Consider the following 144,179-nt stretch of genomic DNA (forward strand, 5'->3'; position numbering starts at 1 on the left):
GGTCAGAGGTCCAGTTCAGTAAACGCAAACAGTTGCCACCTTCATTCTCCTCTGACAGCCTTCACCTGTTAATTCAAAGTGGCCACAGCGCTGAAATGCATAACTTCAAACATTCATAAACTGTAAACAGGTGAGAACTGCAGTTTTGACATTTCAGCATTGTCTTTATTGTACAGGCTTGGAGGTTGCTGCTTGGTCAAACTGCCACAAACTAATGTTAAGACAACTAAATCATCTTTAAATGTATATTTAATATGGAAACTTAACCGTGGCTACAAAAGAAGAGGAGCGCTTTGCTTTAGTAACTTATTCAAATGGTGTCGTGGTCTCTGCTGCTTTTGTGTTTTTGGAGTGTTGTTTTCCTGGATTCCTGGTTGTGGGAGGGGACTGGCTTCCTCCTCCCGACTGGGTGGAGTTAGCGTCCCACCCTGCTGCCAGGCCACCTGCTGCTCATCAAGCTGTAATCAACTGTAAGTACTTAAGGACCAGTTTGAGCCTCCACTCTTTGCTGGATAGGCTGTTGTTGCTCTGTGGGTCATCGGCTTGTTCCTTTGTGGTTTTTGTGCTTCTCTGCTCACAGTTTAACCTCACCTGGCTTGAAAGCGAACCACCTTACCTGCCTATCATGATGGACAAATGAAGCTTTTGTGAAGCATTGAACCACTTGAGCCACTTGTTTCGAAAATGGGTTCATTACTCGAAGCTTCAATTAAAGCGCACACACCTCAATGATCTACTTTACTTTTTGTTACCTTTTGTTCTAAAGCATCTTTGCAGCCTTTGAGGTGCACGTACTACGACCAAATATCATGACATCACGCTATATTTACAAATAAAGATGGATGAATGTGTGCGTTGCAGCATTAAGGCGAGCGTGCTGGGAAACCATAAATTGGGTGTACATGTGTAATTATGGCAGAGGGTGATTTTGTGGGACGGGAAACACTCAAAGATTATTTTTTCAACTGTTGGATTGAGCTGGTTTCTTTTTGTTGCTTGTAACGAGATGTGGTGATGTCTGTGAATCACCTGACTGGACCGCAGACCTGTCAGGTGATTCATTCAGGGAATGAAGCAGTTGCTGGTTTGGATATCAAATGTCACATGATTTTTTTTTCTCCCCAGCAGTGGTTCTATGGAATTCTAAGCCCAGGGTTCGAAGCGCGTATCAAAGCTTTAGTGTCAGACTGCCATCACTACTGGTCTCCACGCCACTGGTCTTCTCTATCTCCAAACCTTCTCTGGTACTCAGACTCCTGTCTCTGGCCTCCCTGCCTGCACTGCTGGAACTCCCTTCTCCACGGACAAATTAACCAGCAAACCCTCCCCAGGTTGGAATCACTCTCCACTGCCGGTAAGCCAAAACTCCTCCATATTCTCCTAAACACTCTGGATTACTCTGCTCAGGTTAACCCCCCCTGCCTTCTCTCTATGTTACTGACGCTCTCTGCCGTGATCAAGATTTTTTAACTGTGTTGTGAGAATTAAAAACCCTGAAACTTATAGAAACGTCTCTGTCGTGTCTGCTTGGACGACCCGTCACAAAAGGATACTGGAACCACAAGTTATGATGGAGCTAGAAGAACACTTTATTCAGCTCAACTGTACATGAGGTAGACTACCAAGAAACATAAAAATAACATTTTGAGACTGAAGTAAAGCATGTAATGTCATCTCCAACAGCTTTCAAAATAGCCATTTGCTTGAACCGAAAACCCGAAACAATTTGAAATTGAGCAATTTTCCTCCCAGAAACATATTGCCTCGACATGCATTTCTATAGCGCATAATACATTCTGAAAATGCCAGTGCACACAGGCTATGATAAGCCTTAAATATAGACTCAAAACTTGGAGAAGCTCGAGGTCCAAATGTTACATGGCAAACGATCATTATTACTCAAAGTAATTATTCAGTTATGTTGTTAATTAGAATTAAACCCTTCCATATTTGTTGTAAATCCACCGTGTATCAGTTTGACACTTACTCTGATAGTAGCAGCTAAACAAAAAAAAAAGTGGTAATTAAATTAACAAGGGAGCTTTTTGTTTTTCTTCCCAATATCCTGACTGTGCTGAGTGCCTTTGAAATCATAGCAGGCTGCATGCCAATAGATTTAGAAATAATCACTCTGACAAAATATGCAAAGATGTACAATGTCACATTACAGCAGCAAGAGAAGAGGATAAGCAACTCTCAGACAACAGTATTAGAGCGCCAGTAGAGACGAAGGGAATGGAGAAAAATGCCATACCCTCAGGTACATTGTTGCTTTGTTGCTCATTAAACTTGCATTGTTTGAAGTGTTTAGCTGGCGAGCTTGTTGACACAGAGTTGCTGCACGATGCATATGAGGCAAACAAGTTCTACTGCCAACCAGGAGCAGAGTGCCTATGCTGGCGCAGTAATGAGCCTGGAGAAAATGTAAAGCAGGGGAAGATGAAACAGAATGTGTGATCCATCAGCTGTTCAACCTCGTGGATTTCTAACAGCTCCTCTGAGCTGCAATGAAAAAGCTGATTGACGAGTGAAGCCGGTTGGACTGGGGCAGAAATGTGGCTGAGAAAAGATGGGGTATCAGGTGGAGGAGAGCTTGGGGAATCTCAGAAAAGCACACGTCTGAAATATTCAATTTAGCACTGATCAACAGTTGCCTTTTTCAGGCTCAGATTGAATTATCCTATATGGCAACGCCATTATGTTAGGGATTATTACATGCTCTCCAGGAGATTTGGTTTATTCATCTTGCCTATTGTTGATGATGACTGGAGCACTCCCTAGAGAGCAGCCCAGTGAATTGATTTCTGACAATCCTTGATTCACCTCCTTGAGTTCCCCGCTCTTCTGACACTCCTGCAAATCAACTTAGAGGCATAGCCTGACAGCTCCTCACATCACACTCCATATAAACAGCCATTATTTCTTCAGAAAGCTCTTTTTGTCTTGTACGGGTGTTTCAAAGCTGGTACATTCCTGCTACAGCGGGATTTTAAAACCAAGGAGACTTGCATGACATGGAAGGAGGGCCGAGGTGCAGGAAACAGGTATGTTTCTCTGCAGTGTGACAGTGTGACCTCTGACACTGAGCGGTCATCCAGGCTGAACTTTGTGGTAAATGTCAGTCAGATGACAGCTGCTTTTTTGATACTGTCATATATTTAAATCACTTATCGGCAAATCCAAGCTAATTATCCAGGAATGTTAAAGGAATAGTTCAGGTAAAACGCTTATTTGCTTTGCTGTCAGGAGATTTTGATTCCATTCTCATTTCTGTCCAGTATAAAGCTGGGGCCAGGAGCTAATTAGCCTAGCTTAGTATAAAGGCTCAAAGAACGGGGACGCACACAATACTTAATTGGCCGCTGCCCTTCACTTGAACAATGTGTCAACACGTCTGCCACATTGATCCAGCGAAGCTGTGCCTCCTAAAGTCTGTCTATCAGGACTGGCAGTCTGCTCACAATTGAATTAATCACAGGTAGGTGGATTTTCCTGCTCTTTGGTTCATATGCCAGTTATCAGTGATAAGGTATACAGCTGAATAAAAACAAATGTAGGGTTTGATGGCAAATCTTTGCGCATTAAAACTAACACCTAACTAATATCTTGGTTACTTTTAAAGTAGTGATAGTTTTTTTTTTTGTCTTTGTTTTTTTGGTACTTTTTAAATCAGTTCCCTATAAACTCTGAAAATGAAGGCCGTTTTTCATTCCCTGTTAGCTACCATGTCTATTGTCACTATAACTGGTGACCTGTCTGTATCTGTGAAAAGAAGTGGTAGCATGTATGCTAGTGTGTTATAGCTAATGTGAGCCAAACAAATTGTGCTGCTACAGCTTTTCATTAGGTTTGTAACTGATGGGGCACAAGTTGAATTTTTAGAATATGCTTCACTATTTGAATAAACTGTTGACCGCAGTTTGAAATAGTCGCTCATCTGTCGGGTAAGAAATAAATACGACCATTCACTGTTTAATACACTATGACTGTGGTTAAATGTGGAGCTGTTCACAATGAGCACCCACACATCACTTATCTTAATGTTGATAGAACTCAAAAAATTGCACCAAATAACACAGGATTAGCAGCATGGCTGTGACCTGCTACTGTATGAGGTCACTAAGATCTGGACCTTCAGGGTTTCTTTTCTCAAAATAAGACGAGCCAGACACGACATTAAAAGTTGGAATGAATCAACTTGCGATGCTCCTGATGAGTTTTACTTTAAAAGGCCTGATGGGACTTTTGGGGCCCGCCCTACAGGGGCTCTCATTGGGTTGTGTTCAGGGGGTTAGAATGATGCAAGCTCTTTCCAAAGGTAAAACTATACTCAGTGTACAGTCTTGCTAACTGTTAGCAATGACTATTTGGATAGTCCCCTGTCTCCTGCACATGGTGTTCTGTTTGCTTCCCTTTGTCTTGTTAGTTAGTCTGTTCACCCGTGTCTTGTTTCCTCAGCTGTGTCCTCTCTCTCGAATAACCTCATGTGTGAATTTAAGCCCTCACCTTTCTTCAGTTCTTTGTCACGTCTTCCCTCATGCTGTGCACTTTGAGTTTCCTCCTCGTTAATCCCCGGCTCCTGCTCTGCATTATTCTGTATTTTGGCAAGTCTTCAGTATTAAGGTTGTCTTCTTTAGTTAACATTCCTGTCTCAGGAGTTCTCCGTTTGGAGCTGCAACCTGCCAACCACAGCAACATGTGACAGTAATATTAGTTTCCAAATGATGGTCTTTTTTAGGGCAAATAGTAATTATACACTTTCTTAGCAAGAGCAGTCAGAATCATGATCCTATGTAGGGTTTTACTCACTACAAATATGTGAAATAAACTGTCTTTGCCTCCAAACAGATGCACCTAATCAATCACAAATTGAATTTGCAAGGGTCCAGATTCTTATTTAACGGTGCAGGGGCGATATGCCGGAGTCAGAAGACATTCTGATGGATAAATGGCATAAGAATGCCCCCCCCTCAAGTCACTGCCTCTATGTTTCTGACATGACCATTCCACGTCACACTGCTTGAAAAATGAGCTCCGTGGAGGCATGCAGTCCTGCTATGAGATTGCACTTCATAAAAGGGAACAGCACACAGGGGTGAAATTCCACTGTAGGGTTATGGATTTTCCAGTACATCACTGATAGATTGCACTAATATAACCTCAATAAAGAGTTTGAGAACAACTTTATGGATGTTTTCCCTCTTTTGTCATCTAATTTTTCTCTCTTTTGATGTGTGCTCCACTTGATTTGTCTGTTTTTCTCTTACTTTGTCTAGCTGTCACTCACGGGGTGCAGAGCAACACACAACACATTAGTCGTGGGATGTGAACCATGGAGCGTTTCATCCAAAGTTTCACAACTAGAACCTCAAGCTGCTCATTTTGTTTGTTTTTGCTTGCAGCGGCAGCAGCAGCAGCAAGATGTTTTGGAGACTGAGATGTGTACATTGCACATAAATTCCTAAACAGCAGCACTTGGTACAAAACAGAAAAAGGGTGCTTTACAGCGCTCTGCTTCAGTCATCACTCCGAGCTATGTCTACAACTTGGGATCAGCTTCAGTTTGTTTTAATTACTAAAAATAATATTAAGCAGAAAATTGAAGTACTATAGAGGCATTTTCTGTCACACATTCTGTATGATGACTTAATGTATGGTACCGAAATGCCTAACATGTCCAACCAGTAAACTGTTACTTAGACTCACTGCTATGGCAGTAAATGCACTGCTGTTGTCTGTGTTAGATGAGGACTGCTTATGTGGAGATACCAGACAATGCGGCCATTTAAGTCAAATAAAGTTCAGTCTAATACTGTCTAATATGATGCCCCAGCAAAATTAGGAAGGATAATGGTTGAGGTTCTACATGATATCCTCACCTAACATTTTACATCATTTACTTTGTTAAACTAAAATTGCACTCTCCACCTCCATTGCAGCATTTCATTGCAACAACTTGCATGAAGTAGCTACAGCTTCCCAAAAAATTATTTCGATGTTTGATTTGAAGTGTGAAGCTCAGAAATTACCAAGGAATTTTGCTGGAGTCATTAGGGATCAATAATTATTTATAGAAGAGGTACTGTATCAGTCATTGTGGCAGGTGCTGACAAACTGGTTTCTCATTAAGCATTTGTTGTACTTTATTGATATTCCCTGCTGTATGTGATTCCCAGTACTTGTGATCAAAATGGACATATTTAATATTGGTTATTGTAATATGAATGGATCAAGGCTAGCTATGAAGCTTCCACTGGAGTGGAAATATAATGTGTTTCTGTCTGCAAAATTGAGGAAAATAGAATTCTGTCTGAGCTGCTTTTAGAGTAAGTCAGCATCTGTGGTCTGCACAACAGATGCCATGCTTGCTCAGTCACCACGCTTTACCTGCTGAGTCCATCCTCAAGTTCCCTGACCACTTGCTCGTACCACTTACTTCCAGTCTGAGGCTCTGCTGTGCCTTTCCTCAACCTGGTCAGCAGGACCTAGCTCCCCACAGCACCCTGTTACTGCATCACACAACCTTCCATCAGTCTCTTTGATTTCTCTCTATCACTGTCCCTGCCTGCCACCTTAGGGAATGGTTCAATCACCTATGACCCAATCCATCTTTTAATGATGTTCAGACACTCCAAGGCCCACCTGCGCCCTGTAAATGCCTCTTCCTGCAGTTTGCATTCTCTGCTACTCTAAAACTAATCCTGCAGGGTATGCAGTGTGTGCTGGGAGAGCAGATGCACACATGTGTGAAAATCCCCTGCAGCTCTACCCCATATCCCTACTCTTCTGAGACCTTGACCAGTTTTTGGTTTGTTTATGAGTGCATGTTGGGAGAGTCCGAAGGAGGCGAGCCATGTGCCAGGAAAAACATATGGTACCGTTGGGATGTAGACACCTGCTGCTAGACCAGTGAGAGCATTTTCAGAATCATTAGGAATTAGAGGAAGTAAATGACTTCACAAAGAATACAGATTTATTTCTTGGTTGGATCCTTTTAACCCTGCCTGGGTAACTTGTTTCTGTTAGCACCCTAATATGCCTTCACTAAAACGCGAGAGTGTGTGTGTGGGTGTGCACCTGTTACACCTGCCTGGAAGAAATTTCAACAAGAAACAATGTTCTCATGAAACATACATGCAATGCCATTACATCTACTGTAACTACTCCGTAACCAATCATATCTAAACAATCAAGCCCTCTGAATGTTAAGCTGAATGCCAACTTAACATTCAACATTCTCATTGCCATGAGATTTGGCAACCACCCCTTTTAAGCAGCTAGCAACAAAGGAGGCAACTTCATGTGCTTGTTTTAAACCTGTCTTAGAACGGAGTTGAAATGAAAGTGCTCTTTGGGACTTGGAGTCCAGGAATCATTCCACTGAACTATTCAAAAAAATCCCATGCAGAGCAGAACATTTTAGCCATGAACATAGACGGATTCCAGCGAGGCTCGAAGGTCTTTGCAGGAGTTGAACGGTCACGTTTCCTCCAGAGTTTACAGATATGAGCAGTGACAGTGGCTGTTTTGATGTCATCGAAGATGCAACTAATTAGCAAATGCTAGTATGCTCAAACAAGATGTTTAACATGGATGCTACAGTAGCATGGCTGAAGCCTCTTATTATATTTGCTCTGAATGCTATAACATTATTTTCCTTCATATGCGACACTTAGAGGGAATCAAATGAGAAGCACGAGGTACGTTTGTTGTTTCTCCCTTCACTTTCACATTGTGGGCATCATCAGGCATGTTTCACAACAGCTTTGTGTTTACTGACAGTTTAGATGAGGTTTGGTAATATTTTCGAGAATCTGTATGTAATATGGGGGACTCCGCTGTCGAAGCCTTATTGATGCCAGTTACCAGTTGCCTGCTTAACATTGCAAAGCACAAGGTAGTTAGTGTACTTCTGTTAGGAGATGTGTTGCAGCGATTTGCATCTTGTGTACACTGCGAGTGTGTGCAGAGGGGTAGCAGGCTGTTGTGAAACAGAAGGGGAGTCAGCGTTTCGATTAAACATTCATGAAGGCTCAGGAGGAGCCACTTACTGTCAGCTTCTAATTAAATAAAGGTCAGCCACTCAAGTTTTGTTTATTGAAACAAGTTGTTTCCTAAACTGCTGAACATGAGCCGACTCTTCTGTTATTGTTCTGAATAATAGGTAATGAATCCAGGCTGAAGAGTTGAGCAGCATACTGAAATATTTTTTTTGGAAAATAAACTGTTTTGTTTTGTTAAGTGTCACATGAGGGAATAAATAAATAAATATAAGATGATAATAATAATATAAGACAAGGGAGGAAGCTTATCCTGGGATGAAGAACTGGCAGTTTGTCTGTTTATATGTTGTTTAAAATGATTATTATTGTTGTTGCTGTAAACTAGGAAGCAGGGGAAATCCAGGGAGGCTTTGGGGGGTGCTGAAATCTGCGTGTGGCTGTGAAAGTGGGCAGCGAGGGAACCCAAAAGCCACGAGAGAGCACTGAGACACTGGCAGGCACATGAGTGAAACTTTTACAGTGAAGGAGGAGACAAAGTAAGTCTTACACACAGGTAAGGAAACCCTAAAATCACTGTGAACCCTGAGTATCACCACCACAGAAAGGGATGTGGCGGAGAATAGGAGGTGCTTTCAAGGTGAGATGAGACTGATTTCAGGGGTGTCATCCAGCTAGGAGAAGGCCACACCCCTCCAGAAGGTAAGCCCACACACAAACATACAGAGAGGGATTGAAACAGAGAAAAAAAGCGAGGAAGAGGAAGCTAGAAAAGGTGGAGGTCATGGAGGACTATGACACTTGCTCCAAGCTGGTTTCAACCATGCTGCTTCAAAAAGAAAGTCCTTAAACCCAGTGAAAGCCTCACGGTGCCCACACCCATTTTTGTATACAGTCTGTGGCCTCGTCTGTGGTTGTGGTGTATTACTGAGTGTAAAAACCACAGCTCAGCATTTTCACACTTTCTTTGTACAGATAAATACAGAAGGCACAGATTTTTGTAAAGTTCAATAGCTGCCTGCGTTATCTTCAGGTAGAACTACACTAACCTCTGCAGCATCCATCCATAAATAAAAATTTCCCAAAATGACAAACTATCTTTTAAGTCACTGCTGCATTAATGTAATATGGATACTAAGTAAAACAAACACTTGGAGACATAGTGAATTATTTTAGGAAGTTCTTTATTTCTCAGTTCTCTATCCCCGATTACTAATAAAAGGACTAATGATGGTAAATATGTTATTGTCATTAATGAATGTATTTCTAGCTGAGAGAGAAGTGCTTAAAGTGACCATCTAGTCTCCCTATTGTGAATGAAGTCCAGGAGCTGATGGACAATTGGCTCTCAGATTAAGTGCACTTTTTAAGTGTATGGAACTGATTCTTGATTAACAATTGTAATCAATCCCAGGCTTTCACCCCTGCGAGCCCACTCACAGTAGTAGCCAATCTAGAAGCCTGTGAATATTTTTGAGCACATTCGCCACACGCTGTCTGCTATCACACACCCAGGGCACTTAGCACCAATCACATGAAGGGCCGTGAATGTCGAATGGTGACAATCAGCAAAAACTAACCCAGACTGAATCTCTCACCTTTCATGTCCTTGGTTCTCCTTTTAAATTTACAATCAAGTTTCAAGAAATTTTTTTTTTTTGGTCCCTTTGTGACAGACAGCAGGGCCTTGCTTACTCCGATCCTTTAATTAGGCTAATTGTGGTCTAAACTGTAGTGCAATATTCATGCTTTGGCTTACTTAAAAAAAAAAAAAAAATCAATATCTTTGTTATCTTTGTATATCTGGCAGAAATTTTAAGGACACTGTACCAACAACTGCCTTTTCTTATTTAAATCACAGGCAAACATTTAGAGCTTCAAATCCTTTCTCCCCTCAACCACTGTGACAGGTGGTATTATTGGGCTCACGATAAATCAAAAGGCAAACAGCACAGTAAACTAATTATTCCTGGGTTTCAGGGATTGTATGTTCAGAGCTGCAGACGTACCTACAGTCTTTCTGTATGCTTAAATATTTGCTTGGCGATCATGTTTGTTTGAATGTGCGGTCACTGATTTGCTGTGCAAACAAGTTACGCGAGCATGACCGAAGCAGCGCGTTCCACTTCACTGGCTGGTTCCATTTAAAGCAAGACCAGAGGAAGAAGAAGTGGTGACAAGAGCTAATACCGTAGCTCCAATACCCAACAATAGTTACAGGGCTGAAGTAACTATTGCATTCAATGATAGGTCTCCCTGAGCTGCCTGATAGGATGGGCTACGTTTAATGGCACTATTGATTAATATGGTACGAGCAACATAAGAGCTAAGAGGAGGAGAGGAAGCTTCATTGATGGCCAAATTTTCCCTTTAGGGAAGCCTGCAGCAAAAATGAAATGTAGGTGTGCACTGACCCCACTGTGCATGTACCTGGCATTTATAAGTCCATAGCAAACAGTTCTCACAGCAGATTGTACTCAACAGCTTAATTATAATTTGCCTAAAAACCCAGAAATCAACTACGACTCTAATGCTGGAACCCACCTGGCCCTGGGTTTGCTGTGTGTCGATTAGTTTCAGTAATTTAATTAAACACTAATTTATTCAAGAATAAGTGCTCTGACTTAGCTGATGTTTAACCACAATACCAAGTGAGACAGAGCCTCAAGGGGAGGCATTAATGTAGGGTCTGCCTCATGATGCTTATCGTTTTCACTGCACATATTCTCAAAGAAAGCGTTGTAATAATTAGGGTAAAATCTATTTTAAATAAACTATTGTAGGCAGGGACTGTTTCTGAAGTGGCCAACAAACTGCGTGGGTGCAAAAAAAAAAGGAGGAAGAAATATTTTGCCATTACTCCTGATTTGCTCTTAAAAGACTCCCCACAGCAAACGGCTGATGCTGAGAGGAGACTGCTTTCAGACTGTAGGTGGACGCTCTGCTTCAGGCCGGCTCTCAGATGACTTTCTTTTTAAACTCTTGTGACCCAGTGATTCATTTTCTCACTAGACTGAGTAAGAACCATGCATGAATATCAAAATGCCTGATGTTTATTGCAAATATTATAATATAATCCAGACAGTGATAGACTATAATACTAATATTGTGTGCACACCGGCACATCCTCTACGTGGGCCACGTGGGAGCCGGTAGTGAGGCTGTAATGAGTAACTGTGGGTCATAATTAAAAATAATATGGCCTATAGTACCATAAGCATTATTAGTGTTTTCTTAAATAATAATTATAGAAAAAAACCCATTATATGCATGGAGTCAGCATTTTTTAACCGATAAATGTTATTAATCTTTATTGATTGGATTTCTGTGACGCCTCTTGGAGTGTTTAAAGGGCCAGTTCAACCAAAAACAAATAAATAAATAAAAATACAATCTTCTCGAAAATATGGTTGGTATTCTATATGTCCATGTAGTTACAATGGAAGGTGGTATTGCCTAAGGCACCAAGAGGTCAAAGGTCAAAGAAATCTTTATTATCCTCAGGAGGGCAAATAGTTTTAGCAGCGACCTTAAAAACATCAACAAGACACAACTGCACTCTCACATAAATAAATAAATAAATAAATAAATCACCCCGTGTTATTCAACGAACCTGTTGCCACGGTAAAACAGTTTTTGTACCTGTCGGTCCTTGACCTTTGCACCACGTATCTGCGGCCTGAGGGGAGTAACCTGAAATGGCCACAAAGAGGAGCAGGCTTTTCTTAGGGTCCTGACCTTGTGCACCCCCCCACCCCCACCCCAGGTCGTTCAGGGAAAGCCCAGCAATCCTGCTGCATAGTTTAACAATTCCTTGGAAATTATTTCTATTCCTCAAATTTATAAGCCTGTACCAACACATAACGGAAAGCATTAATACAGATTCTGTTAAACAAAGATACAGTGTATCACAACAGTGAGTACACCCCTCACACTTCTGCAGATATTTAAGTATATCTTTTCATGGGATAACACTGACAAAGTGACACTTTGACACAATGAAAAGTAGTCTGTGTGCAGCTTATATAACAGTGTAAATTTATTCTTCCCTCAAAATAACTCAATATACAGCCATTAATGTCTAAACCAGGAGCAACAAAAGTGAGTACACCCCTAAGAGACTACACCCGTAAATGTCCAAATTGAGCACTGCTTGTCATTTCCCCTCCAAAATGTCATGTGACTCGTTAGTGTTACTAGGTCTCAGGTGTGCATAGGGAGCAGGTGTGTTCAATTTTGTAGTACAGCTCTCACGCTCTCTCATACTGGTCACTGCAAGTTCCAACATGGCAAAGAACTCTGTGAGGACCTTAAAGATGAATTGTTGCTCATGAAGACTGTTATATAAGCTGCACACAGACTACTTTTCATTGTGTCAAAGTGTCGTTTTGTCAGTGTTGTCCCATGAAAAGATATACTTAAATATCTGCAGACATGTGAGGGGTGTACTCACTTTTGTGATACACTGTAAAACATTCTCATAAAGGTATGGTCAATTTTGGAAAATGTCTCTGATGTGCTTTCATGCACACACGATCAGGGCACTTACACTGATTAACCGCCTCAACTAATGGTTAATGTTAGAGGAAAAACAATCATCTCCTTTGTTTTCCTGACACTGATATCCAGGAAGGAAGACTTCCACCACTGTGTGACATCGCGGTCAGAGTCTCCACGGCTCACTAAAGAGAGGACGACAGAGTCATCAGCAAATTTCAGCATGCGATGCTCCAGCCAGCCCCGGCTGCGAGCCCATAAACGAAATGTTAGCCTGAATCCATTTCTGCTCTCTTTCCATCTCTTTATTTGATGAAAGCTTACCACCTTTTTTGGTTCTGTCTCCACTGTCTCTCTTTTCTTCATGTCTATGTTTAGGCTCCATAAAGGGTAATTATATTTAATTAAACTGATACTGAAATAGTCCGATAAAGTTTTTTTAATAACTTTTAATGCAAACGTCTCTTTACAACCTCCATTGTTTAATCTGGTGCAAATTGAGCCCACTGACCGTGTGAACAAATGTGGGGGAATTTGCAGCGAGGCCTGCTGACTACCACAACAACTGCTACGCATACAAATTATGTTCTGGAAGAAGTCTCTGTCCCACAATCCTCCTCTCCCTCCCCTTTTTTTTTTTATGTGTCTCCATCTCTCACTCCACCCTTCCCGTTTTTGGATTCACAGTAACTGTCGCATCACTCTTAACATTGCACTCACATTTTTCCGAGGCATCACCAAGAGGGAAAGGTGGAAAATCATGTTAATAGTATCTGCGTGGCAGGGACGAAAGGCAACAAGGGTTGGGTGCATTTATTCATTTATTTTATAGCTTATTAAGAATGGGTCTCAAGGACTCGCCAACATTGTGTTAACAGGCATTCTCATACAGGCACGACCTTGGCAGTAACTAGAGGTGTCCTACTGTGCATTACATAATAGAACATACTGACAAGTTATTCTGTGAGAGGATCTACTTTAATCTATGTTCTTAATAGCATGTCATACATTACTGATCATTAACAGGACCGTGCACGTGCTATTTAATACTTCATTATGCAAAGGCAACCAGAACAAATAAAATCGACCATTTAAAACGTCTTAGACGCCGCACCTTTGGCCATAATAATAATAATGTGATATCCAGTTATCCAGTTACATCTGCACCTTTGATAATATATTCAGGTACCTATTAATGCTGAATCTCTGGGATCTGTCTTTTCTTCTGACACACTGACCCACAGTTCCTTCAAGTCCAAACAGTGCAAATATATATATATATTTTTTTTTAAATCATGCCTAGTATGATTAACTGTCCTATGGTGAATCACGAGGCCTTGATATCTGTTTACTTTCATATCTTCTACATGCATTTGTTCACGATTCTGCATATCATCTGCTAGCTTTATCCTCAAAGTCCTCGCATGAGAACATGTATCATGAACTATGTGGCTGGCACATGTTTAAAGAGCATTTACAAATTGGCTGGAAACATTAATACTGGCTGTAATTAACTTTCTAGCATTATCTTAATTAACAATTAGGCAACTTTTTTTTTTCCTTTTTTTGACATTGGTGTTGATGTTTATATATTTTATTCTAAGGATAAAATATATACATTCCTTCTCCTGGCATCTTTAAATTCCTAAAATCTAATCTCTGTTCATCAAACTTATGTATTTATAGGAATTTTTTTCATGAAAAATAATCCCTTCATGCATTAGTGGTTCAGATGTAACCTTTCATTAGGGCCCGAGCACGAACTGTGCGAAGGCCCTATTGTAATTGCTTCGTTTATTATTAGGGCCCGAGCACGAACTGTGCGAAGGCCCTATTGTAATTGCTTCGTTTATTATTATTTTTTTTTTTATTATTTTTATTATTATTCAGGCAAATGAATTGGCTTTTTGGGGGCTTTATCATATTCAAAAACTCATGAAACTTTGCACATGCGTCACACCTGGTGAAAATTTAAGTATTTTAATGGGCTCGGGCAAGGGCGCGCCCAAATGGCTCGCTAGCGCCCCCTAAACTGGAGCCCCACCGCTGTGTTTCACGTACATGAATGAAACTTCATACACATGTATATCATGTCCAGGCGCACAAAAAATCCTCTTGGAGCCATGCCCTAAACCCAACAGGAAGTCCGCCATTTTGAATTAATTATGCAAATTTGGCGATTTGCAGCCCTCACACTTTTTCTAATAACTCAGAGGTTTTAGACGTTATCATCTTCATATTTGGTTTGTCTAACCTACACCCCCAGGGGAATCTAAATCTCGAAAATGGTGAGTTTTTGCCAAGGGGGAGGGGTCCTTATGCCCCTTTGAACTTTGATCATTCGCCATGAAATTTTGATTGCCTCTCATTCATACCTACATGATCCAATGTGCATCAAACTTCTCCAGTAGGATGAGGGTGCCCCCCTGAACACATACATATGACAATATTTAATATCAGTCGCAGCGCCACCTAGTGGGAACAGGAAATGTCATATTTTACACTTGGAGGTCCAGCTCCAAGGTGGTTTAGCAGAACCATCTCAAATTTCACCTGGAAAGCCTTAAGAAGTTGGACTTACTGTGTTTTCAAAACTGTGACTTTTTGACAAAAGGGCGTGACCCTTATGGGACGGCAAAGTTCGATGATTCGCCATGAACACAAAAATGGCTGTAACTCAAAGCCAACTTGCCCAATCTGGCTCAAACTTCAGTGGTGTGATAAGCATGCTGCCCTGAACACACTCATATGCATAAAGTCCATAAACGTTAGAGCGCCGCCTAGTGGCAGCTCGGAATATCTTAAAATAGCAAGTTTTTTGAGTAGCCCCGGAGCTACGTTTTATCTACATGTATGAAAATGTACATGCTAGTGTAACATACTAAGACGTACAAAAAAGTCTCTTGGACCCATACCCCAAACCCTACAGGAAGTCGGCCATCTTCAATTTAAGGTGTCAATTTTTGCGATTTCCACGCCTGCTATTTGAACGAACTTGTCCTAGGGCATTTCACCCAGTGACACCAAATTGGCTCCAGATCATCTACACAAGTAGCCCATCAAAAGTTATTCAGGGTTTTGTAGAATATTGAACGGTGTTGCCATGGCAACCCTCTGAATTTGGACTTTTTTCAATTTCAAATTCACAGAGATTCTAAACATCAGCCCCTGGGCTGTGCTTTCTCTATGTACCTGAAAATGTGCCTGCTGATGTAAGATGCTAACATCTACAAAAAACTCTCTTGGACCGATAGCCCAAACCCAACAGGAAGTCAGCCACGTTTACTTTAAAGTGTCATTTTTGCAGCATTTTTCGCCTTTTTCAGGCCTTTTTGCCTCAACTCCTCCTAGGGCATTTGACCCAGTGAGACCAAAATGGCTCCAGATCATCCACACAAGTAGCCCATCAAAAGATATTCATGGTTTTGTAGAATATTGAACGGTGTTGCCGTAGCAACCCTCTGAATTTGGACTTTTTTTCCATTTCAGGCCCAGATAGGTTCTAAACATCAGCCCCAGGGCAGTGCTTGGTCTGTGTACCTGAAATCGTGCATGCTGAAGTAACATCCTAACACGTACAAAAAAGTCTCTTGGACCGATAGCCGAAATCCAACAGGAAGCCTCACATGTTCTAATTAAGGTGTCATTTTTGCAGCATTTTTCACATTTTTCAGGCCTGCTATTTGAATCATCTTCTACTACAGCTTTTCATCCAGTCACACCAAAATGGCTCCAGATCATCTACACAAGTAGCCCATCAAAAGATATTCATGGTTTTGTAGAATATTGAACGGTGTTGCCGTAGCAACCCTCTAAATGTGGGATTTTACTCATATACCACAGTGCACCAAATTGTTACATCTCTGACATACATTGTCCGATCTGCCTCAAACTTCACAGGCTTAATGGGAGGGTAAGGGAGACCGGACACACCCCTCTATCAGCTTTGTTTCACACTCATAACGCCACCTAGTGGCAACAGGAAATCAGTAGGACACTGATACTCATCATCCTATGGTCATTACAGTTTCATTGATGGCTGCAGGCATTACATAGAGCATTGTGACATATTAATTAGTGGGCACTCACCGACGCCACCTAGTGGAAGCGGGACACGATCGACGCGAAGTACGGCTAGCCTGCTGAGCCGTCAGCAGCCGGGTGAGCCAGCTACTCTCTCGTCTGCGAGAACCTCCGAGCGCGGTTCGGCTGGAGCGTGCCACGGGTCGACGCGCGGCTTGGCTGGAGCGCGCCAGGGGTCGACGCGCGCCGGGTGCGAGGGCCCGCTCATCGCCGCTTGCGGCTTTAATTTTTAGGGCCCGAGCACGAACTGTGCGAAGGCCCTATTGTAATTGCTTCGTTTATTATTATTATTTTTTTTTTTTTTTTTTTTATTATTATTCAGGCAAATGAATTGGCTTTTTGGGGGCTTTATCATATTCAAAAACTCATGAAACTTTGCACATGCGTCACACCTGGTGAAAATTTAAGTATTTTAATGGGCTCGGGCAAGGGCGCGCCCAAATGGCTCGCTAGCGCCCCCTAAACTGGAGCCCCACCGCTGTGTTTCACGTACATGAATGAAACTTCATACACATGTATATCATGTCCAGGCGCACAAAAAATCCTCTTGGAGCCATGCCCTAAACCCAACAGGAAGTCCGCCATTTTGAATGAATTATGCAAATTTGGCGATTTGCAGCCCTCACACTTTTTCTAATAACTCAGAAGTTTTAGACATTATCATCTTCATATTTGGTTTGTCTAACCTACACCCCCAGGGGAATCTAAATCTCGAAAATGGTGAGTTTTTGCCAAGGGGGAGGGGTCCTTATGCCCCTTTGAACTTTGATCATTCGCCATGAAATTTTGATTGCCTCTCATTCATACCTACATGATCCAATGTGCATCAAACTTCTCCAGTAGGATGAGGGTGCCCCCCTGAACACATACATATGACAATATTTAATATCAGTCGCAGCGCCACCTAGTGGGAACAGGAAATGTCATATTTTACACTTGGAGGTCCAGCTCCAAGGTGGTTTAGCAGAACCATCTCAAATTTCACCTGGAAAGCCTTAAGAAGTTGGACTTACTGTGTTTTCAAAACTGTGAGTTTTTGACAAAAGGCCGTGACCCTTATGGGACGGCAAAGTTTGATGATTCGCCATGAACACAAAAATGGCTGTAACTCCAAGCCAACTTGCCCAATCTGGCTCAAACTTCAGTGGTGTGATAAGCATGCTGCCCTGAACACACTCATATGCATAAAGTCCATAAACGGTAGAGCGCCGCCTAGTGGCAGCTCGGAATATCTTAAAATAGCAAGTTTTTTGAGTAGCCCCGGAGCTACGTTTTATCTACATGTATGAAAATGTACAGGCTCGTGTAGCATACTAACACGTACAAAAAAGTCTCTTGGACCCATACCCCAAACCCTACAGGAAGTCGGCCATCTTCAATTGAAGGTGTCAATTTTTGCGATTTCCACGCCTGCTATTTGAACGAACTTGTCCTAGGGCATTTCACCCACTGACACCAAATTGCCTCCAGATCATCTACACAAGTAGCCCATCAAAAGTTATTCAGGGTTTTGTAGAATATTGAACGGTGTTGCCATGGCAACCCTCTGAATTTGGACTTTTTTCAATTTCAAATTCACAGAGATTCTAAACATCAGCCCCTGGGCTGTGCTTTCTCTATGTACCTGAAAATGTGCCTGCTGATGTAAGATGCTAACATCTACAAAAAACTCTCTTGGAACGATAGCCCAAACCCAACAGGAAGTCAGCCACGTTTACTTTAAAGTGTCATTTTTGCAGCATTTTTCGCCTTTTTCAGGCCTTTTTGCCTCAACTCCTCCTAGGGCATTTGACCCAGTGAGACCAAAATGGCTCCACATCATCCACACAAGTAGCCCATCAACAGATATTCATGGTTTTGTAGAATTTTGAACGGTGTTGCCGTAGCAACCCTCTGAATTTGGACTTTTTTTCCATTTCAGGCCCAGATAGGTTCTAAACATCAGCCCCAGGGCAGTGCTTGGTCTGTGTACCTGAAATCATGCATGCTGAAGTAACATCCTAAGACGTACAAAAAAGTCTCTTGGACCGATAGCCGAAATCCAACAGGAAGCCTGACATGTTCTAATTAAGGTGTCATTTTTGCAGCATTTTTCACATTTTTCAGGCCTGCTATTTGAATCATCTTCTACTACAGCTTTTCATCCAGTCACACCAAAATGGCTCCAGATCATCTACACAAGTAGCCCATCAAAAGATATTCATGGTTTTGTAGAATATTGAACGGTGTTGCCGTAGCAACCCTCTAAATGTGGGATTTTACTCATATACCACAGTGCACCAAATTGTTACATCTCTGACATACATTGTCCGATCTGCCTCAAACTTCACAGGCTTAATGGGAGGGTAAGGGAGACTGGACACACCCCTCTATCAGCTTTGTTTCACACTCATAACGCCACCTAGTGGCAACAGGAAATCAGTAGGACACTGATACTCATCATCCTATGGTCATTACACTTTCATTGATGGCTGCAGGCATTACATAAAGCATTGTGACATATTAATTAGTGGGCACTCACCGACGCCACCTAGTGGAAGCGGGAGACGATCGACGCGAAGTACGGCTAGCCTGCTGAGCTGTCAGCAGCCGGGTGAGCCAGCTACTCTCTCGTCTGCGAGAACCTCCGAGCGCGGTTCGGCTGGAGCGTGCCACGGGTCGACGCGCGGCTTGGCTGGAGCGCGCCAGGGGTCGACGCGCGCCGGGTGCGAGGGCCCGCTCATCGCCGCTTGCGGCTTTAATTATTATTATTTTTATTTTTATTATTATTCAGGCAAATGAATTGGCTTTTTGGGGGCTTTATCATATTCAAAAACTCATGAAACTTTGCACATGCATCACACCTGGTGAAAATTTAAGTATTTTAATGGGCTCGGGCAAGGGCGCGCCCAAATGGCTCGCTAGCGCCCCCTAAACTGGAGCCCCACCGCTGTGTTTCACGTACATGAATGAAACTTCATACACATGTATATCATGTCCACGCGCACAAAAAATCCTCTTGGAGCCATGCCCTAAACCCAACAGGAAGTCCGCCATTTTGAATTAATTATGCAAATTTGGCGATTTGCAGCCCTCACACTTTCTCTAATAACTCAGAGGTTTTAGACGTTATCATCTTCATATTTGGTTTGTCTAACCTACACCCCCAGGGGAATCTAAATCTCGAAAATGGTGAGTTTTTGCCAAGGGGGAGGGGTCCTTATGCCCCTTTGACCTTTGATCATTCGCCATGAAAATTTGATTGCCTCTCATTCATACCTACATGATCCAATGTGCATCAAACTTCTCCAGTAGGATGAGGGTGCCCCCCTGAACACATACATATGACAATATTTAATATCAGTCGCAGCGCCACCTAGTGGGAACAGGAAATGTCATATTTTACACTTGGAGGTCCAGCTCCAAGGTGGTTTAGCAGAACCATCTCAAATTTCACCTGGAAAGCCTTAAGAAGTTGGACTTACTGTGTTTTCAAAACTGTGAGTTTTTGACAAAAGGGCGTGACCCTTATGGGACGGCAAAGTTCGATGATTCGCCATGAACACAAAAATGGCTGTAACTCAAAGCCAACTTGCCCAATCTGGCTCAAACTTCAGTGGTGTGATAAGCATGCTGCCCTGAACACACTCATATGCATAAAGTCCATAAACGTTAGAGCGCCGCCTAGTGGCAGCTCGGAATATCTTAAAATAGCAAGTTTTTTGAGTAGCCCCGGAGCTACGTTTTCTCTACATGTATGAAAATGTACATGCTCGTGTAACATACTAAGACGTACAAAAAAGTCTCTTGGACCCATACCCCAAACCCTACAGGAAGTCGGCCATCTTCAATTGAAGGTGTCAATTTTTGCGATTTCCACGCCTGCTATTTGAACGAACTTGTCCTAGGGCATTTCACCCAGTGACACCAAATTGGCTCCAGATCATCTACACAAGTAGCCCATCAAAAGTTATTCAGGGTTTTGTAGAATATTGAACGGTGTTGCCATGGCAACCCTCTGAATTTGGACTTTTTTCAATTTCAAATTCACAGAGATTCTAAACATCAGCCCCTGGGCTGTGCTTTCTCTATGTACCTGAAAATGTGCCTGCTGATGTAAAATGCTAACATCTACAAAAAAGTCTCTTGGACCGATAGCCGAAACACAACAGGAAGTCAGCCACATTCACTTTAAAGTGTCATTTTTGCAGCATTTTTCGCCTTTTCCAGGCCTTTTTGCCTCAACTCCTCCTAGGGCATTTGACCCACTGAGACCAAAATGGCTCCAGATCATCCACACAAGTAGCCCATCAAAAGATATTCATGATTTTGTAGAATATTGAACGGTGTTGCCGTAGCAACCCTCTGAATTTGGACTTTTTTTCCATTTCAGGCCCAGATAGGTTCTAAACATCAGCCCCAGGGCAGTGCTTGGTCTGTGTACCTGAAATCGTGCATGCTGAAGTAACATCCTAAGACGTACAAAAAAGTCTCTTGGACCGATAGCCGAAATCCAACAGGAAGCCTGACATGTTCTAATTAAGGTTTCATTTTTGCAGCATTTCTCACATTTTTCAGGCCTGCTATTTGAATCATCTTCTACTACAGCTTTTCATCCAGTCACACCAAAATGGCTCCAGATCATCTACACAAGTAGCCCATCAAAAGATATTCATGGTTTTGTAGAATATTGAACGCTGTTGCCGTAGCAACCCTCTAAATGTGGGATTTTACTCATATACCACAGTGCACCAAATTGTTACATCTCTGACATACATTGTCCGATGTGCCTCAAACTTCACAGGCTTAATGGGAGGGTAAGGGAGACTGGACACACCCCTCTATCAGCTTTGTTTCACACTCATAACGCCACCTAGTGGCAACAGGAAATCAGTAGGACACTGATACTCATCATCCTATGGTCATTACAGTTTCATTGATGGCTGCAGGCATTACATAGAGCATTGTGACATATTAATTAGTGGGCACTCACCGACGCCACCTAGTGGGAGCGGGAGACGATCGACGCGAAGTACGGCTAGCCTGCTGAGCCGTCAGCAGCCGGGTGAGCCAGCTACTCTCTCGTCTGCGAGAACCTCCGAGCGCGGTTCGGCTGGAGCGTGCCACGGGTCGACGCGCGGCTTGGCTGGAGCGCGCCAGGGGTCGACGCGCGCCGGGTGCGAGGGCCCGCTCATCGCCGCTTGCGGCTTTAATTTATTTTGTATCCCTCTGCTGCAAGTCTCAGATACTCACAGTTTTATGGAGGGAGGCATAGCAGCAGTCCACGTTTGTCCAAGTGCTCAGCAGAAAGTAGAAAATCAAGTCCTTAATTTGTAAATCAGGATGTCCTGGAACACAGACTGTAATGATGTGGCAGGTCAAGGGACAGGAAAAGTTACAGAATGCATAAAACAGTGGTGCCTGGACCACATTACACAATGCCAAGGTAAGAAAAAAAAGATCAGGTTACAAGCAAAGCCAGATTAAGACTTTTATTGTGGTTAGATTTATGTACTAACTGTCACAATTGTCTTGTATTCGTTCTGTCACATTTATCACATCTGCAGTCTCCTGCTCCTCGTCTACACTGTTCCATCTTAATTTAAGGAACTACTGTTTCAAACAAGAAGTTTGAACCACAGATTTTGAAATATAAATTTGATACTGGTGGAAGGAAAACAAATGCAAAAAACAACTAAACAGATTAACGTGCACCTAAGCGGTGTAAGTCACAGAGTTCCTGAAACAATACAGCACATCCAGGGGATGTGCAATGTCTAAAGAAAACAGTATGATTTTTGGAAGCGCTCTTTAAGAGGATTCACTATAAATAAACAGATCCAAGATGCCCATCATTTTGAGCTAAGCTGAAGAAAATAATCCCCCAATGTGTGGTGTTTATTGAAAACTGCCTTTACAGCTCACCTTTATGTAGTCCTTAGAGCTAAAAAGATATGGAAGTATTTGACTTTCCCCCTCTTCAATGAACAAACACTTGTTTGATGGAAGGGATCAAGTGCGCCCTGTGGGTAGAATCATCTCTTCAGCATCCCTGTGAGATCTGAATTTTTGGCTTATGGCAGAAGCACCAGGGATGCACAGTTGCTATGTTCAAAAGTGTTTTTAACTTTGACTGTTTAGCTTTTGTACACATTCGGCTTCTTCTTGGCACGTGTGCCCGCTCATGTCCACAGAGTGAGTCACCGCACCTCGCTTACGATGTGGTGTGCAAAAATAAGTCAAGGCCAGCTAATTGATTTAGTTCCTGTCCCTGAGGCGTCTTTTAATCTAATTATTAGAGTGTATTTAATTATTTTGATTTAATTTCTGAGATGGAAATCAAATATTATGCTTTATTTTCTAGATATACAACAACTGACGACTAAAAAAACTAAGATGATGCAGAGACACTGAAGTAAAGGTAATCCAGACAGAGGTGTTACAATAATAATACAATAATAATAACAGGTTTATATGGCAGATCAATGCCACATATGTCAGGTAATTTTCTCCCTTCATTGTTTTTTTCCCCCCACCAGCACAGAATCAGGGCTCAGGTGGTGCAGAGAGGTGCAATTCAACAGGACAATTACAGCAAAAACCTGACCAATGCTCTGTGGGCCTGTAAATGAATTTCCCCTCTCATTTCACTCCTGGCAAGAATTTTTAATAACTGCAACTCTGCTTTTTTTTTTTTTGTTTTCCTCAGGAAATAAATTAGTTAAATGTCATGCAAAATGTAAATTAATTAATAAACAGAAGCTCTGGATATTAGGCTGTTTCATTCCACTTTGCTGTATTTAATGTGGTGTCACATAGAAGGGGAGGCATGTGATTGGCATTCTTACTGAGAAGCAAATGGATTTACATTTATGACAAAGTAACATTTCAGGGTCACATACTTTTCATACAATTAAAGCTATGTGAATTTCCTGTCTGCAGAGTGGTTATGCTGAACAACACAACTCCATTAAAAACAATTTACCCCCCCCCCCCCTCCACTGTTCTGCTCACTCACATGTGAGGAAAAAAATGAAAGTGAAGATTAAGATTTTTCACCTTCCTATATATCGTCCCTTATTTGCAGGGGTTAAAGTAGGATTTGGTAAGTGGGGGAACCCTAAGATCAAGCCTGTCCTCTTTTATAAAATGACGTCATAGTTAAATTTTGCAGGCACGATTTATGACCAATATCTACGTTTCAAAATAAAATTAAGCGAACTCGAGCAGTTGTACACGAAAGGGCGTGTGGAATAACGTGTTCGGGTTTCTCCAGCAAATCCTGAAAAAATACGTAAATATGGATTTTCTCAGATTTCTGAAAAGTCTATTCAAACTACATGGCATTAGATGCAACTGGAAAAGTTAAAACAAACAAATAAATAGACTGGTTCTTACTGCTGTACTTGAGAATTTTGTCCACAGATACTTTGGCATGCCGACGGAACAACTTGGGATCGAACCACCAACTTTCCAATTAATAGGTGGCCTGCTCTACATCCTGAATTACAGCAACATTACCCACGGACATCACCACACTACACGAGGTGCCACATGTAGGAGCGCTCATTTTGGAAACGCTTGTATGGGTCATTTTTCAGGGTTGCACAAATGACTGGTGCTGCCGTTTTTGCATGTTGTTTGTGCTGAATTTCCCTTTCAGCTGACTCTTCAGGACTTATTCTCTGAAGGTACTCGGAGGTTGCAGCTTTCCCAGTGGTCTCTTCATGGTTCCCATTTGCCTGTGGGATTCCAAGGTACTTTTAGCTGGCGTCAATATCTACAATACTGCTTTCTGGTAGTGCAGTCCCCTCAGTTCTGACTACCTTCCTGTTACCATCCAACTACACTCCTCCAGTTTGAATGGCATTTCAGTGTCATTGCTGTAGATCCGTGTGGTGTGGATCAGTAAGTTGATATGTCGTTCACTCCTGATGTCATCCATGTACAGGAAGTGGCTGATGTTTGTTCCGATCCGTAGTCGGGATCTGTAGCCAGTGTTGTTGATGATCTGGCTGAGGATGTTCAGGCCTATGCAGAACAGCAGTGGGGACAGAGCATCTCCTTGGTAAATCCCACACTTGATGGTGACTTGTTCAGTTGGCCTCTAGTGTTGTTCTGCACATCCTGCTGCAGCTGAGTGGCAGCTCAACAGATGCATCTGTAAGCAATAGGTTTTTTTATGCATTTCTGGAGAAATAGAACATAAATAAATAAATAAAATAATATGTTAACCGTAACTATAAGAGCCATGATGTAAGCATGAGGTTGTCAGAAATATATTCTAAGGCAACTGTACGTCTTTTAGTTTCTTTAAGATGTTTCAGCTCTAAAGCATTTCAGACTACCATGGACCTGGATGACTGAGAACATGCACAGACACACTGGGCCAGAAATAGTTTTACATTTAGCAAGCGTTGTGATTTCTTCAGGGGTTTGAGCGCATTAGGGTTAATCAACAGACCCAAAAGTTAAGAATTCACAGACTAAAAAAACTTAATACTTTGACACAAGTGACTGAAAAATCACTTGGGACAAAGAAAGTTGACCAATTGCAATTCATTCAAAAATGACACAGGGCAAGCTAGCCTTCACCAACATGAAATGTTAATACAAACCAATGCAATGTTATTATTATAGGGCTCTTTCACTGTAATAATGCAGAGAGGTTTTAGATCTGAACAGTGTAAGTCTAAACAATGTAATCCATGTTTTCATGGATTCTTTCTATACTCTTGATCTCCCTTTACTCCATCTATCAAAGCTTAAGAATTAATCACTGTATGTATAATGGCCTTCAAGCCCTGTGGCATTTCTCACGGCAATGCAACCAAATAGGATGCAAAGCTGTGATCCTCAAAGAATTTCCATCACAGGAATAATGCGGTCCCAGGGCACTGCTGCAAACGCTTGCCCCAAGCATTAGGCACAGATAATTTAAACACATAAGCAGGTTCTTAGCGCACCTTAATCAATGCCAACGGTGTTTTTTTTTAGTTGGGAGGGAGGGGAAGGCAATAAAGGGATAACACTGGTATAACCTGGGGACTTGCTGCAGAAGAAATATGGAGCGCTGAAGCCCTCTGGGTAATGAGAAACAAAACTCCTGACAAAGACTTCTCCTGCTGGAGTTTCTGCACCACAGCAAAGTCACATAATGAGCAGGATCACACGGCATATATTTGATAAATTCTTACAAGTATATGAGAATGTTACCGGAATGCCATTTGACTCAAAAAATAAACAGAACAATAAAGTTAACAGGAGCTTTCACCAAATCAGTGTGTGGCGCATGATGTTTGAAAACAACTATTTTGGAGGAGACATGTCAGCGCAAATATTGGCAATCCTCTCAAAATCCCATTGTGCTGAAATGTTTTATGATAGTGTCAAAAATAAAAAGGCATAAAAAAGCAAAGAAAGCAGACAAGTGAAATTTCATATCGGAATGGGTAATAAAAAAGGCAACAAGCATAATTCAGAGACCTTATCGGGGAAAAAAAAAAAAGTGAAATTCTTCAATGCAGCGTTTCCTGTTGTAATCAGGCATCACCATCAACAACCCCTTCCCCCATCTCCCATGAAACTGATATATGAAACCATTTCCCCAAAACCAAACATGCCCGAAAACATTATTAGTGCCATTTCCTCTTCTGTATTAAGGCAAGAAGTGCTGAAGGCAGATCGGAGAGAGCCTTTCTCGGTGATGAAGTGCCTTCCTCTTTAGGTCTCTCTCACATCATCGAGGAAATGTGTGAGATTTATCAGTGCTGGCCCTCTCAGGAGCTTTCTCTGTGGCAGAGCAGCTCTCTGAGGATGCTGTTGTGCTGCTCTTTTTGAGGGAGCAGGTGTACTTTTGCCACATAGGGGCTTTGAATTATATCTATGATAGCATTGTCAAAAACACAAAATGAGAGATGGATAACAGGGAAACAGTATATAAATAGAAAGCTGCATCTCCAGCTAGAAAACACAACAAAAAATGAATCAATATTACATCTATGACTACATCCTTTTTTTTTTGTGGAAGTTAATTAAAATGTTTCTTCTTTTTTTTTGGATTCATTCTTTATGTGTTTTACTCCATCACTGACCTTTGTGCATCATTTATTAGCCTTTACTTTTACCTAAGTATGCAGAAATGTCTGCACCCTAATGATAATGATGTGGTCACTGCCTTTACCCACTGCAAGCAATATACCAGAAACTATATAAGGACCTTTAGTTTGAGCTGAGAAGCTTTTGCAGTGGAACACAGGTGTCCTAGCAACCGCTTTGAACAGGTGCTAAAAGTTAAATGTAACAGTCGGCAGATAAGGCCGATCTGCTTCACAGCTGATTGAGACCCAAGAAACTATCTTGTCTTTGCTTCTTCCATCTCGAGCTAGAATCCGCTGCACAGGCGTGCAAGTATGTGAGAACCAGAGAGTTAGAAAGGATTTGCAAATTCAGAATAAAACTGAAGTTCTTGTTCTCGGCCCCACAAATCTTAGAAACATGGTGTCTAACCAGATACTTACTCTGGATGGCATTACTTTGGCCTCCAGTAACACTGTGAGAAATCATGGAGTCATTTTTGACCAGGATATGTCCTTCAATGCACATATTAAACAAATATGTAGGACCGCTTTTTTGCATTTGCGCAATATTTCTAAAATTAGAAACATCCTTTGTCAGAGTGATGCTGAAAAGCTAATTCATGCATTTATTACTTCTAGGGTGGATTATTGTAATTCATTATTATCAGGCTGTCCTAAAAGCTCCCTGAAAAGCCTTCAGCTGATCCAAAATGCTGCAGCTAGAGTACTGACAGGGACTAGAAAGAGAGAGCAGATTTCTCCCATATTGGCTTCTCTTCATTGGCTCCCTGTTAAATCTAGAATAGAATTTAAAATCCTTCTCCTCACATACAAGGTCTTGAATAATCAGGCCCCATCTTATCTCAAAGACCTCATAGTCCCGTATCACCCCAACAGAGCACTTTGCTCTCAGACTGCTGGCTTACTTGTGGTTCCTAGGATACTTAAGAGTAGAATGGGAGGCAGAGCCTTCAGCTTTCAGGCCCCTCTTCTGTGGAACCAGCTTCCAGCTTGGATTCAGGAGACAGACACCCTCTCTATTTTTAAGATTAGGCTTAAAACTTTCCTTTATGATCAAGCTTATAGTTAGGGCTGGATCAGGTGACCCTGAACCATCCCTTAGTTATGCTGCTGTAGGCCTAGTCTGCTGGGGGGTTCCCATAATGCACTGTTTCTTTTCATTCAGCTTATTTACTTTGTTTATACTCCACTCTGTGTTTAATCATTAATTGTTGTTATTCCTGTTAAAGTTCCTGTTAAAAGGGAGTTTTTCCTTCCCACTGTCACCAAGTGCTTGCACATAGGGGGTCGTATTTTTTTTCTCTGTATTATTGTAGGGTCTTTACCCACAATACAAAGCACCTTGAGGCGACTGTTTGTTGTGATTTGGCGCTATATAAATAAAATTGAATTGAAATTAAATTAAATTGAATTGAATAGAACTTTGGCTAGTTACATGATAATCAAATGGTGCTATGTGCATTTTTCCACTGTTTAAGATATCATTTCAGAGCTGATTCAGTTCAGCTGATATTCACCTTTAAAATGCTTTTATTTGAAATTTGATTAGATTAAATTGGGTTATGTGTTGGCTCTGACAGAAAGACAAAAAGTTAAACAAAAATGGCCCAAAGGAATCTTTTTTAATAAATATAATTTTTACTTGTTTGCACAGTAAGTGGAAGAAAATGGATGTATGGATACATGGAAAAAAAAATATAAGTAAATCCTCATATTTATCACATTTTGAAGTCCATAAAATTAGAATCAGTGGTTGCAGATCAGACCACTGTGGGGAGTGACTGCTGTTACTTATTTAAATCACTGAGATGACTTTGCTATTAAAGAGCTCTATCTTAAAGGTTTTCAGAAGAAAAATAAATAATAAAAACGAATCAATGCTCATGAGCTCGGGAAAGACAAAGTCAATAAGAGCCTCAAAATTTCAGCACAGGGTCTGTGTGAAGCTTTTGCACCTGTTGGTGTTAAAGTGTATCGTCTCCAATCACAGAGACTGAGCCGTGCTCACGTACCTGGGAGATGTGCCAGGAAAATACCCGTGCTCTCCAAAAAGAACATTAGAGCAGAAACTCCAATGACGGAGCCTTTTGGAATAATGTGACAAAACTAAAGCAAGTAGTTTGGCAGTAACTGTAGACATTTTTGGTGCAGACCAAAGGTAACTTTTCAGGAAGATAACTTCATAACTTTGACTGTATATCATGATTGTGGAGATATTTTGAGGATGGCCTCACCACCTCAGGTCACTGATTTCACTATGAGTTCTGCATCATATTCAGAGTCTATTCAAAAGTTGAATCAGAAGTGAAAGTTTCAGCATGATAATGCTGGTGATGAGACATCAGTGAGGAACAGGTGGAAACAATCAAGCACAGGTGAAGCTAACGAGAATGGTGCAGACAATCACAAAAGAGGGAAATGAGCAGCAACATAAAGTAAAATGAATCAGCACAAATTAGATGAATAACTTTCAGGAAGTAATAAACAGACAAACACTGACTCATGAAAACTAACCAGCTGAATACACTGGGCATGCCTCTGAGTCACAGTTATGTTCACACAGCTTCAAAACACACCAGGAGCATTTCAGAAGTGGAGTGCTTGGTCTGCACAGGGTCTTTTATTTTGAAAATTGACCAGTGTCTATCATCCTGCCCCCCTCCCCGCTCAGTGCAGGTGTGCAGAGCTGCCTCTGGGATGTTTCTGAAATGCACTCCCGGCAGCAGGACTGGCAGAATCTCAAGCATTGTCTTGGACTGTGAGATCAGCTCCGCCGTGTTGGAGCCGGTACATGACACAGCTGTGCCGGGTGTATTCCCGGGGTAATGCTAAACGTGATGACACAGACAGAACAACACAGAAACACAAGAAAACTGACAACTATAACAGTATCCATTACAGAATATGGATGCATGTGTAATATGTAATATTGGTAGTGCATGTGGCATATGTAATATACATCTGAAATAAACTGACATTTAGTAAAAATAGTTTTTCCCCATGCTGAAGTATTCTGAAGTATACCAAAGTTATCTTTAGACATTTTCCTCCACACTCAGCCTCGACACACTGCTGCAGGTGCGTGCACACGCACGGATCCCTTCAAAATTAGAAAATATCTTTCAAGTATGCAGACTTTTGCTTTATTCACATCTCTCTATTATGTCAAACTCTTCCAGACTTACATTCAAATAAAACACATCTTCAGACAAAAACAGCTTTTGGGCTATTTTGCTTCTGCCTCCTTTCATCATAGCAGAAATAAAATGTCCAAAATACACATTTAGGAGTTTATTTTACAATATTCTGCAGAAATTCACAAGAGACATACAGTATTTAAACAATTATAGAAAACCTGCAATGCAAAAACTAATTGTCTTGATGTGAGTAAATCAATGGGGAAAGTTTCATGATTAAATATCAATGATAAAGATGCTGTATATCAGTGTTACACTTCTAAAACTAACATCTGTCAGCGTGTGAAGGTCCACTCGTCTTGGAATGATGTAAATTTCATCATCTAAGTGTAAAACGAGAGCACGTGGCTCTGGGTGGACATCCTGTTAGCTGTGAGCAAACAGAGGGGCACACATCGGACAAAGTTGGCTTAAAGGGAGGAGGCTCTTAAAGGGAAAGAAGATGGGAAAAAAAAAAAAGAGAGATGAGGATTATTTGGAACTTCAGGATAGCCCAAGATTAAAAATATTGAGCTGAAAATGAGCATAAAGAGCCCCCTCTAAAATACTTGTAGGTGTTGTAAACATTAATTAAAATGTACTGGACTGAATCATCTACACATCTTTCTGGCTGGTGCTCCTTGTGGCGCTCATTAATAATGCCTGTAACTCGTAAACATTGTTGACAGCCTGCACCTACAAGTGAAGCAGCATCAGTCAGCCAGACATCAAGAAATCAAGCAGCTGAGCGACCACATACGCATATCAAGAGCGACTCAACAAAACTCCATAATTTAGGCAAGTGAAGCCAGATGAAGCCATCCCTCACTGAGAGCATGTCTCAGGATTACATCCACTCTTGCTGGGAAGCATTTAATTTCTCCTTTCAGCACAGTGACACTTCAATCTTTTCCCTGTAATTACACATTATTAATGTTATGTAATTTGCAGAGACAGAACCTTGGATGCAGTGACACAATTATTGACATTAGCTGGCGATGCTTCTTTCCTATGGCTTCAATGAAAAGACTGTGGCTAATTATGGTCCGATTAGGGTTTTTATCTCTGAGGCTGAGCGAGGTGACAGCACATGGACGACGCTGCACTCCAGAAGCCGCGGAAGCCGCACAATAATTTTAGTCATATTAGACAACAATTTTGGTTCTATCGCACGTGCACGCGTACACTGGTTCTTTTAGCGCTTGTCCTTCATACACCACGTTTATGTAAGTGATATCTTTATTGTGAAGGTGGAGTGTTGCACAGCATTCACAAACTGGCCTTTATTCACATCTTTTATCATCTCATCATCTCATTTGAGGAAAGAAAACTGAAAAATGCTCACTATTTTCAGAGTGCAATAAATAGTGGAGTGAAAGATGACATTCTCAGATGTCATTTCTACCAGTAATAACTTCATAGCTCTGGCATCTTAGGTCTTTATTGTAAGGTAATTGAGGTATTATTACTTGGTGAAATTGGGCCAGTTTTACCCTTGGAGGAAGCAGGCAACAAGACAGCAGACATGTCTTTCAGAGAGATTACAGAGATTGCCATGAGAAGCACATATCAGGCTTTGTGGAGCTGATCAATAGTCAGCATCAGAAGTGGTGATTGTAGGTCCTGACCTCTGAGATAATGTCAGAAACCCAGCGGGGGCTTTGTGACCTTTTGTAATCCTATCATTTCTTTACATACAGTCATTTTGACATAAAACATTATCTCTGACTGAAGTCACATTTCTGTCTGAATGTGTTTTCAGGACCGCAGGTAAAATCAGGCCACAGCTTAAAGCCACTCAAATGTGTACAAATAAATGTAACAGCTGTACACAGTGATGTGTGTTTACAGTGTGACCATGGGAAACTGTTCTGGTTGGTTTTTTGTTTTTGGAAAAACTAAAATAACTACTTACAACAACAAACAACACTACAAGAAAACCAAAATCCACGCAGCCAGTCTTTTACAACGTTGGCTTTAAAACTCAGGACCTCGTGACTATAAAGACTACAAACATCTCCATCTGTCCATGGATGAAAGCAGTAGCAGTAGTATATGAGGGCAGTCCTGTCAGAGGAAGTTAAAAAAAATGAATTGACAGCTTTAGTCAGTGTTGTTGTCTTGGTTCTAATGGTTTTTCACCTCTGCCAAAAAAAAAAGAAGAAGCTATCACTCAAGGCATTAAATAAATAATAGTAGTTCATATTAAGTCTGTTGTTACAACCTCATACCTAAACCTAAAGCGCTCCACAACCTCAGACAAACATGTGACCCTGCAGCTCTGATAAAGTTGCAGATAAAGACGTCTGATGCAGTCGCTTATCCAGGCGGGAATTTTCTTACATTTTGTCTCTGAATTCAGAATTACTCTTTAAATTCTCAGAGAAAAACTGCTGATCATAGGTGTAGGAACCGGGGGGGACGTGTCCCCCCCCAATATTGGAGACAGGCGCATTCGTCCCACCTCAGAGTATTTACGGATCTGTCAGATTTCCAATATGTGCCCCCCCCCCAATAGTAAACTCATTCCTACGCCCTTGCTGCTGATAAAAAGTTTTCAGCTGTATTACAGTTAATTTGATATCCCGGTGGTGTCTTAAATGATTATTGTTTTGCAGAAGTAATAGACAACTGCATTTCTTAGAATAAAAATAAGCCCTGGGTTACAGTTTGTTGAGTTATATTTTGATGCAGTGGTTTTTATTTTTGAACTTGTTTTGATAGAGATTTAGACACACACTACATAAATAACTTGAGGCTGGTGTTGAAATGAAGTTATGTGTTTTATGTCATGATCACAGTCTTCCAGCAGTTATTCAATCCAGTTATTTAATAGCAGTAAAGCAAGTTAGCTGCTGAGGGATCAGAAGAGGAAGGCTACACTCTGAAGGCTTCCAGTGGTTGATGATATGTGATGGGCACCCAAATTTGTTTCAGTCTCAGTCACACTGACATGGTAACCTTTTAACCAGCTGTACTTGTGTGTGTGTGTGTGTGTGTGTCAGCATGGTATTGTGCTAACATTTAGATGACAATTACTCTGTTCCAACCACAATAATAATAACAACTTGAAATTTCTACTTTTTTTTGACCTGCAAAGCAAAACTTCTTTCTTCTTTTGCAAATAGATTAAATGTGGGGTCCACAATTATTTTGCTCAGTGCTTCAAATCGCTTCAATTCAATTAGAAAAAAAAATTCTACTCATAAAATGTTTTTTTTTTTTTTTTGTAGCTTGTGTTGATCTCGCTGTGTGTCCAGATGCCAGTAATTAATTTGGTGATAAAAATACGACCCTGGGTGTAATAAACCTGAATTACACTTTAACTGCAGTGACCTCGCTCTGTACCTTGGAGATCTATCCTTTTGGCACTCTTTTTCCTTGGCTGTAGTATGACCCATTGGTAATAACTATACAGTTAGTTCCATAATTTTTTGGACAAAGCCACACTTTTTGTAGTTTTGCATCTGTATACCACCACAGTGGATTTTAAATCAGACAGATTGAAGATGTGACTGAAGTGCAGATTTTCAGCTTTAATTCAAGCAGTTTTACCAAAATTTTGCATTACTTATTTAAAATATAGAGACTGTCCCCTATTTTCAGGCGTAATTAGACAATTGACTGATGAGCAGTTAAATGGCCAGATGAGGGTTGTTCCCTAATTATTTCATGACAAATAATAATAATGCATTAGTCTTATGTAGCGCTTTTCTAGACACCCAAAGACAATTTCATGCACTATTCATTCACATCTCAATCATACTTGGTGGTGGTAAGCTACTAATGTAGCCACAGCTGCTTTGGGGCAGTCTGACAGAGGCGTGGCTGCCAATTTGCGCCTATGGCCCCTCCAACCACACAACCACATTCACAATTAGGCAATGTGGGTTGAGTGTCTTGCCCAGGGACACAATGACAGCATGCGCTCAGATGGGGACAGACGAGGCCATTAGGCTGAAAAGCACACAATAAACCAGAAATAAGCAAAAATTCAGGAGCGGCAAATCAACAGTCTGGTGCATTCTCAAAGAGGCCTGGAAGACCATAGAAGACAAGTACAGTGCACCATCACAGAATTATTTCCATAGTTAAGAAAAACAACTTCATAACATCTAACCAGGTTGACTTGGTTAGTTAGCTGAGGAGGAAGGCATATCAATGTTACATTAATGTTGAGGCCTACAAAATCACGAGGTGCCTTCACGACTGGAAATGCAGGGAGTTTATAAACAAGATGCAAACCACTGGTTACACTCAAGGAGGTCAGATTGAACTCTGACAAAATAAATAAATAAAAAATTACCAAGTGCCCGAGCAGAGTAATGGGAAAAAAGTATGGAGAAGGAGAGAAATAGCTCATGACTGGACACACACATTACCTGTCAAACATGGTGGAGGCAATGTTATGGTTATTGCATAGGCACGTATGGCTGCCAGTGAACCAGGTCTCTACTGTTTATCAATGATGTGACTGATGGAAGGAGCAGGAGGAATTCTGAAGTGTTCGGGGATTTACTCTTTGCTCAGATTCAGCCAAATGCTGCAAAACCGATCAGATGGTGCTTCAGTGTAAAAGGATAACGACCTAAAGATTACTGCAAAAGCAAACCAAGAGTTCCTCGTGGCAAAGAAATGTGATATTCAACAATGGCAAAGTCAGTCAATCCAAAAGAGTTATTAAATATAAACCTGAATGCAGAAAGACCCACAAACAAGCAGCAGCTGATGATGATGATGGCTGCAGTGAAGGCCTAGCAGAACATATTAAGGTAGGAAAGAGTATTTGGTGATGTTCATGGATTCTCACCTTCACTGACTGCAAAAGATTATCATCCAACTATTAAAAACAAACCTTATGTTTAAAATGATGTTAGTTTTTTAAATATTTTTGAATATGGATAACTATGTATAAAAATGTAAACAGTCGACACAAAGTTTTGTAAAAGCCCTTGAATTGAAACTCAAAGTCTGCACTTCAGTCACATCTTTGATTTAAAATACACTGCAGTGGTGTTCAGAAGAGAAGCTATAAACACCATCTTTATAGAACAAACTTTGAATCTAATGGTATACTCGGCATTATGAAGTAATCAAAGCAGCTGTTTGAATCTAAATGTTGAATTCAAATATATTTTCCCCACAATAATGCAAAAACTCTCTTGTGAAAGACAATTAAAATACTCATTTGTATGATGTCAACTTCCATGATATGGATGCCTATGCCTGAGATATTTAAATGCAAGCTGTACTGTTTACTGAGGGCTCCAGAGAAAGCAACAGCAAACGCTTCTTCTAAAAGAATGAGCATTCAGGGATAAGTCAGATCTTGAGGTCATCCCAGAACAAAAATAAATATGCTTATTGCTGCCAAAATATGTCTTTCAACAGCATTTGCCAGAAGACAGTGTGCCAAAAAAGGACACCAAGCCTTATACAATCGAATGAGAAAATACACACACACACACACACACAAAGTGGGATATGTCAAAGGTTATCTGTGTGCCTTTTTAAAGCAGGAATGCTGTCATTTCAGAGCCCTTGTGGATCAGGAAACAACGCATCATCTAACCCTTGAGAGCATCCGAACATGCCTGTGCACTGCAAAGCCAGATCAGCATGAAATCAGCCATTCTCCAGTATGTGTAAATGGACTGTTGGCTTCACAGGTGACTGGACACTGCTGTCACTTTGAAAGGAAAAAAAAAAAAAGAAGCCAACTGACAGGTTCTCAGCAGATGTAGTTATGGGCCTTGTTTCAGCATTTTCCTTCATGAACAACTGCAGCAGCACGACTTCTGAGCAGCAAACACAGCTTGTGAGGGAGGTATAACCGGTGCCTCCCCATGCTGTGGTTACATGTCATGTTTTAACTGTTTGTGCTGTATGCTGTAAACAGCAGATGCACTGAGGTGAACTGCAGAATTAAAGATAAATATCACAATTTATATTGTGCCTTGAAGGACCCTGGAGAATCACTTGAAGTGAGGTTTTGTAACTAAAATGGTTTCATTTCATTGTACAGAATTAAAGTGGCAACTCGAATCACTCGGAAATATATATAAACTATGCATGAAAGAAAATATAAAGCAAGCAACATAAAAAAGGCCAAGGTGGATGATACAGTAGACTGTCCCTGTATATTCACGTGATTACGTGCTGAATGTGCCATGGTTCTAGTGGTTTATGATTTTGATGTTTTAATTTGGTATCAGTTCCTAATTTGAGTTTAAGCCGTTGTGCTCTGGCTTTTTCCTTGTCTCTTCATGTTTTGTGTTATTGTGTTTAGTCTTTTGAGATGTTTCTAGTTTCACTTTGATATTTTGTTTTCTCTGGTGCCTTGTTTTGGTTTTGCCTTATGGTCTTGATTATTTTCACCTGTGTCTCATTCCCCTCCTGTTTCCTGTCCCCTGATTGGTCACCTGGTGATTAGTCATCAGAGTCTGTGTTCGTAGTCTGCTGTGTGTGTTCCTCCTGTAGTTTCTTTGCACCTTATCTCTGTTCCCAATACCTCCTTGTTTCCTGATCTGTGATCTTTTGGATTTTTTAACCTTTTGGTTTTGTTTGTTGGACGTACTATCAGCTTAAATAAAACTCCCTTCATGTTTTACTTGCATCTTTTGGTGTGCTTTTGGATCCACCTTTGAAAGGAGATTGTGACAAAATGTCTATTTATTCAAACTCAAGTACCCTCTCCCTTATCAGTGCGTCTGCCTATAGCATTCTAAACTTAGCCCCTCTGTTCTGGGGTCTGTCATCCAGTGCTGTCTTATGGGCACTTCTGCCAGAATTAAAAGCTTCCTTTGGTAAACACAATAGCTCAGACATCTGCAGTTTTATTAGAAAATGTCAAAATTCAAACAAAAGCAGGCCCAAGCAGTGTGATAAGGAGTTGTCATAATCAAAGACTGAAAATTTATCATCTTGTGATCTCTTCAATGTTGCTTAAAGAATGGTTCAAAAATAGATGTCCATAATTGTGCGTCAGAAACCTAATCCTTAAGCAAGGATATGCTTGCACTGGAAAAAACAACCTCAGATGCTGGAGAGTGAGACCAGACACAGACTGTGATCGAATTTTTTTTCTCCTTTTAAATGGTTGGTAAAAACAGGATATTCCACCTTTGAGGTGCTTCATGCACAGCCTTTGATATTTACTCTTTGATATTGACCACACAATCAATAAAGCTTTCTTATAACAGAGTTGGTAATATTACTCAATTTTCACAGTTAGGCTCTTATGGGATTAATATTGCCTATCTATTGATCAGACCACACAGACCGTTTGCTATCAGGACTTCGAACTCCAACACTGTCCAGTTACAGAGGCAGATGCAAATAGTGAGACTACACATTCCGCACATTTTAGTCTTATTATCTCAGGATGTCTGTTATTTACCAAAAGTAATTAAGGCTGGACTTAAATCAAAGCAAGGCAAATATTAATCAAAGGCAATGAACTAAAGTTGGCTGAGATATGGTGATTAAAAATCACTTTGAATGAACACCAAATGTAATATAATATATCCATTTTGTAAGGTAAGTATGGCTACTGAAAATGTGTTGGCTGCCTCGTGTCTAATTGCAAACGAATGGCTGTCCATCTGTACTGTCAGCATGTGTGTTAACGGCTCTCTGCAGCAGATGTTATGGATCAGTTTCTACCAGATTTAATTTTTATGACTTAATGCTTAGTAAAAAAGCACACAGCTGACTAAGTACGAAAACTGGCACAGTGTGTCTTTTGTCCTGTCTTTCTTCCCTCCTTCCAACTGGTCTCAGCAGATGACCCCCCCCTCCCTGAGCCTGGTTCTGCTGGAGGTTTCTTCTTGTTAAAAGGGAGTTTTTCCTTCCCACTGTCACCAAGTGCTGCTCATAGGGGGGGTCGTCTGATTTTTGGGGTTTTCTCTGTATTATTGTAGGGTCTTTACCTTACAATATAAAGCCCCTTGAGGTGACTATTGTGATTTGGTGCTATATAAGTGAATAGTATGCACTATATTGTCAAGAGGCATTCACTCACCCATCCAAAACATTGAATTCAGGTGTTTCAATCACTTCCATGGCAACAGGTGTATAACATCAAGCACCCAGGCATGCAGACCGATTCTACAAACATTAGTGCAAGAATGGGTCGCTCTCAGGAGCTCAGTGAATTACAGCGTGGTACTCTGATAGGATACCACTTGTGCAACAAGTCCAGTCGTGAAATTTCCTCACTACTAAATATTCCACAGTCAACTGTTGACTGACATCTTGTTAAACCCTATGGATTAAGAATGGGATGTCACTTGAGTTCAAATGCTTGCAAAGGCAGACAAGTGAATACTTTTGGCAATACAGTAACAAATGTAATGATATGACATGCAGAATAGGCTCCAACTCTGGAAACATCTTCATCCAGATAATGTGTGTATTATTTTTCAAGTCAGGGGAACCAAGAATAATTGGTGAGTGTGAGGCAGAGGAGGAAAAAAAAACTCTAGGTACTCATGGTGATTACCAGATAGAATGAGATGAGTGGGCTCCACCTGATGAGTGGTCAGCAGCTGTCTGCTGAGCGTAGAGACTGACACAGGGGTATTCAGAGGTTTGGTTGGAATCCCAAACTGGTAAACAAGTTGCTCATATAACAGATTTTGTTCTGCACCTGAGTCTAACAGATGGTGATGAACTGATCTGAAAGAAACACATGGTGAAAAGAACATGCGGGGAAGTGATTTTTAACTGAGACCCATCCATCAGTATCCCAACTTTTACTGGTGGTTGCAGGGTTTTGGTTACACCAGGCACGATGCCACAAAGTGACTGAGCTGACCAGAGTAAATGCAGAACTTTGCTTCATCCATCATGTTCAGGAGAAGAGCAGGATGCAGGGAGGAACATGTGGCTGAGGCTGTAAGTGAACTTCATCTGAGGAGTGATCTGTAACCAGGATTTGTAGTTTTTCTCATGGGTATTTTCATGAAGCTGATCATTCAATTTTATAGCTAGGGTCACTAGATAATCAAATGATGGTTCATCCTGTGGGGCCAGTTCATCTTGTGTCATTCAGGGAATAATAGAAAACCCCTTTTAATGCTGTAGACCCCCCCATCCAGTCTCAGCTGCTCAGACTCAAAACTCAACTGAAAATTCAGCCACTGATTTATTTCCTTGGTGCAGGATAAAGAGATGTTGGGCTGCTTTTTCTGCACATAGAGGGTGATCAAAAATTCTTAATTTCCTTGATGAACTTATTAATATGTGACCAATTCATTTGAATTGGTAACCAGATAAAATTCTGCCCAACTGAAGTGCCCAATCTTTTAGTAACCCTACCACATGGGATATTTTGGAGTAGTCATTGGGAAATGCTTGAGGTGAGTAAATGAACAACAGCGAGTATTGTACAAAGAAACCTCTGCATAGACCCAACTCAGGCCAAGGTGAGTATGAAGAGATTTTACAAAGTTTGTAGGTTGAGTTTGAAGTCTTGTTGATTTCTTGAACAGGTGAATCAGATCCTTAAATGCTAAGCCAATTAGACAATGAGGTACAGGTGCATGAGAGAGGGCCTGGGACTCATGAGAAAAACACTGGCTCACAACTCCACCTGAGACAGGAACAGAAGGAAAAAGAGAAAGAGAGGAGAAGACAGAGAAAAACACCAAGCTTGCCCACTGCCCATAAATGGTAAATGGACTAGTTCACTCAAAGCGTTTATACAACACGTTTGTATTCACCCATTCATTCATTCATACAAGCACTTTCTTCTACATCTAAGTGCTCTTTTTTCTATGTAGCATCTGCACACACATTCACACTCTGATGAATACATCAGGAGCAACTCAGAGTTCAATATCTTCCCCAAGGATACTTTGGCATGCACACTGGAGCAGCCACCAACCACCACCTTCCAATTAGTAGATGACCTGATCTACCTCCTGAGCCACAGCCATCCCAGCATAACAAAGTGTGTTTGCCTGAAAAGCACTTTGAATCAACTTCTGCTGATTTACATCCACTATATTAATAAAAGTTATTTTCCTTGTCAGTTAACACATTTTCATAGTTCATGTTTGAAGTATTTTTTTCAACTGAATTAAATTAATCCATTTAACAAATTTCAGTGAGCTAAAATATAATTTGAATGCCTGAATAATCAGTCTAATTTAGTAAGAGCTACAATGGCCAGTAACACCTTGAAAATAAATATTAAATAATGCTGAACAATACAGTACAGTACAGCTTAAGTAACAACTACAATGAATAAATAACATGTTGAAAATAAACATAACTAATGAAATCAGGACTCAAACATTACTTCCACCACTATAAGAGCTACCTGGATATTCTTTGCCTCTGTGGAAAGCCTCCACCAGTGGGCTCTGTCTCTTATCCAGGATCTGGGTTTGTCTGAGGGCTTTCCCTATAATAATTATTATATCAAATTATTTTAATAAGTAGCAATGAAGCCAAGGCCTGTTTACTTCTTATTAGTGATTATAATTGATTACAACTTGGTGTCTCTTTTAAATTGGATCGACTAATACTCAGAACAACGGGAAAGTCCAAGGAACGCAGTGAAGATCTAAAGAGGAGAATTGTAGATTTACACAAGTTGGGAAGGTCTTCCAAGGTTCAAACAGTTTGTGGATGTGTGTCACCACCTCTCCAAGGTCTGGAATCAGACCAGACGATCACCCTCAGATAAGAGGACGATGTTCAGGAACTTTTTAAAAAAATGTTATTAAATTTATATGCAGTACAGTCATTCCACCCTGGAAAAAGAAGAGTTCAAATAAATCATTAAAAGCCCCAAATGATGTCACTATCTTACTATATCTTATTAATATCTCCCAGTGTTAGTAAGATATTCCTAGCTGTTCAGTGAGTATATTTTATCACTGGTGAGGTGCGGATTACCTTTCTGCTGTGTCAGAAAAGCATTTTTGTAGCTCAGTATTTGAAAGCGCTGTGGAGCACAGCGTGGCAAAGAGGTGGATTTTAGGCTGTTTTGCACTGAGAACAATCAAGCATAGAGGTGAACCCAGAGTGGCCTGTCTCACAGAATGAGGTTCATGCAAGCACCAATTAATTCACTGATCTCTGTAAACACTGTAGTTTGTGCTGCGCACTGTATGAAATACCTCTGCATGCTCTCCTTCTGTTTTGTGTTTTCTGCCTTCATGTTGTTTTACCCTGTTGTTAATTTGACAAATAGCATTGCTATATGACATATAAGATATGGTGTTTTTTTTTTCTTCGTATTTATTGTATATTGAGCCGATATAGGGGAGCGTGGCTGTGTGTAATTAATAATCCATTATATGCAAAGGCTGCAAAGTGCCTGTGTGTAGAGAAGGAAGCTATTATGAAAACTCTGTGATTGCAGTGAAATCATGAGTGTTTGCATAATCTGATCAAGCTTTTTTTTTTTTTTAAAATCTTGCAGTAAATACAAAGATATAATCACCTTTGTGTCTCTATCAGTTAAGAAAAGAACAGTTCAAGCGAGAGGATGGGTGAGTGCGTTTGTGATAAATTGGAATGAAATGTGTAGCAGCTGGATCCAGACTGACAGCTCTAAGTCAATGAGCAGCCAGGTATAGAAGCGTAATCTCTCCTAAGAGTCTATTTTTCTGACTGACAGACAAGTTCGGGTTACTGTTTTTACAGCGTAAGGTGGTTCTTCAAGCGTGCAGAACCAGGACCCTTCGAGGGAAATAAGAAGGGAAGTTGCTGTCAGGCTGCTTATTGATGAATAAAAACACAAACAAGAAGAGTGAGATTGAGACGTGAACAGGGCTGTCTAAAGAAATGACACAGATGCACTGACTGACAATCAGCAGCTAATGCTTTTGCAACAAATCCACTTGCTTTACAAGTTGTGTTTCCTCTTGTGAGCAGAGTTATACTGCTCACTGGATTGATTAATTTTCTTTGTAATCATGTCCATGTGCGCAGAATGCTCAAAAAGATGCTTAATTTAAGACGCAGTTCCCAGTGGAAACTATGCTGTGGATAACAAAGCCTACCAGGAGTTTACTGGACATAAAACAACACAATATTATGACTGACTGTTTTTTTTTTTTTCTGTAACTGTAGGGAATAAAAGATCCTGTGAGCCAAATATTTTTGAAATACCAGAAAACATGTTGAATATTGATGTTTGCTTCATATTTTGCCACAAACGCTGATATTTTCCATCCACAGACTAACCGCAGCTGCCGTCACATTTACATCTCATCTCGTTCGGCTTTGACCATTTGTTATTGTAATATTTCTTGTAACAACATGCTGATCTCATCTTGTAATTATATGATAAAAAGCCACAGAGTCAAAGTGAGGCTGTAATGGTGCACGAGGAAGTATCTTCTTTATTTGTTCCACCACTTTTTAAGCAGCCCATCCAGGAAAAAAACACACACTGCATGATGCACTGTGACATTTGAGACCACACTTGCATTTTTAGGTAACCCCGAAAATTAGCCAGAAATTTTCCCTTAACTTCAGAGAATATCCATAATTTTAGGGAAATATTTGTGTATGACTGAAAAGACGCATATTAACCATATAGATTAAATGGCTAATTATCATCAAAATTTGATCATCCTTATTTGATCAAAGAAGCAGGTTATAATACATGGACAAATTAACCTGCTGATAAAGATCAATCTGACATTATTTACAGTGCGTTTTTGTTTGTATTGTGCTGCAAATTACACATTACTAAGAATGCATAATGAACCTCTAATGGTAGGAAATAAAGATCCAGTGTTCTGATAGTTGGGGTCTGATAGTTACATGACTTATGTTAGTATTTCATTGCCATACAGGCTAACTGCAATCTTCACATGATTCCAAACAACATCCAGGCTATGAGGTAATACTTCCATACAAGTTAATTAGTGAAGAGCACTCGATGAGGTTTGAAAATTACTGCATACTGTTTAGGATACAGTATGCAGTAATTTTCAAGTGTGATAAATAAATGGCCAGTAAATATGCAGTCTTGTCTGAGCTCAGTGTTTTGTATTACCTTTATATAATAATGCCTAAGCCAAGCATATTTTGGATCAAATGTGCATTTTAATGATAAATAATCAAAATATTTAAATGTTTAATTTTGGTCATGACTGTGTTTTTTTTTTTTTAACTGTTTGATAAAGAGTATATTATTCAAATTTTGTCTAGCTTGATGCAAAGTATGGCTTGTTATATCTTTTTAGTGTGCTGTCAAATGAAGTGCGACAAAATATTCCAAATGAAATACTTTTTGAGTTATTTTCAGGTAAACCTGTGAGGTAGGTAAGATGCAGAATAGATGGGGAAGGGTATGAAGTACTCTACTCTGCCTCTGATACATACAAGTGCTTTTTTCTTTCCTTAGTCTCACATACAAACTCACTATAAGCCTTTTCCTTTGCCACCTCTCTCTGTGCCATCCGGCTGGCCTCCCAGTACTCCATCTATGTTTGTCATCTCCATATCCCACTTTTCTTTGCTAACCTTTTCCTTTGAATCCGTTCCTGTACTCCCTCATACCCCCACCAAAGTCTCCTTGTCTTTATCCCCCTGTCCAGAGAATACACCAAATTACCATCTTGGCAGTTTCCTTCACAACTTTGACTGTACTTTCCCAGTGATCTGGTAACTCTTCCCTACCAGTTAGAGCCTGCCTCAGCTCCTCCCTGAACTCTGTGCAACAGTCTTCCTTCTTCAGCTTCCACCATTTAATTCATGTCGCTGCATTCACTCACCTCATTTTCTTGTTCCCCATAATCATCTTACAGACGACCATCCGATGCTGCCTTGCTACAGTCTCCCCTGCCACCACCTTGCAGTCTCCTATCCCTTTCAAACTGCACCATCTACATAACATACGGTCCACCCGTATGCACCCTTTCTTTTTGTCACCCTATGTTCCTCCCTCTTCTTGAAGTACATGTTCACCACAGCTATTTCCATCCTTTTTGAAAAATCCACCACCATCTGCCCTTCCACATTTCTCTCCCTAACAACCATACCTACCCAACACTTCCTCATCACCTCTGTTCCCTTTATCTGCATGTCCGTTGAAGTCAGCTCCTGTCACGACTCTCTGCCCCCTGGGGACACTCTCTACTACTTCAAGGACAGACTTTACTGGTACACTTGGTCCAATCTCTAGTAGTTAAAAGATTTTTTTTTTTATCCACACTTCTTGGGGGCATTTTCCCCCAACAGATCTTTCTGGTGTGTGCAGACCTGAGGGACCAATGAATAAGGGAGGTGGAGATTTATGTGCTGTACAAATCCAAGATTCTATTATTAAGGAAAGGCATTAGATTAAGTTTAAAATTATCTATCCTGAAAGAAAGCAATAGAAACTCTAGAAGTGGTCACCATCAGACTGCATGATTCTGAATCACTCTCTTGCTGAACACACTTGGAGCTGACTGCACTATGCTCCCACTCACCCACACTCTACAGTCACATGTGGGACAACTGAGCCGAATCTACATCCAAATGCACAGCATTGAACAAAGACTACCTGTTGCTGCTAATGTTTGTTCATTTTTTAACCTGTAAATATATGCTTTAAAATATTGCTGTTAACAGGACAGCGCATGCATTTTGACTACGTGACGATCCAATGGAAAACGCTGTACGGAAAAGGTGTTGCAGGTTTGCAGTGTCAGTGACAGAATAGGTGCACTCTCATTCTTCGCTGTAGTGAGACTGGCTTTGGTAATTTTATTCTTTTTTATTTCTTTTTGTGGTTCTGTGCCTTTAATTCCAGCTTTGTGTAAACATGCAGCCTCACAAAAAGCTCACATCTTGCAAGCAGAACTTCTGTAAATTAGGTATTTGCCTGAAAATATTTCAGCGGGAATCGAAGTGTCTGCTGAATAGAAATTGAGCAAAAACCTGGGTTAATGATAACAATTACAACGACCATTTCTATTTGAATAAAAATTAAAATCATGTGTGTGGAGTTTGTATGTTTGCCCCGTATTTAAATGGGCTTTCTACAGTACTCCATCTTCCTCTCAGAGTATAAAGACTTACAGTTTTGGTTAATTGGTGATGTAAATACGGTAAAAATCACCTAAGTTGGATTCAAATGACCGATGGAATTTTATCCGTCTTGTAAAAAGTCTGTCTTATGTGTAAGTCAGATGAAATTAGACAGTTTAGGGTTTAATATCGAATTTTGCAGCAACGGCTTTCTGCTTCATCCCTGGATTTGCTCGTAGGTGCCAGTTTGTAGCTTATGCTTGATTCGTGCGCTTGCCATGATTGTCTGCAGTGAAATTAACTGATTTGCCCAGTGCAGCCAATCCAGACGTCACATGACTGTATGACACTCAAGCGATCTTCAGGTGTTGTTATGCTGCGTTTTTATTAGTACCTACTCAGTGTGGCTCAACTCGACTCAGCACAGTTTGTAGGCTTTTCCATTAGGTCCAGGTACTGGGTACTTTTTTAGTATCCACTCAGCCAGGGGTTCCAACCAATCCGAGGTGATCCCAAAATGTGACATCAAAGAACAGCGTGCCACTGATTGGCCAGGGAGTGTCATCCCTAGCTGAGTTATGAGAGCGAGAAAATTGAGGCACACAAACCACTGGGAGCCTCGGTTGAATGCCCAGACTGACGGTTTACAGCAGTACTTTTGCAACAAGAGAGCCATCTGAAACACACACACAGCATATATACTTAACAATGATAACCTTCATCCATTAAAACATTGTACGGGGGATTTATGCATGGTGACGGTAGTAAACTGGCAATAGCTACCGTTAGCTTGCCTCTATCTCATCCATTGTTGTGTTTTGTTGCTATATTGACCCCAACCACATTGATGTGGTACTCACTTGTAATGGAAACAAAACAAGACGGTGGTGAGTCGTGTCATGTCGAGTTGAGTAGGTCCTAGTGGAAAAGAGGCATTAGTGTGTGTGGCAGGAGGTGAGGAGAGCTTTAGCGCTAAACTCACTTGACTTATGCAATCACATTTAATTGGAAATGCATTACAATGGGACCAGATTTTTCATCCGAGGTAGGCAAAAATCTGACTTGTATGATAAGATTTAGGTGATTATTTTTAGTGGAATTAACGTTAGGAAAAATCAAACCTGCAGAAACCATCCAACTAGAGCAAAAGTCTGATTTGTGTGACTTTGATTTAGGAGATTTCTACTGTATGTACAAAGACCTGTATCAACGAATGATTAAATCTGGGTTATAGTCTAAAGTCCTGTGAGTGGTCAGTAAGACTAGTGCTATTTAAATGTCATCCTTAAAAATCCAGGAGCTGCCCCCTTCAGTTCAGGCCCTGAAGGCTTCTGAGCACAAAAAGGCCCTTTTGGGGAGTCCTGCACCTTGTATGTCATGGTTGTCCTTTTGAACACAGAGGCTCCTCACAGTTTTCTGGACAAGAACACAAGTAATCATAGATTATTATTAATATTATTTCCTGGGGCAGGAGGGCACAAGAAACAAAGCTGAAAGCAATTTCAGAGAACTTTTTTACTAAAGCAATACTCATATGTCCCGGAGTCAAATGGGCCATGGAAGCTGTATTTATAGGTTCTCATGGCTCCTGCATAGGAGAGTAATTTGCTGTGCTTTCTCACAAACAATATCTAAACCACACTGTTGTGCGTTAACAGAGCCCAAGACTGTTACAGTGCTGTTACAAGCTTATCCAGTCAGGCACATGAGGGCTTCAAAGACAGCAGAGCCGTCAATCTTTCAATCATTTCTTGGCTGGTTAGAGATCAAAGATACAACATAAACGCACAACTCTGCAGCGCTGAATTTCAAACACTTCTAACTTGGTTGCTGCCTGAACACCATTTTTATAACCATTTGCATCTTCCCTCTCCATGGCTGCTCTGGTGCGTATGAACTTCTTTAAGTATCAAAAGGGGCATCTGGTAAGTGTTCAGACTGTGAAAGTTTCTACACTCGGTGATTGGCCTCCGTCCCCAAGCTGCAGCAGATGCTCTTGCTGCTGCTGACATCGTCAGAAGTCCCGATAATCTTCTGGTTATTGAGTCGGCTGTTTTTAGGTGTGTGGTAATTCACTGAACCTCAGAGATCAAGGATTACAAGACACTTTGGGCCACTGGCCAAGCCAAAGAGGCAGACAGAGAGGGAGGAAAATTAAGCTTGGTAAAGGCCACAGCACACAATATCCTGCAGGGCTGCGGGGGAAATATGGAGCACTGATTTTAGTCAAGAAAAAAAAAGGAGAAAAAAGCAAGTGAAAATGTAAAAGTCAATTTTTTTTCCCCCCATTTCTTTATGTATTCATATACTTTTTTTTTTTTTTAAAGAATCAGGTATGAGTCTTATTTTTTCACTCATCATCAATATTTATGAATGATAATAGTTAACAGAAAGAGCAAATTATGAATCTAAAAGGAGAGTATACCTTTATTTACAGTAATTTATGTATTCAAATTATATGATGATCAAACCCAAGACAAACAAATGTATATTTGTAGGAGAAGATCATCACTCTTTTCCTGAGGAAGAGCTGAGATGATGTCATGGGCATTTATAACCAGTCACATTGAATAAAAGCGAGATAAAGAAAATCTGTGTTGAAAACAATGCTGCTGAAAACATGAACAGTTCAACCAAAGGCACTGCGAGCTTTTATATAAGCATAATTCTGTTTAATTAATTCAAATTAATTACATTTCACAGAGTTTAAATCAAAATAACTGTGGTTTAAGCTCTCAGGGACACTAAAAGGTTGACAGAGCCACAACAAGCAAGCACATAGAACCATATAAAAGCACCCAATTACACGACCCTTGAGAAATCACTCCTTTTTAATCTATTGCCCCAACTTGCAGCCACTACCACCAACTTCACTGTTTCATGAATTTTTTAAAACCACTCTAACCCCTTTGTGTCCCATTTATAAGTGTCCAGGTTAATTCGCCTTCTCTCCTTTACACATTGGTCCTTAACAGATCATTTTTTGTGGCACAAGATGCAGTGAACCTTTGACTTCAATTTCCTGGCGCTGGCAGACGTAAATTAGAAGAATGTTTCAACGGTGAGTAGGGCTCCCTTGCTTCCACCTTGAAGGCTAAGATAGAAGGTGAGGGAGGCTGGTGTACTTACTGAAGGATGACCCTGCACCATTTAGTCTGCTCTGCTCTACTGCTTAGGGTCTAGGACCTTGTCATTTCAAAAGCTTCACCTTTTCACTAGAAATATGCCAAGAAAGAGAGGACACAAATTTAACAAGCAGTGTGTGTGTACGCTTTTACAGCCCACGATAACGAATGTATGGTAACTTTTTTCATGACAAAAACTAAACTGAGTAAATACATAGAAACCAAATCTAAATAGTATGCAAGGCCCACTTGTGCTACTAATGCAACTCTAACTCAGTGGGGCATAGGCAGAAGGACTGCAGGGGAGTCCTGTGGGTCTAGCACTGGGAAATATGCAGTGGATCCTTTAGGTCCTGTGGATTGTGGGCTTGGGACGTGGATCGAGCTTGTTTTGTTGCTTTCCACAGATGCTCTGTTACATTGGGATCTGGGGAGTTTGATGGCTGGGTCATTGCCTTGGGCTCTTTGTCATGTTCCTCAAGCCATTTCTGAGCTTTTTTTTTTTTAAATTTCTGTGTGTGTGTGTGTGTGTGTGTGTGTGTGTGTGTGTGCACGCTGGCATCCATTCTGCTGCTAGGGGAGGGTACTGCCATCTGGAATTGCCACTGTCATAGGGGTGGGGTATATTTACTCACCTCAATATTTAGGTAGGGAGCACATGTTAAAGCGATACTAACGTTTAAAATGTTTGCAGATTTCTACCAAAAGACTTGATTGTAATGAAATAATCGAATTTAAAAGGTAATGCTAACTAATGAGATTATGAAATCTGGCAGTGACAGTTATCATTTTAGCTGACAAAAAGGCCATTAGCTAGTTGTTGAATTTTAAGTGGCAAATGTGCCATGACATGCTGCATTGCAAGTCTGTAAAGTATAAATTGTGCAGCAAAGGTAAAAAGGTAAGGCCATAAAGCCACATTCCTGTTTTTGTTGTTTTCTGTCGTGTTTTTCTCAATATAAAAAAAGCAAAAACAAATCATATTATTGTCTAAACTCTCTGTGAAATTAAACGATTAGCAATCGATGAGGCCCTGCCGTTAGCTGATCAGGAGCCATCCACCCTGGGTGGATAGGGAAAACTATCTTAAGCATGAACATGGAACAACTGAAAGACAAAATGGAAAAGGTGAAATCAAGTAAAGTAATAAGCAAACATTATTTGAACCCTAATTCTGCCACAGGATAACACGGTGACACATTCCCAAAGCCCGGTGAAGCCCGGTGCCTGCTGAAACCCTTTAATGCAACAAAAGACAAAATACTTTGAATGTAAAGGTATCTGTCACAGGCATTGATGCATACATAACAAAAGCAGGAGCCACATGTTTATTAGCTTGTTGCTGTGGGAAGGAATATGTGGGGAAATAAAGTGACGAGTGAAAATGCAGAGCATTTTACTGAAGTTTCATATAAGGATGAAATCTCCCATGGTGCTGTCTGTTCCATGCAAATTATTCACTCATATATTGAACAGGTGTTTCTTTCAACCCAGGGAGGGGATCCCACACATTTATTATTCAAAGGTAATAAGATACAATACGATAATCCTTTATTTGTCCCACATTGTGGGAAATTTACAACAATAGGACTGGATTTTGTATAGTTGCAAACGATCCAATCTGTATATCAGTACTGCTCAACTGTAAGTGACCTACAGGAGGTACCATGACAAAAATAAATAAATAACTTTGATTTCATAACTTGGTTGAGTAGTTGTAAAATACTCAAGTATTTATATAATCATCAGCAGCAAAGGGGTGGAAATGAATTCATGTGGTATTATAACTACTTCAATTCTAAGTGTGTCAAATGTAAATGTTCACTGCATTAAGTCTGTTCTTTTCATTGTCTTTGTGTTGATTTCCGTGACTTTAAATTAAAAAAATACATGGTTGTCTGTGTCAGACAAAGGGCAGCATTTTGAGGCTTTAGCTGTAACCATTTTGTGGATACTCATTATTCTTCGTCTATCAAGAGATTAACAAAAATAGGAATGTCTATGTCCCTCTTATCTGCACGGACATTAATTAACTTTGTCATTAATATTATCAAATTAACATTGCCATTTCTTGACTGAACTAAATCAGTATGTCAGTCCTGTATACCAGCATTAGCATTGGCAATAGCACAGCTATCAGTTCTCACCAGTTTCACTAGCATCCTGTTACTGTCTGGTTTGAAAATAATAGTGGTAATTTGTAACCTTTATGCATTGTTAAACTCAATGCATGTAAAAAAAATGGTTTAAGATGGCATGTTGTACAAGTGAAATGGATTTTAGATTCACGAGTACAGGTAAAGTTGGATCTTTGTTTTTTGAAACTGTGCAAAAAAAGTGTTTATTTTCTCTAGGACAGTAGTAACTGTTTAATGAGGACCTTGAATACATTCAACTCAATTTACATTGCACTTTATATTGTAAGATAAAGATACTACAATAATACAGAGAAAACCCCAACAATCAGATGAGTAAGCACTTGGTGAGAGTGGGAAGGAAAAATTTCCTGTTAACAGGAAGAAACCTCCAGCACAACCAGGCTCAGGGCCTGAAGGCTGAAGGCTCTGCCTCCCATTCTACTTCTACCTTAGGAACCACCAGTAAGCCAGCAGTCTGAGAGCAAAGTGCTCTATTATGGTATTATGGATATGTTAACATGAGGTCTTTAAGATAAGATGGGGCCTGATTATTGAAGACCTGTGAAGACAGTGTTTGGTGTACCCTCTGCACAGAGGAAATAGGATTTGGTGGTTGAATGAGAGAGTACAGAAAAGTATTCAAAGGAAGAGGCTAGTGCAAAAAAAAAACAAAAAAAAAGTGGGATAGTCAGGGAATTGAAGCAAGTAGACAGGAGTACTGGGTTACTAGATGTGCAGCAAAGAGAGAGGTGGCAAAAGCAAAGGAAAAATGCTTATAGTGAGGTGTATTTGGAGAGGACAGTTAGTGAATCAGGAAATTCAGAGGATTATTCAATAGGATGTGAGGACACCTATGAAGAGGATGAAGAGTGGAAAGGCATTTGGTCCAGAAGACATACCTGTGCTCTTATAGAGGTGTTTAGGAGAGAGGGCAGTGGACTTTTTACCAGACTGTTTAACAGTCTTGGAGAGTGAGAGGATGCCTGATGAAAGGAGGAGAGTACTGGTACCAATTTTCAAGCACAAGGTTGATGTGCAGAGCTGTAGTAACTACAGAGGGCTAAAGTTGAGCCATACCATGAAGCTATGGGAAAGAGCTGTTGAGGCGTTGTTAAGGAGAGAGGTGATGATCAGTGAGCAGCAGTATGGCTTCATACTGGTACTCGTGATACTGCATGAGGAAGTCAGGAGTGGCAGAGAAGTATGTGAGACTGGTGCAGGGCATGTATAAGGACAGAGAGACAGCAGTGAGGTACGCAGTAGGAGTGACAGATGGGTTCTAGGTGGGAGTGGGATTACATCAGGGATCAGCTGAGTCCCTTCTTGTTTGCAATCTTGCTGATGGATAGGCTGATAGATGAGGTCAGGCTGATCAGGTCAGGACTATGATGTTTGCAGACAACATTGTGATCTGTAGTGAGAATAGGGAAGAAACCCTGGAGAGGTGGAGGTACAATCTGGAGAGAAGAGGAATGAAAGTAAGTAGAAGCAAGACAGAATCCATGTGTGAATGAGAGGGAGACAGGTATAACAGTGGAGATGGAAGGAGCAAAGGTAGTGAAGATTGATGAGTTGAAATACCTGGGGTCAGCTATCCAAAGTAATGGACAGCGCGGTGAAGAAGAGCGTGCAGACAGAGTGGAGTAGGTGGAGACGAGTGTCGCGGTGACTTATGATAGAAGGAGAGCAGCGAGAGTGAAAGGCAAGGTTTACAAGATGTTAATGAGTGGTGTCGACAAAAAGACAGAACAGTGATGGGTGTGTGTGCATGTGTGCGTGTGTGTGTGTGTGTATGCCTGGGTCTGGGGCTTGTTGAGCCTTGGCCCCTGTGTGGACATGGTCACGGAGGGTGGGGGGGTTACCAGGCAGTTCTTCTGTGCCTGGGGCCCTGAGGCTTTTGCCCTTTGGTCCTTGGACCCCACCTGGGTCCTCCCTCTTCCTTCTGCTGAGGTGGGCACATGGTTGTCACAGACGTGTGGCCTCGGGTCTTCAGTACTCTTGGGGAGCCCAGGGGTCATTGTTGTGGCTTTATCAAGTGCAGTTTGTGACCAACACAAACACACACACATGAACAAGTTTGTTTCTCTCTTTCTGGTGCTGTTTGCTCTTTGACTGTTGTGTTACAGTTTCAGCAGTTAATGATTCGTTGTGCTCATCCTCTTTTTTTCTCTTCATCGCTCCCCCTTCTCCTTTCTTTTCCTCACCTCTCAGAGGTTGACACATGATGGCAGGGTGAGATGGAAGCAGATATTCCATTGTGGCAACCCGTAAAGGGAGCAGCCAAAAAAAAGCAGAAGGAGAAACTTCAGAGACATCAAGATCCTTCTTCTCATACGAGATATGGCTCATGCATGCGTTGACCTGGCATCCAAAAATGCTCTCCTCCACTTAGGTCCTGCCAACCACTTTGTGGCATTGCAGTCTGCTCACTGTCCAGTCCGTCCAATCACCACTGTTGCCAATCTGCATCATTATGGCTTTTGTCTTTTAATATCTTAGGTAAAATAGGATGTGATAACCTTTATTTTACCAGGTAAAAATGTTTGAGAACTAGTTCTCATTTACAAACATGACCTGGGTAATGGGTAATAATATCCCTAGAATGCAAATAGTATATAAGGGTTAATTAAACATCCACATAACAGTTTAACCTTTAACTTACAAATTCCTACTGACAGTAACATGAAAGTGCAGAGACCATTGTGTCTCTAGTACAGTGGTCAGTTGTTCAACTACATATATTCAATGGCACAGAAATGTAATCCTCCTTAGCTGCAAAAATAAATAAATAAGAATCCTGTATCTTATGTGAACGGTAGGTTAATTTCAATCTAAATAGCCTGCTTTTAATCATGCAGCTATTTATCAAAAATTAGGTCACATGATGACATTAAATGAACAAATGTAAGTGAATAAAATCTTTCCACTGATGGAGGTTATGAGAGGAAGCTTAAAACTTAGCAGTTGGTGTATACTGATAAGGGCTTTTAACCCCCCCCCCCCCCCCCCAATTAAAAACTGTGCCGTTCTATTCAATGTTCCCAAATAATAGAACAAGATCCTGCGTCTATAAGCCCCAGACAGGAATTCTCAAGCCTGAGTGTCAAACAAGAACAATGAATACACCTTAATGTGATATTCAATCCCTCAAGGGTGGTCAGCATAACAGAATGCAGGACCGTCTGTGTTCACTGAGGCTTCACTAATGTATCAAACACAGGGGTAATTCATTGCAATTAGCGGTGACTCATTTAGTTAAGTAATGTCACCACAACCCCAGACAAACAGCAATCCTGTCAAAGACACAAGGTGGATTACTTTGTCTGAGTGGAGCAGAGAACTGATATTCAAAGAAAGAGGAATTATAAAGCAACATTATATTTTAGACATGGAGCAATACATAAAACCAGCTATTACAGTATCTGAAAACTTTTCTTTGGTAGATGAAGATAAATGTGTCCCAGACTGGATACATATTTACCTGCTCTTTGCAGGCTTTTTAAGTTGTACTTTTTTTTTGTTTTTTTTTGTTAGATGGGATACATTTTGAAAATACTGACCACATCACAAAAGTCATTGTCTGGAAATCATGATTGCAGGTAATTAAATATGAAAAGCATTAATTTAAGCACACATGACACACCTGGAAATGTCTTCAGCTTTGTGTGAATTTGTCAGAAATTTCTGTTAGATTTTTTTCCGTACTGTTTTGTGTAACCTGCGCTGACCTGATATAACTGCACAGTGCCCAGCATATCTGTCATACAATCAAACAATAGCGTGGCAGCCTATTTAGAAATGGCAGTAAGCAGGTTTGTGCCAATGAAAACAGGTGCTAGAATTTTAATTCAGGACTCACTGCCTCACTTACTGAGAGGAATAAACCTTAAGGCATATTTTCACTCAAGTGTTAAAATAAATGCATTCTTGATTCAGTGAGTGATCTATCGAACGATTGTCTCTCACACTATGGTGTTTGCTTCATAAACATGACGGTTACTGCATTTGTTGACCAACACAAGATGTTTGAAAAAGCCTGAAGAAAGACTAAGCTTCGTGTGCCCCACTAACTACGAGAGATTTGGCTGAAATCAGTGGCTCTGCTTATTCCAATCATGACCGTATCCTGATCAAAATCATTTCTAGAATAGATTAAAAAAAAAAAAAGATGTGCTTGCTGTTGTGTGTGTGTGTGTGTGTGTGTGTGTGCTTTCCAGCACCCAAGTGTGTTTCACAAGAAAAGACATGCACACATATTTACCAACAACGAGGGAAAGTGTCCTACTGATGTCATTAAACCCTGAAATCCCCCTCTGTCAAAAGAATTCTGCCTCTCTTCTGAAATGGAGGGGTGGAGCGTGCTTCCCTCAGGTAGCCACCATGAAGAGCTGGCAGATGGAGGCTGCAGCTGTTCTCAGGTAGAAGAGCAGGCTGGAGACTGGCTTGCATTCCCTCAGGACCAAGCCCATCTCAGTGGGGAATTCACAGCTAGGTCTCTCCACATTGGCAGCCTCTCATACTGGGTTGCAAACGGAGCTAAAGGTTCACACTTCTCTCCTGTACCATTTCCTCCCTATGCTGTTTTTTCTCTCTCAGTTGAACCTAAGCTGAGCTCGAGGATGCATATTTGCTATAAAAACACGAGCAAAAATAGGCATGTTTCAATTTGTATTTAATCATACTCCCACAGTAATAAGTAATTTGTGCTCATAACATTTATTGTGAATTTGTACATATACATAATGCTAATGTTGACAGTACCTGGATTGCTACTGTTTCATAAATACAATGTTTAGTTATAAAGTCAGTTTCTTCAGTAATGGAAGAAATGAAGGCTAATTCTGGAGGATTCAATTAAGACATTTTCATATTAAAACAAGAATGTCTGTGAGGGAAAGGCTGATCAACACAAGGGCACAAAGTCGGAAATAAAATGAAAATCATTAAATTCTTAAAATGGCAAAGAATAAATAATCTGTTGTAGCTGTTCTGAGCTACTACATTAATTCAGTCAAGGTTTCAAGTATCGACAATCCAGCCAGACTAAAAGAAAATGCATTGATTAATGCAGATTTACAGGGGGATGCAAAACTGAACTAAGCTTGTGGGGGATATGAAAAGAAAAATATTTTAATACAGGAATTTAAGTAATACAGCTCCATGTTTTGATCTTCAAACACAAAAAGGTCACAGAGCTAAAGAATCTCTAGAATCCTCAAAGACTCTACCAACATCTGAATGAAGATAATGTTCTCGCCAATAATTAAAAAGACAATATGAAAAAAAAATCATATTTTATATATATATATATATATATATATATATATATATATATATACATACACACACACACACACACACACACACCTTCTATTAGACTTTAAGCGGGTACTTCGCGTAGTCTTATTAATCGGCCATGAAGGATCCAGGTTTTCAGCCAGCTGCTCTTGCATTCAGTTGTTCTTGGGGCTTGGTACCAAATCTCACAGTATGGGGATAATGATATTTCCCACCTGACCTGATGTCCTGGCTGGGATTCAAATCCCGACCTATTGTTCCAAAGACGGTGTTGCCACTACACTATCCAGCTGCCATTCCTCACAGTTGAACCAGTGTCATGAGGAGATAGAGATAGATATTTCCATACTATTTACAGCTGAGGTACTGCTATACTATAATGCCTGTGATTAAAGCAGTAAGGCAAAAAAAAAAAAAAGGCAAGACAGAAATTGTATCCACAACTTAGCATGTTAAGCTTCACTGTGGCTAATTTCCATCTGCAGGGAAGACTTCATTAATTTTTCAGCATAGCTTGTGATCAGACCCTTGCCAGTGAAAATGCCTTGTCTTTTTAAAGTACAATGAGCAAAATGTAAATATCGTCCAACTAAATATTTATGTAAATAAGACTTGTGAAATATTTTTGTGGAATACATTGTAAATATTACTGACATTAAAATTATTCCAATGCACAATGAATGAACAAACAGATCTGAAAAGACAGCTGCGACTCTGCACGCTCAGTTGAAAGCCCTTTTGCACACTTCACATCTGATTTGTCTCTGAGCTAAAAAATCCTTCTGTAACTGTCTGCTGATTTCCATCTATGTCTCCTCCTTTGTGACTGAAATAGATTTAACTAGCGACCATCTTGCAATGGGATTATTCCAGCCATGGTGCCCATCAAACTGTTTGATATTCTGACCCATGAATACTCAGTAGTCATTACTATGTTTTTACTAGCAGAAACATGAGTGCATATGTATGTATATTTATTAGGGGTGGGACTCGATTAAAAAATTAATCTAATTAATTAGGAGTATTGTAATAAATTAATCGAAATTAATCACATTTTAATCACATTTAAATATTTAACATGAGAAATATTAATTTAAGTTTGGTTGATGAATGAATCAATATACATAAGCTTAAACTTCAAAATTTTATTTTCCCACCAGTCTACTACACAGACCAACGAAGGGTGGAAGTGCTCCTGTGATAAGCAAACACCTGAAATTAAAGTTAAGCATCATAACTGGATAGTTTAATTCAACATTAATGTCTCACTTGTTATAGTTGGAAATTAATCATTCGCTCAGCTGTATTCCTTGATGTTGAAATGTGTTGTGCTTGTTTTAACAGTTTATTTTGAATTAAAGACTAAAATTAAACCACAAAAAGGAGAAAAAGTTCATTCTCGTTTAACCAGCTGCTTTTACACAGCTGTGCTTCACACTCACGTTGCTAGGCGACATTAGCTACGCAGAGATGAGGGCAGGCGACGCTGATATGAAGGCTAGACGCTCACTTCCGGCCTTTGCGGTCTTCGTGGGCTGTGAAGGACCTGAAGTCTACATGGGCCGGGTCCTTCGAAGGATGCGGCCCCTAAATTTTTGACATCGTGCGTCGATATAACCTGTATGCCTGGAATTCATGCACTGAGAAACGTTCCACGGTGCAAAGTGCGATTAAAATGCATTAAAATTTTTAATTCGTTATTTTCCCCGTAATTAATTAATTGAAATTAACGTGTTAAAGTCCCACCCCTAATATATATGTGTGTGACATTATCTTCTTTATTTTCTTAAAAAGCAAGTCTTCATAGAATCACTCACACAATTTTAGGTTAAGAAAAATAATGTAAACACAGTTGAGTATACGTGTCATCGTGGCAAAGTATTGACCTCGTGATTTTATATATATATATATATATATATATATATATATATATATATATATATATATATATATATATATATATATATAAATAAAATTCATCTTTATTGAAAGATATATATACACACCAATCTTGCTGCCAGAACAACCCTGAACCATTCAGGCATAGACTTCACTAGACCCCCAAAGCTGCGCTCTTGTATCTGGCACCAAGATTTTAGCAATAGGTCTTTTAAGTCCTGAAAGTTGCGAGGTGGTGCTTCTATGGATCGTACTTGTTTGACCAGCTCATCCCATAGATACTCAATTGGGTCCTGGTGCCAGGTGTTCCCCAGGTAAGCAACACACATGCACCCGTCCATCCACACGATGTAAAAGAAAACTTGAATCATCAGACCAAGCCCCCTTCTTCCATTGGTCCGTAGTCCAGTTCTGATGCTTACATGCCTATTGTTGGTTCTTTTGGCAGTGGATAGAAGTCATCATGGGAACCCTGACTGATCTGCGGCTATGCAGCCCCATACATAACAAACTGCGATGCACGGTGGATTCTGTCACCAGAAAGGGCCAGCCTTTGCTCCCCACATGCATCAATGAGCCATGAACCTGTCACTGGTTCACCACTGTTACTTTGACCACTTTTGATAGATACTGACCACTGCAGACTGGGAACACCCCACAAGAGCTGCAGTTTTGGAGATGCTGACTCAGCTGTCTAGCCATTAAAATTTGGCCTTTGTCAAACTCACCTCCTGATTCCCAAGAATCTCTACAAGGGACTGGTTCCCTCTAACTACCAGCCAATAACCTGCCGCAGTCCAACATGGAAGCTCCTGTCAGGCATAAGATGAACAAGCACGTGGCTCAATACATGAGTGGGGCCCAGAAAGGAATTGTCAGTAACACCAGAGGAGCAAAACACCAGCTACTGGTAAATAGACCAGTCACTTAAAACTGTAAGACCAGACTGATGAACCTGCCTCTGTGCTGTCTGTCAGTCCAGTTTTGTCCAGCCATTGGTAGGATTTTTCTACATGCTGTGCAGAGTTTCTGACAACTGGCAGGGTGTAGATGTTGATAGCCCAGATCTTGTTCTTCCTATTCAGCTGACTCTTCAGGACTTGTCTTACTTTTTGCAGGTACTTGGAGGTTGCAGCTTTCCTAGCAGCCTCTTCATGGTTCCCATTTGCCTGTGGGATTCCAAGATACTTGTAGATGTCCTCAATATCCACAATATTGCCTTCTGGTAGTGCAATCCCCTCAGTTCTGACTACTTTTCCTCTCTTAGTTACCACCCGACTACACTTCTCCAGTCCGAATGACATTCAAATATCATTGCTATAGATTCTAGTGGTGTGGATCAGTGAATCGATATCTCGTTCACTTCTGGCATACAGCTTGATGTCATCCATGTATGGGAGGTGGCTGATGGTTGCACCATTTCGTAGTTGGTATCTGTAGCCAGTCTTGTCAGTGATCTGGCTGAGGACATTCAGGCCTTTGCAGAACAGCAGTGGGGACAAAGCATCTCCTTGGTAAATCCCGCACTTGATGTTGACTTGTGCAATGGGCTTGAACTTGGCCTCTAGTGTTGTTCTCCACATTCCCATTGAGTTATTGATGAAAGCTCCTAGGGTCCTGTTGATCTTATACAGTTCTAGGTATTCCAGGATCCACGTGAGTGGCATTGAGTCACAGGCTTTCTTGTTGTCAATCCAGGCGGTGCACAGGTTGATCAGTCTGGTCTTACAGTCTCGAGTGACTGCTCTATCTACCAGTAGCTGGTGTTTTGCTCCCCTGGTATCTCTGCCAATTTCTTTCTGGGCCTCGCTCATGTATTGAGCCATGTGCCTGCTCATCTTAGCTGCTATGATGCCTGACAGGAGTTTCCATGTTGTACTGAGGCAGGTTATGGGCCAGTAGTTGGATGGGACTGGTCCCTTCTGGGGGTCCTTGGGGATCAGGACCATCCGGCCCTCAGTCAGCCATTCTGGTGTGTCTTAGCCTCTAGCAGCTGGTTCATTTGTGCTGTCAGGCACTAGTAGAGTGCAGTTAGCTTCTTTAGCAGGTAAGTGTGCATCATATGTCAGGGCGTGGTGCTGTTCATCTCTTTCCTGGATGTCTGCCACTGTGATGGTTTCTGGATCCTGTTCAGGGAGGTTGCTGTGGTCTGCTCTCGGATCCACTAGCCACTGAGCTGAGGTGTTGTGTGTTGTATCCTTCTCCCATATGCTCTTCCAGTATTGCTCCGTTTGCAGCCTTGGTGGGGGTGCTGCTCTCATATTGTTCCCCTCCCACTGAGAGTATACCTTGGATGGTTTGATAGAGAACATCTGGTTTATTCTCTTGGCTTCTATCTCTCTGGTATACATACCTCTTCAGGCAGTTAGCCAAGGCTGTGAGTCTTTGCTTGGCAGTCTCTAAGGCCTCAGGTATGGACAGCCTGTTTTACTTCTTAGACACCGCTTTCTTCATCACACCTTTCCACAACTCTGAGAATTGGCTAACTTCCCTCTGTGCTGCCTTGATCTTAGCCTCTTGCCATCTTTTCCATGGAGGGTACTGCTCCTTATTGCTGTTCATCTTTTAGCCAAGCATCTCAAGGATCACTGCTGCCATGGTATACATCAACTTATTGGTTTCAGTGATAGTCGTGGTAGGGATTGTCTGTAGTGATGCATTTGCATCTTCTAGTAGACTTTCAGAGGGTACTTCACGTGGTCTTGGTAGCTGACGTCGAGGGGTCCAGTATAATTTTATATACATATTTAGAGTAAGTCGGCTTAAATACTATGTCGTCTTTCCTATTATTTTATCTCATAGTAACCACTAAAATAATACTACAATCATACAGAATAATAAAGGCTCTCCTTTTATTTGTTGCTGTCTTTCAGGGTACTAGAGCATAAAATTGGAATATCATTCCATGATGGTAGTGGAAGAAAAATTATTTGATGGCTGCAACTCAATTGTATATTTTGTAATTACCATAAAGGTACTGGGGAAGAACCACAGCATTTAAGGTGGATGGCTTTTTCATTTTCTAATTTGATGGCTTTTTTTCCTTTGCTGTCAAACTTTGTCTGTCAAGGGAGCAACTCTGGAAGAATTTAGAAGCAACATCAATACCTCTGCACACAGTATATTTTAAAGGAAATTAAGGTGCCCCAAGGTGCCAGCTAACAGCATTCAAACTGAACTCTGACAGGACAGGGAAAGCATTTTCATGTATTTCACTTCTCAAGGATGGCTTCATAGCTTGATAGAGAAAGATACTGCACAAAAGGAATACAATTTTGTTAGTGCAGCAATACCAAGGTTACTTTAAGAAAGCTGAATCACAGCACAAAAGTGTAAACACTGGAAACATGTCAACAGCTCTTTCAAATTCCTCAAACCACTCAGTGAAAGAACATTCTCCACTCATATATTCTATTTCCCTTTTATTTAAAGTATCCTGTTACTTTAACTTTACTTATTTTTTTAAACGACTGACCTTATCTGCTTTAGCAACAGTGCTTTGATCATGTAATGTTCTACTTTAACTTCATGTCTGCAGCGGATGTGGAATTGTTGCATTATCTTGATCAAAATCTACTAGTTATCATCAACTGGTATTTGTAGCAAATATCTAAACAAATATATAATTTACAGTGTGACAAAATGGCAGCTGTATTAATGCTAATCTAATAAGAACTATTAGATTAGTTCTTTTGCACAGCACTTGGATCAAGTACTTGTAACTGGTATTATAGTTTTCCTAACTGGTCAAATCCTGTTGATATTAGTATATAATATGCATTTATAACACTGTGACATAACAGAAGCAATTTGTGTTAGTATATTTCTTTATAGTTGAGGTTATTCTAAATATAGCAATACTCACACCAATTTAACACACTGAATTTTGAGGGTTAAACATGCTGGGGTGTGGTACAGTCACCCAATATAAGTACACCCTAATTCAGTGCAAGCAGGTTCTAGGTAAGGAATGGGAACAGTTCCAAATTTGCCTGGGAATCCTTGAGTTTATAAAATTACTCAAGTATCTGTACGTCTGTGTGTTTGTTTCTTTGTCTGCAAACTCTTCCTAGACCATTATAAGTTGAGGAAACAAACTTGGCACACAGGTACATCTTAGGCCTGTGTAATATCTAATAAGTTATTATGATGTCAACATGTTGCCTAACAGCCACTTAGAAATGGGCTAAAAGATGACCCATTTTTATTATTTAGGCACCTGTAATAGCTTGCAAGAGTCTTCAGTCTTTTAAATTTCATGACAATAGCATCTCATTTAAGTCAGCGTACACTGAATTTTGCATGGTACAGCAACTGCCTAGCAATGGGCTAAAATCACCCATTTTTATCATATAAACACCTATGACCTGATAATAATTTTATAAATTGGATGTAGCACATAATAAGCACATAATAATTGTCCCTTATGCTTGTTTTTTGCTAAATGAATCCTTCAGTTCCAACCTGGGCCACTATACCAAAATAATATACCAACCCACATTTTCCTTAAGTGCTTAATGTAAGCACCTTTGTTTGAATTGAAAGTTATTCCAGATGTGTGTGTGTGTGTGTGTGTGTGTGTGTGTGTGTGTGTGTGTGTGTGTGTGTGTGTGTGTGTGTGTGTGTGTGTGTGTGTGTGTGTGTGTGTGTGTGTGTGTGTGAAAGACATCATGAGAATTACTCCAAGTCCAAGTAGACTTTTTTTCACGCTGATGCTAGCATTTTAGAAATGTTTACTATCATTTTTCTGATTTTCAGGAGAGAATAAAATAAGTCATTCCAATTAAAGTGGGCTTACCTTGTCCTATTTAAAGTTAAATCGTTGTGTTCCCACACTGGGAGCCTCATACGCTGTAATTATTTCCAGTAGAAAGTTGAAGCTTGGCTAACTAGATTGTCAAAAAAGCTTCTTCAACACCACTGAGACAATGTAAAAAAGACTTAACAGCTTTTTTCCTCAGCACTTACACTTTCTGACAAAGATAAATGGGTGAAAAGGTTTTGACCCTGCAGTGTGTTTAATAAATTAGATGAGACATTGATTAATTTGTCAGGTCAAATCACCAATAGCTTCATTAAATGACAGTCTCTTTGGGCCATAAATTATTCATATTCATCACTAGCATTCAGGGTTTTAAATTGTACTGGAGGATATAAGTTGATGACAGTGTCAACTGCCTCATAAAACTGCATGTTTAGCAAAACATTACTGGATAAACAGCCATATAACCAACAACGGGCCATAATTCAGTCAGTGTTATGCCTAAGGAGGCCCAGTCATTAAGATTGTAGTCCAGCACTCGGGATGCAGGTTTAAAAGGGAAAAGAGCCAACAGAATCCTGGACAGCTTTCTGGTTTAGCAGCTTTAGCGTCTGTCCCAGAGGTGGCAAACTACTGTTGCAGCTTTTGAATATGTATGTGAGTTATTGGTCCTGGGGGAGCCACTATATATCCGAGGAACGGCGGAAGGGTGACAATGGGGGCCCAGTCTTCTTTTTCCTTTATCTGGAGCTGTCTGCCTCCTGATGTATCTCTCAGCGCTACTTGTTCAGATTGCCTCATCTATCATTGGCCTCAGATATGAAAATGTGGATCCCTGCTTTGGGGCCTAGTCACATTGTTACGAGCGCAATCTGGAAGCATCATGGGGGAGGCCCTCACCCAAAGTTGAGGTGGGAGGAGAGGAGGGTGGTTTGCCAGAAAGAAAGTCTCGAGGGGGAAATGTTCTACTGCGCATCTTTTCCTTTTTTATGACCGCATTTTTTAAAGGAAATAATATTTGGAGGTTTCCTGAACCAAGAAAAGTAGTGAACGAGGCTGAGGCCTTAGCACTGCAGTATTTCTAGTTACAAGCTTATTAGACTGCTGAAACATTTGTATATCACTCACTTTATGTGTGGAATGTAAAACTAATAAATTACACATGATTCAGTTACTGTATGTTTTCAAGGACATATGGCCAGCAGCATGGCAGCAATCAACACAGCGCTGTTGCTGTGAAATTAAAGACGTGTTTATGATTATGTTCCCATGCCAAATCTCTCATACCCCGCATTTGTTTATTGGCCTCTCTTAATAATGTGTGAAGGGGGATCTTAATTAGATTAGGCTTAATAAAGGAGTTCCCAATTTGCATTACACAAGGTCATTCATTATCTTTTCAAACTTGGAAAGCCAGGTTATCTGTTTGTAAAACTTGCTTGAAGCAGACACAACTCCAGAACTGGCTCATCAGTACCACTGAGAGGGTGTATTGCAGTGACGTGCAGTCAGGGGAGGCAGTGTCTTCATGACAAGTAAAATACTAACAATGATAAGAAAAAGTACATTTGACCACTTGACTTTTCTATAAAACTGTTTTATAAAACTGTTTTCTGAATTATTTCAACACTTTAATGGTCAAAATTGCATCGCCTGTTCAAACACATGGAAGAAATGCAGGGTGAGGCAGTGCAGTGCTGTGGCTCACCTCTGGTGGCGCTGTGTCACATACAACAAATGAAGGAGGCGGTTGGTGCTGCTCATTGCTGTCTCTCTTTATATCACCAATATACATGTTTGATTACACATGTGCTGCACATGCTGATGTTCCACAGTCTGTCTAACATACTGAATGAATGTGTGTGACATGTTTATTCTTTGTGATCGGTCATAAATGCATGGTAAAAATGCACAGGGGGAGGCAGAAAGTACCGTACTTTTGATGATTATAACTGACAACTAACGAAAACCCCAAATTCAGTATCTCAGAAAATTAGAATATTACTTAAGACCAATGCAAAAAAAGGATTTTTAGAAATGTTGGCCAACTGAAAAGTATGAACATGAAAAGTATGAACATGTAAAGCACTCAATGCTTATTTGGGGCTCCTTTTGCCTGGATTACTGCAGCAATGCAGCGTGGCATGGAGTCAATCAGTCTGTGGCACTGCTCAGGTGTTATGAGAGCCCAGGTTGCCCTGATAGTGGCCTTCAGCTCTTCTGAATTGTTGGGTGTGGCGCATCTTCCTCTTCACAATAGGCCATAGATTTTCTATGGGGTTAAGGTCAGGTGAGTTTGCTGGCCAATGAAGAACAGGGATACCGTGGTCCTTAAAGCAGGTACTGGTAGCTTTGGCACTGTGTGCAGGTGCCAAGTCCTGTTGGAAAATGAAATCTGCATCTCCATAAAGTTGGTCAGCAGCAGGAAGCATGAAGTGCTCTAAAACTTCCTGGTAGACGGCCGTGTTGACCTTGGACCTCAGAAAACACAGTGGATCAACAGCAGCAGATGACACGGCACCCCAAACCATCACTGACTGTGGAAACTTTACACTGGACCTCAGCCAGCGTGGATTCTGTGCCTCTCCTCTCTTCCTCCAGACTCTGGGACCTTGATTTCCAAAGGAAATGCTACATTGACTTTGGTCAGAGAACATAACTTTGGAGCACTCAGCAGCAGTCCAGTCCTTTTTGTCTTTAGTCCAGGCGAGACGCTTCTGACGCCGTCTCTGTTCAAGAGTGGCTCAACACGAGGACTGCAACAGCTGAAACCATGTCTGCATACGTCTGTGCGTGGTGGTTCTTGAAGCACTGACTCCAGCTGCAGTCCACTCTTTCTGAATCTCCCCCACATTTTTGAATGGCTTTTGTTCCACAGTCCTCTACAGGGTGCAGTTATCACTATTGTTGTACACTTTTTTCTAGCACATCTTTTCCTTCCCTTCGCCTCTCTATTAATGTGCTTGGACACAGAGCTCTGTGAACAGCCAGCCTCTTTAGCAATGACCTTTTGTGTCTTGCCCTCCTTGTGCGAGGTGTCAAAGGTCGTCTTCTGGACAACTGTCAAGTCAGCAGTCTTCCCCATGATTGTGTAGCCTACAGAACTAGACTGAGAGACCATTTAAAGGCCTTTGGAAGTGTTTGGAGTTAATTAGCTGAGTAGAGTGTGGCACCAGGTGTCTGCAATATTGAACCTTTTCACAATATTCTAATTTTCTGAGATACTGAATTTGGGGTTTTCATTAGTTGTCAGTTATAATCATCAAAATGAAAAGAAACAAACATTTGAACTATATCAGTCTGTGTGTAATGAATGAATATAATATACAAGTTTCACTTTTTGAATGGAATTACTGAAATAAATCAGCCTTTTCATCATATTCTAATTTTATGACCAGCACCTGTACATACCCAAAGAGATTACAGGCTTTTGTGGATTTATTACACTATGTAACATAATGTTTGTCTTTGACAAGCAAGTGGTATTTTCTTTTTATTGTAAAATAACAGAAAATGTCCAATATTCCTGTCACCCTTTGCTTTTTGGATTTCAGAATGATTTTTTTTTTACCTAAAATACATAAATACATCAATACGTCAATCTATTGTTATTTTTATTTTAATTGAACATTTTTATAGGCTATTTTTGAAAGAAAGAGAAACCAGCTTTAAAAAAGGTTAAAACCCAAATGAAAACCACTAGTAACTGGTATTATATGGTAAAATCATACATATAATATGTTTATAATATGTTATTAATATATAAAAAAAGTTTGGGCATCAAAATATATATTTTTAGTTTGGTTACATTACCTAGTGTTATTCGCAGTATTTTGCACATAGAAACATCCCTGTGCACAGACCTGCTATCGACACATTTCGAGCTATTAGGTTGTTGCATTGACGACTCCCTAATGATGTCTGAAGGAGAGATCTGAGGTCTGGAGCTGTCCGGATTGTCATGGAACACAGCTGAGGTGAACGCTATGAACAGAGGAGGAGACCTGTGTGCTAATCCCACAATCGACAGCGTCTCCACGGAGGGGTTTAGCATAAAAGTAACAGCTGCAGTGCTGTGCTGGTCACCCAACAAAAAGCTCAGGTCACCTGGCAGAGGTTTAATCAACACCCAAATCACAGCAGCTCAACTGAGCAGATTAAAGTCAGCGTTCCCTTTCTTTCCCTTCTCTCTTGAACATGCTGAATTTCTTTCATACAGCATGTTCAGGGCTGTTATTCTATAGGAAACAGTAGGTTCTAATGCTTCTCCCAATATGGCAGATGCAAAGCACATCAAATCTACAGTATATCCACTTTATCTGTCACTCAAGACTCTCTTCATTCAGTCTCAAGGGCCATGAAGTTGTTCTAATGTGAAAATTAAAGATTTTCTGCAGTGAATATTACATGCTTTAACTGAAATCTCTGATGACTGTAATGGTGTAAGACTTTGTAATTCTAGCTGTCTGTATGGCTGCATTAAATTATAGAGAAAAAAGGTAAATGTCTATCCAAACAATGAGTCTGACGTAATTTTATGTCTACCAAATGGATCAAACCGTATAAACAATAGCCAAGATACCAATTACAGTATAACTTGGCACTTACTGCTGTCTACTGTCAGTGGCTGTGTGGCTTAGGAAAAGGAGAATTAATGTATAATTCATGTACAAATAAACCTTTCAGTGCAAAGACAAATTTGTACCAGCATCACTATGCTAAATGATTGACACAATGGGTACATGGACCTCCCTCATGTGTGTGCCTTCAGACACTTTCTCCTGCCTTTTCAATTATAATGACTTTGGATCCAGAGCTGCGGTGAATGTCATGTCTCAGTGACTCATCTCCTCTCCATAGACTTGTAGCTCGTGTAAATAAGGCTTGTTTTGGGACAAACCACAACTTTGAGTTTTTTGGTGCGACAATTATGGTCAGTTTGCAACAGGTTTTTAAAATAATGGTTATTTCCCTTAAAATGGATTGGAGTCCAGTTTTTTAAACATACATTTTGTGTGTATGTAGCTCTGTCGCCGTTAAGCCTTAATTATATTCTGTTGTGGACATGGACACAGAGAGAGACCCAGTGGCTGTGAAGTCATTCCTGTTATATTTTTTGAAGTCTGCTGCATGGGGCGCAGACGTAGTTCTGCAGACGAGACTGCAGAGTCACAGAAAACAGGCACGCACGCAGACATCTGCAACCACGCTCACACTCACCATCTGATAACAGACTTATGTCACTCAGACCTGAGTGGACCAGAGTGGACTATAGCAGACTTGCAGACACAGGAAGTATAACCAAGGTTTTAGAGTAAAATCTGCCTAACCTCCTCCAATTTAATCTAGGTGGCTGATGGACCGACATGTTGTTTTTTGTATAGAAAAAGGGTTAGGGTTATAGGATAATTAAATCTCATGCAAATGTTTAATGCTATACTTTGATATACTGTATACTACTGAGAATTAGGAATCAATGTGTGATGCTCTGGATGGCTTTTACTTTGAAAAGACTCTAAAGGAATGCTGCTGTGGCCCACCTACATTGAGGTTTCTCACATGACGTTATGCACACATTGTTCGAGAGTTGTCCGCCATATTGGAAACTATCACTGGTTGCCAGGGAAAATGTGTATTTCCCGACTGGTTGGCAGTGGTTCCTGGAGGTTGCTGTGCTCTCGCTAGTTGAAATTGGTTGCAGAGAAGGTGCTACACCAAAAACGTGCTAGTGATTCCTTTGGTTGCTAACAGATGGCCACAGGAGCCCATGACTGTGGGAAGTAGGCTGCTGGTTGCGCTGCAGCACCACTATCACGAAAGGCAGACATCACAGCACTCCCTGCCCAATCCAAACAATGATGATTTATATTACATAACCTAGTCACCAATAGCTAAAAATGGATCATCTTTCACAATAAGCCACCAGTTAATCTACCTGCTTATTAAAAGAGCAAAAAAGGAGAGGACACTCCTGTTCCTAGTGTGCAACGCTGCAAATTTGGGTCAATCTGATACCAAGTAAATACAGGGCCAGTACTGCCGATAACGATGCTTTCAATTCATAACAGCAGCTTGTGTAGGGGAGAACAGTGTCTCATGCTTTATGACGTGAATCATCATCAATTTGCAAATCTGGACACATTTCAATGACCACTAAATCACTGATTTTTACTTTCCACAATACTTCTTTAACACAGTAAAACACAGCTTTCATGTATTTAAAGTACTTTTGGATCAATTTCTGTTTTAAATGTATTATATAAATAAAACAGACTTTACACTCAACACAAAAAGGTTCTTAATTTCAGACATTTTTCATAGATCATGTTTGAGGTGAATTTGCAAGAATTTATTTAACCCAATTCTGTGATCTGAATGTGTTGTTTGAATGTATGAATATACTCTATAGGTAATCAGCCTGCTAAAGTAGCAACTATGATTAAGTAATCCTGAAGAACTGGCCTGAGTCATGACTAAAACGTTACTTTCACCACTATGTGAGCTGCCTGGTTATTGTTTGCCTCCGTGATAGTGACCTGTATTTCTGTGCTGGGGGGTCTGGGTCTGTCTGAGGGATTTCTTTCCTCCTCTCAGTTTCTTTTGCTGCCGTTCCAGGATGAAGCTCTTTTTTTTGTGGCCTTTACTGTCTTTCTCCAAGTTGGTGGTATGGGAGCGTTTCCTTCCAACATGCATCACCGTTTGCAGTGTTTTCATTTACAGCCTGTAAAGTACCTCTACACTATGCTCTGCTTTCTCACTCACTACTTGATGAGCAGCAGCAATGTACTAAACTTACAGGAGACAAACTAAAGCATCAATCCTATCACGCTAGTATTGAGCGGATACAAATACCAGCACTGGTATCGATACTATTGATATTTTGGATTGATCCACCCGCCCCTAACTCCTGTCCCCGATGAATATCCTCAAAGACATTCTGAATCCATTAGATATAGATGTCCCTCACAAAAAAGTTTACCACCTAATCTTCTATCCACCAAGTCAGATTTGAAGCATTATAGCCACGCCTAGTTGAAGGTAATACTTTGATTTATTATGAGCTGTGCCAAGCAACATTATTAAGCATTAATTTTAGTACCTTTGCAGAAAAATAGTATCAGACAATGTTGTATGCTGTGCAAATTTGGGCCCAGTAAATTATTCTGAATATTTAGGTTCCAGTCAGAGTTACTTTCAGCTGCTCCCTCATTCACCACAGCAGGTAGCTCCAACATTTTTACACTGGACGCCCTTAATGACGCAGTCCCAAAGAGATCTGTGTTTCCTCCAATCAAATAGGGGATCCTTTGCTCATCAGATGAGCGTGTAAACCACTACACTATGGAGCCACTGAACAGGTTTAAGTAAGTTGTGCACAAATGGGCTTTTTGCTGCATACATACTTTTTCTGGTTTCATAATAAATTTGTGCACCTGTTTGTGCATCTTACACGTGTACCCTCTAACATAGCATTGACTTAGTTACTATCACATGTATGTGCTGTTAAAATATTGTGTTTTTAATTTCAATTGAAGGAATAATTCTGTATTTTATTGTCTTATTTCATTGTTTTATATACACGTCTCATATCCCATATTTCTACAGTACTGTTCAAAGGTGTTGAACTACCCCTCATTTAATACTTAGTTAGAAAATGAATGCAGTGATTTATTGAAACGTGCAAACACACTTTGAAATAATGTGTATAAGGCACAAAAAGAAAAAAAACAGGGTTTGCACAATTCTAATGAGTTTGAAAGTCAATATTTAGTATGACCACCTTTATTCTTTAAGAATAACTAAACTCTCTTGGGCAAGCTTCCGTGTAATTCCTTTAGGCACTCTTCAGGAATAGTTCTCCAGGATTCCTGAAAGACATTCAAAGCTGTTCTTTGGATTCTGGCTGCATTTTGTTCCATTCTTTGTCTAGATGATCCCACAATGCTTCAGTAATTTTGAGGTCCAGGCTCTGCTGAGATGAGTCCATGACTGTAAAAGCATGTATACTTTTACTGCACTGGCATGGCAATGTGTTAATTGCTGAAAAATGAAACTGTTGCCAAACTTTTCAGATCACATTCCACATGCAGCCAGAGACCGGCGCTACCGTAAGCAATGTGGTTTAAGTGTCCTGCCCAAGGACACAACGCAGCGCAGGGACAGGGGCTCGAACCAGCAACCCTCTGGCTGCAAGGTGAGCGCCTACCCACTGCTCCACTGCCACAGTGGGTAGTGCTTGTCAACTGGGGGAAAACGTGTGTTTTCATAACAGACTGCTAGAAATAAAGTACCTAAAGATACAATGTACAAGTGTTGAGATGTGTGGTGGTGGAAATATGGACCCAAATATGGATGGATGGAGTTGAGTGGATTAATAATATTGACCTTTAATTTATGTTTCACAGGAGTCCAACAGAAACTAAGTCCATAAATCCAAACAGAAAGTTGATACAGGAATATTCTCAGACAGACTGGAGAAACAAACAAGAAGGACAACAGACACCACAACAAAGAACACATAAACTAAGTCCTTAAACACACAGGGGCTAATTAGGAAAACACAATGCAGCTGGGGAACAAACAGGTGAACAGAATCAACTAATGAGACAGAGGGGAAGCAAAACACAATGCACGCAGGATACAGGACTAACAGAACAACACAGGCAGCAACAGAACACGGGACACAGAAATGTGGACACAGAATAGAGGAGGGCAGGAAAACAAATTCAAGGAATTAACCATAATTACGATCTACAATGGAAGCAGAACCAAGACTGAGAATAAAATCATGAAGAGACATAATCTAGAATACAAAACTTAAAATGGCCAAAATCAAGAGCAAACTATGAAACACTGCTGAAGAAATTTAACAATAACAGAACTTCAAAGACCAAAGAAACAGGCAACAGGCTCAGGACCATGACAGGAACTGGCGGTTTGCTAAGCTGTCTACATAGAAAATGAGTGAAAAAGCAGCCAGCGTCCAAAGAAAATTTTCCTTCAGGAAACCTGGAGAACTTTTGCTGAAGACCACTTTAAAAACAGTCTGGCTCCATGGAAGCAAACGAGAAATGAGGACTGGCTCAGTACCTTTGCACAGTACACACACACAGTTGCTCCTGCAGAAGAAAGAAGCTGTGCAAAATGAAGTCCTTAATAGTATTCAAAATTAGTCCTTGCAACTCCAGGGCCAATTCTCTATGCAGGTTTTCTACAATCCTTCAGCACAGGTAAATACATTTTATATATAATTCATTTAAACCTCCCTATTTCAAAACCATAGTTATAGTCCTGATGGTAGTGTATCAAAATGTTTGTTTTTTTATTGTCTAAGCTGTCCACACCTACTAATACCTTCATGTCCCTGATGCAATCAGTCACCATTGTTTGCAGTACTATACTTTTGTGTTTGCTGCTTATTTAAATTGTCCACATGTTATCCTGTGAAACTGTAGTTATTATTGGTCATTAATAAAATGGATTTCTTCCTTTGCTTTTTAGCTCAAATATTCTTTCTCTGCTTACCACAGTTGTCAGCCACGAGCTTCTGAATAGTTAGAGCTCATGAAATGTAACCCCCAACATATGAATAGAATTGGAAATGTAAGAGGTTCTGGGTGATTACAGTGCTACTTAGGACAAAAGGGGACGTGCATCAGGCATTGTAATGAGTCTCATCACCAGAAAAGGCACAGCATGTGGTACAAGGCAAAGTAGAAATCACAGTTTAGAGCCAAAGACAGATTCAATTCCCTTACCCTGTGTAATTACTGTGGATCAGGCTTTATCAGTGGCAGACATCAGCCTTGGGATCTCTGCGAAAATGAGCAAAGAAATGTTCAAGGGAAGTGAGCGGAGGGTGGAGAGAGCACTCTTAAAAAAAAAAAAAAAACAGCTAATGCTGTATGAGAGATTATCAGGTGTACGCCAAATACCGTGCTTCAAACAGTGGCCAGGTAAACCCTAAGAATTACCTACAGGCTGGATAGTTCACAGGTCCTTATCTTTTGTCATATGCTTTTCTCTGAAGTACTGCTTTGATTGTAAGCTAAGGGTTGTCCAATGGCTTATATTTTTTTTTTCATTTTATTTTTAGAGTTGATGAGATACAGTGGATCAAAGGATTACGAGAAACACAGTTAAAGCAGTGCACTTCTAAGAGATTTTTGATAATATTCCCTTGCTCACATGAATATAATATTGGATAGCTACTAATTCTCACCAAAAGGGATACTTAACAAATTATCAAATATGATTATCCAGTAGCGTGATATGTTCATACAATAATACCACAACTCCTAATTAGTCATGCTGTATTTGTGGCTTTTATCAACCACTTCCACGGAAACTAATTGGCTGTTCCAGCTGTGTAAGACCACTGGCAGCAGGGGTACAGGAAAGAGGAGCGGCCGTGATTTTCACTGTTAGGCAATACTTCTTGAATCAGCACATTGTGTTTCAATCTCACTCATAAGCATAAGCATACAGAACCAGGTGGATTTTAAGCATTTTGCAGCAGACAAATGCATGCAGTAATGAATATTGTATTTTTGGAGCTATCAGGGGTTAGCTGCTACATGTGATATCCGGGAAAACCTTTTGTGACTTCCTGGTGATAAAAACAGGCAATTCTACAATTACACTATAGAAGAAAATCCTATAAATAGCTATAGGTAATATGTATTTAATAGTTCCATTCACCTAGTACTCCTACATAGTCTGCTCTACTGACCAAATGGAAAAGTTTATTTTCTGTGAGCCATGAACTGAAGATAGTTTGATACCCATGGAGGATCAACTGGGTAAATTAAAGTTGCTGCTACTACACAATAGGTTCAACATACCCAGGATATTTTTCCTTACATTTTGAGCTAGAACTGTGTTCACACAAAAGGACCAAAAAGACCTATTTTTTATTTTTTGGCCACAGCAGCTTTTTATCAGCAGTGGAGAGAGACAGGAAATGGGGCAAAGATACAGGGGAAGACATGCCGGCAAATTGGTGACAGGCCGGGACTCGAACCCGCACCGCAACACGGCATATGACTGTGGTCGCCGGCTTCACCACTAAGCCACCCGGGCATGCCGCCTATTTTTAAGACATATATTGAAACTTGATGCCAAACTGCCATGACTGCCATTCATACAGACACTTTCTGTTTTTTTTCCTTTTTAACAATATGTCATTCTAAAGCAAATCTAAATACATTACATAAGTAGAACACTGCCTGAGCTTTTTTTGAATATCTCCCTGTAGCACACTCACAAAATGCAATATCATTTGAATATGATTTTTGGGTCTGTTTCATTGCTTCTATGGAAGGCAAAATGCATAACAAAGGAAACAGTAGGGCAGCTACTGTTTTCCATCCCAAAAGTTAACCTCTGCAATTTGTCAGAGTAAGTTACTTTTCACATCAAATTATTTTAATGTGTGGCTTAAGACTGTATAGCAATTAATTTAGTACTAAAATACATTTATATACATATTCAATATGCAAATGCCTTTGGGGGAAAATTGAATGGTACTCGTTCTTTGTCAGAGTTTCTACACTCAAGATTGAAAATGGAGCCCCTGTCTATATGTTTCAGTTGTTCATTTCAGAATATCTGGAATGGTAACTCACATTATATATATATATATATATATATATATATATATATATATATGTATGTGTGTGTGTGTGTGTGTGTGTGTGTGTGTGTGTGTGTGTGTGTGTGTGTGTGTGTGTGAGGGTGTATATTTAAACACCTTCAGCTGCAGTAGCATATCAGATAAAACCAAGTAAAATCTGCCTAATGGCTCAGTTGACTTCTGTGGGTTCCTAATGAAAAAAACATAATCACACATCAATGTGCCATCCCTGTGTTCACTCTGTTTTATTGGGTTTGGTGTCCAAGGTGGTGACAAATGATCATAACCACTGTTTTAGCTAATAAAAAATACAAACTGCACAAATTGCTCTTGTGTCCTATTACAGTACTGTTCATGATTGTGAAAACACAATCACAATCACAATTCTCCTATAGAAGATAATTTGGTGTTGGAAATGGTCGGATTTTGTGCTTTATTCTTACTGTATTATGTAGAATGAGCTTTAAAGTATAAACATCGCTCCGCTTTTTTATTTTGGGGGATTTCATTCTTTTTGTCACATTTTCCAAAACTGGAAACATTCCTGTTCATGCAGAACTGTAACATGAATGTAAATGTGATGCCTTCTGGAAGGCATGGGAAGATATCACCCTGCTGTGTGCATGTGTGCATGTATAACATGATTCACACTTCTTTTCTGTGTTACCAGTTGTTTTGAAACCATTAATTTCCACTCCGTAATGGCAACAAACTATGCTAATGAATATGAATTGAAACATCTGCAATTCCATTCTTCCCTCATATGCTCTTTTTGTGTTTTTGTTTGCCGGTCCTCTTGGCAGTGACAACATTTCCCCCAGTCTTGGTTTACTGCCATGAAACGTGGTCTGGTGCACCGTAGGCTTCATATGCTGAAAAGGTCACGTCTCCTGGCAATGGCTTTCATTGTCCTTCAGTGGCTCCTCTGACACTAATCTAGATGCATCAGTTTTAACTGCATTCCTCCATTGCTACATTCATCCATGGAGATCAATCAATCCATCCTGTAATTTCATCAGGATCACTCCCTCACTCTTCCACACCTAGCCTGCTCACCTCCTCCTCCCTCCCTGTCAAAATCCCAGAGTGTGAAACAGGTCATTCATCACCATTCCTATTCAACATGGGTATTTAAAATTGTTTTTAATGCACTGGCTGGAATTCCACGAGGGTCATGTAACACGTCGGCGGTCAATGAATTTTTAATGACAAGTCTCGCCATAAATATTACGCCACCTCTTCCTACATGATAGATTATTTTTTAGTTGTGTGAATCCAGTAAATCAAACAAAGGATTTAATTTCAAAGCACAATGTGAGATACAGTAAAATACAGCACTCTGTCCTTTAACAAACTCAGAAAGTAAAATTAAAGCCAATATTTTTGCTTTGCAGAGGTGTGCCTGTTTCATGAAAACTCACATTTCACAGAAATATGCTGATATTTGTATCCTCTTTGTTTCCCCCCCTCCCCCCAGCTCTTCTGCATGTTTACCAATGACAAATGGAGGACTCTGGTCTTCAGGGGCATGAAGAGGAATCAGGTGCAGTAAGGCTGCAGGCCTATAAGCTCCAGTGGCTCTGGGCCCAGGGGCCACCAGCAGAGGAGAGATGTGATAAGTCTGGACTGAAGAATGAATATGCTCGCATGGGACGAGCAGGATGGTGACAATTGGCTGCATTGTTTTCTCTAGCCTGCTGTTGCATCACAATACAGATTCCCACTGCACACTTCATAAGAATGGATTTAGCTGTGGAAAAGGACATCTCATGTCTCTGTGGAAAGAAGAAACTTTCCGTGTCCAATGTACCTTGGACTGATTTTTTAATTCATTTTGGTCCATGGATAAAAACACCAACCTTAAAGCACAGGGATATTATAATAATTATTATTGTAATTTTGGAAATTCAAAGTATGTTTGATCAGACGTCTCAGCGGTGATACGCTCGGTGTTAACCAGCTGTTCACGCCAGGTAAGGGCAGGTAACAGGTCAATCGCCCGGTGTTAAAGGGTTAAACATGCAGATTTTTAAAATATGTTTTAGATATGTTTTCAGGATCATTTATTGTTGTTCCAAGTATAATCATTTTACAACCCTCGATGTAATCAACAGTGGGTTAGCTATAGTTGGTTGTTTGCAATTCTATCATTTATCTTTATGAATTGTAAAACTAGGATTTGCATGTTTCCTCAAGATATGTAACATATAGCAGTATACGTCAATACAAATTCTGCATTTAATTAATTTTATGCCTTATACCAGCCAAAGGTTTGGACACAGCTTCTCATTCAGTGGTCTCACTTTATGGTTTTAGCTTAAGACATCAAATTATAAATAACACAACAGCAATAGTAAGGAAAAATATAAAGAAGAGCCCTGCATCAACATGAGGATACTTTCTGCTCTTCTCTGCATCTGCAAGATGGACGGACCAAAAACTTTGTTCAGTAAATTTTAACACTGTTGTGAAATTGGTCGGGCCTAAATGTATCAAAATCTGCCTGAAAATTCATTAATTTAAATTAATTTAGAAACAGAAATATACATGTACAAAATAAATCATAATAGGCTGAGTGAGCAGTGAGTTGAACAATTTAAACTTTGGTGTGATTTTTGAATCCAGCCCTGAAAGGGTTGATGATTTTGGTTTCCACTTTTTTGCAACACTGCTGGTGTCTGACGTAAACACTTCAACCTGACCAGGTTGAGAGCCAAGACAAAAGTGAGAGAAATCATTATCAGAAACATGCCGTGGCAAACCACACACAGCAGCACCTTCAGACACTTATGTCCAGGTTCTCCCAGACCTACAAGAACTTTGGACTCACTATCAACCTCAAGAAGACAAATGTGATGTCATAGCCCCGCCTACCATCTCCATTGATAACTACTAGCTGGAAGTTGTCAACCAATTCACATACCTAGGTTCCACAGTCACAAACAATCTTCTCTGGATGAAGACATCAACAAGCAGATCAGAAAGGCAGCAACAACTCTCGCTCGCCTCACAGAACGTGTCTGGTAAAACTCAAAGCTCTCTGTCAAGACCAAGATGGCAGTGTATAACACTTATGTCCTCAGCACACTACTTTATGGCAATGAGACGTGGACCACTTATGCCAAGCAGGAAAAGAGACTGAACTCTTTCCACATACACTGTCTCTGCCGTATCCTGCACATCAGCTGGCAAGATAAGGTGCCGGATGCTGAGGTCCTAGATCAAGCTGGCCTAGCAAGTTTGTTTACTGTCCTAAGGCAACGCCATCTGCGCTGGTTGGGTCATGTATGCCGTATGGAAGATGGCTGCATCCCAAAGGACCTTTACAGTGAACTAGTGGCTGGAAAGAGGAACACCAGTCGCCCTAAACTGCACTACAAGGATGTCTGCAGGAGAGATCTAAAAGCTGTGGACATCGACATAGACTCCTGAGAAGACCTGGCAGCTGAACGCAGCAAGTGGAAGAACATAGTGAAAGTGGAGACTCCCAGTGAAGAAAAGCTCACCAATGCTGCCAGTGGCAACCGGGTCCAAAGCAAAGAAAGGCAGGCGCTCCCACTAATCGATGCCACTACTGCTTGTAACATTTGTAATCAAGTTTGCCAGTCTAGGATCGGGCTCTGCAGTCATCGCCAAAGATGCTCCAACACCACCTGAAGAGACTTGCCCATAGTTTACATCAACTGATGGAGGCCTATGACGATGAACCATATTTAGCAACTGCTCCTAATTTCACTTCCATAGTCAATAAGGTAGTTCTACCTTTACTAAAGCATCTTCATTTACAGGTGTAAAAACACAAACACACATGTGCACACACATAATGGTACTGAAAAGCTCATAAAAAGGAACATTAAAGTTTTACATCACAACTGCACTCACTGCAAAGTAGGGGCTCATTTCAATGATACAAGTCTTCAAAACACCCTGAGGCAATGATTGTATCTCTAAAGAAGGTACGTCTGAAGAAGAAGAAGAAGAAGAAAGAAGAAGAAACAGCCTTTATTGTCCCACAGAGGGGAAATTTGGGTGTAACAGCAGCCGCAGTTATTATAAATATAAATAAAGATATAATAATTCACACTATTAAGAAAAGAATATATATAAAATCAACAAACAATATTAACCTTAATACTACTAATAATAATAACACTATATACAATGTGCATGATGTGCCGGACTATTTACAGTATATTATATATTATCCTACATTGTGTAGGCTATTGTGGTTTTTGTTGGGAGCAGTGATGGTTATAAAGTCTTACAGCTGCTGGGAGGAAGGATCTGCGGTAACGCTCCTTTGTGCATTTAGGATGCAGCAGTCTGTCACTGAAGGAGCTCTCCAGCTCAGCAACAGTTTCATGCATGGGATGGGAGACCTTGTCCATCAGTGATGTTATTTTGGTCAGAGTCCTTCTGTCTCCCACCACCTGCACTGAGTCGAGAGGACATCCTAGGACAGAGCTGGCTTTCCTGATGAGCTTGTCTATCCTCTTCCTCTCAGCTGTAGACAAGCTGCTGCTCCAACATACTGCTGCATAGAAGATGGCTGATGCCACCACAGAGTCATAGAAGGTCTTCAGGAGTGTCCCCTGCACTCCAAAAGACCTCAGCCTTCTCAGCAGGTAGAGTCTGCTCTGACCCTTCCTGTAGAGCGCATCAGTGTTATGAGTCCAGTCCAGTTTATTGTTTAGGTGAACACCCAGGTACTTATAAGAGTCCACTATCTCAATGTCCACTCCCTGGATGTTCACCGGTGTCCGTGTGGTGGGTCTGCGCCTGCGGAAATCCACCACCAGCTCCTTGGTTTTAGCGGCGTTGATCAGGAGGTGGTTCCGCTGGCACCAGTCCACAAAGTCCTGAGTCCACTGTCTGTACTCTGAGTCATCCTCACCTGTGATGAGGCCAACTATGGCAGAGTCGTCAGAGAACTTCTGCAGATGGCAGCGTGGGGAGTTGATGGAGAAGTCTGCAGTGTAGAGGGTGAAGAGGAACGGTGCCAGCACAGTTCCCTGTGGGGCCCCCGTACTGCAGACCAGCCTGTCAGAGACACAGCCCTGTGTCCTCACGTACTGTGGGCGGTCAGTGAGGTAGTCCAGTATCCACTCGGAGATGTGGTGGTCCACTCCTGACAGTTCCAGCTTGTCTCTCAGAAGTCCTGGCTGGATGGTGTTAAAAGCACTGGAGAAATCAAAGAACATGATCCTCACAGTGCTTCCAGGCTTCTCCAGGTGGGTCAGAGCTCGGTGCAGGAGGTAGATGATGGCGTCATCCACCCCGATGCCAGGCCGGTAGGCGAACTGCAGCGGGTCCAACGAAGACGACACCATGAGGCGAAGATGGTTGAGGACCAGCCTCTCGAGGGTCTTCATTAGATGCGATGTCAGGGCTACCGGCCTGTAGCTGCTAAGATCCTTTGGATGTTTGGTCTTTGGTACCGGTACCACACAGGAGGTCTTCCACAGTTGTGGTACTTTCCCCAGCTTCAAGCTCAGGTTGAACATGTATCCCATGATGCCACACAGCTGATCTGCGCAGCACCTCAGGAGCCTGGAGCTGATGCCGTCTGGACCAGCAGCCTTTCGCACCTTGATCTTACGTAGCTCCTTCCTCACATGATGAGTTGAGAGGGACAAGATGGAGGTGGGGGATGGGGGTTGTGAGATGGAGTCCTCAGAAGTGAAGGGGGTGGGTGATGGCTGAGAGCTGAGAGGTGTGAGGTCCAAAGAAGAAGAAAGGTTGGCAGTCATTAAAGATGGTGGGGCTGACAGCAGGGGGGACTGGGCTGGGGGAGGGGTGGGTGGCTGGTCAAACCTGTTAAAGAACTGGTTCAGGTTGTTAACCCACTCTAAGTCTCCCACAATCCTAGGGCTTGGTTTGTGGCCTGAAATTGAGTTCAAACTCCTCCAAACCCCACTGATGTTGCTCTGCTGTAGCTGGTCCTCCATCTTCTTCCTGTAGATGTTTTTTCCATCCCTGATTTTCCTTCTCAGATCCTTCTGCACGGCTCTCAGCTCCTCCTTATTTCCTGATCTAAAGGCTCTCTTCTTCTCCTTCAGGAGAGCCTTTATTTCAGAGTTGATCCAGGGTTTGTTGTTTGAAAAACACCGTACCCTCCTGGTGGGCACAGTGTTTTCCACGCAGAAATTGATGTAATCAGTGATGCAGTCCGTGATGCTGTCGATGTCCTCCCCATGAGGGGCACAAAGCTCTTCCCACACAGTGGAGCTAAAGCAGTCTCTCAGAGCTTCTTCAGTCTCCTCAGACCATTTCTTCACTGTGTCTGTCACAACTGGTTCTCTGTGTACCAAGGGTTTGTACACAGGCTGGAGATGAACCAGGTTGTGATCTGAGCCCCCCAGGGGAGGCAGAGGTGATGAGCTGTATGCCTCCTTGATGTTGGCATACAGTAGATCCAGTGTGTTGGTATTCCTGGTGTGGCAGGTGACATACTGGGTGAAGGTGGGGAGAGTGGAGGACAGGGAGACGTGGTTAAAGTCCCCTGAGATCAGAAAGAGGGCCTGTGGGTGCTGTGTTTGGAGTCTGCTGGTAGCATGGAGGACATCGCAGGCTGCAGCAGCGTTAGCAGAGGGCGGCACATACACAGTTATCACAATAACATGTGAAAACTCCCGAGGAAGATAGTGCGGTCTCATACCAACAGCGAGCAGTTCAATGTCCTTACTGCAGAGCGTCTCTTTGATGGTTAGATGTCTGGAGTTGCACCATCTATCGTTTACAAACACAGCCAGACCCCCGCCCCTCTTCTTACCACTCTCCTTGGTTCTGTCGGCACGGATCAAATGAAAGCCGTCCATGTTTATGTGTAAGTCCAGGGTTAGCTCGGTTAGCCACGTCCCTATATTGTTGTTGTCCCTATATTCTACCGTACTTTAAAGGTTTCTCGAGTAATGATGGGAAATGTTAAAGGAGAAGGTCCTGACTCCTGGCTCCTGAACAGAAGTTTGCATTCACACCCTTTTGAGTGCTACAAATTAGACAATAAGCAAAAAATTCTTTGTCTTAAATTTAACTACTGCAAAATATCTAAAAGGAGGTGTACCAATATCATTAAGAACAAATGCTAATTGAAATAAAACACCTACTTACATGTTATCTTTGCACTGTCCTCAGCAACATTTGTTTATGACCTAATGAGAATAACTGCACCATTTAATTTAATGCTGTTCATTTCTTTGTAAACTGTATTGAGTACTCTCAGTATTTAAATGCTGAGAGAACAGTTTTGCCCTTGGACAGCTTTTATGCAAACTGGCTGAGAGATGGTTCACAAGAGCTCATGCTTCAATACAATTCTGCTCATAATCAGGACATTTTCCTGTGGCAAAAATGGATTTTCTCCCATATATGAAAAACACACGTTCTTCCTGTGTGTTCAGACTTTTCCAATACACCAGGTCACGTTATCTTTCTTGCATTATTTTTTCCTGTTCATCTGCAGAGATAGATACATGTGAGATCTTCTGATTACAGTTTTTTTTCTTTTCAAGGGCCTCCTGAATTATTGACCAGTGTCCAGGATACATACACCTGTCACATGGTGTTCTTCTGATTAGCCTCCTTTTGTGTGCGTGTGTCTGTGTGTACGTGTGTGTGTGTGTTCGTGCATGCGCATTTGTGAAGACATTCATGTGATCTTCCCCCCTATCCAAAACCCTTTAAAGGCAGCAAATTGCATCTCAATGAAACCCAGCAAGCATTCACTTAAACGATGATAAAGAAACAAAAGCAGGCAGTGTTGAGATTTATGTTGTAACGACACCCCCACTCTCATCACTCTATAATGGATTACACAGTTAGATGTGGAGAATGGTGGTTCTGCCTACTACTCCTCCTGGGGCATAGGCCGTCAAGAAGGGATTTCCAGGCGTCTCTGTCCTGGGCTTTTCTCTCCAGCTGGATACAGCTGTGCCCATTCTCTTATTTTCAGGGTCAGGATCAAGGTCACGGTGCCAGGATTTTCTGGGCCATCCCCCTAGATGTGGAGAATAGAATAAAGAAAATAAGATGCTGAATATCTCATTTTCTTACACACTTTTGGACACGGATACATTGAATAGTCTTGAATATGTTAATACTTTGGATAAAATGCAAAATTTTAAAAAGAAAAGGAATATATATATATATATATATATATATATATATATATATATATATATATATAGCTAAAGCGGACATGCAAATCCAGAGAAGATTATGTGCATACGTGCAGTGTAGTATAGTTTAGCAGCTTGACCAATGGGATAGCAGCTGGTCTGTCAGCTGGTCCACAGTTTTGCTCTAACCTGAAATACCTTCACAGGGGTCGCTCTTTGGTTTTGTACAGAGAATAAATTTGGCAACTGACACTTTTTTGGAACAACTGTGAAAACTTTAATGATTCCTTGAGCTGGGGGCTGGACCCCTTCACTGTCAAAAGAGTCGTTTTTGTGTAATTTTTGATATTTGGATAGAAACTGTGCCTTACAGGCTAGCTTTTATGCTTTCTGCTAAACATACTGTACACAATGACCGGTACAACCTGATCACATCACCAATCCTTAGAGGACTCTAGCTTTGGGCTGACAGGTGGTTTTAAGTGTATTGGCAGTTGTTTCAATATTACAAGCATGCAGCACAAACTGTGATGTCTTCAGGAAGGTTTTCACCCTGAGCCCACAGATAAGTACTAGTATTAGTAACAGACAAATGGGAACTATTATGATGGGACAGGAAGTTGAATGATGAATGTTTGACACTCATTTCAAGCACCTTTGACAGTATAAACATAGATTTTTGAAGGGCACCAAAGATTTTCTTGCTTAGGATCACATTTTAATGAGCGCTGCAGCCTGATCCCTGGCAGACACGATTAACGTACATTCTGTCAAAGCTTTAATCTCAACTAGCAATCATCCTGATTTCCATGAAAATGCTAACATTAAGCACTACTTTTTGTTTGTTCCACGCTGTGGACTGAATGTGTAGACTGGATGCTTTTTGCTGAGATGCTGAATCATTCATATTGTGCTTTTACATTTGACACACAGTGGAGTATTTTCATTTTTTTTTTTAATGATCCTAAAATTAAGACATTTTAAAAATTCTTTTCTCTGGCTTTGATGCCTCTCTTACTCCTCTGTCTTCTTCCACTGCACCATCAAATCAGGCCTGCGATATGTAATGTAGCATGAGCACATTGTGTGGCAGGAATAATTATCAGTGTGAAACACAGCAACCACTGAGCAGTACACAGTAGTGAGGATTAAACGAAGCATTAAAGAATTTGCTTCAAAGATTTTTGTCCTCCTGTATAATATAAAAGTGGGAGGATATCATCGTCATACCGTACATCTGTCTGTGCATCTGTCCATGAGGTTTTACATTTTCATTCTATAGACTCCAAAACCATAAGCAGCTGGTTACTTAAATTTGGCGTATGTGTTCTTTACTCTTGAAAGGTGCACAACACGTTATTCATATTCATGGATGTTAAGTACCTTTTGTACACTTCAGTTGTATTTGGAGAGTAAACAATATGGACTGTTTCAGGCTGCTAATGCTATGGTAATATATGCTAATGATATGTAGCCTCTTTCTCATGCCTGTTTGAATTTAGCCTAATCATGTGATCATATTGTGCTGTGTGATTGGCCATACCTACTTGACCATTATTGGCTGAAATGGAGAAAGTGGGGATTCTCCATATCTGCCAACTGACCTCAGTCACTGAACAGCTGGCAGTAGCTAGATAGTGAGAAACTGGGGACTCCCAATTTTTTAGGTAAAGAGCCAGTCTATTTATAGTAACAGTTCTAGGCTGCAGCCTTATTGATTAGCTTGTGATGCCAACTTCTGATTGGCTGAGCATTGTCGATCATGTTGGTAAGGCAGGACTCATGGGCATAAATAGCACAGACTATGAGTGATCATTGAGCAACAATAAAGCCATACCTACTGCTCAGCAATGTTCCTCAAATGTAAACAACATGGTTGCCTTATAATTTTAGTGATGTAATATATCATTGATCTCAGCTTATTATGTAGTATGAGTGCATTATGTAGTCATCTTCCTGCACACAAATGAGAATATGTTTGAATACCTTGTAAGTATGCATTATATCTGGCTTATTATTATAGATTATACAAATACAAAGACATTCTGTAGTACACAGCCTTGTGCAGTATGTTCTTTCACTAATTTGTTGACCATGAAATGTTTTGTGTCTGTTCTAGGATGTGGTTACTAAAAAGTATTTGTAGAAATGTTAAAGATAATCACAGAATATCAATCTAATACAGCATACTTAAAATTGTTTTGATTTAATGAGTTTTGTTAATACTGAAAACATATATTTGCTGGAATATGTATTATATATTTACTAACAAAGGGGCGACTAAAGGTATTTGGATAAAAGTTTAGGGAAAAGCCTCCAAATTAGGGCTGAAGGGTTTTTTTTTTATAAAACGGGGCTGTAATGTTATCCTGATGTCTCAATTTCTTTTATATTTTCATTAATAACATGAGGACATCCCCATCATTTATTGGTCTTAAATGTAATGACGTTATTTGATGAATTGTTGTAGCCTTAACGCCGTCATTCAGTTGCAACTGTTAATTAAGTAATTACTGTCATAGTAGCTGCACTCTCAGAGAAAAAGTGAGGTTAGAACAACCTAAAAATAGGCTAAATCACAAAGCAGGAGGCAGAAGCAGAGGTCAGTGGGGAAACCATCCTCCCTATATCTGGAAAACAGCTAAACAATGTCTATTCCTTTTTTGATATACTATAGCCTTTCATTTGATGGCACACATCAAATAAAGATTTAGGAAAAGCCAATAAGAGACCGAAGGACTAAAAAAAAATAACCCTATTTTTTTCCCCTAGCCTACAGGAGACAGGCAGGGAAACTTTGGGACACTCCTATTTTTTAGCATTTATTTCACCAGGCCTTGCCATGGCTGCTACTGTGATTCTTCCAGGTAAGTTATCTCACTTAGGAAACCTTCTAATCAAAAAAGCATTTTCCTCCCACACGAGCACTCTCTGCCAGTGCCTTGATTAGTTAGTTATCTCCAGTGGTGGGGATTCCTCCAGGACTGCAGTATTTGCATAGGGAAACACTGGTCCTAGGGGCCTCTTGTTTCCTTTTGTGGAGCACTCTCTGCTCCCCCGCTGCTCCACACTTAACTCACAGGTGCTGCTGTAGTGGTCCTATTAGGCCACAGTAGTTGAATATGATTGAAAGTCACTATGCAAATATAATCTGAATGCAACCTTTTACCTTACAAAAACACAATATGTTTTAACAGAGCTGCCAGGCAAATAGTCAGTTGTTTTAGGATAACTGGCAAGTTTAAGAGAATAATACGTGTATACTTTTATGTATATACAGTTGTCAAATCTTTACACACACACACGCTGGGCATGAATGTCATAGTAATTTTGGACTTGTAATGATTTCTTTGAACAAATCTTTTGCAGTGTGGAATAATTGTGCAGAATACATCTTTAATGACTCTAAAAAACAAGAACTGGTTGCACAAGTTTGACTCAGATTTCCTCTAATCCACACAGGGTCAAAAGCATATATACATGTGTAGTAAGTAGGTAAAATGAATTTATATAGCAACTTTCAAGATAAGGATCACAAAGTACTTCACAACAATCAAAGGAAATAAGTGATATACAGTAATACAATAATAATGCACACAACCCACAGTTAAAAGCAACCTGTACAAATAAGTTCTGAGCTGCTCTTTAAAAGATTCAGTAGAGTCTGCAGATCTCAGGTGTGATGGTGATGCATTCCAAAGTTTAGGCACCGCAACCTCGGCTGCACAGTCTCCATTAGTTTTTAGTCTAGAACGAGGAACCACCAACGGATTGTGGTCAGAAGACATCAGTGGCCTGTGAGGTTATAAGAACTCGCTAATGTACACAGGCCTTTGACCACGCAGAGCTTTAAAAGTGATCACCAAGATCTTTATGGTTGACCTAGTGCAAAAATGTGAAAAAATAGGTGTTACATGAGACCACTTAGAGGATCTAGTAAGTACCCTCGCAACTGCATTTTGGACCATTTCCAGGTGATCCAAAAATGACTTGCCAATGTACCAAGACCAATTTACAATAGTCCAATCATGAGGAGAAAAAAGAATGAATAATTATTTCCAATTCCGTTTTGGCTACTGAGGCAGACAATATTTTGTAAATCCCACAAGGCTATATGTTTATCAAAACTATGAGCCTCGTCAAATATACCACCTAAATTTCTGACATTTGATTGAACCAATGAGGATAAAGAACCAAGATTATTGATCACAATGGGAACAAAGTTGTCAGGAGCACAACAAGAACTTTTGTTTTCCTAGTGTTGAATGAAAGATAATTAGCAGCCACCCAGTTCTTTATATCTTTCTAGAGTCTTGAAGGGCTGATTTTTTTTAACAATCTGTGGAGAAAAGAATGTACAGTTGGATATCATCTGCATAACAGTGATGTGAGACTTTAAAGGTGCCTAGAATGTTTCTGAGAGGTAAAAAAAAACACAACAGAACCTTGGGGCATGCCACAGGACGAAGTGGCAGATGATGATACAAAACTATCAGCAGCAACTGAGAAAGTTCTGTCTGAGAGATAAGAGGAAAACCAAAACCAATCACAGCAGATGAGAGCAGAGGATTCACCTGCATCTCTCTTCAATAAATATCTTTAGAAACTCTAAGAAGCGCAGTTTCAACAGAGTGCATGTGACAAAACCCAGACTGAAACTTATTCAGAACGCTATATTTACATAAAATAGCATTCAGCTGTCTGGCTGCAACCCTTCAGGGTCAAAACTATATATACGCCTCCACTACCATTTGGTTAAATCTCCCTTAGCAAGTTGCACCTCAGAAACTTTTGAAAAAGGGCAATTTCTAAACAACTCCATTCCAGGAACATCAGTTTAAACAATTGTATGTGATGTACAAGTTACCACTTTGCCAGGGATTGGAAGAAGACCCAAACTGTAAAGATGTTCACACAACCCAGGAACCACCAAGGCTCGAGCCTGACATGAACTGAAAACAGCTAGAACACCAACGTCACTGTCCACAGTGAAGCGAGTGTTATATTGCCATGGACTGAGAGGATGCAATCAAGAAAAAAGCCCCTCCTTCACAATCAACACATTTAAGCTCAAGTGAAATTTGCAGCTGCACACATGGACAAGCCAAATGCCTTCTGGAGAAAGGTTTTATGGTCAGATGAGACAAACATTTACATCTGCATGCAATGTGCTAAAGTGGCACAGTGGCTGTGCAAGGCGAGTGTCTATTGAGTTTGATATGGTTAGAATTCAGCAGTGTAACAGCTCTGTAGTAGAAGCTGTTTAGTCTTGTGGTTCAGGCGTACAGTGTCCTGTAGCACTTCCCAGAAGGCAGGGGGTGAAGAGGCAGTGGCCGGAATGTGTAGTGTCCCTGACTACGGGTGGGACCCACGTGGTGCAGCGGGTCCTGTATATGACCTCTGGTCTGAGTGACAGTGATCCTCTCAGCAGTCTTGATGATGCGCTGGAGAGCTTTCCTGTTGTCTGCAGTGCAGCCAGAGCACCATAATGAGATAAAGTACGTGAGGATAGACTCCATAGCTGACCTGTAGAAGCAGCTGTTGTGGGAGTCGCGCTCTCTTCAAGCACCTCAGGAAGTGAAGCCTCTGGAGACCTTGCTGTGATGTTGACGTCTAGGTCAGGTCATGGCTGATGTTGACCCTGAGGTACTTGATGCCCTGCAGGACCTCCACTCTTTCACTGCTGATGGTGATCAGGCAATGGACGAGTGGCCTCAGTCTCCTGAAGTTCAGGATCAGCGCCTTCATCTTTGCTTCGTTGAGGATCAGGTTGTTCTTCCAGCTCCAGTTCTTCACGATGCAATCCTGCCTTCCATGATTGTGTCATCTGCAAATGATGGTGTTGGTCTCGTGGGTGGTTTTGCAGTCCTGTGTGTAGAGGGAGAAGAGGAAGGGGCTCAACACACAGCCCTGTGGTGCCCCAGTGTTCAGGGTGATGCTGGAGGAGACCCCCCCCCCCCCAAAAAATAACTGTATTATTATATCTGATGAAAATAACACAACAAGGTGTAGATCTTTTAATGGCCTCTGACAGCTAGACCTCAGAGCAGCTCTCAGTACCACTGATGACAATATTTTGCTACAGAGCTTAGAACACGGTGTAGATATTAAAGGTACTGTGCTGCAGTGGTTTGAATCATATCTAATCGATTCCAATTTCTTCACATAAATGTGGAGTCTTCTTGAATTGAATTGAATTTTTTTTATATAGCACCAAATCACAACAGTCTCCTCAAGGTGCTTTATATTGTAAGGTAAAGACCCTAAACTAATTCCCCTTATAAGCAAGCACTTGGCAACAGTGGGAAGGAAAAACTCCCGTTTAACAGGAAGAAACCCCCGGCAGACCCAGGCTCAGGGAGGGGCAGTCATCTGCCATGACTGGTTGGGGGTGAGGGGAGAGAGCCAGGACATGAAACATGCTGTTAAAGAGAGCCAGAGTTTAATACTGATTAAATGCAGAGTTGTGCATAAACAGAGAATGAAAAGAAATGAGTAAAGTCATAGTGAAGAGATTTGGATAAAATGTGGATGCTGTGACTTTACTCATGGTTACAATCATTCCTCAAACCTCACAACCAATCTTTAAGCACAATAGCAGCAGATCAGAAAACAGTTATATGGGTTATATAAGGTGCAGCACCTAAACTTTAGACTAGTCACAATGCTGGAATAGATTATTTGGAGGTATCAGGTGTATGAGTATATTTTTAGTGTAATTATTCATCAGCAAAAGAAGCATTAGGTTTTGATGAATAGCACCTTTTTGCAATTTTGTGATTAATTGATGACCAAATCCCCCAAGGCCACCTCAGCACACCCTGAGCAGGTAATCACTTCTTTTCAGACAGCTCAAGGTACACCCAGGTGGCAAGGATTGGTTCCATTTTTTAAACTTCAGTATTGGGAAAATGAAGACATTCACGCTGTCAAGCTCTCTTTTACAATCTTTCACTCTGCAGACCTTAACCCTCTCTTTGTCAGCGCTCTCATTCTCTTATGTAGCCCACAGAGAGATGCTTTGGTTGTACTAGAAAACAGAGCTTTCTTTTTTGTAGCAGTGCTCACATAGTCAGCGGAAGACTCATTAATCCATGCTGAAGCAAGGCTTGGAGTAAATCCAAGTCCTGCAGAATGCATATTGTGCATGACTAAAGGACATTCAAAAAGAATAGCAATATTCAAATGAAGTATGGGTGACATACTCCTTTGAATACATAAATCCAGTGCTTGGTATTCAGATGTTCAAAAGCCTTAGTGGAACATTTGTGCTTGAACACTATTTGATTTCTACAAAAATGCCTATTTAAATGATCCATTAGATCCAAGGTTAATTAAAAGATGAGAGTTAAGAGATCATCATTTTAGTAAAATTATGTGGCCCATCTGTATCCAATAAACTGGTGCACTGCCAAACATTATGGGTGGAACTTATATTCTAGAATTTTTGTCACTGTACATTAACATAAATCTAACAGCAGTTGTTCAGATCACCAAAACAAGGAAGTCCCATCCCAATCAAATATTGTCTACCAAATGGTCCAGATTACAAACCTCACTGATAAGTGTAGAAAAGCCATATTGAGAACAGTAATGAGAACTGTCAGGTGTCACTTGTGTTGTTGAGACAGTGTGTATTTTGAGAGACCCTATGTTCCTGTTTAACAGGTAGAAAGTACCCATGTGAAGGTTACCTAAACGCTGACTAATTTATTCGCAAGCTATATAATATATTCAGTAAATACAGGAAGAGAATTAAAAGTTACTGACAAGACAAAACCAGATAAAACAAGATAAAACAAAGTCTTGCATAACAAACACCCCAGGCATTCTGTTCTACCCACCCTAACCACTCACTGCAGGCCCACTTCAAGCTCACCATTGCTTTCCCTGCCTCTGCTGTTCTCCTCCTGTATGTTGCTCTCTGAGGGAAGACGACAAATATGGTGCCCCTGGCAGGTCCAGCACCAGGTTGCCTTCCTAACATACCTTTTCCTTTGCTCTCCTTGCACTCTTTCTGGACAGTTTTCTCCCTGTGTCCAGCCCACATGTACCTTGGCACTGTGGCTGTATGTGGCAGCACTGACTCAGTTCATCTCTTTCATTTCTGCCTTCCTGTCCTGCTAGTAGGGTTCTGCCCTTTAAATTATCTCCAACACAGTTCTGTTCACTTTGTTTTCACTAATTTGCTAATTGTTTTGTTGTTGCTTTTGCTTTCACTCACTGGTTAGTTTTAGGACGCACCTAAACAACATTAATCCTGCTTGATGAAAAATTAAACTGAGCCAATGTGTTTAAATGTAATGCCAAGTATTCCTTTCCATAACTGACAAACCTGTATCACAACTGCCCAAACCCAGTGTGTCACAGCATCAATGCCAAAAAATACCTTGTGTGTATCTGTGAGATACCACTGACTGCAACATTTGATGGGCTGGGAATGAGGATGGTTTGGAACATCTGAGTACCTGATAGTAAAAGAAACAACCACTGTTCAACTTTCATATAAATGAATGAGGTGGTATTGAAACTATGTTACCATTTCCTTATCACATCCACATCTGATTCACACACTCCATACTGCCACAATTGCTTGTGTATCTGCTGGCAGAAAAAAAAATGGTAACTTGTTTTTTTGTTTGTTTGTTTGTTTGTTTAGCTTTTGCTTTTAAATTCTAATCATAAGAACTTGTGAATCACTCTAAAAATTATTTATGTACAACTAGATATGAACCCACGCCAACAACAGATAACTAGCCCCATTACCGGCCTGTGGCCAAGCTTTCCACCAAATTCAATTACAGTCAGTTAAGTACTGTTTGACTAACTAACAGACAAAAAACAAATTGCACCAATGACACGGCTTCCCTGGTGGAGGTAATTATGCAAATCAACAAAGACTTGATCCATTTCACAAGGACTCGTACAATGATGCATTTCAGACATTACAGGAATTTTACCCAGCCTGCCTTTATTACTTCAACCAATGACATTGAGACATTACAACATAAATCCCTCCTCTGTCTCTCCTTTTCTCTCTCTCCCTTGTGCCATTGTCTCTGCCAGTCTTCCCTCTTTTTTTTTCCTCAGTGGAGACATTTAAAGTGTGACAGACCTTCATTTATAATGAGTGCCGTTTTACCTCATAAGGAAGAACACATGGCATTCTAATTACTGGCGGACAACACCGGGTCTTCTTTGCTATTTTACCGGTTCTTCAGTGCAGACCTAATGTACCTGACTGAGGAGGCACACCAGAGCTGAAATTACAGGGATTAATGTTTCCAAGACTAAACACTTCAAATGGGCTCTCTGATGTGAGTGCCATGCAGGGGAGCAGGCAGAAAATCCACTTAGAGCATCATTGCTTTGGCATTATTCACTCTTGAAAGTGCAGCACGTTTCAGCCAGCTTCGTTGATGAATATGCACGCTTTGCCAGGCAAAGTTTAATTTGGAGTGTTTAGTGTTAGCAGCACAATAATTGTCAAGATAAGTGAAAGCCAGACAAGTGACCCAAAGGACAAACCTTATAGCTAAAGCTAAACAGAAAATGTTAAATGGTTTCTTTGATCTACCTTGTTGAATGAAATGTTAGACCACTATAATAAAATATGTGAAAAACAGAATATGAGGCGAACTAATCCTTTAAAATAGAGACACCAATTAAGGTAAATCAGAGGGCAAGCTCGTGTTATTTACAAATTCTTCAAAGTGCATCATGAGAAATATGAAGTGTTTGCAAACAGCACTTCGTACACACTGAAAAGAAAAGGAAATTAACTGAAGACATTTAAAACTGAGGATCTGAAACCTTACCTGTAAGGGTCAGAAAAAAAAGCTGAAAAAGATATCAACTAGCAAATGACTAATTTATTCAAGTGTAGGTTTGAAAAAAAGATAGCAGGGGAAAAAAACATCATTCAGAAAATTTGTTTCATTAAATTTAAAGCTGGTGTAGTTAATAGTTTAACAGCTGATGACAAATATTTATGTAAAGTGGTGCCATTCTGAGCGATTTCACTTGTCAAAGCAGCTGGCTACTTCAGAATCTCATTAATTTCAGGTTCATTGTTTTGGTTTTGTGGCCCCCAAATGTACAGTTGTGCCTCCCTCCTCACTTTCATTTCACTGTATAAAGCTGCAGCAGGTAGAAGTTTGCAAACACTCATCATGGGCATGAATGTCAGGGTAATTTGGGGGATTTTAATGATTTCTTTGAATGGTTCTGTTTCCAGGGTGGAATGGTTTTTAATGACTTAAAAAAAAAAGTGGTGTTAAAGGTTCTACAGTAGCTTTTAACTTGAACAGGCCAAAGCCTGTTAACTTCTCATTAGTGATCATGATTGACTACAACTGGTAGTTTCTCATTGCCAGCATAAAAACAATTTGTTTGGCAGCACTTATTGGATTGACCAGTACACAGAACAATGGGAAAGTCCAAGAATCTCAGACCTCATAAATTCAAACAATTATATGCAAGTACAGGTTATTTGGATGTATCATTATTTCTCAGTCTGGAAGATTATCCAAACTGTCACCCTGAGATTAGAGGAAACTGGTCAGGAAACCAGCAACCAGGAAAGCTCAAGCCTGAACTAGAACACAAGCAGTTTTGCTGCCAGTGGTACGATGCACAAACTGGATGGAATAATGAAGATGGGAGACTAGCTCCAAGTTCTTCAACTACACCTCAAATCAACAGCTAGATGGTTAAACGTACGTACAGTTAGGTGTCCCAACAGGAAACAAGCCAGTTTTAATGAACTCTAACTAAATATTAGTAGCAGTGTACTTTTGACCCTGTGTGAAATTCAAACCCAATTCTTGTTTTTAAAGTCATTTAAGATATGTGCTGTACAATCATCCCACCCTAAAAAAAAAAAAAAAACAACCTTTTAAAGAAATAATTAAAAGCCCAAAAATACCATAACATTCATGCCTATGATGAGTGTTTGCAAACATCTGACCACAACTGTAGATATTTGGCTCTAGCTGAGTCACAGAGTGGAGTATTTAGTAACTGAACCTTAATGAGCTGTCGAGAACAAAACTGAGCTAAAATATGACTAAATCTGATAAATGATTTTGCTGCTATTTCTTGATATCAACCAAACAGGTATCAATATGTGAGTGGTGCGTTTACTTTGCTTACACTGGCACCAATTGGACCACTGATAATATCAAATTTATGGAAATTGGGGGGAAAAAGCTGTTTTTGAAGCCTGTCTAAGTCATGTAGTTATAAGAAGAGAGTATGAAAAAGTTTAATTCATGCATGACTGCATGACACTGGTGGTGGGGGCTGTATATCAGTAATACAACATGTATGAAGTCTCAGGTTTTGCTTTGCCCTCAGCAAAAGCTTTTGAATACCTGATCCAAGAGCTGGAAACACTTGGATAAAGTAAGGTGTTGCTGAAGTTGGCAACAAAACAGTAACCAAAATCAATCTTGTTCATTTCTGTGTTTTGACAGTAGAAGCACAGGTGCAATTAATAATGATAATAATGGTTCACTTTAATTTAAGGCTCATAGTAAGTCATGCCAGTGAATCAACATTTAATTTAATTCAGTTCAATTTTATTAATATAGAACAAAATCACAACAACAGTCGCCACAAGACATGTTCAACATGCACACACCTAGAGCCCTGGTGCCACTGGTAATACATCATCTGCTATTTTATCTCATGCCTGCTGACATATTACCTCAGACTGGAAAACTGACCCACCCGAAGCCAACCTGAGCACACTGGTTAATGCACTTAACACTAGTCTACCACCTGCTGCATAACCAAAGGTACCTCCCTTCTTCTCTTCACTTTCCTCAACAACATGTTATGGATGCTCCTTATTAAATTCATCTTGGCAAAGAACTCTGCATCAAATCATTTTTGTCTTAGGGGCTTTCGTTTGACTCAGGGGAGCCATGTCAGCAGCACTTGCATCATTTTATGTATCCTATTCTTATTTGGTTTATCATTTATGTATCTACTGTTGTAGTGACTGTAGTGACTATCTTGTACTGTTTGTTTGCTATTATAAACATTCTCTATGAACAGATGCAAATCTGTTGCCGTGGTGAGGCTAAATGCTTAACGGCATCTAAAACATGGAAATCATTTAAAACAGTGCATTGCCTGTTTTAAATGATTATTGACCCAGAAAACACCTGCCTCACATTTTTATGTGGGCACCTTTTCTTGGCTATGGGAGATAATAAATAAATAAATATAACAGTAAAATAGCTGTAGTATAAGGCTGTTTGTCTCTGTGGAAGAAAAAGTGCACTTCAGAAGCAATTTGTGGTAAGTGGCCATTATCAACATGCTTTGGGGGTGTACTGTATATTACACACTGATGGTATCATAGTTTGATATTAAACAACAGAAAAACATCATTAGATTAAGATATATAAATAATGTTATTAGGTTATAACATTTGATTAAATTAGCCTCAGGTCAGTCAAAAATATTTTCGGCCACTTAAACGGACTTTTTTATGTCTTTCCGTCAGACAGTCAGTATTAAAATGGGGTTTGTAGGCTCCATCAGTAAAGTCATGAATTATTTAAATGAAAATGTAGATAATTAGTAGGTTTTAGTAGGTATTCATAGATTCGTGTTGGGACTTTTGTTTTAGATTGCAATCTTTGACTGACTGAAATGGCAACTTCTGGATTGTGTTAAAGCCTTGTGTGGATATGAACACATGATTTCAAGAATATCCAGGTGGAAATGGGTCCTTTGGCCCTATGATAGGTGAACAGAGGGCAGGGTGCAGGGAAAGGGCGGCTGCTTAGATCCATCTGGTGTTTTGAAGTTGAGTTGAAGTAGGTCAGTGGGTTCAACAATATAACAAAGAATTGGCCCAATGTATCTGCCTTACCCATCACTCTCTAATAATATATCATTCTCTTGTGCACTACATTGCTGTCTTCACTGTCTAGCACTTTCTTCTTCAGCTCCCTCTGCACAATTCAGCATTTTCCCTCCTCAAGGTTTTTATATTTATTTAAAAGGTGCTATATTTCAGGGTCTTTACCTTAAAATATAAAGCACCTTGAGATGACTGTTGTTGGCCCTGTATAAATACAACTGAATTGAATTAAATATATAACTATTTTAGTTTAAAAGGTGGCTATAATTATCTTATTTAATTAAAAGAATTTGATGTATTAACAGAATTTGAAGAAATGACATTTTTGACATTATGATCCTTAAGGTTTGGGATATTCATTACAGTACATGTATAGACACTATATTAAATAGTGCAGTCCAGTACACTATCACCAGCCACTATGACTCAGTGATACAAAGAAGAATTAGAAGTGTTTTGACATGTTCAACAAAAACTCAAGGAAACTTGATTGGTGAGTGTATATCACCTTTAGCAGTACAATACCTACAAAAGATATTTTTGTAATAATTGGCTGCAGTATGACAAACTTCATGCAGTCTGTAATGCAACTTCTAGCTGCATAACAGACTGCATAAAATACAGGGGTTGGACAATGAAACTGAAACAACTGGTTTTAGACCACAATAATTTATTAGTATGGTGTAGGGCCTCCTTTTGCGGCCAATACAGCATCAGTTCGTCTTGGGAATGACATATACAAGTCCTGCACAGTGGTCAGAGGGATTTTAAGCCATTCTTCTTGCAGGATAGTGGCCAGGTCACGACGTGATGTTGGTGGAGGAAAACGTTTCCTGACTCGCTCCTCCAAAACACCCCAAAGTGGCTCAATAATATTTAGATCTGGTGACTGTGCAGGCCATGGGAGATGTTCAACTTCACTTTCATGTTCATCAAACCAATCTTTCACCAGTCTTACTGTGTGTATTGGTGCATTGTCATCCTGATACATGGCACCGCCTTCAGGATACAATGTTTGAACCATTGGATGCACATGGTCCTCCAGAATGGTTCGGTAGTCCTTGGCAGTGATGCGTCCATCTAGCACAAGTATTGGCCAAGGGAATGCCATGATATGGCATCCCAAACCATCACTGATCCACCCCCATGCTTCACTCTGGGCATGCAACAGTCTGGGTGGTACGCTTCATTGGGGCTTCTCCACACCGTAACTCTCCCGGATGTAGGGAAAACAGTAAAGGTGGACTCATCAGAGAACAATACATGTTTCACACTGTCCACAGCCCAAGATTTGCGCTCCTTGCACCATTGAAACCGACGTTTGGCATTGGCACGAGTGACCAAAGGTTTGGCTATAGTAGCCCGGCCGTGTATATTGACCCTGTGGAGCTCCCGACGGACAGTTTTGGTGGAAACAGGAGAGTTGAGGTGCACATTTAATTCTGCCATGATTTGGGCAGCCGTGGTTTTATGTTTTTTGGACACAATCCGGGTTAGCACCCGAACATCCCTTTCAGACAGCTTCCTCTTCTGTCCACAGTTAATCCTGTTGGATGTGATTCGTCCTTCTTGGTGGTAATGCTGACATTACCCTGGATACCGTGGCTCTTGATACATCACTTGCTGTCTTGGTCACAGATGTGCCAGCAAGACGTGCACCAACAATTTGTCCTCTTTTGAACTCTGGTATGTCACCCATAATGTTGTGTGCATTGCAATATTTTGAGCAAAACTGTGCTCTTACCCTGCTAATTGTACCTTCACACTCTGCTCTTACTGGTGCAATGTGCAATTAATGAAGATTGGCCACCAGGCTGGTCCAATTTAGCCATGAAACCTCCCACACTAAAATGACAGGTGTTTCAGTTTCATTGTCCAACCCCTGTACTTTTGCTTGTGTATAATGGAAATCTATATAGCACACTAGTAGGTAAACACATAACTACCTATTTTTCTCTGACAAGAAATGTACACAATTCTGAAAATGTTTTAACAAAAAAGGCTTTTTTTAAGCAGTGTTCAGTTGTTTGTTTCTGTCAGCAGGATTACAGAAAAACTAGCAAGTTCACTACAGAAAAACCCATTAAATTATAGCGAAGCTCCAAATCTTTTTTTTTCCTTCTTTTTTAAATTGTCAAAACGGGTAATTGGCCTTGGTCGATGTTGTTCTCCCAGAGTGCCTTATTACCCTGGGAATAGAGTGGTCAGTGAGCCCTGGAGGGGCATGACTGGGAGGAACGGCCTGTGTGGTCTGAGTGGTGTTCTGTCATTGGACTTTTGTGCAAACAAACAGCATGTTTGTGATGCACCATAAGTGCACGTGGCATCAGGACACCCCAGGTTGCAGTCCAATTCCGAGGGAGGCTGAGGACACCGAGTCTGAATGGACCATGTTCTGCAGCTCCATTTTTGAGAGAGCTGTGGTTGCGAGGTGATTGGTGCCTGTCATGGTGGTAATCCCAAAAACCAGATGGTGGACACTGGAGGTAAAGGGAGCCATCAAGCTGAAGGAGTTTTTGGGCTTGGTTAGCTTGTGGGACGTTGGAGGCAGCTCGTGGGTACTGGCAGGCCAAGATGAATGTTGCTTGGGTTGTCCCTGCATAAGTGCACTGAGAGTTTGGTCCACATTACCAGCAATAAGTCAGGGGGTCCTCTGGTGGAGTCCAGTGGGTGTTGGACTCCACCAAGGCAAGCTGAGCGTAAAAGCAAACCTGCCAGTTTACCAGTCGATCTATGCCCCTATCCTCATCTATGATCACAAGCTTTAGGAGGTGACTGAAAGAACGAGGTTGCGGATACAAGCAGCGGAAATGAACTTTCTCTAAAGGATGGCCAGCCTCTCCCTTAGAGATAGGGTGAAGAATGTAGTTATTTGAGAGGGACAGTAGAGTAGAGCCGCTTCTCCTCTACATTGAAATGTGCCAGTTGACGTGGTTCAGGCATATGAATACGATGCTTTCTGGGTGAGGTGGGTTTCTTTGTATAGGCTAGCCCCAGATAAGCCTGAATAAGCCCCAGATAAGTGGAAGAGGTAACTGTAACTGTAACAATTTAAATGGATGCACTTCTTGAAAGGTCAAAATTATATTTCTCAATCAGTTGATGAAAATTAGATGAAAAGATTGATGGCACTCTGATCTCTGTGGGATTAGAATGAACATAACGGGCTTAGCATAAAGCCTGGAAATAAGCGAATCCACTGGTTGTAGCTGCCCTTTACATTTTGCTCTTGCTCTCAGAGTCCAATAGTAGTTGACAAACAGCAAAAAGTAGGAAGAACAGACCTCCATGGCTGAAAAAACAACAGTCATAAATATAGCATTGCAGAATTTGTGTGACAAGCTGTGTTGGCGTAGACCAAACACAAGTGTAATTTTATCACTCTCTTGGGGTTTCATAGAGATGTAGTACAGTATGCCTCAGGATATGCAGTTTACTGTTCAGAAGGATGGTCAGTCCCCCTAATTCAGCAGTAGTGAGTCTAGGGAAATAGCAATGTCCTAATATAGCCAGAAAAAGGCCTTGTCTGTAGGACCACATCTTTCACCTTTATTTCTCTTTAAAGGTTTCACTTTTTAGAGTAAAACTAAGGGGTAGTATGGAAAGAAGAAATGTGATTGTTGATATTTTTGCCTTTCTAATATGATCACACATTGTGTAAGTGATCAATACCAAAGAGAAGAGCCAGAATATTGTTTGGGAACTTTTTATTCTTTGAACTACGTGAGAAATTATAAGCTAAACGCACAAAAATTTCATTTGACAAGTGATGGTGCTCTGAAATGTAAGCAGCACTGTTTGACCACTGAACATGTTTCTCATATATTTCAACCATTCATGCTGTGTTCCTTAGTTGTAGATGAAAGATCAATAGAGGTATTATACAACCTCAGTACAAGCAGAAAATCAGTTGGGTTCCATATCGTTACAATCACTGTCAACATTAAGTCCTGGAAGACAATTCTAGTTTGTTGGTAATGATCAACAAGCAAAGAAAGGAATTATTCACTCTCATGTTCTTTAAATATAAAGTTAGACCCAAATAGTCTGCTTAGACTAGAGGCAGAAAAACAAACAGGTAACCTATCCTTATCCCTAAAAATACATTTAGAAAATTACCTAAATGTAGAAAAGCTCTTACAAAACTCACTAATCAAAATCTTGCACTCCATTTGTCAACATGGATTGTCATAACTGGTTGTGAAACATAAGGTTGCCAAACAGCCAGCAGAAAGTCATTGTTTTGTGCAAAAAGACAGTCCCCTAATACAACCACAGACTCTGCTATGCCTCCTCAGAGCAACGGATGGTGTAGGAGACCATTTGGTGGCTACAAGCAGTGACTTGCTTGTCTCCAGTGGTTGATGGGTAAATTTAAGGTGACAACACGACTTCAGGACGTCGCTACATATGGTCCAAAAATAACTACACACCTTATAACATCATTCAACTCTGCAATATATATTTCTTATACTTGCATAGAGTAAAAAAATAGGATATGGTGTCAGCAGCTTTGTATTGAAAGTGTGAAAGTGGTAATGATCTTCTCAACTAACTCTCAGCAAGCAAGGCAATCAATGTATTTCCCAAAATATCAAACTGTTGTTTCAATTCTTCTGATGTGATCAGGTTTCCTTGTTTTCCAGATATTCCAGTTAGCCAGCATAACAGCAGAAACTGATGAACTGAACAGAATTCAGTCAGATATTGTAATTTTTTTAAATTTCTCAAATAAAAACAAGTAGCTGGTTAAAAGCTGTGTCTCTGATAATAGTGTAGGGTATGATGTTGCCACTTGTGATAGTAAGAGTGTAATGATGTAACATTAAAGGGCAAACGGGGACAGTTCAAAAGTGCTTCATTTTACATATTGTAGCGATTCTCTTAGTTAGAGAGCGTGTTGATGTTGTGGGATTTCGGACTGTTCGGGAGGTTCGTGAAGGCAGCATGGGGTGGAGTGAGAGAAGACCGAGAGCTTGCCTGTGTGTGTGTTGCTGTTCCGCTGTTGTAGTTGTGGTTGGCGTGGCTGTGGCCTACAGCAGCCGTTTTTCTGTTAATAAAGACGACCTTTGTTGTGAATATCGCCGACTTTGGAAGTGTGTTTACAACGTTACAATATTTAAATGTCAGCCAAACAATTACAAAGATCAAAGTGAGGGAGTAATTAATTAAAACAGGCTTAAACTGTCCAATCAGGCAGCACAGTATCCATTTGTTGTGACTGTAATGTATTTGGTAAGGGACTGATCTGGTTTAACCAATCAGCTTTTGCATAGCATTCGCTGCAGTGCTTCTGTTTTCTAAACATTGTCATTGGTGGTCTGAGTCTGGATGCAAATTCTGGTCCGTTCTGCAAAAGCTGAACGTTTTGGAGACCCACCATCAACCCCAACATCCCACAGCAAATCTGCGTGTGTGTGTGTGTGTGTGTGTGTGTGTGTGTGTGTGTGTGTGTGTGTGTGTGTGTGTGTGTGTGTGTGTGTGTGTGTGTTTACTCTAATATCTAGGGGGCATGGCAGGACACTATCACCTGTTTAAAGCAAAAAAAAAAAAAAAAAAAAGGCCAAAAAAAAAAAGTTCTAAAACACCTTTTTGCAAATTAATGCTGAGAAACAGATGTTATCATTTCAGTAACTGTGTGTGTCTGTGTGTATGGGTCCTTCTGTGGTCAGTATTGGGGTTTGGGGGCAGCAGTTTTATCTTCATGTGTGTGGACGTTAACATGCACACATACATGTTATTTTTTCTTGATAATCATAACCCCGAGTCAAATCATCACATCTCAGAATTCCCTCTCTCTCTCCTTTTCCTCCACATTCTCCTCCCATCTTCCAGACTTTGTACCTTAGCCAAGGTTATCTCTTTCATCGATTCTTATCATGAGCTTGTCAATTGATCTATTACCCCAGCACCCCGCCTACTTAATGCTAGCTTGATTAATTATTGTCCCCCCATGGGGCTGAGAGTCAGGAGGCTGCCAGCAAGGATTCTCCAGATTAAGATGAATTTTCATTGTCTTTGTTCCCTGGAGTGTCAAAGCCACAGTGACTTGTGTTGAAACAGGCTGATTTAAGGAAGCTAAAATGGATTTGGTGCTCCTCTACTGAGACCAGATGTGCACTCACTGTTGTATACTCTACATGCCATATGACGCAGGTTTCAGTGTTTACAAGTTTATTTTTTCTTCTGACTTTAATTCTCAGTGGCATTCAATATTATTTAGAAGCATTAGGAAATTTGTGAAATGGAAATGAAATTCCCAAATCCAATTTACAATTTCATGACAAGCTTCATTGACACTCTGATATGTTTTATTCCCCGATGGCACAGAAGAAACAGAGATCCAGGTGGAGACAGGAGGCGAGAAAGAGTTTTAACTGTGTTGTGCAAAATGTTGGTTTTTATCCCACTTTGAGTTTTTCAAATGCTCTCATTTATTTTGCTCTGAGAATAAATGGCTACAGCTAATAATTTAGTCAGAGCGTCTGTCATTTGAGGGTTCTGTGAGTCTCGGAATTTGAAGCCTATTTGTTCTGGCAGCAAAATGCCTCGTGGATATGAACAGATCAACATATTAACAGTCCATTAATGCTGCTGAAAACGTCTCTGTCTGCAAACTGCTTGTAAAAGACACCGCTTTGCCTTAAGCAACAGTTACTGTATATTTGCAGTGGCAGGTAATTCAAACATAATGCACACACCATTTCAGGAGGCATTACTGAGCCGGATTATGCATTTGGATTCTCTGACATTTCATGTTTGTTCAGGCCCTGTTGTGACAAACCCATTTAGCTCATCCCTGCTGGTTTAACAACATTTTAATGGACCATGATTATCTATGATGCATATGTTCATACATTCACTTCTTGTTCTTCTAAAGTTTGAAGCGTTAGGAACTCACTGAGTGTGTTTATTTGAGCCTGTATTTGGTGAGGTTTAGGCACCTGCAATATACATTAGAGTACGCAGTATTCTGCTTTTATGCAATTTTATATACAGCATTTCTGAGGGGATTATAGATATAATAAGCTGCTTTGCAAATGCATGCAAAACATTAATCTAAAATATTCTTACAAGCCACTTATTTCAAAGTATGACTAGCTCCAACAATTTCAGCTTATTACATAAAACACTACATTAAAAACACGACAGTACGTGATAACATGATAAAAACGTAATATCTAAAAGTGAAATATGGGTAGTGAAGTTTGAGTGAACTTTCACAGGTGTCATTCACTTGTTCAGAGCTGTTTTGGTGCAGCCATAGGGAAACCTATATAATATTACACAGGTGGCTTTAACATTATGGCTGCTCAGTATGCATTTTACATACATATACATTACAAGTTAGTCATATAAATTTCCTTTTCTAAATTGCTTTGGAAAGGAAAGCAATTTGCAAATCCTATCATTTGACCAAAAAAGAAGTTATTTGGACAAATGTGGTTTAATTAGCCTTAATGTTTGTTTCAAATTGCCATATCTGTCTCAAACTAATTTATTAGCAATCTGTAGATTAGGTCTTGAGTATATTTCCTCTTGTTTATATGTTTATTTTTTTGTTTTTGTTTTTGACTTGATTTGATTTTTTTTGCTTTTCTCCTGAGGAAGTCCTGATATGTAGAAACATCAATCTGGTGAAACAGATTAGCAAAACAAATATTTATAGAAGTGGTCTAGTTATTATGTTCACTGCTTTTTTATAGATATGCTTTGGGCCATTCTGCCTTAATTGAAAGGGATGGACACACACACACACACACACAAACACACACAGATTAAGCACAGGAGGAAACTGCAAGTGGTCCCACCATTTGGGATAAAAAAGAGAGACTTGGAGCTCCAGGCATTTGTGCACTGGTGCAAATGTTTGTCGGGTCATCCTACCTTAACACTGTTAATCTACCTTCTGGCATTCTCTTTGCATGAGGCCAAAGTCCTTGTTAGAAATGAATTATCAGGACAATTGTTAAAAAGAGCTGTTTTTCTCTGCTTCACTGTGCTGTCAGATGGAGAGCTCTTACTTAAAGACAACTTCAAGGCTGACATACAAGGAAGTCCAGGGACAAAGAAGGAAGTCATGAAGCAGCATCAATCTCCACTTTACACCAGAGAGGTAGAGCCTGAAGAGGTGAAATCAGACACGGTGCCACAATGAATAATAAGCAAATGCAGCAGCTGAATCATCCATGCGCACATTATCAGAGTCCATCTCCCCTGTTGGGTAATGATATGAGCCTGAAAAATGATCCACACAGTGCAGTAAAAGGATAAACAATCGGGATGTACCCACCCTGTTGTCCTTGTAGGTCAATAAGCCTTGTCCTGTAGGCCTTCAGGTATTCGTCGCTGCATAAGAGAACACTTCAAAGAGACAAATTTCCTTCTTGTAAATGTGTGGTCGGTTGTGTGTGTCCGTGTGTGTTTGTGTGTGTCTATGCACGAGGGTGGAGCAGAGCTTCCTTTCTCACTTCTTCATTCAAAGCATACAATATTCATCACTGCGTTCACATTCTCAACACCTACTGAACCACGTAAAGTCCTCTCAAATGATGATTAACTGCAGTAATTACTGTATTGTTTAGTGTCTTAAGGTGTGCAGATTCATTCACTCAGTTATTTGCCCCTCACATTCAACTTTTACAGCAAAGAAAGACACTTTCTGAGTTTATTTTTAGTCCATCGTGTGCCATTCATCATTTCATCTCTGCAATCGTTCTCTGTGTCAAGACTCTGGGAGTCAGTGAGGTGGGGGTTTTTCAACTTTTTTTCTTTTGAGCAGTCCGCATCACTATAACTGCAGCTTATTGGTTGTAATAATCCTTATACCATTTAATATATAATGCTCTCATTAGGGATGTGTGTGACTAGCTGACTAATCGTGGCTATTGTCATTAGTCGGTACCAGACGTACGAGTCGATTAGCTGAGATTTTAATTGTTGCCCGGTGCCGTAAATGATTGTCCTAAAATGTTGCAGCCATCTGTCACCAGATGGAGCTGCAGCCCTCACATCGTTATAGAAAAAGGCCATAACTCTGTTAATCTTGGACTAATATTTTATTAGGTCTAATACTGATAGTTATTTTTGAAATCTCTGCATATAACCTGAAGCGCACCACGTCCGTGCATTTCCAGCTACTTCTCCCAAGTTTGTACAAAGAAGCAAAAAATCTAGAGGGACAAATGTGTTTGCACCTTAAAAAAACTGACCTCAGCACAGAGCAGGACCCAGGAGGGGAAAAAGTCCCAGCATTTTATGTTTCTGCCGGCCGGCACCGCAGGTAAAACACCGGGACACGACCAAAAGGTCATTAACACACACAACGCACCTGCACAGGCATAAACGCGGCAACAACATCGGCCACTTACGTATTGTAGGTCACATGGTAGCTCTGCGAATACCCAGCACTGAAGTTTGAATCAGGGCTAAGCTGGAGGAGGAGGCTGGAGGAGAGGGAGGAGAGAGGGAGGCTCAGGCTGCAGCCCCGGATAAGCAGAAGAAAATGGATGGATGGATGTTTGTATTGTATTGTTTTATCATTTTAGATTTGAACCTTTATTGAGTGTCATGAATTTCAAATGCCTTTGTTTACACAGTTTTTGACATTGTCCATTAAACCGGCCTAAAATTTAACTTGATATTTCAGTGTTTCTTAGTTTTAGACTTGTCAGTTAGTCTGATTTTTTTTCCCTTGTTTAGTCGACTAAGAAATTAGTTGCCAGGAACATCCCCGCAATAGTTTTCATGTTGCTGTCAGATCTGCTGTACAGTTAAATGGACAACTGACCGCTGAGTAAGCCACTACTGACTCAGTTACCGTGGCCAAAGTTTTCAGCTTACATACGGGTCCATTCTAGACTTGCAAAAGATTTTCTGTCCCATCCATGAGTTTGAAAATAATCGACAAACTACTAAAACATACATTACATTTCATTACACCTGTCCTGAGACAAAACATAACATGTCCAAAATATAATTTAAAATACAAAATAGCTCCTGATTGTATTAGGACTCTCTTTAGAGGTCCAGCCATCTGCTGGTCATTGGAGCGCAGGCGCTACATCTTAGATACGGTACATTAGGAAAAAAAAACTGAATCTGACTAATCTCAAAACCCTGGCTACGCTTCTAACCGTGACCTAGCCATGTTCATCATGTTTAGTAGCCCCCAGAAACAGTGTTGTTGCCATTTCCATCATGGTTCAGCATTATATTGTATTTTTATGCTGTAGCTGTGATGTCAGGTTGGTGATGATTTGCACTGAGCTCTCACTGTCAATGTAAAAGCAGAACTGCTGCAAAAATGAGAAGACAGCTTTTAGAGAAAAAGCATCCTTATATGTTGATGACATAACAACACTGAAATAACAGTATTTTCTTGTACTGCTCTGTAGAATTACCTAATCTTAAAATCAAAATTGTGATTGTGATGAAGACAATTATAACAACAAGCGCTCCGAAAGCGCAAACCTCCACCAAGGCGGCTCACGCTCTGGGTGTTATTTACTTTTAAGGGAATAAGAATTTATTTTATATATATTCACTGTTTTCTTTGTTATTTTTAAACACACTTTAAGAAGTTTGTAGTCAAGTAAAAAACAAGTGCAAAGTGCAGGCCTTTGTTATTTGCCGTGTTGAAACCTGTTTTAATATAATTTGAGTATATATATATTTTTTAATGTATGTGTATTCTCTTTAACTTGACATACTCTCTTTAATGAGATAACACATTTTGGGGTCAGCTTGAAAGAAAGGCAGATGTGAAGTCAGAGGTCAAATGTGACGTGATGTTTGGATGCAAACTATAATGTGAGAATTCCCATACACCTGCATCATTTCCTAAATGTTGCCAATACAAGCAGAGGCAGCAGAATTTAAACAAAGTTTTAAATGTAAAAGACATTTTATGAAAGTTTGACCTTATTTGACCTTGAAGACGAGGTTAGAGGTCCACATTAATATGGTAGTTAGAATCCCCATATATCCTTTCCCATAGGCCCATATGTTCAATACAAACGATGGAATGACAGATTTAAATAGCTCTATATAGCATTATCATCACTTTGACCTTCAGATCAATGTATTGGCCTTGAAGGAGAGGTCAGAGGTCAAATGTGAGATGACATTTTAAATCTTTATCTAGTACTTTCTATATTGTCACCTTCCAAGCTAATGCCCTAAGTATTTTTTTTTTGCCTAAATCATCATATTCTCAATATTTGTTTCAGTTGTTGTGTTTTCTGAAAAACCTGAAAAAAATGACTCAACACCTTCATAAAATAATGGCCTGACAATACACACCAAGAATCATAGTTTCTAAGTTATAAGACTTTTTTGTCAATTTTTGACCAATAAGTCACTAAGTTGACCTTGAAGACCTCGGTGGATGTAAGGCAAATTTTAATGGATTGCTAATACGACCCCAGTCTACACCCCTACGAAGTTTTATCAGAATTCATTCAAAACTTTTTCAGTCATCTTGTTTACAGACAAAATCACATGCATTCATGCACACAAAGGCTACTGAAAACATAACCTCATTGGCAGAGGTAAAAACTCTTATTGGCTACATAACATCTGTAAGCTGTTTGATTGCTTTCACATTTCAGTGTTTCAATAATAAAACTTTAAAAGAAAATACCTAGCATATAAATTCAGGTAATGTACCTTGTTTTGTTTTTTTTTTTTTTTGGGGGGGGGGGGGGGGGGGGGGGGGGGGTGGTTCATCTAATCCAGCAGAGTTGGGCATGAGAGCAGGAGAGGCAGACAACCAAACAACAAAACCCACGAGAACAGAAAGAGAGGAAGACACTTTATTTCTTTTCATTTCATTGTTTTTCAACTGCCTTTGCTTACTGCTATTCTGACAAACAGCCCTTACCCTGGCAAGCTCCCGCTTTTGCTCCCTTCCCCTGCTTGTCATATGTGGTTTCAGAGTGCCAACCAAGCTTTGCGCCTCCAAGGGAGCTTCAGGCAAGTGTCACTTTAAGTTACACTCGGCACGTAAAAGCCAGACGCCAAGCTAACGGTCACAGATCTGTTCAGAATCAGGTCAAATGTCAGCGTCTCTATCCCACCCTCCTGGTGATTGTTACATTTGGAGAGCAGAAACTGGTGATTTGAAAAGGAAGGAAAAAAATTGCGCAATCAGTGTGCTAACCTCGAGCCCACCAGCCACACTGTTTCTTTGCAATCGGAGCGCAAACAATGGGAAAGGGGGACAGGAGGTACATATCGCTTGAAGTTATGCTGCATATAGGACCCCTGACTGTCAGCTTTATATACAGAGGAGTGATTGCAGGGGACAGACGCATTTATGACATTTGACATCATTTCTATTAACATGGATCTGTAAGAACTCAACACAAATAACACTTGCATTTATATCAGAAACACTTGGAAAAATGCAAATGTTAATGTCTTTGAATAAAGTAAAAACATGTTCCTGAAGAGAGGGAAAAAAGCAAACATTTTGCTCAGAGACAGTGACCCTGTGCTCTGCCACTGTGCTGTGTTACACGAAAGAAAAACAGACCTGCAGAACCAGCATTAAGCTGACATCAGGGGCAGGATGTTTGCTGAGCGCTGCTGCTGGTACCTGAGTACTTCAGCTACATCTAGTGGCAAAGTTCCTGCCCGTGCATTCAGAAGCACAAGACAGAAGAGTAAAGTTGTATAACACCAATCTAACATAAAATCATGTGAAATGCCTTATACATTAGTTGGATAAATGATCCGCCCCATCCCCCAATCTTCCAAACCCACCTCTTTCTTTTTATTTTATTTTTTTTTTTGAGAAAATCAGAGGACGGGAGGGAGATGAACAGGTTTTAGGGATTGAAAATTATCCATGGAGTGAATGTGCCATTTGTCACTATTCTAGATCAGCTCCCATCTGTATGTTACACTGCATTTAAACCTAAAGCAGCGAAGAGAAACCAGTGAAAACAACATAATTAAAGTGACAGCCTCATTTCATATGCTTTTATTATGCTTCCCATAACTTTCACAAATGTTTAAATCGAATAACTAATTAAGTAAAAATACAATCTAATGATAATAATATTCATATTTAAAATGAGTTATAGTCAACCTGCTCTCCCCACACATATTATTATACAGCCCATTATTAGTCAAACACTTGAAACACATACTCGTGTGTGTGTGTGTGTGTGTGTGTGTGTGTGTGTGTGTGTGTGTGTGTGTGTGTGTGTGTGTGTGTGTGTGTGTGGCAAAGAAATAATCCATGAGAATGAAAAAGTGAATGTATTTCAACTATAAGAGATTTTGGGTTTGTCAAAGCTTTGGACCCACAGGCAGCAAAAATGCATTGTGTCTAATATAAAGCTTATAGAACACTTTTCATCCCCTATAGACTGTGTTTGTAAAAGGCTGCGGCAGACTGCACAGTGATCTAATGGTAATCTAATGGAAATCGTAGTAATCTAATGGAATACATTTTGCTCTGCGGGAAAGATGAAAGAAACACATGAAAAGCCGCGATGATTCAGAGCTGCTAGTAAAAGGCACTCAGCACACATACCTCAGCAAAAGTATAAATCATTGGCAACATCAGCCAAGGTATCAGAAACTGTCCTGACCAGCTACAGATGGGGTGGGGGGCATGAAGGTGGTAGGAGGAGGTGGAGGACTGTAAGTGACAGACTGAGCAAATGAAGCAAATCCTTGAGATCTTTTCTGTGTCTGCAGGTGCAATCAATGTGTTTGTAGCAGAGGGTAAAATTCATTTTGGCGGTTCTGAGCCATAAAGCACGTGTGACAGGTGCAGGTCAGCTGTAGCTCAGGTGTCACTCTCTCTTCACATTAAAAGTCATGATAGGTCATTGTTGATGTTTGTCACCATCAGTCAGATTCCCACATAAGGAGATACTAATCTCAGATTTCATATGTGAGAAGTACTTTGCACATATTTTTTGTTTTTCCTCTTATTTAAGGTCCCCGGTGGCTACACACGAGAGGTGAGACGCACACACAGGCCACCACAGAGAGACGGACAGTTGATAATCGTACACATATAAGATTTAGAATCATCAATTAGCCAAATATGCATGTCTTCAGACTACAGGGGGAAAAAATGAAGGCACAAGGAGAACATTCAAACTCTAGTCGATTAACAAATTTATAAGAATTATCATTGATGAAAAGCAGGCGTCTCCTGGGGCCCATAAATGTAAGGTAAGTTTCAGTCAGCCGATGATTTTGATGTCTGTTGTGTACATCTGAAACTTTGGGCCGACCAGTTGCTTTATTTGATTTACAGAGACAGCGGATATATTTTGGCAAGACTGCACAAATATCAGGGTTAACAACAAGAACATCAATACCAAATCTCATAGCAGTTTGATTTTATTCTTTGGAGCCGTGATTTGGAACTGTGGACTGTTTAACATCACCCTATTTGCTTTCTGAGTTTGGTTTTATTGCTAAGTGAAAATTCTTGGTGTGTCCTTTTAAGGATTTTTCACGTGATCAGAAACAAAAGCAGCAAGAAAAACTGTCAGCAATGCACAGCTGGTGGCAGGAGACGGCACTGATTTCATACAAGCACCGTGACAAGGGTAATTTTACATAATAAAGTAAATTAAGTTTTTCTGTATTTTCCTAAATATGATGAGAATGTATCATTCAGTTTAATTAGCTTGAGCAATACTGATGAAGAGGAAAATTCTCCAGGTGAATGAAAGGCTCACTTTTTACAGAATACTGAGTTACTTACAGTATCTGTCCACTACAGGACAGTAAAATACTCATTTAAACCCACCCAGATGGTCTCCAACAGGCCCACACCTTCATAAGCAAATATAGATGAATCAAAATAAAACATGATCGTACTGTAAATGTCTGTATAGGACAATCAGATCAAACAGAATTGCAGACCGATAAGGCAGAAAATACAGTATAGCATCACATTAGGCGCCTATGCATAATTCCTTTAGCAGGACTGTGTGAAACTCAGTGGCCCACCTTGCTTTGACAGGAGGTCTCTCATCTCAGCAGTAGAGGTTTTTGGATTTCAACAAAAATCTGTCTTTATGAATCTTTGCCAAAAATCCTGAGTGGACTTTATTGCAATGAAGTGAGGTTTGGCACAGGATGAGAGCAGCTAGCATGCTGGAGTAGATTCATCACAACTTTCACTAGGTTCATGTAAGGGCCTGTCTCACCCCTATATTTATTACCCCTTTCAAACCTACAGTCTGTGAACATTACTGTCAACTGACCTGGAAACGAGAATCATCCAACTGCCGTCAGTTTGATCAACATATCTGGTTTAAAATGTGGTGTTTTTTCTGTTTATTTTGGCCAATTAGAATTTAGATCATTGCCAATAAATGTTTATCATTACTCCCATAATCACAAAAGCAAACGAACAACTGAAACAGTATTAGTTAAAATTGTATTTTTGCCAAGGAGCATTTAAACCGTGTTCACTCCCCATACACCATTTTCATAGTTTGCAGTGTTTTTGGCTGGTGAACTCTTAGAGCGCTGTACTGTGACTCATCAGCAACAGTTTATGTGTTTTGATGCATTCAGCCAGGGAGCGTTTTATTTTCTTTGTTTTCTTTGATTAACTGGAAGTGTTAAAAATGATTGGCTATTTTCCAAAATACAAAAAGAAAAATCTGCATAAATGTGGAAAATGGGCAAAATTCTGTGCAGCACAAATAAGGTCTGCTTGTTCTTAATTATCTTGTGACCCCACATGTTTATCTTGCAAGTCCTTGTTGGCCCGTTGAAGCTGTTTACACCTTAAAATTAAGATTTTCTAATCATTTAAATTTTCTTTTAATTTTGTTGCTGTTGTTCTCGTTGTGTACTCCTGTACTGTTTGGCATCTGAAGACAGATTTGAGTCTTGACTCTGTGACTTATTCTGATGCATTTTAGGCTCACTTTATTCAGATCGCTGAAGCCTGAGTTTGAAGCCAGACTTTTTTCCCTTCTTTTTTTAAATAAGCCCATCTCTTCTGAGGGTGACTTAGACCTCAAAAAGGCAGAACAAAACTAAACCCCAATGACAAAAAAAAAAAAAAAACCGCTGTCAAATACATGCGTAGATACCTGCATTTCATATTACATATCACGCCCCTGTAGACTAAAAAAAATTGTAATCTGATTCATCAGGCTCTCTTTGTTGTGTGGGACTTCTAAAACATTAAGTAGGTCATGAGCTGCTCCCCTTCCCAGTGGCAGATTGTTTCTGCAGGCACTGGACCAACTGGCCAGGAGGACACTGTTTAATTTTTCACCATATTGCAATATTGTATGGTATTAAAATGCATAGAAAGAGGGAAGTCATTAATAAAGCATAGTGCAGTTAGTCATACTCACCGAGCTGAGCCATACTCCAGAACTCAAAGGTGCACACACATGCACACATACAAGAATACACAACCTTTATTTGACTAGCATTTAAAGCAAATGTGTGTTGATATATCTGGAATTTAAATGTTGCACAATCAAATTATTATGCATTGAAGTATATCACGTTAATTTGCAATCATGCATTTTAAGTCAAATATATGAACGACTTAGTAAAAATATTGGAAATTGTTCATTGCTGCTGAAAGACAAACTCTTTAAAAGTAGACTTTATTCTTTTTGTTGGCCCACAGTGTTCAGTAACAGAAAGGATGGAAATAGATGGCTGCAAACAGGATTCACTGTAGACTGAGCTCGCCGGGCTTGGTCTGCTTTGTTTTTCAAGAAGTTACACAGGGTTATTTTAGAAGACTTTAATTTATGCAAAGAGCGTATTTGCTCCCCTGAGGGGGCAGTGACATAGTGCTATAAGTCACATAAGACACTAACAATGGCCACAGGGCATTGGTCAGCTCTGTTTTTAGAGGACTGTTGAATCATTTGAAAAAAGATGTCACTTGTTGGCTATTAAGTGCTTTGGCATGTCCAGCCTCAGGCAATGGCTAACCAAGATAAATAGCCTTCTTGCAATGTTAGCTGAATTCATTCCTGACTAAACAACTAAGCATGACATTGGCTGCTGCACAGTGTTGTTTTAGCATAGCCTAAGATTTTTGGTGTCAAAAACAATGGTTGACAAAAACATTAATATTTCATTACTGCTCATAAAGACACTGTCAACAGAGCCCACTGACATTTGGTTTCAATCATTATTAGAAGGTTTTCTGTGAGAATAGCTGTTACAATAAAACTATGGCAAACCTCAAGTTCTACATATTGTATACAATTTCCTAGCTACAGCACACATTACCTTTACCCCAAAACATATGTTAAATAACTAGATTACCTAGATATCTGGAAATGCAGTTTCATAAGGCATGTTAGTGGTATATGGTCCCAGGAAAGGAGCATGACCTCAGCCTTGGAGAACCAACCAACCATCCATCCATCCAGAGCAGGTTTGAGTAAAATATCTATACAAATATTGGATGGATTCCTTTGGTAATCCCTTAACTTTTCATGTGGCAATACCCATTATGCAAGATACTAATTTAATGTATGATTAAATCTTTTCAAAACTAATGAAATTCCAGAGTCTCACTTCTACTTTGTCTTTTGTGCTAATAAGGAAATATCACCATGCTGAAATACAAATCTAACATGCTGAACATAGCAAACATAGTTACGTTCTGAACACGAGAGCTTAAATCATCATTATGAGTACGCTGTTAGCATGTGGCTCGGCATGCGAAAGGTTGCTGGTTCGGTTCCGGCCGGAGACGAAAATCCCCCTCGGGGTTGCGTCAGGAAGGGGATCCGGCATAAAACTGACAAATCAAACATGTGGAGCTTCCTGCGGCGTTGACCCCCAGCGATAAGGGCATGAGCACGCTGTTAGCACTTTGCTCATAGACTTGCAATGCTGCAAGCATAACACTAAGCCTTGTTTGTGTTGCATACACATGTTACACTTCAGGAAATGCAAGATTATTGATATTATAAAGTGAATATCATATTTGTTTTTGGTGATTATCATGTTTACCAATCTGATTACCGTCGCTCTATTGTAATACTGAATGACCCACACTCTCAAACCGCAAGAAGGCTTTAGTTTGAAGATTTTTTTTTTACCTTAGTGCATGGATTCTGTCAGTCATTATTATGTACTAAAACAGCCGAAGAAAACATTTCTAGTATTCATTTAGATGCATCTACATGAATGGCAGTATTTAATCGGTTAGATAATCAGTTTGTTTAATCAGACAGAACCCTTAAACAAACCTGTGTAAACGTTACTTTTACTGAGACAGAAATCCCCAAACCAACATAAAGAAAAAAGGATTTCTGATAAAAGATAGTTATAGTATGTTGACTCAGGGGCTATGCTGTAGAAATGTACAAATCTTGAAATATCAGTTTTGACTCTTTGCAGTCTCAGTGACAATTTCTGTCACAATTCAGTCTAGGGCATCATTATTATTATTATTACTGCATGCCAGGAGTACATAGGTTTGTGGGACTGAAGTCTGCTTTGATGGTGTATGTTTGATTCTTGCCGTGGCACAAATGAGAGAGATTACACAGTAATTACGGCATTAGCTGAAGGAATAAGTCTTTGTGATTGTGAAAAGAGCCTGCCAGTCAATGCCTGAGCACACAGTAAAAAATGTTTAAAATACCTCAGGTGTTGTGTAAGTCACTTCTTTTACTGCATGGCTCTTGACAGTAGAGGCCATGAACAGTCTTTTCCCATCAATCTTATTAACGCGCTGTCAGTACTGTAAATTTCTCTGTGGGGTGACAGGGTTATTAAGAGGCTGGTTTTAAATACAGATAAAAAATATATCCTTTGTGCCTTTTTTATGCATACCTGTGAGGAGCACTCCTGAAAAAAGATTCAGTTTGCATTAGAAAGGGCACCTAGATGGATTGTCTTGCACCAGCTGGACCTCTGTGTACATGTGCCCTATTAAACCTCTGCACTTTATTCTTTGCTATTTTGTAACAATTATAATAATTTCATGATCTTGGCAACGTCCAAGATAGTGACTGAATCACTGATAACAAGCCCAATGATTGATGAGTTACACTAATAAGTTTTTTTTAATCATCTTTCTTCCATAATTTGAGCTTAATTCTACTGAAATTACAAGAGCACAAGAGTGTATCCAACTAATTCTTGGTGACCAGATGCATGAGTCCAATCCTGGAATAGAAGACTTTTGGGAATGGAAAGTGGAGCAGTGGAGTGGTATGTATGCTTTACAAGTGACGCTATCGTAGGCTTCTGTAATGATCAATATAGTAGATTTGAATATAACTATGCAAAGACAATGTCCCATGGCTGAGCCTCAGGCACCGATTTAACCACTCCACTGATTGTGTATGTGTCAGGGAACGGCTATGTGGCAGGCAGAAAAGGACCCAATGCAGGACTTGGGAGACGGGACTAAACTCAAGAATACTCAGCTTTATTTGCTGGTTCTCTCAGGGAAAATATACAAAATACAAACTGGATTGGACAGGAGCCAGGAATACACTAACTAGGAAGGAACTTCGAAACAACATGTGTTGGAATTGAACAGCTGCGAAGGAGGCCGTCCTTCGGAGATCTTTTCCTCTTTGTTCAGAGAAAGAGCTTGGAGGACGGTCCCCCTTGCTGCAAGTAAAATTAAGAGTTGCATGCTTTGTTCCATGTTTTATAAAATGATCTGAACCTATCAACATGGGAAACATGGAATGAGGGAACATACAGCGTGAGGGGAGCCAAAAACAAGGACACAACAAAGAACAGAAGAGGACTCACACAATATATACACATGAGGTAATCAGTGAGATAAGACACACCAGGGAGCACAGCTGAAACTAATCACTAAAGACAAGACCAGGGAAGTAAAACTAAATAGAAAACACAAGAGACTGGAGACTGTCAAAATAAGGCAGGAAGTAACAAATACAGTGACCAAGACTGAGACATGAACTTCTCACAAAGACAGAAGACAGATAATAATGGATAAGAGACTAATTTAACATGGGACACACAAGACAAAACACAGAGACAAGACCAGGACTGAATGGAAATACAAAAGGGAATTAACAACCTAACAACAAGAGCAGGCAGGGAACTAAGAGCACAAAGAACAGGAGAATAACTGAACTAAAATGAGGACACCAGACAACCATGAGCACATGACACAAAGACAAAGAGACATGGGGACACACAGATGGAGAAACAGGAAGAGAACACGAAGATTATAACTAAATAGTACATAACCAAGAACTTAGAAACTCCTGCACATACCCTAAAATATATTACAATAACACAGGAAAGGATAAGAAAAACTCTTTTAACTGCAGTCAAAGAATGAACTCCAAACACTGGGTCCAAGACCCAGGACCATGATAGCATACAATAGGATATCGGAGCATTATTGTTGTTGTTATGAAAAACAATGTGCAAAATCCTAGGACAAAAGTGGATAATGGCTATGACAAGGTATACTGTTTGACCTTTGACCAGTCAAAATTTTATTTTAATTCTTTCTTTTGCTGCTAATTTACCTGAGGTTGGGTCTTAATATAATCTCCATCCACGTGTAATCTTGGGTTCATTTGTAGCACTTGATTCCAGATGCAAGTGAGTAGGTGTTGCATCAGTGTAATGGTAATGTAGTGTGAAATGCACTCTTATTTGGGATAGGTCTACTTTGTGATTCCTACTGTGCCATGCTTGTTCAGAATTAATGCACATTATTGTGTTGCAGGATAATGCTTAGTCAGACAAATGGGATATTGTATTGGTGGTATACCCAATAACTATGATTGCCAAACAATGGATGCAAATGGCAAAGTATATTGCTACTATTCTTCATACAGTTTTTATTTTTTTTGCTGCATTAAAAAGGCAAAATGATAAACACACTAGTGTGCATCCACCTCAATCGACAACTGTTCCTCTCCGTGGCTTCTATGGAAAATCCAATTTTACACACCATGGCCTTTGTAGATTACTTTCTATTTCCTCAACCCAATTTTTTATGAAGACATTGTGATTTTATTAACCAGTAAATACAGTTCTGTGTCACATAGTATGCATAGACATACATAAAGATCCATCAAACAGAGACTGAGATGGAGATCCAACTATTAAATCAGAGCAGTTAGTGCAAACCTGTTGTGGCGTACAGTATCTGTTCCACAGTCATAACTCCTCACCACCACCATCACAAGACTCCCTGAAGTGCTTACTAGTAAAATTGTGCCTCATGATTGCATGTGTGGAACATTCAGAAACAAAATGTCCATCAATTATGCCATGTGAAGGCTGCAGCAACACAAAGTAGTTCTCACAGAGTAATTTCTGTAAATAAATGTTTTTTGCCTTCCGATAAAACTTCATTGTGACCCAGAGAGAGTGAAGCAAAGAAAGAAAGAAAGAAAGAAAGAAAGAAAGAAAGAAAGAAAGAAAGAAAGAAAGAAAGAAAGAAAGAAAGAAAGAAAGAAAGAAAGAAAGAAAGAAAGAAAGAAAAAAGAAAAGAAAAATGTGTTAGATGGTTTGCTAATTGGGATATTAGAAAATATCTTCCCATGTTTTCTGGTTACTCAAAAAAACTGCTGAAAGAGAATGTCATCCACTGATGTCATGCTAATAGACTAAACATTTATTCTTTATTTCAAATATTATTAGTGCATAGTTTTTGTTCTTTTTTCATTATTTGTCTTCTCTCAGTTTTTCCAGTCATTAAGTCTTTGGGGCTCTTCTGGTCATCTCACATTATTGGTTTGCAACATGTTTGGGCTTGTAATCTTATCAAAACATATTTTCAGGCTTTAAATCCCTAAAACGGTAAGAAAATTGCTGGTAATAGGGCTTCAGCAGTTAAATAGCCCAGTGATTCCCTTAGGAGGTAGTGGAGACCACAAATAGAACTAAAAGTGAGTGACTATTGGACTTGCAGAGAAAGAGCTGCATTAGAAAGTTGTTCACCCTTTGTCACAATGCTGGATCTGTGACCCTTTTCAGGACTTTCAAATTCTGTTATTTAACGTCTCCCCGGGTTTCCTAGTTTATTGTGGGGTTTGTATGTTTTTCTTATAGTTTCTTGTTGGTTTCCTTATTTGTATCGTGAGGACTTAGTATAGTTTTAGTGAAGCAAATGATCAATTATTGATGAAGGGACAAATGGACCAATGATTCTATGATAGCATAGAAGCTAAATGTGTAATATGCTTTATAGAACTATGGCTGTGATTGCTTTGGAGTCATTTAACGCCGACTATGATAGCAACACTCTTGCTTATCTAATTTTATGTGTCCAAATTTTTGGTTAAACAAGTGACATTTGAAGCATAATGTACAATTAGATGAAAGTTATTTCTGTTACAGTGTAACTCATCCATTTAGATGAATTTTCCCCTTGGCCTTAGAGCCTCTTCTCCTGCCTTTCCTTGGTTTCCTCCCAACACAGGGTGTGTTTCAAGTGATGAACCACCCTCCATTAGCCTGGCTCACCTTCCCAAGCAGCCTGACACTGTGAACAGTGATTAAGCATGCTTCCCACTGTATAACATCCTTATTCAGAAAAGGGCCCAAAGCATAACAGCTCCTTTTAGTGATCATATTTTTCTCAGTAATTACTGTGGCATTTTTGTCTCCTATGAGAGCAATCCATTTCAGCTGTTATAAAAGAGTTCTTTGTTTAAAAGTAGCCTACTAATTTGTTTCACAGTCGTAATGCTGGGATCACAAACGTAAAAATTTACATAAGATTGTTTTATCCTCATTTTCAGGATAGAACAATTTCCCAACTCTTACAGAAAAATCTCACCATAATTATATGAATGCCAAATCTAATTTTAATTGTTAAACTACATTGATAATGTGTAAATTAACAATTGTTAATGTCAAAGGGGTCCCTTACCTGCCTCCTACCTAACTACCCCTACCTCTTTGTAGTTCCCCTCAGCTCCACTTCGCCTTTTAGCATCTTTAGCTCATTATGTTATTTTTTTAGCCAAAGACATTGAGACAGACCTTGTGCCCTGTTAAAACCAACTTAGCATAATTACCATTTTTTTACTTGTAAGCAACATTTTGTCAATATCTAAATTGGAATTATGAATTAAACAATAATAATTCTGAGCCAAAAATATACAGAAATGGAAAAAGATCTATTTTAACATTTGAATTATGGACACTGTTAGGAGAATTAGGTCGGGACATGTCCAGAATTGCTCTTTCCCATTTTAAATATTAAGTGAGGGCTCTGCCTGAGTAGACCCTGCTAAAGGGCGTCCACTTGCTTATTTTGAATTCCTCAGATTCTCACCAGCTGAACTGTCAGCTCAGTGCAAACCAGCACACAGGGACACATGAACTTTTTTACTGAGGAGCTGGCAGGTGAAAGGCCATTTAATAGATTAAGAATGGGATGTCACTCAAGTTCATGTGTGTGTGAAGGTAGATGAACAAATAGTTTTGGCAGTCCACCACATTACCAAAAAAAACCCATTTACTTACCGTAACCATATCTGGTAATATGGTTTCCCTCAAAACATGTAACATTTGATTACTCTAATGTACTCAAATTAAATGTAAAGATGAAAGGACACGAGATTTTGTGTTTGACAGAGATGTAACAAAACAAATGACAATGTTAAGTTATTTGGCAGTCCACATCACAAAAAAAGCCAACTGAAAAAAACTGCACAACATAAGAATCGGCTCAGCAGCAGATGTTGCATTTAACGTGCATTTGAAGTACAACAACAAAAAAACAACTTTTTTTCAGCCCACTTAACAACAAAGGCTGGAAAACAACAAAAGCCTGTTTAGTATTTTTTTTTTCTTCACACCGTTACTTTGCTGGATCAAAAAAACTGCTTCTTTGTTTATAAATAAAATTTATTATTGATTCATTTTCTTTATGGACATGTAAAATGTAGCTTTATCAAGCAGTAAATGCGAAAAAACAACAAAAACTATAAAACAACGAGACTTAAAATACAATTATCAATTTAAAAAAAAAAAAAAAAAAAGAGGCTTTTTTTTTTTTTAAGCTTGCTCCAACTCCTCTATCCACAATACTACCCTCCTACACAGTCACTGCTGTCCAGTAACTGCTGCTGTTCCACAGTACAATGTTAATAGTGCCCATCTGGTATGTTTGCTCGCTCTTATATTGTAGGGTCTTTCTTTCAGAATATATAGCATCTTGATAAATATGCCCTCTATGACCTAATGTTGCTCCAAAGAAACAGCTGACTTGTGTGGTTATTGGAGATACTTCTGTACCTCATCCTCTGCTGTGAAGCTGGACATTTGTTCTTTCTCACTTCCCGCTGCTGAGAAATCTTTTCAATAGTCCTGCCAGCATCAGAAGACCCAGCGCCTAGAAGACAAACCATTATCCTTTTTAAGAATTCCCGCTCATTAAGGGAAGCCACCACAATTTGAACATGGGATGGTGCGTGCTGCCATTCTTGTCTCATGAAAAGCCAACAGCTCTCTAAAATAAGTGTTGGTGTTATTGCTGGGAGGATGTGCCCCTATACCTGTGGCAACCTTTCAGAAAGCTTAGGTTTCCGGCTGGGAATTGTTGAGAAATGTCAGAATTAAAAATTGAAGATCCAGTAAAAGTATTCTGCTTGGAGAAAATCATAGGAGAGATGGTCACAGACCACAGGGATCTGGTTTTAGTGAGACTTATTATGTTTTCAGTGTCATTTTACTCTAAGCTCCACCTGATCACAGAAGGGACAACATGTTAGCATTGCCTTCACTGACATCAGCTCTATCTGAGAACCAGTGAGCGTCGTTTAAAGTGACGCAGCAATCAAAATTTCTGTGTGGCGGCTCATAAAGCTGCCTTTTTTAGATCAGTTGTGGTGACAAGATTTAAAAAATGTGTTACACATGGTGAAAAAAGACTAAAGAAAGTCAGTTTGTTGCTTTTGCTCCATGAAAATATTTGCACTAAGAAGGGCAAAGTGCTCATCTGTGCTATCCATGTCATCTTTTGAATCAGAGCGTTCATATTCACTGAGTTTTAACAAAGATGCTCCAAAAGTCATTACACTGAGTTTGCCCTGAAGGGGAAATTTGGCATGAATCGGGTGTACGTGCATCATGTGCTTGGAACCCACATATTCTTTCAGATGCAAGTTCAGCCTACTTTCTCTACGCCATCCGAGCTTGTTTCAATGACATCTGATTCTCACGAAGCCCTTATGATGCTGCCAGTATGTGTGTGTTTGTGCACTCTGTTTGAATGCTTTGTAGTGTGTCAGTCATAGTCTCTTTCATTCTGGAGTATCCTTTGTAAATGCATTGCATCAGGGTTTCGTGCACAGCAGGATCTTTCCCCCCACTGATTCCCCTCAAATATTTTGAGGAATAAGGCATACTCTACTATTGAAAAGGCTTGCACGTCTTCAAGTTATTGCAGCGAATGAATGCTGCATGTTTTAGAGGAGGAGATCCACATGATGCAGACTTCATTCACCATCACTTCATGAAAAGCCTCCGAATATAAGAAAACCTGTGCCATAATTCTACTTAGCGTCTACATGTCAGGGTCCACCACTCACAAAGTAATTGCCTTATTTATTTATTCATTCGATTATTGCTTTGTTGATGTTTCAGCATTACTGCAGAGCCATAAAAATTGTGATTCAAAAATCTGTTGTTACATATTTTTTATTATTTTTACATTAAATCATTAATATTATGCAAATTCAGAACCTAAAATACACACAAAACATTTAATAAGAATTTGCAGCTAATCATTCTGAAATTAAATTCTGAAATATTCCTGATTATGCTTCTCAACTATGACGCTTATGCTTTTCTCTGAAACTTCAGAACTTTGACAAACGACTCACAAAATCAGGCTTCTTTAAAATCTTTATCTCTATGGCTGATTGCAACTAGCTAAAGTTTGCATGTAAAATTATTTATAAATAACTGTTATAATGTTATTATATATTTTTATATCATTGTATGATTGAGCAAAATGGACATTTTTTTAAAGGTTCTCTTCTAGCCTTAAAAATATAAAATTAATCTAACAGATGACTGCACAAAATAGATTATCTAGTTACACACAGTAAGTTATGGAACAACAGAAACGACTTAGTAAATCAAACCAGCTGTGGGATGAGACAGATCGCTGACTAGATATAGAAGAAGAGATGAATAGGTAACAAAATTACCTGAAATATTTATAACCTCTGTCTCTTTCATCATTGCCTTTCTCATAAGCCATTAAAGAGTCCTTTTGGGACCTCTTAATTGAGTTCCTTTTTGGAACAGAATATGAAAGGCTTCTTCTTCCTCTCCCCTCCCCTTTTCATCTGAAGGATGGGGGTGATTAAAACACAGAATGGAAGTTCTAGTGAGAAAGTTCATTGCAATCAGGGGTGCAACTTCAGTATTGACTCAGACATCTGCAGGACATTAAGTGGACACAGTTATTAAGCACTGACAAAAACTGTTTTGCACACCCTGCTGTCCTGACTTAATTTTTTATAGCCAGCAGTGAGGACAATAACATTTCCCACTCAGTAATATTTGTTTTTTGTTTTGTTTGCTTGTTTTTTTTGGAAATTGTTAGTGTGAATAATGTGTTTTTTTTTTTTTTTTTTTTTGGCGAGATAATCCAGAGCTCCAAGAGAAAACTAATGCAGGCAAAGCGAAAAGAACAAATTCCAGAGAGGAAGTTGGTCCCAGGTTCAAACTGAAGATTTTGAGGCAAAAATGCAAACAAACGAGCCGCCGTGCTGTCATCTGGATTCCTACATTCTTAATTAGCAAAGTGCAGATCTCATCATTATTTTATTATTTATTCACTATTGCCACAACATGAGTCATGTACTTTAGAAAATACAGTTTGTCTGTTTTTTTTTTTTACTTTTTTAAATTATATATTTAACTATAATAAAAAAATGAAATGCTAATTTCTTGTACACAAATACAGCATCTCTTTTGGCTTGTTTTTTTAGCCTTTATATGTTCATACACTGAAATCTTTAAATAAACACATTATATTATCCATTTCTTGTAAAAATCATATAATTGAAGATTTCTAACATGAAATTTTTCACAGTAACTCATTAAACTAATAACTGACATTGAGAAACGTGCTGCCGTTCTTTAGGACCTAATGTTCCTTCATAAAATAATTAATAATTTTTTAAAAATACTCCATTTTTTTTCCTTTCATAATGCAATAGGCTTCTCTAATTACCTCCACCAAGGAGGTTATGTGTTTGGTAGCGTGTGTGTGTGTGTGTGTGTGTGTGTGTGTGTGTGTGTGTGTGTGTGTGTGTGTGTGCGCGCGCGCACAATAGTTTGAAAAGTTTTGAATGAATTCTGATAAAAGTTTTTTTTGGATCAGAAACTTTTTTTACTTGTTTATTACCAAACATTTAAACACATTTTATTAATCAATGAAATGAATGCTACACATGTACTGCATCCACATAAATAAAAAACAATTATACTCAAAATTATGTTGAGTATATTAAAACGGGTTTTAACAGGGTAAATAAACCCCACACTGTGCACTTGATTTTTTTACTACATTACAAACTTTTTAAAGTATGTTTAAAAAAACAAAGAAAACAAAATGCATATATACAAAGTACAATCCTATTCTTTTAAAAGTAAACACTGCCCACACTGCCTTAGCAGAGGTTTGCACACTGAGTGCTTCCTGTTTTGAATTGTGTTGTTTGTTTTCATATTTTGCATGGTTTTTTTTGTTTGTTTGTTTTTGTTACAGTTATTTATTTCATAAGTCCTTAAGCTCAGTGTTGTGCTTGTAGAATGTGTGAGGAGACACTGTCTTGAAGGTGCATCCAAATATTTATTGTCATACAGTATGCATGTTAATCTATAATAGCTGATTTTCCTTAAAACTAAAACATAGCCTACTTTCCTTCAACACACTTGTGTTGGAAACACATATATTGGAAACATTTATAAGGTCTGACTCATTTGCCATTGTGATGGTCAGAGTGAGGTTGTGGTTTGACTTTTTAAATGACAAAACCCCCTCATACTGTATATGCACACACAAAAAAAGCTCTGCCTTGATTTAAATTTCCATAACAGACCTGCACCTGATCATTTGCTTATGACTGATGAAGAGCAGCAAATACACTTGCCTTTTTAAAACGTGGAGATGAAGAGCTGCAGCCCTGAAAGCAATCATTTGACTGATTCATCACTTTTCACTCCGCTGTCTACAAATGCCGAGCAGATGGTCTGGCATCGCCAAAATTAAACCGCTAACAAATGCAGGTAGCGTGGTGGGCGTGACCTAGGTAGCAGCCACTGTGTTATTGCAGAGCTCATCTATTGTTCTGTTGCCTTTGAATGAACAAAGACGACCAATGAGTTGTGCTGAAGTTCAAAATGATTGTGTGACAAGTGGGCACCTGCATGTGTGCAGGAGTGGGGGGAGAGACTGTGGCTTCACAGACATCAGAAATCAGGATGATTTTTTTCCCTACTTTGATGAGATTAAAAAAAAAAAAAGCCTAAAAAAATCTCCCAGTGTGTGATTAATTATATTACATGAATAGGGAAAAACAAAATCATTTATATTCCTGGAGGTCAGTAAAGACACTTTTATGAAAACATGCATTTCTCTTTCTGTGCAGCATTTGGGAATACCGCAGGAAAAAAAAAAAAAAGCTGTTATCACAGGACTCCAGTTTGGATGTAAACCATAAAAAGGCACTGAATGATGCTCTGTTGTCTGGAACATCAGCGAATGCATCCATCCGAGTGGATGTGTCTGAGGACAATTCCACAGTGGGTTTCTTGTGCAGGAAAGTGTATGGGTGATACAACAAAATGAGAGCCCCAAATCTCCACAGATCTCATTAGACTGGTCATAACATTGCAACAATGGTAGAAGGCATATTCATCTGACTTGTGTTTTTTTTTTCCTTTTCCCACTGCACAGTCCCAAAGCCTCACCATCAGCTCTCTTGCACCATCACTAGCTTTGGGTTAAAGCTACAGACAATGCACAGCTGACTGTGGTTTTCTGCTGACATGTTTGCGGACTGAGTATTCCACTGCCATCATTAGTTTTTGTTTGTTTTTACTGGCATTTATTACAGAGTTTTTTTTTCCCACAGAACACAGGGACATGGACATTTGCAAGAGGATCTAAAAGATGCTGAATAATTACAACCCAGTTTGGGATTTGAGGAAGGATAAAATAATCATTTAAAAAAAAAAACATTGGTGGGGTTTAGATATTTTTAATGGTGTGAGTTCATGCAATTTTTTGTTTGGTTGGTTTTTTTTTTTTTTTTTGAATAAAGCACCGGAGGTTAAACTTTGATCACAAACAAGCAGATAATTGTTAAACATTGCTAACCTTGATCAGAGCTGAAGCCTGCACACCCGATGGCAAAAATTCATACATAAGCAAAGGAAGCTAATGCTGTTATTGCATGGTAGTGCACATTTCAAGAAAAACAAAAAATACATAATATTTTTTGCTGCTGTTTGCCGGCACTGATACTGCTCCGCTGTGTATTCTCCATATTAATGAACCTTTCTATCACACTAAAACAGATTATCTCAGCTCTGCATTTATTACAGACACCAGTGTAAAGGCAGGATAATAGCAGGGTAATTATTAGCTGTGAATTGAAATATAGATTCACATCATCACTATGTAAAATTGTCAGCAACAATATGCACTGTCTGTGGGGAGAAGATATTGGTTTCTTTGGCTGTGTTTCTTTGTGTCTCAATTACTTCCTTTTTTTTTTTTTTTAACTGTAACTTCACATGGAAATGAACAAAACGGGAAGTAAATGCATTTTTTAAATCAGTTCTACCGTTGCTTTGCCTGAATTTGGTGTCTTGATTTAATATAAAATAATGATGGCACAGACAGTTCCTTGATTTATGGCATCATATTCATGGTTCAAAATAGGAAGGAGAATTCATACAAGACTACATCCATGGAAAATGCCCCTGGAGCTAAATGCTAATATCAGCATGCTAAGAATTTTAACATGTTGATATTAAGTGCTGGGGGCGGCACAGCGGTGCACGGTCGCCTCACAGTAATACAATCAGCTGGGGACCGACATATTATAGAAAATCTTCCAAAATTGGGGTCAAAATTTGGAACTTCATTAAGTCGCCTTGTTTTTCTAATATTTTTGGGATTTCATAACTTCTTAACAAGAGTGAGCCAGACGGGCAAAACCAAAACAAAACACAAATTTAAGCTCAGTGCATAACAAATAAGTTTTACATCCACTCACCATGTAAAACTCATTCTCAACATTCCTATTGTTGACAATTTTTTGTTTGTTTTACATACATACATGTATTTTTTTTTTGGGGGGGGGGGGGGGGGGGGGGGGGGGGGGGGGGGGGCATCATGGTGGATATCTTGGTGTTGGCGCTCACTGCAGTATTGCATCACTTCCTGTTTCTGTTACAAACAACAATGGTGTTTTGTGTAGCTTGATCTGTGTAGCTCGTTTAATTACAAACCTGTAGAAAATGACTTATTTTTATAGTGTAATCTTCACATGCTTTATCCAAAGCATATCCCTTGTTATGCTGCTAAAGACCTAGGCTGTAATTATTGTAGGGTCTTTACCATATAATACAAAGCGCCTCGAGGCGACTGTTGTGATTTGGCGCTATATAAACAAAATTGAATTGAAATGAAAATTATATTCACAGTATTTAATTATTATGCCTTTCAGGATTCGCTAGCTCAGTGTCGCTTAGCTCTTGGTTGAGTCACTAGCGGCTTCTTCACCTGTCCGTTCCACACTTTCCTGCTCAGTATGTCAAATCTTCAGCTGCTCCCTTACTAATAGTGATACTTGTAATAAATGTAGCCTATTTGTAGCCTTGCAAGCAAGGCTCAGTGAATTGGAGACCGGGCTTGAAAATCCTGTAGCTACCTAGGCCCCTGTAGTTGATGTGGACGAAGGGAGCTTAGCCACTGTTAGCTGCTCCTCACAGATTGTCTCATGCGGCCGGAAAATCAGGCCGGCTACATGGCCTTCATGAGGAGCTGTAGCCCTAAACAGAAGCCCCGGTACACCGCCAACCTGTTCATGATTCAAAATGCTTTTGAATCATGAACAAACCTGCCGAGGCACAAACTCTGGTTATTGGCAACTCGGTTTTGAGAAAGGTGAAGAGCCACCAGCAACCATTGTTGAATGTCTTCCAGGGGCCAGAGCAGGCAACATAAAAGGAACCCTGAAACTGCTGGTTAAGGATAAATGTAAAATAATAATTCATGGTGCCAGTAATGGCACCTGGTTATATAAATCAGAAATCACTAAAGTGAATATTGAATCGTGTGTAACTTTGCCAAAACAATGTTGGACTCTGTAGTTTTCTCTGGTCCCCTTCCCAGTCAGACCAGGAGGGACATGTTCAGCCACATGTTCTTCTTAAAATGCTGGCTGTTTTAATAGCGTCCAAAAAACAATGTCTGGTCAAATTTATTAACCCCCCCCAAAAAAAAAAAACGTGACTATCCAGGGTTGAGACCAGGAAGCTGAGAAGCAGGGTTATCAGTCTCTCTGCAGCTTCTCCCATCATCCCCCCAAAAACCCATCCCCATAGAGACTGTGTCTGCTCTCAGTCCACCATAAAACAAACCAAAAATCAGCAAAAAAATTTAAGCATTAAAATTCACAAAGAAAGAACAATATACCATCTTCAACTGGACCAAAGAGTAAAACAGTTAAACATGAACTATTAAACATTAGGTTTCTCTCTTTCCTGTTAGTAAATGATTTAACAGCTGATCAACATACTGATCTATTTACAGAAACCTGGTTGAACACACTGGTTTAAATGAATCAGCTGTCCGAATTCTGAGTCCGATGCACGGGCTGAGGTGGAGCAATAATCTTCCATCATATTAAACCCTATGGATTTAGAGTTGTAATAGTCTTGCAGACTTTTAACTAATTTTGAATATTCAATTATTTGTATTTTTTGTCTTTGTGTGTATTTGTGTTGAAACCTTATGTGCTGCCCTTCTTTTTTCTTTTTTGGCCACAGTGGCTTTTATCGGCAGTGGAGAGAGACAGGAAATGGGGGACAGATACAGGGGAAGACATGCGGGCAAACCGGCGACGAGACGGTGTATGTGGTCGCCGACTTCACCACTAAGCCACCCAGGCACCCATGTGCTGCCCTTCTTGGCCAGGTCTCTCTTGCAAAAGAGATCTTGGATCTCAATGGGACAAACCCAGTTAAATAAAGGTTATAATAATAATAATAATAATAAAGAATTGGATGTCACTCAAGTTCATATGTGTTTGAAGGCAGACGAGCGAATAGCTTTGGTGTGTTTCACCCAAAGCCAATGAAAAGTTCAACTGTAATGTGGGACAAGAGGAAAAGGCAGGAGATCACACTCAGGTTATCACATATGTTATCATTTTTCTAATTTTCAGGTACAATTGACTAATTATGACTTCTGTCTCATTCCGCTGCTCCCATGTTGCCAATCTGAATGAAAATTAAAGTGCTTTCAAATAAATTTTAAATGTCTATCATCTACACAAAGCTGACACTGGAAAAATGTGCCCTGATGAATGTGAGCTCATGAAATGATCTATATGTAAGTCATAAACATCACATTTAAGGATGAACATGATGTAAGCACATCAAATCTCAATTTAAAAGGTACACAGTCAAGCTAACAGGGATTATCAGTGAGAACCCCAGCGCTCCTCTCGTGTCAGACACAACAGGAGCACATGCTTAGTGTGCCTTTGAGGTTAGCTGCTCCTCACGCAATCAACATTCCCTCAAAAAGAGACTAAGTGCAGCTCTTCTGTCAGCCTGCCCTGAAACACTCCTCTCATTTCTCCATTCAAAACCATCCAGTGAATCTTGAGCCCACAAGCAAGAAGCCCCTTGACCCCACACCAACTCCACCTTTGCTCCTGTCAAGGACTTTGCAACATGCTGTGCATCACAACATGGTGAGCTTGAGAATCTATCTAACTGGAGAGGGAGCCAGGCTCCAAGCAGCACCTAATGGATATGTGATGGCCTGGAGCTTGCCTGAATAAATACACACTTGTGCAATTACAGCGGCTGGAGTCTTGGCATGAAGTGCTCATTCGGTACCACAGTAATCTAGAGGCCAATTGGCCTTCACCTCTTCGCCTGCCTTGTAAGTATGGTATGTATCTGAAAAGGTCAGAAGAAAATAGCTAGGGTTTCTTTTTCTTCTTGTGCTATGTGGGAGGGTTGGATAATGTGAACAATTTTGTGTCAAACCTTAACCTTAAGTAAAAGGTAATTTCAAAGCAGGCGGCATGACTGCAAGACTGCAAATGGCCAAAGCTGAGTCACTACAAATATATGTTGTAGTCACCACAGACTACCTCAAAAGTATATTTGTTAATATGAATTAACATTCATTGGGAACTTGCAGTCTCTAATATTGTGGTAATGGCAGAAAAAAAAATTCATTACTAAAACCAGACAGCAGATTAACAAAAGCTTTCATACCATTTTCATTAAGATCCTGGTTCACTTATTTGGTTCAGCAGCTCAGATATCAGCATGTTAGTCAACCCTGTATCCTCTGAATCACTCTCACATGAAATCGTACCACATTTACTGATTTATACTCAGTAACAATACTCTATTCAGATATTATTACAGTGTAGCAAGCAGGTCAAAACTGACTCCACATAGTAAGAAACTATTTGAACAAGTAAAACACTAGATAATCAACTTCCATAACAAAGGGAGAGATTTTGATAGCATTAGCAGCCTGGGTACGATTCTGAGGTGCAGGACTACCAATTATGGAAGACCCTGTGTCTTCCAGCGCTAGCAATGAGAATAAGGTCACAAAAGAAGCATAACTGGAAGTCTTATCCAATGTTTAATAATGATATTTGTTTGCTAACAATAAAATTTTGACACAAGTCATTTAATAAAAATGTCTTTCATGCACTAGCTTACCTAACAGCGCTTGAATTTCATATGGCATTTTCCACCATGCTTGTGTTCAGCTCATTGTTTGGCAAAGCTTAAGGCTCACTTGGTTACCATTCTGTGAATAACATGGGAGCTTTATGAGGATTATGCCAAAGCTTCATGGCTCAAATTGGTTTTAGGATGGAGAATGCAGGCACAAAGTGTAGACCGCTGTCATTTTCATGAGCCTCCGTGAATGTCACATGCTGGCGAGTTTGGCACAAAGTGTGTGAGCAGTGAAGACGAATGAAAAGTGGCCATGAACGCAAATACCATCAGAAGAACGGTGACAGACGTGGCAAAAGGGCAAAATCTGACACACATTGGTTTCCACTGGGGAACAGAAACACACACACACACGCACACACACACACACACACACACACACAGTAACTGCTGTTACTATTTGAAACGCCAGTCGCTGAAGATATGACACTGTTGCTCTTAACTGCAGGCATTTGCAGCTTGGAGTAATTTCTTACCGCTGACTTCCTACTTTTTTTCCTACCTGCCAGTCATCTGAAGTTCTTTAAAAGCCTGCTTCTTGTCCTTGTCTTTCCTCCAGTCTCCCTCCCTAGATCTGCTCTGAAGGGGTCACTGCAGTTAGAGGGAAAACAGACCCAGAAGTGGATTTTCAATTGGATTGTCAGAAGCTGGCTGTTTTAATAAATCCTTCACCATAAAAGGGCACAGTACCTTTTGTGAAGTGGCTTCACCCATGACGCTCAGCTTGGGCGCTCAACAGTGAACCTTGTCTGGCAGAACCAGCTTCCCAAGATAAAAAGAACCTGGCAAGTATTCAGTGGATGAGAGAGACTTTACACAGAATAAATAAATGATTGAGTATAAATGAATGAATGATGAAACCTGGTTTAGATAATAACACTGCAGTTATGCTGGAAACAAAATATGGATGTAATGGCTGGAACAACCAAAGGTCAGTATTTTTCTTCTGAATCTTGTCTCTCTTACTTTGTAGAAGTTTTCACGAATTTTTTAGCAGCTTATTAATTTAACTCAATTAATCATACAGATTATAAGATGATATAACCCATCTAAAGCTGATGTTGTAAAAGTGTTTGTCTATTTGCAGATTAAATCATTTGGAGATGAGATTTAATGAATTCCAGGATTCAGTCTCTTCTAACTCTTTCCACCCTGGAGGTCCTCGTACCAGGAGCCGGCTCGATCTGTTATTCAAATACAAACGGGTACCCTTTTTTTTTTTTAAAGGTTGTAGAGCATGGCATAATCAGTGAAGAGTGCTACTATGATTAAAATGGTGAAAGCGTTGTTGTTCCCTATCCTGAGAACAAGTTCAATAACATACTGGTAACTTTGTGAACCAGTTAAATTGTGGCCACAGAATGTGTGTGTGCGCTTTCACTTTATCCAGACTTTTGTGTGAAAAAGAGCAGCATGCTGCTGATGAACACATTAAAAAAAAAAAAAACCTTGATGGACATTAAATATTTCAGTGTCTTTTAAGTGTTCCACACTACATGTGACCACATTAATATTACTCATTTGACCCATTATTAATATACTGCAAGTTTAATGCAGTTATAAGTGAAGTGTCTAGCTTCGTTACAGCAGTTGACACTGACTCCCTAATCTACACAAAGGTAAATGTTTAAATGTAGTGTAAGAGAAGTACAGAATAGAAAGAATACAATAAAAATGAAACAGTAATGATAATGTCAAAGAAATGTCTTAGAATCTGACTTTATCAACACTGATTAGGAAGTAGAACAAACTGCATTTTCTTTCTATTCATCTATAGCTATGAGCTAGCTACGAGTGAATTATATGGAGATGATGATCATGTGCAGCTATGTTCAAGCTGTTTTGGCAACTCAAAAGTGACTTGGAGTTAATATTGGTTGTCATTTAATTGAGCTGGAATTGACTGTCAGGATTAGAAGTCAAGAAATGAAGTGAGGATAATAATAAAGCTAATGAAATGCCAAACATGATTGGCCTGCTAAAATATGTATTTTGATTTTTTTCAAAGAGAGCAGGTACTCACAGAAAAACAAAAAAAATGGAAACACCCTGGAAGCCTGAGCGTCTTTGTGGATGAGTTGAAAAAATATTTGCATGTAAAGAAAAACCATGCTTGTATTTTGTTCTTATGGCCATGTTTATGTTAGTAAATCAGACTCATCAACAAGCTCATGCTCAATATCTGCGTGCTCAATATCATCCAACCATCCATTTTCTTCCGCTTATCCAAAACAAAACCATATATTCTCCAACATCTGTGGGATGACGCCCAACAATGATCGATGCCATTTTTCACAAAAGATAAAATAATTTATCTTAAATTATTTATTTTAGGTTATTTAAGATAAGGAATACTGGAATGTGTTTAAGTTAAAGCTGTACACCTTCACAATTATTATTTTGTTTTCTTTAAATGTAATTTGTTTTTAATGTCTTTGTAATTCTGAGCATTTTGAGGCTTATGGTGTTTTGGAAAATTATGACCAAAAGTCAATAATTAAAATAAATAATAACATAAAATTCTTCTTCTTCTTCTTCTTATAATAATAATAATAATAATAATAATAATAATAATAATAATAATAATTTTAAATACTTAAAGACATTTCATTAGGAACATGATTCACCACAAGATGCTAATTGTAGCTAAACTTCAAGAACGGACGGGCAAATGTGCAAAGAGAAAGATTTTGCTGGGATGATAAAACTCATCCACTATAAACTCATCCGTCATAATGTCAGTAAATATGGACTCAAACACAGAGCTCAGACCAGTAACAGCTTAATCGTTTATTTATAGGAAACTTAACAGGAAGGCCAGAGGTGTCCACAGAGTATAGAGGAGCGCGATGGTGAGTGACAGGTAAGTGTTTCACTCTTCAGCACAAGTAGACCAGCTTGAGGATTCAGCTGAGCAGGATTTGCAAGAGTCAGCTTGAGTTTTTCCATAGGGGAGTATTTCCTGCCATCATAACACCAAACGATTACTAAGGAACACGCAAAAAAGTGGGCTTAGAAATCTCCTAAGGCAAGACCAGAGAAAAAAATACTGCTAGCCTAATTACCACCACTGAGGAGGGTGGAGGTTCCAGCCAGTCTTTAAATACTGCAGACTAAATGAGATGATGGGAAACAAGTGAGACGGCCGGAGCCCAGGAAAACCGGAGAAAGCTGAGGAGCCAGCCCATTCTCCACCTGAGAGGAAAGAGAGAAAGGAGGAAGGAGATAGAGAAAGGAAGGAAAACAAACCCAGGTGCGTCTGGACCATGACATCATCTTTTCTGTCAGAGTTCACCTTCAGGTGAACATGGTGATGCTTTTCTTGATCATTTTACTGCTGACAGGTAGTATACTGGAACAATTAACAACTCCAACCAGAGGATTGAAGTTGTAGGGGAAAAAAATGTCCTCACCTTCTCTGCAGTTAGAGGGAAACCATCTCAGTTGAGTTATCTTGTATTCTTACTAACAGAGTTTAGAAATACTCCAACAGATTGTAGTGTTGGAGTGAACTGACCTTCAGGTGTAAAACGGCACCGTGTTTCATCAAATGAGCCATTATCAAGTGTAGTTATATTGATTTATTTAGATTTTACATACCCTTCTAATACGTTTTCAGTGTAAACAATGGTGGGAAAAACCATCATGCTTTTCTGATTAAAGACCATATTCCAAAGTTTAATTGAATCTAATGTAAGGCTTCAACAGAATGAACTAGACAACTAAAGTGCCAAGGTAAAGCATGTTCACATCATCTCTCCACCACAAAGAGAAAAGCCCCCAGGAGACACAGAAAGACTACAGAGACTGCTGCAGGAGTGGAAATCCACTGCAGCACAGAACAAACGTCTGGCCAGTATGAACGGTAGGAATGATTATAGCAAGCAAAACCTGTTCCAGCGCTGCTGTGGACCTGATTATTGTTTCAAGAGTGGTCGTACATTGTAAAACTGTCGTTTCAAGGACTTGAGCAAGAATGAGAATGATCTAATGTTGTGTACCCAGAGGTGGGGGGTGCTATTCAGCTCAGTGCGACACAGCAGAAGTTCACCTCCAGAGATGGAGCCTCTTTCAGACTTTGTCGAGCACCTCTGCCGCTTTAGCTATGCTACAGCAGTCTTCACGGCTACAGAGCATTGGGGACGTCTGACTAAATGGAAGTTTTAGCTTAATGAACGAACCATGTGTGTATTACTTTGTAAAACATTACATAGAAATTGGAAGTCTAATACAAGTCACGGGCATAGCTTTTTTTTTTTACCCATAGTAAACTCTTAACTTCAATTTGAATTAGACTCTTGGCCTCAAGAAATCATGATGCAATGAGCCGCTCATTTATGCAGCCACAGCAACTCCCAGCCTGTCGAGTCCTAAATAATTTGACATGGGCAGTAGGAAGTAGGATTACTTTGTATCGGCATGTATTTTTCTTATCTTTATGGTGCAGTTTGGAGATAAGAAGTGATCATCCATGCTGGCACTGTGTACTCACGCTGCATGAGATGCATACAATTATGCAAATGCTGTTGAAAGTCATAAAGCCTCATTCAAGCCTGAGAATCCTCCCCCATCTCTCCTGTTCTCCGCTCTCCAGGCTGCGGAGAAAACCCACAGTTTTGGATGGCAGCAAAGACAGTGCTTGTGCAGCGGGTGTGCATTTGTAATAAGAGACGTGCCGGGAAAGAAGGCAAGCTGGGAAAATATTTCAAAAGTAGGAACAGGGCGAAATGGAAGCTTTCCGACAGAGCTGTGGCTGTTCTGTCAACTGCGGTGCATCTGTGTTTTCATCAACATAGAGAGTGTCGGTCAAGCCTCTCAGCTGGCTGATCACAGGTTGCTTCTGCTGTGGTCAAGTATCAACACAGTTAAGGGCCTTACAGTGTGCTGGTGCTGCAATTACCCGAGCGGCGTGAACAAGTACCTTACACACTTTTTCCCTGTGGAAGAAATTCAAGGTATGCTAAAAATCTCACCAGATCACAAAACTGTTATGGCTTGTGTTTCTATTTGACATTACACTAAAACATATAAGACATGTGGTGTTCACGCACCTTACGAAGATCAATAAGTTCTGAGATGGAGAGCATGTGTGAATATTTAGCTGCCTCTCAGAGAGAAGGCTCCTATACCCAAAAACAGATAAATATACATGAATAATTCATATTAAAGCTGTGTGAGTTACATCACAGCCACTGTCAATGATAATCAGATCACACTGATAAGATCATTTGTATGGGTCCCACAACACAAGGGCAAAGAGGATAATCATACTTTTAGATGAGCGGAAACAATACGTAATATAATGAGCATGATGTGGAAACCCTTCAATACAGTGCTGCTCTTTGCCCAGCATCAAGACACTGAGAGCGGATAAGATAATTATCAGACTGCTTTGGCGTGTTCTACATTAGCTGTGCAGAGTGATTATAGGAACCAACTGAATTATGAGACTGATTTCTGAACCATTACAGGGCGGCTATCACAGACTGATGGTAATAAGGAAGCCAGACTACAAATGATAGAGGGGGGTTATGGGGGGGGTAGAGTAGAATGCAGGAAATCTGATTCAGAAACTGACATGACTTGATTTGAGATTGTTTGGCATGCACACTACGCATCAACCGATGCATTGTGTTTTTGTATGAAGACATGAACTCAGTGATTTTTGCTCTTTCATTTTTATGACTGACGAATATGAAGTTTCGCTGTCAGTTTTCTTTGTGCCCCACAGCTGAGGAAAACACAGGAAGACTCTCAAACGAAGTTTGAGTCGAGTTTTGCTGAAGGTTTTCTTGTTTTAAGCGAACATTTTTTTGTTTTTTTCGTGTGATTGCTCAAATGGAATTGCTGGGTTTCTCTCTGTACTACTGTAAGGTCTTTATCTTATAATGCAAGTGCTTTGACATACCTGTAGTCATGAGTTGGTGCTGTATAAATGAACTCAGTGAAATGAATTCAGAAATATCTGCCACAGAGCTAAAACTGGCTGCTGAAAAAAAAACTTTTGTTGTCTCAGCAAAAGAGAATGACTGAAGTTCAGGGAAAGATCATAATTAAGGGCTTCAGGACACTTAGATAAGGTTAGAAGACTTTTCCTGTCAGGGTTTCAGTAGCAAACATGAGGTTAAGGTTATGAAGCAGACCGTATTGGATGTTATACAGCTGGAGCACCCCACCGCTCTGTCTAAAACCTGGTACCCCGGTGCTGACCAAACTGGGTGGGGTGCTGGGTTCGATGTAAAGTGGATTCCACAAAGGTTCACTTGGCTTCAGTGATCTGACAGCAAACTAACATGAAGCAGTTTAAATCGCACAGTTTTAAGGAACTGACTCAGACAACTTTACTCATAATAAGTCGCCCCTCCTAACGGGACCGACTTAACAACTATCACCTGGGCCACACTCACACCTTCACACTCACACAAACGTTGTAGGCCTGTTTGTTCTAAACCAGAGACTCACACAGAAAGTCCGACTTACAGTTCAGCGTCACTCACAGTTACTGCTCGCCGGTCCCGAACCGGCTCACGTCCTACTGACCACACTGCCGTTTTCTGCCTGCAGCCTTTAGCAGCTCACCGTTCAGTCCATCGAAAGGTCTCCGCCAATTACAACAGGTACACCGACGGACCACCTTCACTGACCACTCATAAAAAAAAAAAAAACTAGGAGAGTTACCTCTGTTACCTTCAGAGCTACTTCATATGAAACCATCATGTTTCCACATTATTTCTCTTTATGAAATAACACACATTTCATCCCCGTTGCATACATCATACATTTTTTTTTTAATCACACTATGTTACGGTTGCTTTTGTGACCAAACGAATTATGCTTATTTAACCCCCATATTAACATCAGGGCTGCACAGCTGTCTGGTATGTTACAAATACCGTTGATACAGCATGCTTGTTTTTATGTCAGTGTAATTCATCTTTAGCAGACAATAGCAGCTCCCTCAGAACTGGATTTTGTTTCTAATAATTAAACCCTGAAAAAAAAAAAAAAGATCCTTTTTATTGAACATGAAATCTCAGTGATTTTTTTTTAATCAGATATCAAATCTGCAAAGATCTTTGGTATCATTGATCAGTATATGACTCTTAGACATCATGCTACTGAAGTTGTCCGGTTATATTTCCTTCCAGGCTTGACACAAAAATGTGATGTGTTTGTTCACATAGATAGACACAAATTGCCCAGTTTATGTTACATGAGACCTGATTGATGAAGAATCATGACTCATGCATATAAAAAGAAACGAAAAGGAGGAAAATTTGGGTCCATCAATTAATTTTCTGCATATATCACACACACAAACTGCAATGAGTCTGTGTTGTGTCTCCGGCTCTCTATTAATTCATAACAGATTTTTCCCATTGCCTCCATTAAGTTGTTCTAGTTATTATAGTTGTTTTAAATGCAGCTGTTGGGCTGCTGCAATAATCCGTCTGTCTCACCACTCCTGTTCCTGCATCTGGTGTTGAGTTCACTTCATTTTATTTCCTTGCAGATTTTATTTTCTTTTTGAAATGCACTGTCAGAACACTGATGGCGTTTTCACAACTTGTAAATTTGCATGAGCTCTCAAAGCCGCCACAGGATTCGGGTTAAATAAGGGTCAAGTCACACCTGATACTATGTACTGAAACAATTAGGCTTAAAATACCTGAACATAAAGCTCAAGAAACGAGCACATCTGCACGGTAATAATGATCAAACGAGACGTGATTTGTTTCAAGGACGATATCTCTTTGGTGTATTTGTTTGCTTCTGTTGCTGCTCCCGCCAGTAATCTCTGGAGAGCTGACTGTGTTTTTGGATTGATGCAGACCATGTATGGAGCCCGGAGAGTGCTGCAGGCAAGTGTCACTTCCCATTGGATGTTCCCGCTAACTACTATACATGTTTCAAAACAAGCGACCGCGTGCTGGGTCTGAGCTGCTTTCATATCTTTGACCCCCATTTTAACTTTGTGACTTTGACAAACTGAAAACAGATTATGACTTGTGAGGAGGGTGATAACGGAGGACATCTGGTTAGAATAACAAATGCACTGTGGATGGCATCTTACTCTCTCTTCTTAGTGGACAATTAAGATGTTTGAAAGTAACTCCAAGTTTTCTGTTTTCTTTTTATGGCTAATATACCTGATGCACTGATAACTCAGTGGAAAACAAGGCAAACAAAAGGAAGGCACTGCACTTCTTCTATGTTGTCAGAAAGAATAAAAAGTTGTGTGAATAAAAAGTTGCTCTTTCTTCTCTCCCCCTGCTACTCCTGAGACGTGTTTTCCCTCTCTCTGTGTCTGTGTAATTGCACTTCACTCTCAGATGCCTCTCAACATATTTGATACATTGACAAATTCCCCCTTTCAGTGTTCTCATCATGGCTATTCCCTGGAAATGTACAAGAAAGAGGAGGAGGCAGGCGTGGAAGACAAGCAGAGAGAGCCCCAACTTCCCAGATGGGTTGTACCACATCGATTGACTGGTGAAATATATCTCATATCATCTAAAACCAGCTCAGGGCCATGATATCTCTTTAGGGAGAAAACTCTGGGTCTCCCAAAGGCTTCTGGAAAACAACTGACAAGCTGCGGCTGCTTTCGCTTGAACTGAGAAAGCTAAAACAATCACAGAAGATCTACTGCACGAGTTGTGTTCATTGTAGGTTGCAAGAGCACAAAGAGAGGGTTGATGTTTTATTATAATTTAAAGGAGATTTCCAGACAATTTACCATTGAGGGAAATCTCGCTTGAAAAGTTTCCCATTTGACAGATGATACAAAATATAACCCAACCTTTTACTCTCTAGGACAATTTTCTGTTGCACAATCAACCCGCTAAGTCCTATGCACGTCCGACTTTTACTGGCAATAATTTTTGGCATCCAAGTATAATTTTAAGTATGTTCAAGCAGCAGGTATACTGGGGTCTATGATACAAGCATCAAGGCAGATAAAAAAGAATCATAAGGAGGAAGCACCCAGTCTAAAAATTTAATGTGCCCTATAGAGATTTTATTTATATAGCACCAAATCACAACAAACAGTTGCCTCAAGGTGCTTTATTCTGTAAGGTAAAGACCCTACAACAGGGATCCTCAAATCCAGGCCTCGAGGCCCAGTGTCCTGCAGGTTTTAGATGTGTCCCTGATCCAACACACCTTAATCAAATGGCTGAATTACCTCCTCAGTATGCAGTCAAGTTCTCCAGAGTCCTGCTAATGACTTCTATGTGTGACTCAGGTGTGTTGAAGCAGAGACACATCTAAAACCTGCTGGACACTGGGCCACGAGGCCTGGATTTGAGGATCCCTGCCCTGCAATAATTACAGAGTAAACCCAACAGTCAAAACGACCCCCCATGAGCAGCACTTGGTGACAGTGGGAAGGAAAAACTCCCTTTTAACAGGAAGAAACCTCCAGCAGAACCAGGCTCAGGAAGGGGCAGCCATCTGCTGCGACCGGTTGGACATCATCATACAGGGTTGAAATATGTTCAAATATAGTTTTTTGTTTTTGTTTTGTTTTTTTAAGCAGGTAAATGCATAAAATGTAAAACCATTCTGAGGAGTTCTGACCTGGAACCTGAGTCAACCCAAGCAATAATCTGACATATCAAATCCGGTATAGTTCTGTTCCACGGTCACAGGTTTGAAGACGTGGACTCGTTATCGGCTGTGATCACGCGTCACCACGTTTGCAGCTTCTACTTGAAACAACACTTACCTCATTTTACAAAGCCATGCGTTTTATTTTCCCACGTGGATTTTCAACAGAATTCTTCTGAACATCTTTCAATATCTGAGCTTATAATAATTTTTCTATGCTCTTCTGAGCTGCCTTCACAGATAATGAGTTTAATGAGTAATGGTGAGTGCTTTTCTCAAGCTACACGTTGACCTACTTTACTGGTGAAGGTTGTTGTAGCTGAATGCAACCTGAATAGAATAGCTGCTTCACTCAGGGCCAAACAAGCAATAAAGTCAAGTCCTGATGTCTTCTTTTGTTATATTATGCTATTAAAATTACACTATAGTTGAATATTAGCAAAACAGGAGGCATTAAACACAGAGCTCCCATGAAGATGCAAATTCAGGAATATTAGTTCTTTCAGAATGTGTAAAGTAGGCAAAGGTTGGAAGGTAGCGAGCCCGTTCAGGTCACACTCGATGCTAGTCCACCAACATTAATGCCAATCAGTATTCATGGGGACAAGTACTCATGTCTTAGTTGTCAGCGAAATTTGCTGAGATACAAGAAACTCTCAAGAGCCATTAAAGCATGACACTCTCTAAAGAGTCGATATGTGACAGATTGATAAATGAACAAATTATTCCACTTCATCCGCACAGCACTGTTGTCATAGTTAACTATCAAAAATCAAAACACATCTATTTCATTCTACCGGCTGTCTATAACATCACAGTCAAAGGGATATTGTAATTGGATGCTTAAGTAGGCCAATATTAATCATCATTTTATTGTCAGGCTCAGCGGTGAACTGGGCAGAGCTTCCCTGTTTGGCCCAAGATGGAGTATGCAGAGGAGAAAAGACCAATTTCCTCTTAGTGAATAGAAAGTTCTCCAAAGCAGTTTGGAGCGATTTGTCATCAATCACAGCACATTCCTCCTGAGCTGGGAATTGTGGTGGTGGTGGGGAGTAATGAGAGCGTAAGACAGCGAGACAGAGAGAGTGGGAGAAAGGGTTGGGCCACTCTATTACCTGAGTGCACTTCACTGTGAATAATGATATATGACATAAAAGCACTCAAGAGTTTCTTTAAAATGTTGCCAGCGTGGATCTACAGCTTCAGTCATGTGATAACACGCGTTTAACATTTGGGATACCCCTGTGTAAAAACTGCACAACATCATACAGCGGCTCAGCCTCTGGCTCATCAGCGGAGCAGCCCAGATTATTAGTATTTTCAAAAGGTTACGCTTTATTATATATTAACAAATTCTCAAATATCTTTTCCCTCTTGAAGTGACTTAACATTACGGGCACGCCAGCTGGATTCCTCTACATCATTACTTTTGACTTACATGATAATATCAAAAAATGTCATATCTATGATGCAATGTCAAGCAAATCTGCTCATTTGTCTATCTCACAAAAAAATCTCCACAGTACTACTTTTGACATGTTTGCCATCAATATTTTATAAGTAAGCCCCTAGGATTTTTTGTCTGAACTTCACACTCACTTTTTTCCAAAGCACCCCCAAGGTCAATTGCTCACTGGTATCAAGGACCTTTTCTTGTTAGAATCCACCCACACTCCCAAAATAAACTGCAAGGATAACATGCAGCGCAAAGAAGTTTTGGTTTCACAGTGCTCGTAGAAAAATGGTAACTGTGACCATCTCTAAAATAATATATTGACCGGTCAGTACCTTTGCACTGTGCTGTGAGGCTCTCTCACAGTTCTTATGCAACTGAAACTGTGTCTCAGCGCTCTGATCGCTCAGTGCACCTGCAGGTCTGTTAATGAATAACTGACTCATGTATGCTGTGTATATTTCTTAGTTACTATGATAAGAAAGTACTTACTGCAAATTCAGATTTTTTAATTGCATACTTTAAAACGATAATTTCCAAGATTATCATTTATCTTTGTTGCCTTTATGAATATTTGCAAATACACTGTCAACTGTGTTTGTTTTTTTTTCTCGCATGTCATTGCAACTAACTGATTTCTACATCAGTGGAAATTCAAGATGTTTTATGTTTTATTTATTTGGTTTTTGTTGGGTCAGGCTGTAATTCAGTCAGGCAGACGGTCACAGACATGATCATTTGCTACTCACACTAATATATACGTTACATTACTCATTTACCATGCAGTGCACTTTCTATATTTTTATTCGGTGTACCACTTAGACTGTATGTGAAGGGTTCTGCAAGTGCAGACTAGCAACAGGGCTGTTCAGCATGAATATATTATAGATGCAGTAGGTGTTTAGAATAATACTATTTGATATGTACTGTATTAATAATGCAGACAGATGTTTCATACTCTATAAAATGTATCTCAGACTCATACCAGGTTGGTCACAGGTTTAACTTCCTTTTGAGATGGTCGACTTTATTCCACTCTGGGGTCCCTCTGGGTGAGAGGCAGCTGTAAGGGTGGGTATACTTGTATCCCCCCTGCTCTGTGCCTGTACGTCAGCCGTTCCCAAGCCGATGAAAGGGTTGCTTCCCTGTACCTTCGGGTCCAGGAACACACTGTGTTTGTAATTCGTGATTGTAATCTGTAATCTGGGTCATTACCCAGCCTTCTTCTTTCTGGCCTTTTCCGAGCACCCCACCCCCTGGGTGTCCACAGGAAATAGGAACAAAAAAACCCCACTGCACTGGCAGCATCTGCAATGATGTGGATGCTGGTGAAGATAGAGCTGAGGTGTGTTAGAAGAATGAGATCATGGGTACAGGTGGTGGAAAGCAACTTCCACCCGAAGGTTTCTTGACTCTCCCTGTGAGATAGAGTGAGAAACTCATTTAGGGGGAGCCACTGGTCCTCTACAGAGACCCATTATAGGTGGTTCGAGCATCTGAGTAGAATGCCCAACTTGGAGGCGAGCATGGGGCTGACCCAGGACATGGCTGGAAGCTGGAAGCAATGGCTGGGGGGAGGGAAGTGTGGGTATGTATGCGTAGTCTGCTGACCCAGACCCAGTAAAGTAGTAGAAAAGGAAGAATGTAGATATAAGTAGAAAAAATTAAATTCATATTTTTGCCCCACAGCTGACTAAAGTGATCACTCAGTTTGGTCAGTTTTATGAATCCTAGCTAGCTGATTAAGCTGGGTTAACTTTTAAATGGTTCAATTAGCATGAACTCTGACAGCATCAGAGAACAAGCTTCCGAGTGTTCTACATGTGCAGGTACAAATCAAAATACATTACCAGTTATAGTAACTGACATCATTTACAGTATCTTCCCTTCAGTGCGTGGCTATAGGTAGTGAGCTAGTCAGCAAAGCATTCTAATGATCACATTTGTGTTTTTGCTTTTAGGAAATGTAGAAAACAAGAAAGTATGATAGCATATCTTTAAAACATGCTGTGTGTGGACAGATGCTGATAATGGTAGGATAACATAATCTAAATAAACAAATGTTTTTTTGCTCCCGTCAGTGTTATAATTCATTCAAATAACTGAATATCAGAGGTAAGTTTTGCTGCAAGTTTTTGGATCTGATCAAGATGCAAAAAAAACTTTGTAGTAAAACTCAGTCCAGACTCAGGTCATCTGCAGTACATGTGAGGTACACTTGAAACCTCAGGTCCCAATTAGACACAGGATTGCAGAAAATAAAATAAGGTGAAATCGTTCACCTGAAACAAGTGTCATAATTGCATCGTTCTGCTGAGACAGTGTTGGCATGAGCTGAGGTACTTTGTTCATCCTAGAGGAAATTGACTGGAATGAAGGACAGTAAGGCCCAGCAATAAAAAGCTTGCCAAAGGTCAGTTGTATTATTTGACTGGTATTTTATGGGGAGGGGTCAAAACTTGAATGTGCACACTGTGCTGAAACCAAAATATGCTGGAAAGAGAAGCAACTTTTGTTGTTGATGCTCGGCAAACTTATCTGCTTAATACTATTGTGAGGCCAGATTAATATTGGACAAGGGTTACATTCAAGACTTAATTCTGTGAAGGCGAGCTGTGTGGCAGACAGAGAGTGGACCCAAATGCAGGACTCAGACAGCAGACATGAGCTTAAAGTCACTTTAATGCTCATTTTCACAAAATACAAAATACTCAGGGAAGCATAACAGGAACAAAACATCCAAAAACCAAGAAGCTTCCGGAAACCAGGAATCAAAAGAGCACACAAACATGAGGGGAAAACACAGCAAAGCAATGAAGCAATATATACACTAGAGGTAATGAGGGGAGAGGAAACAGGTGGGAGCACAGCTGGAACAAATCACAGAGGGTGAGACAAGGAAAGTAGAGCTAAACCCAAAGACACAAGAAAAGAGACTATCAAAAAAAGACGAGAAGAAACTAACACTGAGACAATGACTCACAAATCTGAACTTGACACAAGGACAGAAAGGTATACAAACAAGACTGAACTCACTCAGGAGACAGAGATGAGACTAAGACAGACTGGACATGACAAGCAACCATCATAAAACAAGGGACCAAGATGAACTCAGAAGCACTAGAAAATATTTTACTCAAAGGCAAGAAAAAGAACTAGAACATAAATAATATTCCAAATCCAAATCACTCAGAACCCTGGGTCCAAGTCCAGACTGGGCATTTATAGTTAACCAACATGTAAACCAGAGAGCTGTCTGTGGGTGAAAAACAAACACCTGAGTGAAAATGGAAAATCAATCACAAACAGCCAACACAACCATTTGGAACATCCTGAAGAAGAAAGTTATCACTGGTGTATTAAGTGACAGATGCAGCCAAACTGGTTGGAGGATCAGCAAGATAATGGCCTAAAAAACACTTCCAAAACTACGAAGGAGTCCATCAGGAGAAGATGGAAGATGACCGAGGAGGACTCGACTGTTGAAAGCAGATTATAAAAAAAGGGAGACTGGAATTTGCCAAAACGCATATTAATGACCTACAAAGCTTTTGGGAGAATATCCTTTGGACAGATGAGACAAACCTGTAGCTTTTTGACACAAAAAAAAAATTAAGCATACAAAGGAACGTGGAGGAGGCTCGGTTATGCTCTGGCTACGTTGCTGCAGTCACCACAGGGTGTCTTGAATCCGTGTAGGGTACAATGAAATATCAAGACTATCAGGGCATTCTGGAGCGAAATGTGTTGCTCAGGGTCAGAAAGTTTTGTCTCCACTGCAAACGTCTTCCAACAGGGAAATGACCCAAAACACAGCTAAAAACAGCCAGGAATATCTAAAAGCAAAACATTGGACTATTCTGAAGTGGCCTTCTGTGAGCCCCAATCTAAATCCTACTGTGTGGAAGGAGCTGAAACATGCAGTCTGGAGAAGGCACCTTTCAAACCTGAGACAGCTGGAGCAGTTTGCTTAGGAGGAGTGGGCCAAAATACCTGCCGACAGGTGAAGAAGTCTCACTATGAGTTACAGAAATACTTGATTGCAGTGACTGCATCAAAAGGTTGTGAAAAAAAAAAATAAGTTAAGGGCAACATCCTATTTGTCCAGAACAGCGCCATTAATTGAGTTTGTTGAACCATAATTCAAAAGCAATGTCTGATTTTCACTAGTTCGTTTTCATTAAAGTTTTATTTATTGATACTTTTGTCAGTTTGAAGCTACTTCAGTGATTTTTGTGGGGTATTCTTATATGTGTGTGTATAGAGACACATCAATTAGCGTTCAGGTCTTTTGACTGTGGGAAGAAGCCAGAGGCGATGGTGCTAACCACCACACCACTGCGCCGCGAAAGGAAAAGCTCATGTGGGAGAAAATAAGGTTTCAGATTCTCCACATCCAATTTGACTGGAGTAACCCTTTATGAAGCATCACTTTGGTTTGTTTCTTTGTTTCCATTTT

This window comes from Archocentrus centrarchus, chromosome 3 (assembly GCF_007364275.1).
Source record: "Archocentrus centrarchus isolate MPI-CPG fArcCen1 chromosome 3, fArcCen1, whole genome shotgun sequence".
Classification (NCBI taxonomy): Eukaryota; Metazoa; Chordata; class Actinopteri; order Cichliformes; family Cichlidae; genus Archocentrus; species Archocentrus centrarchus.